Source organism: Lissotriton helveticus, chromosome 12 (genome assembly GCF_964261635.1).
Source record: "Lissotriton helveticus chromosome 12, aLisHel1.1, whole genome shotgun sequence".
Classification (NCBI taxonomy): Eukaryota; Metazoa; Chordata; class Amphibia; order Caudata; family Salamandridae; genus Lissotriton; species Lissotriton helveticus.
The window spans coordinates 627,885,033-628,029,211 of NC_136073.1; the positions used below are offsets into that span (position 1 = coordinate 627,885,033).

General features: G+C 45.1%; 3 protein-coding genes across 4 annotated transcripts; all 3 read right to left on the reverse strand.

Annotated features, from left to right (window-relative positions):
- Positions 1 to 12,329: 12,329 nt before the first annotated feature.
- On the reverse strand, positions 12,330 to 49,028 carry LOC144798871 (uncharacterized). 2 transcript variants are annotated; one of them, XM_078669961.1, is made up of 5 exons: positions 48,913 to 49,028; positions 47,467 to 47,565; positions 16,282 to 16,365; positions 15,556 to 15,622; positions 12,330 to 12,897 (listed from the first exon to the last, which is right to left on the reverse strand). In XM_078669961.1, the coding sequence occupies exons 1-4, from the start codon at positions 49,000 to 49,002 to the stop codon at positions 15,557 to 15,559; spliced, it is 339 nt and encodes a 112-aa protein (XP_078526087.1). In that variant the 5' UTR covers positions 49,003 to 49,028; the 3' UTR covers positions 12,330 to 12,897; position 15,556. The 2 variants fall into 2 exon arrangements, with proteins under 2 accessions (XP_078526087.1, XP_078526086.1); XM_078669960.1 differs by having other exon boundaries at positions 15,551 to 15,622.
- A 7,781-nt stretch (positions 49,029 to 56,809) lies between these two features.
- On the reverse strand, positions 56,810 to 86,610 carry LOC144798077 (maestro heat-like repeat-containing protein family member 2A). The gene is made up of 9 exons (XM_078668851.1): positions 86,557 to 86,610; positions 85,371 to 85,490; positions 80,228 to 80,335; positions 78,288 to 78,408; positions 76,130 to 76,170; positions 75,671 to 75,812; positions 72,717 to 72,769; positions 71,459 to 71,566; positions 56,810 to 56,965 (listed from the first exon to the last, which is right to left on the reverse strand). The coding sequence occupies exons 1-9, from the start codon at positions 86,608 to 86,610 to the stop codon at positions 56,810 to 56,812; spliced, it is 903 nt and encodes a 300-aa protein (XP_078524977.1).
- Positions 86,611 to 87,027: 417 nt separating this feature from the next.
- LOC144797661 (maestro heat-like repeat-containing protein family member 1) lies at positions 87,028 to 115,976 on the reverse strand. Its single transcript, XM_078668377.1, has 9 exons — positions 115,927 to 115,976; positions 100,665 to 100,827; positions 99,335 to 99,433; positions 97,684 to 97,805; positions 96,779 to 96,925; positions 90,129 to 90,221; positions 88,529 to 88,607; positions 87,998 to 88,111; positions 87,028 to 87,352 (listed from the first exon to the last, which is right to left on the reverse strand). Exons 1-9 carry the CDS (start codon positions 115,969 to 115,971, stop codon positions 87,249 to 87,251), a joined length of 966 nt encoding a protein of 321 aa, XP_078524503.1. The 5' UTR covers positions 115,972 to 115,976; the 3' UTR covers positions 87,028 to 87,248.
- Between the last annotated feature and the right edge of the window lie 28,203 nt (positions 115,977 to 144,179).

The following is a 144,179-nucleotide window of genomic DNA, read 5'->3' on the forward strand; positions in this document are numbered from 1 at the left end:
CCCTACCCCGAACACATCACAGACACCACCTGTACAAAACACCAACTCGCATGTGCCATTCTCAACCCACGCTTACTATGCAAGCATTCTTTTGAATTATGGGACCTCATCGCCACCCTCACACTGGGCATCCACTATCCACAACAAAACCATACAGTGTACGAGCACCACCGACAACACCACCACTCCCATGGAACATCTCAATTTCATGCTCCACATGGATGACAAGACAACTATCAGAGGTACCCTCACATTCTGACCCATGGCCCTGCCTTCAGTTTCTGCAGCACCATCCCCGACTACAATGAACCCCTCTTCTTCGGTGACCTAAATTTCCACGACTCCAATGACAAAAACACTGCACCCCCCGAAATATGAGCAGCCTCAGATTGACCCAGATTGTCCACCACCCTACACACACTGCTGGACACACACTGGACCCAATTTTAACCTTCAGCAACCGTATCAAATACAGCCATGTCATAGAATTCACATGGACCGCTCGCTCCATCATCCACTTCAGCATCTCCAGCCCCCGCACCATCACCCCCAAGATGACCAACACCACCCACTGGAGGTAGAACAAAATCTCTGAGACCCGCTGTGCAAATGCCCTCAACTCCTCCAAGCTTACTACCGACACCAACCTCGCACAGTGAGTGAAAAACTTTAATGCATGGATCACAAATTCCACAGACAGAATCATCCCTCTCAAGAGCAACATCCAGAGAAAATCCTCCAAAAAGGCCAGATGGTACATCCAAGAAATCAGGACAGTGAAATGAGACAGCAAACAGTTGGAGAGAAGATGGTTCAAGGACACCTCGGACAGGGCAGCCTTCAAGCCCTCCCTCAACCTCTACCACCACCTGCTGGGGGCAACAAAGGAGACAGCTCTTGCCGCACACATGAAAACCAGCATCAACAACACCAAGGAATCTTTCAATATTATTAACGAATTCTCTTACCTGTCTGCCAGCAAAAACAACATCACACCATCACAGGAGCTGTGCAACAACCTCGACCACTTCTTCATTGACAAGATCGCAACCTTATACAGGAACTGCAAGCCCCAACCCACACCTACGGACTTCCTTGACAAATACAACACCACCGTAACTGACACAAAACACACTCTGACCATATGGAATATCCTCTCAACCCATGACATCACCTCCACCATGAAATCCATCCACTCAGGAGCTCCTACAGACCCATGCCTGCACCAAACCTTCAACCTCATAAACCAAAGGTTTAGCCAGGAACTCACCATCTTACTCAATACCTCTATCACTTCCGCAACATTTCCTGACACCTTGAAACACGCAGATGTCAGACCACTACTCAAAAAACCCTCCACTGACCCCAGAAAACTCAAAAACCTCTGGACAATCTCTCCCATCTCATTCTCAGTGAAGGTACTGGAAAGGATTATCAACAATCCACTCTTGCCAAACCTGCTACTCGACTCCTCCCAATCTGGCTTCCGCAGCAATCACAGCACAATTGCTAGCACTGATGACATACGAACCCTCCTCAACTATGGAGAAACAGCAGCTTTGATCCTCCTCGACCTCTCAGCAGCCTTCTACACCGTATCCCACCACACTCTGATCAAAAGGATCTAACATATCGGCATCTAAGGGGACGCGCTCAGATGGATCATCTCCTTCTTCACAAAAAGAACCCAGAGGATCCACCTCTCACCTTTCACCTATGAACAATGTTTGCACCCCATATGTTTTAAAGGAAAAAACGCCCTCTCAGAGGCTATTTGAGATAACCAAGCAGCCATATTAAGATAACAAACATTGTGTTTTATTGAAAAACAAAAATGTGTTTTTCACAAAATTGTTTCGGTTTATTCCTTGATGTGTTTATCACAAATTTGTTTTGGTTTATTGCTTGATTTGCATTACTTCTTTGTTGGTGTAAACAGCATGATTTATTTTCATTTTGTTTTCATTAGCAGATCTGTTTTTTCTAAGTTAGTTTAAGAATGATTACTTAAGTCACATGGTTCTCACACGTTAGGATAGTTGCACGGCAGGTTTGAAAAGGTTGCACGTGCGGTGTTCACAATGGGGCTTTGGGGGGTGGCTGTCCAGTAGGGAGGCTCACACCCTTAGTTTTTTTTTGCCATGGGTGCAGCCCGGGCCCAATTTTGCTCTCTTTGGGCTGCATTTGGGCTTCGGGCTTGGGTTTTAGGCCAGACATATTAGGGGCTGTGTTACCATTTTGTAAGCTGACACTGCAGCCAGCAGTTAGGGACAGTTTTCGATCACAGTTTCCAAACGTTGAGATCTACCGTTTAGTTTTATGGTAGTGAGGCAGAGTGAAATCAAGAGTTTCTGGTAAGGTTGTATGAGCGTATGGGTCAAAAGTAGGGGCCCCAGGCAAACAGGAGGGGTACTCTGCGGGAACGAGTAGAGGAGGTTTTAGGCAGACGGTTTGGGGGGCAGGGGTGTGAGGGGGCACTGACAGTTACCTGAAGAGCAGTACAGGTCCAGGGGGTATTAGCAGTTGTGCCCGGCCCAATGGGAGACAGGGACGGATAGGGATACTAAACCCTGTCCGCCGGACCTTGCCATTTCATTGTAGGATCAACGGGTGCGAGAGGCAGACACCTCGGGTGAGCCAGATGCTGCTCCGCAGTACCAAGTGGAAGCGATGGCAGGGTCTTGGAAGGCCAGCCGGACCACGGCCAGGGACTACGGACTCAGTGATAAGGGGAGGTTTGATATGGTCACGTTGGGGTGACAGCCCGGTTGGGCCGATGCAGCCTCTAGCTCCGCGGTGACATGGTCAATGCAGGGACAGCAAGAGGTGGCAGAACGGCAGCGAAAGCTCCCGCCACATGTGGAGCACAATTTGGAGAAATTTATTCAGCGTATGCGACAGTGTGCAGAGGCACATTTGGGGGAGCAAATAGAGCAAGATGGGGGCTATGGGAAGAAATACCATTGGATTATGAAGAAGATAACATAGAGGAGGGGGAGATAGTAGACGAAGAAAGGAGGGGAAAAGTAATTTTGTGCCTAGTATGTTGCAGGACACAGAGCAGGAAGTGGTTGTCCCGGCCAAGCCTCATGCAACTCAACCCTCTGCAGGACTGGTTAGGCAGCGGGATCCAGTGAGGATGACAACCTTGAAGCCTGTTAAGAAAGTGCGGAAAAGGCTGGGCAGTTATTCCAAGATGGAAGGTGTCCACGGAAACTGATGCATGAGGGGAGGACGGGGAGATCAATCTGCGCAAAGGACAATGTGTGCAGGACACAGGGGTAGGTACAGAAGGGCGGAAGACAGAGGGGGAGACAGGGTCTAGTGGAAACACAAGGAAGGTAGACGGGAAAGCTCAGACAGCAGTGACAGAGATGGATGACACAGGAGATGGCAAAACAGATGGAGGAAAAAGCCAAGCGATGGGGGCCAAAGAGAGCAAAGAGGTCTGATTGCCTAAAATCAACTAAACCAATGAAACCAACAAAACGTTTGGGAGCATACATCATGTTAGCCACAAAAGAAAATATTTGGAAGGGAAAATATGTGGATATGTTGAAGCTCCTGCATATGGAATTGCGTCCCAAAGAGAGATCGAAAGAGGACCATAGAAAACTGGACAGCAGCTTTTCTGATTTTCGCTAGTGTATATTGCGAGAAATACCCAGACAGGTGTGTGTCCTTGGTTAAATACATGGACGTGGTTAGGTGGGCACAGTTGACATACGGGGTCATGCATGGTCGCACTACTACAAAGAGTTCCGAGCCAGACTAGTTTGGGATCCCGAGGCAAATTGGGAAGGTATTGTATCACCAGATGATGGGGGCAGTCAGCTTTGGGAAGACAACGTATACGGCCAGTGGGCTACATTTAGTTTACCGCCCTTTTCAAAATCGCCCCACCAGGGGAGGGGTAGGATACACACCGAAGGAGGTGGGGGGGTCCGGGGGTATGTTGGGATTACAATAAAGGAACCTGTACGCGGGTATATTATAGATTTTGTCATGAATGCTCAAAATGTGCAGGAAGGCACCCATTGGTGCAATGCTTCGGGGCAGGATATGCAGGAAGGGGACAGCAAGGGGGGCAAGGTTTCCAACAACAGAATGCTTATAGTGTACAGCAGGGACAACAGGGGGCTGAGAGGCAGGGGAGGAAGAGGGGAGGAAGAGGGGAGCAGGGTTACATGGGCAAATGCTCATACATCCATTAAGAATGACTGCGTGGATGCCTGGCTGACATTCTACCCACGGGAGCAGGATGCATAGTTACTGAGTAAGGGTTTCAGGGAAGGTTTTAAATTGGGGTATGAGGCCCCTCGGACAGCAAGATAGGCAGAGAATCCGAAGTCAGTGGTGGCTCATACATCAGTGGTTTAGGGAAAATTAAAAAAGGAAGTTGAAGCAGGGCACATGGAGGGCTCATTCACTGTTAGCCCGATAATGGATTTGATTATTTCTCCGGTGGTAGTGGTGCCAAAGAAAGAACTAGGCTAGTATTGGTTGATTCAGAAATTGTCATGGCCACAGGGAGGGTTAGTGAATGATTTCATATCGAGGACCTGACATTAGTTTCCTATTCATCAGGGGACAAATCGAGGGACCTAGTGGAACACGTTGGCAGGGGTGCCTAGAAGGCAAAATGTGACATTAAGGCTGCCTTCCATCTGATGCCAGTATACCCAGAGGATTTTCAGCTGCTGGGCATCCAAGTGGATGGGAACATCTTTGTGGATCAGGAGTTTCTCATGTGCTGTTCAATATCATGTGTCTTGTTCAAGAAGTTTAGTTCCTTCTTGCAATGGGTCTTTCCTTGGAAAACGGGCAAAGAGACGGTGACACACTACCTTGATGACTTCTGCCTGTTGGGATGGCCTGGTTCGTTGGACTGTCGGCAACAGTTGACATATTTCCAAGAGCTCAATGGGGCACTAGGTGTGCTCCTGGCACCAGAGAAGATGCAGGGTCCAAGCACGGTGTTGTCATTTCTAGGTATTGAGTTGGATTCGGTGGCCATGGAAGCGAGGTTGCCGGCGGATAAGAAAATGCATGTGAGATTATTTATTGATGACATGTTGGCCAAGACAAAAGGGATGGTGTGGATGGTACAGGTGCTGCTAGGGCATCTGAACTTTACATGCGCGGTAGTTAGGTCAGCAAGGGCATTTTGCAGGAGATCGGGCCGGTCATTAGCGGGACTCATGTTGCAACACAATCACATGTGACTGTCCGCAGGGACGAAAGAGTATTTACACATGTGAGGCAAGTTCTTAGAAGAATTCAATGAGATTCCCATGTCCGCACCAGAGGAGTGCAAATAGGACGTGCATATATTTTCCGACGCTGTCCGAGCATGCCGGTTTGGGATGTACTGGCAGGGCAGGTGGTGTCCAGAGGTACGCCCGCAACAATGGAAGAATGGGGGCAGGAGTATTGCTTTCTTGGAGATGTTTCCTTTAGTCATAGCGGTCACAGTGTGGATGCAGAGCCTAGCGCATAGATAGGTCATTTTCGGGGTGGTTAACATGGCAGTGGTGCAGGTGGTCAACAAGCAGTCAGCAAGAGATGAGCAGGTCCTGAAGTTGATGAGAGTATTTATTCTAAGTTGTCTGAAGTGTGATATACAGTTGCGGCCGAAGCACAACCCGGGAGTGGACAATGACATTGCCGATGCTTTGTCTCGTTCGCAGTGGGGGAGTTTCCATGGACTGGCCACGGAGAGGGAGTTTCAGAAGACGCTGGTGCCTGCGGGGATGTGGTCCAAAGGAGACAAAGGATGCTGCAACTGGTGGTAGGGTCATTAGAAGTTTCTACGAGATGGGCATAGGGCCAGGATCTGGCAGGCCTTTATAACAGGAGGGGCAAGGAGGAGGACAGGGACTTGGGCCGGAGAGGAGGATGTCATACAGTTCATTATGTCTCTGATAGGGGTTTGGTGAAGTTCACTGTTGCTGCCAAGCTAGCGGGGATAGCACTCATGGACAAGTTGTGGTGGGGATATGCCCCTTCGGCAGGTGAATTAGGAAAGTGTATGCTGGATGGTTGGGCCAGGCAAGCAGGGAAAGGACAGCGGGCCAGGATGCCGGTGTCAAAAGCATTATTAGGCAGGATGATAGAGGAGCTATCCAGGATATGCATTAGCTTACAGGAAGCAGATTTATTTGCTGCCTTAATGTAATGGCTGTATTTCAGAGCATTCAGAGTATCAGAGTTGTTGAGGAGGAAATGGATTGCAGGCCTTCATTGAGGGAAGTACATGGAGTGAAGCGGTCATGATCCTCCTCACGCACTCGAAGACGGACCAAAGGGATGTGTAGAAGACAGTATTACTAGGGGCCAATGAAGAGGCTTTGATATGTCCCGTTCGATGGGGGTACGTATTGCAAACATGGACATGTGTCTTTTCAGGTGCAGTAGCAGGGCCCGAGTCGGAGGCGATAGCCATTTGCATAGTCGGGCATTCATTCGTCAAGTTAGCAGAGAGACACTAGCTTCAAAAAGTGAAAGGTGTTAACTTAGGATTGGAACCTGCCTTGTTTAAAATAAGTTGGCATGGGAAAGGGGGTTTGCGCTGGCACAAGCTCAATCCCAGTTTGAATACATTGCTGCCCGAATGTTCTAATAATTAATTTCGGGGAGAATGATTTAGTGGTTTGCAAGGGTTTGGCCCTACTAAAGCAAATGAAAAGGGACTTGAGGGAGATTAGGCAGCAGTGGTCGGGGTGCTTTGTCGTTTGGACTGAATTCATCCCTGGAAGACAATGGCGGGTGCCGCCATTGATAAAGCCAGGAGGAAGATAAACAGGGACATGAGGGTCTTTTGTGGTGAGTCAGGTTTCGGTAGAGTGGAACAACCAGAACTAAGATATGCTGCAGTGTACTTTTTCAGGGTTGATGGCGTTCATTTGTCTCACTACGGGATGGAGATTTACCTGATATACAAATAAAGGAAGTTTTAGACAAAGCACTATACATACGAAGATGCCCAAGAATAGCCTAGGTGATGGGGGGGGGGAGGGGTTGGCAGGAACGTTATAGGGACTGTTTCTGAGTGGCGTCTGGTAGCTGGTTCTGTACAGTTTTCCTGTTCACTTTATGGTTGGGAACAGGTTACTCCAGGAGCAGATAATAAGGGTAGGATAGGAGATACTCAGGGGCATATTATCAAGGGGGTTTATCTCCGCTTTTTTGGCTTTAAAAGCCAAGAAAGCGGAGATAAAATGATCTCCCTATTACCTAGCTGTCGCTAACACCAGTTAGCGACAGCTAGTAGAAGATAGCGACCATCTTGGGCCCCACTTTGCATGTCAGTGATATTTGGTAGGGTCATTAGAAGTGGGCGTGCCAAGATGTTAGCGACTGGAAACAGTCGCTAACATCGCTATCTCCTATTACCAACTTTTGGAGATATTCGTGCTAAGCGCGAATATCTCCAAAAGCTAACACCTGCCCTGAGCAGTTCTTAGCCATGGTATCCAATGGGAGGTGGATAACATGGCTAAGAGCATTAGCTCGGTAATGCATGAATATCGCTAACTTTTCAGCGATATTCATGCATTGCGGCCGTTTTTTATCGCATTTGCGATAAACCTTGGTAATACCAAGGTTTATCTGCGATAAAAATCGCCGCAGCGCAGCGGTAAATTTTTGTCTCTAACAATAGCGATAATTATCGCTATTGCTTGGTAATATGCCCCTTAGTTAGGTAGATATTTAGACAGGTAGAGAAGATGTTACAGGATTTAAAGGGTCACCAGTTATTGACTGAGTTGGGGTTGTTAAATAGTTGCAAAGAAAGGAGAAGGGCGGGGAAACTTTAGGGGTGGAGGATATGTAGATGAAAGATTTATAGCGGGGTTTAGTCTTGTGAGGCATAGGACAAGGTTATGTTTTTTGTAAGATGCCCCCGTTTTCAATAAAGTGTCCTTTTTCACACATCTTGAGATTTGATTGTGGTCCATTCTGGGCATGTGGCCCAATGGGGCTTTGGGGAGGCTCGCACTCCCAGGGTTTTTGGGCCATTGGTGCAGCCTGCGACAAATTGGTCTCTCTATGGGCTGCACTTGGGCTATGTGCTTGGGTGTTTTAGCTGGAAATTTTTGGAGGCTGTGTTACCATTTTGTAAGGTGACATGGCAGCCGGCAGTTAGGGACAGTTTCCGATCCCCTCCTACCGACCGTTTAGAAGGTAAGATGGGGGGGTTATTTTGGTTATTATGGGATGGATGGCCGAATTTGTTGGGTACAGGTGCATCGGGGGAGTGAAAATGCATTGTAATTGGTTGTCACTTGAAGCAGGTTCATGGCGTCTGGAAACTAGTTCTGTTCAATTTTACTGTTCACTTTATAGTTGGGAACAAGTTACTCCAGGAGCAGGTAATAAGAGTAGGATAGGAGATACTTAGTTAGGTAGATCTTTTTACAGGTAGAGAAGAGGTTACAGGGTTTAAAAGGGACAACCGTGATTGACTGAGTTGGGGTTGCTAAATAGTTGCAAAGAAGACAGGAGAAGGGAGTGAAAACCTTAGGGGTGGTCGAGGGGGATACGTAGATGAAGCATGTATAGAGAGGTTTCGTTTTGGGAGGCAAAGGCCAAGGTTATGTTTTTTGTAAGCTGCACCTGTTTTCAATAAAGCAGCCTTTTTCACACAGCTTGAGAGTTGACTGTGGTCCGTTCTGCGCTTGAGGCCCAAAGGTTATTCTTTCAATTCGTTACAGGCATGTACTATTTAACAAGCGGCTCCACTGAAGGTTGTAAGGCTGAGTCAGAGATGACTAAAAACAACGTTCATAGAATTCTTGAGCTGGGTGTTTGGGTTAGGTTTTTTATAAATAGTGTTTGATTTTAACACAGGGTTTATTCACTTTTTGTTTCATTCACTTTTTGGTGCTTTATTCATTTTGCGGTGTAAAGGCACATATGCATATATGAACAACATGGATAATTTTTCACTAATTTTCAATTTTAAGTAATTGATAATAGGCACACATATTTTGAGAAAATATATGTTTGAGTAGAAATATGCATAACATTTTACATTAATTTTGAAGAGTCTAAAAATGTATACATGGTTCCTGATGGGTTGTTCTAAATTTCCAGTTACCCCTGACGAAGGGTCTGTAGCCCAAAATGCATTGGGTGGACTTTAAATCTGGTTACTCAAATTGAAATGTGATACACGGAGCTGTCGGACAAAGCCCAGACGGGCATTCTTGGAGCATTGAAAGATTTTAAATCACATTCTCTCTGTCTGAACCTTAAATTGAACACAGATAAAATTAGATGAAAAGGATTACTCATAAGATTACTGAATTTTTTACTGAGACGATTGATTGTCTGTATGCAGTGCAGCTGTAAACTGGTGCATGCCGATGCCCCAGGTACTCTTTGTAATTGAATTTGTGACACCTTAAAATCTCATTGTACCCTGTAACCATTATAGTCAATGAATTAATCGGGGTAGGAGTAACAAGTGAAGTAGGCCTGCTGCAGTCTTAGTTCATGAATACATATGGTCTCAGCTGTCAGTAAACATTTATAACCTCTTGTAGAATGTTCTTGCTGACCACTAATTACTGTTGGTCTCTTGCTAGGTGAGAGGTGTATTCCACTAAAGCTGGTCATTGCTGACTGCTAGCATTAATAGACTCACCCACCCTGGCTCCATGATATGTGGTAACCCTCCCTGGTATTACTTTGTGAGCTCTGAATATGCTAGGAGAAGCTCTTTGCATTAGTAAGGATGATTTTGGGCAGGTGTAATAGCAAGTGATTTTTTTTCATCAGGTGTTACTGTCAGCTGCAGCTACAGCTACTCATTAATGATAGATTTAACGAGTGAAGATGTCCCTATAATGAATGAGACCTCTTCTTCTGTCAGCAGGATCTCTATTCCCTGTCAAGTAGATAGTAACCAAAGGGTGCATTTTCTGTGGAATATTTACTTCATCAGCCACAATTTAGTAACATTCAGGTACTGGTTCTTATCTCAGGTTTCTTTTGTATCTGTTACACTTAAAAAGCCCTAAGGGATAAGGGGACTTGATTCTATGGAAGATTTATAAGTACACATGGGTCTTCCAAACACATTAGTATGTCACTCAAATTTGAAATTTGTAGCAACCAGTGAACTGGCCAATATAGGGTACCACTGGTTCATATCACTCCTTTCTAAAGGCACACCTGGCTAGGTTTTGCTAGTTCCCAGAGCTGTAGGAATATATGTGCGTTACTGCAGGTAAGGGAAAGCACACAGTCATCTCATACCCGTCCCCGAGGACCATACACATTAGAAGAAAGCCCATTTGTGAGCACATCTAACAGAGTAGTTGGAGGAACCATGATGTGCCTACCCCAATTGTGTCTACTCAATTCATTATACAGGCAATAGATAATTAATATAATGGGTTTTTATTAAATCCTATCCTCTAGTATTATCTAAGTATTACAACAGTCATCTCAACAAGACCAGTACGAACAATGTCACAATAAATTTGGGATAAAAGAAGAAAAATACTAAATATTATATTTTGTTAGTGAATTCAAGCCTACCATTGTTGTCAGATCAGTAAAGCTATGTAAAACCACCTGCACTCCTTTTTACCACCCAAGAATGGCCTCTACCTCATCAGATGGGATGTCCTTTGAACAAGTACTGCTCCCAGTTCTCTAGAAAGCCTTTCTCCCTCTCCTTAGGAGAGAAAGGGTTATATTGTACTTTTGCCTGGTTATGGCTGTTTCCTATTTGAACGGCATGAAAACCCATTGTTTGGTGAGTGAGCCTGGCAACCTGTTGTTGGGTGAAGCACTTTCTTTTCAGTTGTATATAGGGCACACTTGACCCAAAGGTATCAGAGCTCCTCACATGAACACCAGTTGCATTACAGAGGGACACATTCATTTTTTAAGGCACAGGGAGATTAAGTGAATAAAAGTAGCACTATCATATTGTTATGACAATTTTCACACAATCAAATCTCCTTAGGCCTTCAAGACTTGTACCCCAATAGTCAGTAAAGGCCTTTAGTGAGGCACTATACCATATGACATGAGTTTTCATGTATCAAGTAAAGACGAAGTAATGAGGGGCATCATGAGGAAAGAAATCCCTCCAGAGATTGCAGTATTAAGCCTGCCATAAAAAGCACCAAACGCTCATCCTGCTTATCTGATCCCATCCCTCCCACTTTTGCTAAACAACAAGCAAATTTTGAGACACACATTTTGAGACACACAGTGGCAGGGGTTTGTTTTCTAATTATCTCGTCTCTGACCTGTGACAGAGAAGTCATGTGACCCTGAGGTATATATCTTCCTTCTTAGAATGAGTCAGGAGTAGAAAAAATAATTTGGGGTAAAGTTCTCATGCAAGTTAGGGGCTTGTGCACAGATCCACTTTTTTAGCTTTGTCCTTTATTTATTTCTTTAAGAAAGATGTATGTTTAAACAGTAAGATTCTTTTTGTCCGTTGAACACCCCAAATTACGATGATCGTTGAGAATAGCCAAAGAAGATTCCTAAATGTGATCAACATGGAATTTATTTTTATAGTGGTTTGTGTAAATGTGGTTTCCTAGATTCTTAATGGCTGGCATAAGCGTTTTCGTAAACAAGGGACAAAGTAGGAGGCCTGGCCAGAGTTTGTGGAGTGACCAAAAAACTCTCCATGGAGTTCCGCAAGCGATGGAGTGAGGTAAGTTGCACTGCTGATTTTTAGCTCAAAAGGGTGCATCCTTCTGCCACTTGAGATGTTCTACTCGAGTGGCAGCTTCCTCAATGCAAGTGGCATGTTTCTCAACATGAGCAGTAATGATCTACCGCGACCCCTCGCAATGAGAAATCTCACCGGGAGATAGTCTAGCATTGGATTTTCCTAGCTCGCTCTTCCTAACTCAATATTGGCGAGCCATGAGAGAGGAAAGAATCTGCTGCACACCTCTATGCTGAGTTTTTAGAAGCTCTGAGGTCCATGCGGAGTGCAGAGTTAGAAAAAGTCCACAAACTCCTCAAGGGTAGCAGAGTTTACCGCCCAGGCCTACAAATTAGTCTAATGAACAGAATTGTTTTTTTCATATTACTTCCCTTGCACAGATCTGAGCCAAGCGAACTAATAGACAAAGACCAGTGGGTCTCTGTGTTTCAAACTTTTGAATGTGATTGAAGAAGCATGTTCCATCCAAATCCTAAATTCTGCATAGAAAAACATTGCTGAGAGTGATTTTTCAAGAGTGACGCATTGTGATGCAACATGCCCCACACCTACTTAGTTTTGAAACTCTGTCTTGAAGGATTATGCCAGTCATGTAACCAAGAATATATGAGAGTCATCATTAAAGACAAGAGTGATTTAATTTTTAAAACATTTAAATTAAATTAAATTACATAAAATAATGTACAATGTTCACATTCCGAGAGTTTGCACAAGACCATTTGCAATACAAACATGTTAAACAGTAAGATTTACATTACAAATAGTAAGCAATTTAAAATTCACCATGGCTGTACAGTGACTATTGAACAACTGCTTAGTATTGCTCGTTATTATGAACTAACATTTCATGGATGATATTGGTGAATGATTTCATGTAGGAGCACCAGACCAGGGGGAAGTAGTGCTTCGTTATCATTCAAAGTGATCTTCAGCCATACTCCTGAGATGCGGTTGTCGTCCTTCGCCAAATCACAAAAGTCAAATCTTCATGTTTCTCTATGTCTGGTGTAGCTTTAATTTTCAATGATTTCCAATGGTTCTCTGGATGTCCTCTGGTGGGATATTGTGTTCCAGCAACGAATGTTTATGAGAAAGGCAGATGGTTAGGGATCCTCAATACATTTTGTCAGTGGTATCAGTCGCAGTGGTCGAATCAAAGGCCAAAGAAATGGTAAGTAGGTTGAAACCTGAAAGTTGAAAAAGTACAAGGTCAGATAGGTCAAGTAGGCAATTGCCCATCGTCACAGTCCAGCAAGCAATGGAGGCACCAGGAGCTCATAAAATATATTTTGCTCTGTGTTCAACTTTGGCTTGCAAAGAATTTGAATAACGTTCACCAAGGTGACGGGTGAGTCAGCACTGAAGAGATTGTGACTCTTCAAACACGACAAGAGGTAAGGCAGTTTATAAAAATGTGCTGCCATACAATATTGTACTCCAGCAGGTGCCTCTTGTCTTCTCCAGTGTCACACCCTGTTGTTTTGGAATCATACAGATTATTTTTACCAATGTGAAACAGGCCTGATAAATGTCAGTCCTAGGGGTCGATTACGATCTCGGTCGAAACGGAAGCTTTCCTACCGAGATGGTTGGTTTCACTATTGACCCCATAAATACAATTTCAGTTGTCGGAAATGAAACTGGCCAGTCATTCTAGCTGGCTTCCAACAGGCTCAAGGAGCCCGTCGGCCTTTCCGAGTCTGGCCCTTAATTCATATGGATGCATTTTTATACTGTCCATATTATGATTAGGGTTCCCTGATTTCCGCTTTGTCTGATTTTTACAGATAAACACAGACAGAAAACACTGTCTCCCCTGTCTGTATTTATTTTTGAAAGTGGAAAAATACAGATAATTTAGCTTCTTTTGAGTGATTCATCATGCTGAGATTAATCACTTTCAGGCCAGTAGCTGTACATAATGACAGCAAGGGGAGCTACAAAACTCAATGATATGTCCTTAAATTACTGCATATCTCAACATGTATGTGTGTTGTTACACTATTTCTTTAATGTGAGTTTATTATGTTTATATTTTTTACTGTGTAATGTGCTAAAACCTGACAGGCATTTAAGTATGAGTCCACATTTATCTGTTAAATAAATGCATAAATACACCAGTTATCACCTCATCTATTTAAACAACACAAATTAAATATGGATAAATACCAATAAGCTGGCCAAAAAATAAATATGGACAAATACAGACGGAAATGTTCAAATAATAAATACCATAAAACCGTGAGACCTAATTATGATGCACGGTTTCCGGGGCAGACTTTCCATGCCGGCTTCCGACATGGAAAGCCTGTTGGAAAGCGTGTTTGGGGGCCTCTAGCAGGGCTCCTTCTGTTGCGGCCTCCGGTTGGGGTCCAAGGGGGCACGTTGATCCCAGCACTGTGTGGCAGGCACCTTGAGGTGCCTGCCATGTGGTGCAGGGAGAAACACAGCCTCCCATTTCTCTATGGGAGCTTGTGCTACAGCTGATTTATAGCCACAACACATGCTCCCATAGGGAAATGTAAGTATGTGACCGCACCATGTGTGGTTGCATCATAATTAGGCGGTCGTGACTGCCAACTAGAGGTCAGTCGGTCCATGTTTCCATGACAGTGTTGGGCGGGCTCAAGGGGGCAGATAACGATGCTTACTCATGGGCCCCCCTTTGCATCTGTACCACATTTGCAGAATTATTTTGCTCTTCTGTGCAATCACAAAGCATCCATAGAGGAATTACAGCTAAGCTCTTGGTGGCTCTATTCTCACATGATGAATCTCCGAATTGGTAAAGTAGTTCTCTTCTAAAAGGTTTTACACCCAATTTTCCCCAAAATAGAGGTGGTTCTTTTATAATGATGAGTTCTTTGGACAACCCTACCCCGAAATCTCTCCTCCTCCAGCACCAATCGGATGTGATCGCTCAGTCTCGCTAGTTCCATTGTTGGTTACATATTTCCCTAGGCTCTTGAAAACCTATGTATTTCGTTCCTTTTCAACCCTCATAACTGTAATGTAATTTAAAACAGTAACCAAAGTCCTTATATTATAAGTGGCTCTGGAATTATGAGACTAAGAAGGGCCGATTGTACTCTTGAACGTCTAGTACAAGAATATCGTGACACAGTAATACTGTGGACAAAATATCGAGGGACAAAATATTAAAGGGTAAATGCACAAAGGGACATATACATTTGCCATTCTTTTCTCCAAATAAATAAAGATATATGTATATGTATTTTGGTACACAAATGTTGAATTAGGTACAGAAAATCTTTACATACTTACCTTTTGATATTTTGTCTCTTGATTTTTTTATCAATGATATTAGTGTCCCACAATATTGTTATTCATGAGACACATAGGAAGGCCAAATTATGGAACACAGTGCAAATTAGTGCAGCATAATGTAGTACATTCTGTGACAATACTATTTTGCTGTTTTATCAAATATTAATGCTTTTCTCGCAAAATGTTTTGCCTCTCTAGTACCAGTATAACACATGGGTGATAAATTCAGGTGAGTAGTTAACATTTGCCACAGAGCAACACCATGTGTAATTGTTGATAATTCTAAACTAGCAAAACATTTATTTGTAAAAAAACTGTAAACTATGTAGCATAGGGTGGATTGTTTGGCAAGTATAGTAAACCCATTATTGTATGGAAGAAGTGCCTGGAGACCCTCACGGGTGACAAGCAGCTCTCTACAAATCCACCCTACATTTACATTACATTCCAGTGACCCCTATCGATAAGTGATGGTTTGTTGTGTGATCCTTTTAGTCTGATAGTACTCACACTCTCACTCACATTGACAGGAAAAAAGCATCAAAATCTTACCTCACCCTACTTAGAAAGTATGAACTCGCACAACCTGAGAGTGCTTTTCATCATTTTGATCATGTCCTCAAGCTGGTAGATAGAGAGAATGGAAACAAGAAGGCTATTTAGACATGACAACATGTATAACAGTTGACTTATTTTTCTCAAAAAACTCAAATTGTGGGCATTGCCAGTAAATGGTTGACCCCAAGGAATAGGAGCTTTTTTCTCCATTGAGTAAAGCCAAGGCCAGCCAAATTCTTTGTCTAGTCTAGAAGTGAGGATAGAAAAAGCTAAATTTGCTCCTATTGTGAAAGGGAATTTTTAGCCCATGGATCCTTGCTCGCCCACAAATTGGAGCAACCCCAGTGTATTTTGTTTTGCAGAAGAGGTTAGTCTAGTAGTCAGAAGGGTAATTGTTTTAAATAATCTCTTTTTCCTTCAGGAGATAAATTCCACCTCTGTACATTTACACTGTGCGCTAAAACCAGCTTTGAAGTTAAGAAATCAGCTCTAGCTCTCTAAGGGTACCAGTGGATGAGAGACGGATTGAGTTGGTACACCATTCACTCCTTGTTAATAACGTAAAGAATTCCTTGTGTTTCTGAGAATGGAGGATAGTTTCCATGGGAAGTTATTCGTGTGATATCATGTGGATGTACTTTGTTTGTGAAGATGGTATGGAAGAAACAGAATTTGAGAGAGAAGGCACATGAACATGATGGTATTGTATTTTAAAGAAAACTCACATGTTTCTCCGGTGAAAAGTTGGGGATGTGGAAGTTATCCCTGTATTCTGGTGGTGGTAGTTCTTCAAGCAGATTGTCTGGATCCTGAAAATATAATAAAAAAGATCAGCATTACCAAGAGCGTTGTAAACAAATGTAGACTGTCATGAGTCTTGAAGATGAAAGTCATGAAAGGCTGCACACCTCAAGCAAATAAAAAACATATGTACAAGAAACAGCATACTATGTTCACTCCTATTTTGGCATTTCCCATCCTTAGCACCTTGTACTCATCACCTAAAAGCAGAACATATGTGTGAGTGAAATATTGCTTATGTGAGTAATGGATCAAAGATACAGTAACAGTGAATAATAGTGATTTGGCAGTGTATACGTGTGCTGCTACCATAAGTGCTTACTCTGCTCTTTACCTAAGAAATCTTGTATGGCTCTTTCTAAACAATACAGTTTCTACCTTATCTGATAGATACCATCCTGGCTCCCAAAGGGCTCGCCTACCATTGACAGATCACTCACCTCCACTACATTGTAAAGAAATCAAGAAAGAAATTATTGGAGGACGTGGCCAAGCAGCCGAAGATGGTAGCCGCATTTTGAGCGAGCTACATGCCAGCTCCTAGAACCTTGCTGAATCCGAACCTTAGGTGACCTATTTTCAGTTGCAGGCACCAGTGCAGTGGCCCTATAATCACCCCTTTTGGCCCACCCAAACCTATCCAGGGAGCCCTGGATGAGAGAGCCAATTTCTGCAATCGACGGCCTGGGTGTGCATACGGCCTACCTGTAGATGGGAGGCAAACACCACCTGGAGCTGTAAACCCACAGTGGCAAACCCTCTCTGCATCGACTCCTGGAGCGTGAGAGGGAGAGAAGACAGGCGGGTGGATGAGGTGTGGCACATTGCTGCTTTCACTTCCAGGTGGTGGCCCGTAACAATGTAACGGGCACCTTAGAGTGGAGGAGATGGACTGGTCACCACACGTGGCTAGGACTGAAACTGCAGCCTGGTTGAGCCAACTATGGGGCAACCTTTTCTTGGATGCAAACATCCATGTGGTGCCCGCTACACTTTTCCCCTTTGGCCAACCTAAGCCAATGTAGGGAGTCGGGGATGAGAGAAACTTATTATGCAAACAACGACCTGCCGGGAGATGGACATGCCGCCAACAGACACAACCTGGAGCTGCAATCTCACTGCAGCGACTTACCTCTACCTCTGCATTGACTCTTGACTCGCAAGGGAGAGGATACAGTCACATGGGAGGGGAGTGGTAGGGACCACCTTTCATTTTAAGCACCCCCATGGGCTTGTGACAGCCCAGCTGATTTGGTGGCCCAGAGTAGAAAAGAGGGGGTGGGCAACATGAGAGAAATTCCCCACAGAATACTTCAGAACCTGCATTATGGATTATGAGCTATCCTCCTACTTCATTCTGGAAAGGGCGCACAGGGCACTGGCCCTAAGGCCACAGCCAGGGAGACCACCTAGAGGCATTACCATCAGTATACTGTACCTTATGGACAGACTATATCCTGCGGCAGGCACAACAACGTCCATTGCACCAACTCTATGGTTACGCTCTTCCCCGATTATGCAGGTAAAGTGCAGCCCCTTCTTACATCTTTCTTAGAGGTTAAGTGAAAAGTTAGGGCTAAGGACATTCAATATATGCTGATGTACCCTGCCAAACTGAAAGTAATGTATCAGTGGAGAACCATTTTTTTTAAGAGTCCGGAAGAGCTCTGGGACTGAGCGGCGGAGAGAAAATAACTGCCCATATCAACTAAGGAGCCAATGACAATTTGGGAGGCCGAAGGGGATCAACCATCCCACTCTAGGAGGAAACTCAGCAGACTGATAGGAGGCCAACTGTGGTCACAACTGGAGGACAGACATAGGGCATCCTCCTCAGAGAGCTCTGGTGATCATGGGGGAGGGGACGCTACCAGTGGATGATGAGATGTTATTCAGTGGTATAGAGTTTGGTCCCTTTCCTTCCTTTCTTCCATGTAGAGCTACAAGTTTATTCTCATTCGCTGACAAAGAAGAGACACATTGCATCTGTAAAGAGGGGCTGTCGTGGGGCAAATCACTCCCTGCTACACAAGACTATGGTGATTTCTTTATTTTGATAGAGTACTATGTTGTATTGTATGTTGTTCCTATTCAGGTTGCTTGTTTTTGGGGCGACAGATGCTTCCTCTTTAGAAGTGTTGATTAGAGGGTTGTTGGGGGAAAAGTTGGGGACTTTAGGGTTGAGTTAGGTCACAATACTACGTCTCATGCAAGACACATTGCACAGGCCCTAGTCAAACGGGATCTTTTTAGGCTCTATTTATTTACAGCACTATTAGAAAGTAGACATTGCACTTACTGCTTTTTGTGCGTGACAGCCCGTCTCTAATATACGTCTGGGGTGGGTGACAGCTACACTTTGTGCATTCAAGCAAGACCGCCACAACACATAAAGGATAGATGGATCTGAGTACCCATCTAAATATGTCTGCATTCTGATGGCCTTGCTTGGGCGGGATGGAAGGGAGGGTCCAACACGTCACTGGAATAGGCAGTCTCCTGTCCTCACTAAAAGGACAGATTATCCCTGATGGACAGGACTGAGTTGAAAGGAGAATCTATGCACTTCAGAGGGCTGCTTTGAAGTCACACCCTCACATCAAAGGCACTTTTGCGTATAAGTACTGGGTCTTTGACCCCCACCCCGAAAATCAGACACTTCTAGATCTTGAACTGAATCTATCAGTAGGACTGTTGTGGTGCTCAAATGACTCATCTTAGACTGCAAGCTTGAAAGGCCTGCTTCTATCTTGCATTGCCCTGCTGTCTGCTGTTCTCGGACTCTGCTGAAGGAGAGCTTGACTCTGCCTTACCGCCAAGTGATCTCCAGGTGCTTGCGGCTTGCCTCCTGTTGCTTGAGAATCAGGGATATCAAAGTCCTTACCCTGCTCCTGTGCCTGAACTTAAATGTAAATGTAAATGTACATGTATTTATATAGCGCAAATCACCGACACGGTATCTAAGCGCTTGCTTAGGGAACCCGTCCTGGTATTCCCCTGTGCGATACCCCGGCAGGGTATCCGCAAGGTGAAAGCCAGGCATCCCGCCGTGAGGGGCCGTAGTGGAGATTAAGCAAGCTATTGCCCAGAGTCGCAGAGTGTGACCCTGCGAGTCGAGTAGGCACCAGAGCGAGAATTGTCGAGTCTGTGGAATTTTTGAGCCCGAGACCCGCCGAGGCGGGGAATCGAACCCTGGTCCACGGCCAATCTCAGCTTCCGGGTCTGCCGCCTCTAACCACTGAGCCACGCTTCTCCAACTTACTGGAAGTGGTCCGGTTAGAGGCTACACGCAGGTATCGAACGGGTGCCAGGCGTTGCAGGCGGTGTGCCATTTTCGCCTCCACCCCCCTCCCGAGACCTATGGGGCGTGGATCTTTTATTTTTCAAACTATACAGGTTCCTCTGATTATGAGGTAATTTTCCCACAACTTGTTGGTTTGTTAATTTTGCACCTTTTTTTACACTGATTTTTAACTTTCACGTCCTCTGGTCAGGGTGGGCCTTAGCGTGCCCATACCGCCGAGGTACACTCCCCATGGTCCTGACGAATGCCCAGTAAATCACACATCAAGGGCAGAAACATGTTGACCCCACTTTAAGTGGAAATAGCCAAACAATTAACTTGGTAGTTTCCTAAACACATTGCTTTTAATATGTCAGATTGGCCACAGAATAAAGTTTTTATGTGAGACACAATCTGGACATTTTTAAACCCTTTTCACATTTACATAATCTTCACAACTAACCAGCACCGCAGTAATCCTGGCGTTGTAGCACACCGGGGAGGCATTCAGCTTCTCCCGGTGGGCCCGATAATGAAGCATGTCACCAACCAGGGTTGTGAGTGAGGGCTTCCTATACAAATCTAATAAGACTTGCATACTCATCTTCTCTCCTTTTGTGCTTCTATACATTAATTGATTTACACTCTTTCGTTGTTTGAAGCTTACTGGAAGTGGCCCAGATACTTGCAACATGGAATTTGGCGCATCTCCTGTCTGTGTGTATTAGAACCGGCGATCAACACTGTTGCTGGAGTTTAATTGCCACATCACATTTGAACCAGCACTTTGCCTCTAGAGATTAATGCATCAGACAGCGCATCTCCGCCACTGCAGTTTGGTGAGATCGAGGCATCCCCTCGACTGTGTGGCAGAATATGGTGAGGCACATCACTCAACACCTCTCGACTCAAGCACCCATCTTCCGAACTGACACATCGCCATCACTACGTGGAACAGATCGACTCATCTCACTGTTTGTGACCAGGAAAGGTCATTTGATCACTTGGTCCTGCATGGGACCTGTAGCTGGCCTGCCCTTCCACGCGGTCAGCCTGAACGTTGACTTTGACCCGGTCCAGCACGATGTAAAGTAACCTTTTTAATGCTACTTGCTTCTAAGCGTTTCACTGCACGTATTCCTTTAACATTTAATATCTCAACTTCTATACATTGGATTTTTGTCATTTTGGTCTTGTTTTGTTTATAATAGTGTTAGTATTTCTAAACGTGTATGGAGTCTTTTTGTGGGGTATTCTTTCTGTTGCTGTGTGTTTGTGTGTTGCACAAACACTTTACACATTGCCTCTTTATATAAGCCTCACTGCTCTGTGCCAAGCTCCCAGAGGGTGAACACAGGTTATCTTTTAGTGTGGATCTAGCTTACCCTGACTAGGATTACCGCTTCTGCTTGGACAGGCTGCATTCTTTTGCCAACCAGAAACCCAATTTCTAACACATGAGACCTATAGGAAACCTGGAACAGGAATATGACCCCGTTGACACGCAAAATTAAGGGAAATATGGTGAGATAGATCTCCCCCCGATCATAATGGAGTATAGAGCCAGTCAAGTCAAGAATAACTTTATTTCAACTCAGAGAACCATGAAAAGATTTACAAATTAATATGATTAAAATACAATACATACACAATTCATCATAAAAAGGTAAAATCTCTGTACAGATTTTACTCCTAAGGCTATCTGATCGCAATGGAGTCTCTTATGTAATTAGCTACTGCAATACAGATTTCAGCCGTAGCCAAAGACGGTAAGAAGTTAAAACCATCAATACGAGCAAGAGTGAGTATTTCTTAGTAATGGGAGAAGAAATCTAGTTCTCTCTGATTTATACAATGTGCAAAATAATACAAAGTCCATAGCTCTTTAAACTGAGACGTTATCACATGGGCAGAGCATAACCTTGTTTGATCACCCTCCTTGGCAAGGAAATGCCATCAACAAAGTGCACAGTGCATAAACAGAACCTGGTTAGATAAAATCAGAACTGGAACTTATTAGAAATAAATAGATAACATTGTGCAGGGACAGGAAGCAAACAGGGGACTCCAATATTGTCATGTTGGTAACTAATAAGCCTATTGCCCCGGGAACAGTATGCCTCCTTGAAAACTCCTTTGACATTTAGAGGAATTCCTTCAGGGTTTTCAATAAAGTATTCCAGACCAATCTCATGGTAAATCCTCTCTAAATATTAAAACCATGGAACCTTTAAAACATTGTCTGATTTTTGGGAATCTTTAATAACATCACATGAAAGTATTAAATCCTCAGAGGTCCCTATCTTGGCCTATAGAAGAAAAAGGGCACTGCCTATACGGTCTTCCATAAATTCTAGTTAAGTTCTGGGGGTGTGGCCAGCAGCATGGCCGACTAGACGTGCCTTGCCGGAGCTCCGGCCGAGCTGCACAATTATCCGACAGTACCTATCCTCCATGGTCCCAAACAGACGCCAAAAGAAAGAAACGACATCCTAACACCTGGAGGAATGCCTCAGTGACAGTGTGGAGCGGTTTCAGCCGAGAATCGGACAAATACGACCCCGGAGGTTCCCCGGCGGCCATGATGACGACCGCGGCGCTCGGTGAAGCGCGGCGCTCCTAGTGCCCCACCTTCGGTCCTGCCACACAGTGCCCAGCTGACGGGGGCTCCGCGACCCCCCTGGCCGCCAAGAGTGACCTGGATATCGCCGCTGGAGGGAAGAAGATACGCCAAGGCGGACGCGGACGACCGGCTACCTACACCAAGATGGCGGCCGGCGGTGTGTAGGGCAGACAGTGCAGACGGGACCCCCCACTGCGGCCCTCCCCGGGTCGCGGAAGGACTGAGAGGCGCCTGCGGGGCGGAGCGGAGGTGAGCCTGGGGCACAGAAGCCGGGACGGGACCCACAAGCGCCGGGGGGCAGACACTGACTCACACTCGGCGCCCGCCTTTACCAACATGGCGGCCGAGCTGCTGAGACTCCCGGTCTGACAGGCACTAACGAGGGAGACGTGACTGAGAGCCGAGAACCACGAGGGGAGTGAAGGCCCGGACCCCCCTGTGAAGACGCAGTTTGCTGGGACCCGTGGGTGAAAGCCGGACACACGTACCCCTACCTGCAGCACAGAACGCCGATCAGCAGAGCATGGTAAGAGGCCGGGGGGAGCTCAGAGCTGAGGCGGGAGGAGTGCTAAGGAGACCGCTGGCGCAACACTGCGGACAGGGGCACCCGGAGAGATTCTACTGCCACTCGCTGCACGTGGCTGGGCACATCGGCGCCACAGAGAACGGAGACCTGCGCAGGGAGCTCCCCGGCCTACGGACGATATCAGCATGGGGAAAGGTGACCAGGCGCACAGATCCACGAGGCGGGGCCCCATGGACGACTTCACGGCAACGCGGTCCGGGGCGGCACAGCAGTCTCAACAGCCCGACGCGCGCAACGACACGGCTATGCTAATGGAGGCCATCCAAGCGTCCAGGACCGATATACAGGCATCCCGGACGGCCCTGGAGATGAAAATTGGAGAGGTAGGGTCCGAGGTGACGCTACTACGGCAGGACTTCCGCAATCTAACGGAAAGGGTAACGGTGACCGAATCTAGATTGACCGATAATGAGGAAGCGATCACAACGCTCAAGAAGGACATGGCGGAACTGCAGGCCTCTCACCGTCAACTGCTGTGGAAGGTGGATGATGCCGAAAATAGGTCAAGACGCAACAACCTTCGCTTTGTGGGCTTTAGAGAAGGGATTGAGGGAAGGAACATGTCCGCCTTCCTCCTCGCATGGCTGAAAAATACCTTCCCAACTGTACAATTATCCCAGTGCTTCATCATCGAAAGGGCACACAGGGCGCTCCTAGCCAAACCTCCGGAAGGAGCACGACCGAGACCAGTCATAGCGCGCTTCTTGAACTATGCGGACAGAGACCTGATCCTGCGGGAAGCCAGGAAATTGGGGGAGATCCGCCTGGAGAATACCACCATCATGATCTTTCCAGATTACAGTCAGGAGGTCTCGAAGCAACGCCGCTCGTTTGACTCGGTGAAGGCAAAGCTGAGGTCTTTGAAAATTACTTACATGCTCCTCTTCCCCGCCAAACTCAGGGTAATTTATAAAGACAAATCCATCTTTTTTGCTCACCCGGAAGATGTGTGGCAATGGCTCGAAGAGTGACCCATTCTGAATAGTAGAGAGGCGGCAGGCCGAGCCGCGCTGGACAAGACAGTACGAGAGGGGCCGCTCTGGGAGATGCCGAAACCACAGCGAAGGGGTTCACGGAGGACGCAGAAGAAAGCTCCGGCAACACCGTACAGGACACGAGACAAGGAGGGTGAGAGAGGAAACAGATCGGCGTCCCCGGGCAATGACTCCGTGGCGGGCTCGAGATTCAGCTGCCTGAGGAATGGAATCCGCTCAGAAGGTGATGAGGTGGAAGACTCGGAGGACCGCATGTCCGGAGGAGAGGAAGACGAAACAATGGACAACTCAGTACATCCGCTGGTCACAGTAATCCAGCAATTGGAACAGGATTCTTCAGGCCAAGGGATGAATATGGACACACAGGACTCACATTCGTGAACATGGCTGTATAGGGATCGGAGGAGATAGCGGCTCGGCGAAACGGAGCAAGCAAGTTGACACACACCCCCTATCGTTCTTTAAGTTCTTAGTGTTGGTTCTTGTTTAGCGTGGGGAGGGATGTGTGGGAGGGCGACAGGCCTTCTCCCTTGGATGGTTCAGGCCCAGGTTGGGATGCAACTGGAAGGGGAGGGAGGTGGGGAGGGGGGTGCAGAGGGAAGTTGGTTCTTGTATTGCCTCCTGTTGGGGTTTACAAAGGTTATGGGGGGGAGAGGGGAATCCGTTGAGGAACAGCAGAGACATGCCATCCCACAGCTGGTGACGTCCCTACTTCGAGGTCCCACCCGGGGAAGACTCAGAGCAACACAATGGCAAGTACATTAGACGCCCCACACATGGGTGACACAGGAGTCACGGTGCTAACATGGAATGTGAACGGCTTGGGGTCAAAAATCAAGAGAGGTTTAGTTAGTGAGTACCTCAAACGACTGACACCGGACATCGTCCTCCTCCAGGAAACACACCTTAGAGGGACTCAGTGCGCATTTATTGCGCGAGGACGATATACTGTCCTGGCACACGCAGAATACACGGCGGACTGCAGGGGGGTTGCGATCCTTATAAAAAAATCAACGCCGTTCACAATTACACACACTTGGTTAGACCCACAGGGCACATATGCGGGAGTCCAGGGGATGTGGAGAAGACGTAGGTTCACGATACTATCAGTGTACGCCCCACCCAAGTTACAGTCTCGCACACTGAAGGCAGTTGCTACTATCCTCCTAGACACAGCCGACACGACTCAAGTAGTGGGGGGACTTTAATGATGTCATGTGCACCGCACAGGATAGGTCGGGGACTCCCCGCACAGTAGGGTCCACAACAGCCCTAGCCCGGCAAATGACCACCATCGGCCTCACTGATGTATGGAGATGGCTCCATCCAACACACGAAGCGTATTCCTTTTACTCGGGGGCAGCATGGGTTCATCCCTGGTCGTGGCACAACGGACCACGTGAGAAGAGCTATATCTATATTTGAGGCCCATGCTGGGGGGGGAGGGGGTCGCCATGATCCTCCTCGATGCCGAGAAGGCATTTGATCGTGTTAGATGGCAGTATCTCTGGGATGTACTGCAGGGGAGAGGCTTTGGTCCAAAAATATTGATAGCTATTAGGGCCATGTATCGCGACCCGATGGCTTGCATACAGATGATGGGTCTGAGTTCGGCTGGGATCATCATAGAAAGGGGCACCCGCCAGGGGTGTCCCTGTTCACCAATTTTATTTGCCCTGTACATAGATCCATTGATTAGGCAGATATTGGCGAGCAATAGTATAAAACCAGTCATAACCAATGGGTTTGAGAGCAGAATCCTCGCATACGCTGACGACCTAGCAGTTTTAACACCGGATCCGGTAGAGACTATGCGAACATTAGTAGAGATTACCAAACAATTCGGATATTGTTCTGGATACAGGTTAAATGAGGAAAAAACACAGGTGATCTGCTCAAAGAACATAATAAAAATGGATCAACGATATGTCGATTCTGCTACATATCTGGGGGTTATTATTAGAGCAGAGACTGGGCTAATTATACAGGATAATTTCAATCCACTCCTTAAAAAAATAGAAACAGACCTAAAACGCATGGATGCATTACATCTATCTATCATCGGCAGAACAAATGTTCTGAAAATGACAATGCTCCCCAAACTTTTGTATCTATATAGATCTATACCATTCTTGATCGAGGAACAAATATTAAAAAAAACTGAATCCATCTTTAACAGCTTCCTGTGGCAATATGGCAAGATTAGGAGAGCAGCTAAATATATGTCTCTTCCCCAGGAACTAGGAGGTCTGGGTGCCCCAAATATAAGATTTTACCACTGGGCATGCTTAATAACCCAGATGTCTATTTTATTCCAAGGTGCCGGGGGGAAGCGTCATATTAGGGATCCAGCCTCTAATCTGTATATCCCTCCCTCAATATATGTGCTTCTTATGGGGCAGGAAGCCGTGGGTGCCCTATTGAGAAAAAATGGTCGCAGATTTTTAAAGAAAACTAGGCTCAAGATTATATTGGGAGCATGGGATGTATGGAAAAGAATTCAGAAATATATGCAGATTCCCAGAATTAATAGATATTCACCTTTATGGAAATCAAGTTTCTTTCCGAACCTTAGTATGGATGGGGCATGGAAATGTTGGGAGCAACACGGAATTCAGACGATAGGCGATATTATGTGCAATGGTAAATTGATGTCATTCGAAGCTATTCAACGGAAATACGATCTATCTATAGACCATAGTTTTAAGTATATCCAAATTGCACGAACTTTTAGAGCAGATGTAATTACCGCTTGCTCTCTCGCTCCCAGCCCCATCCTTGATTATCTAGTGAACGATGGCGGCAGGATAAGGGTAGTTTATCAGGAGCTGCTGGGTAGGTTACCCAATGATCTTGAGAAGCATGAGACAGTCTGTGCAATGAAATTACAGGACCCAGATGCAGATCTTGATAAAGCCCTATCCTTAGATAAGCAGGTTCTTAGGTCCTCTAATCTGAAGGCTCAACACTTCATGACTCTCTTCAATCTATACTATACTCCCGCTAAACTGCATGATTGGGGGATGAAGGAAGATAGTAAATGTCCTAGATGCCAACAAGATTCGGCCGATCTGGTTCATATGTTTTCTCTCTGTGATAAACTGGCCACGATTAAAACTGAGATCGAGAAATTTCTGGAGGGGCTGCTAGGTTTGAAGATCAGCCTATCCCCAACAGTTATGATACTCGGGATTGATGGCAAATTAGGGTTGAGTACAAGGAGAGAGGTAGAGGCTTTAATCTTTATAGCAGCAGCCGTTTTACGAATTTTGATATCAGCTGCCTGGAAGGACTCCTCTTCCCCCACTTTTTCAATGTGGTTGGCCAGATTCCTCACTATACATAATATAGAATCCTCTCTGTATTCTTATAAAGGTAAAAAAATGCGGGACTTCGGCCTCGAAATGTGGGCACCAGTGAAGTTATGGAGGGAGGGTACATCTGCCAACGGTGCTGCTATGTAATTTATCATCATTCAGTATGAATTTTGTCAACCTCTTTAGACAAGTGTATATATTTATATAGTTATAAATCTATTTTTTTTTATACGGGGAAAAAAAAAAAAAAAAAAAAGACGCCCCACACATGGGTGACACAGGAGTCACGGTGCTAACATGGAATGTGAACGGCTTGGGGTCAAAAATCAAGAGAGGTTTAGTTAGTGAGTACCTCAAACGACTGACACCGGACATCGTCCTCCTCCAGGAAACACACCTTAGAGGGACTCAGTGCGCATTTATTGCGCGAGGACGATATACTGTCCTGGCACACGCAGGATACACGGCGGACTCCAGGGGGGTTGCGATCCTTATAAAAAAATCGACGCCGTTCACAATTACACACACTTGGTTAGACCCACAGGGCACATATGCGGGAGTCCAGGGGATGTGGAGAAGACGTAGGTTCACGATACTATCAGTGTACGCCCCACCCAAGTTACAGTCTCGCACACTGAAGGCAGTTGCTACTATCCTCCTAGACACAGCCGACACGACTCAAGTAGTGGGGGGGACTTTAATGATGTCATGTGCACCGCACAGGATAGGTCGGGGACTCCCCGCACAGTAGGGTCCACAACAGCCCTAGCCCGGCAAATGACTACCATCGGCCTCACTGATGTATGGAGATGGCTCCATCCAACACACGAAGCGTATTCCTTTTACTCAGGGGCACACAAAGTCTTCTCCAGGTTAGATTATATTTTTGTGTCCAGACAGGAAATCGCGGTCGGAGACCTAGCAGAATACAAGGCACGGGGGATCTCTGATCACTCCCCGCTATATGTACAGCTGGGACGAGGGAAAAGGGAGAGGCAGACGCAATGGCGACTAGCGGCATGGGACATCCAAACACCGGAAATACTTAAGGGTGTGCGTGCGGACGTACGGGTCTACATGGCCGAAAACGAGGGATCGGTGGACTCCGGAGTTACCCTCTGGGAGGCAATGAAACCAGTCCTGAGAGACCGCATTCAGAGTAGGCTGGGAGACGCTAGGCGGACTCGTCAGGGTCAGATAGCGAGTGAAGAGGTATCCATCTTAAATTTAGAAGCGGAGTATCACCAACAGAAGGGTGAGGTCCGCCTCAGGAAATTGATTGACGCACAGAGACAATACAGGGAATTAGTCACGGGTGAGGCGCGCACTCAGGCATTGGCAACATTGCACCGGTTATACGACGTAGGTGACAAGTCGGGCAAACTTTTAGCCTGGCTGAGTAGGAGGGAGAGGGCAGCGCGATGGGTGGATCAGATCACGTCTACGGGGAACAGACGGGTAAACACAGATGGAGACATAGCAGAGGCCTTCGCGGCCTACTACGAGGACTTCTACAGGGCCAGGGACCTGGGCGACAGTGAGGACGCCCAACGCTACTTACGTGATATGGAGTTGCCGACATTGTCCGCGGAGACTTATGCAGCCCTGGAGGCGGATTTGACGTTGGAGGAAATCTCTGAAGCTGTAACGGCGTTGAAACCGGGGAAGACTCCCGGGCCCAATGGCTTCCCGGCGGAATTTTTTAAACGAACGGCAGATCTGTTGCAGCGACACATGAAGACCCTATTCACAGACGCGTACCAAGCGGGGAGTCTCCCGACAGATTTAGCCTTGGCCACTATTATCCCAATCTACAAAGCGGGAAAACCCAGGGACGACTGCTCCTCCTACCGCCCAATCTCCCTCCTAAATGCGGAGACGAAAATTCTGGCCACTGTCCTGGCGCGGCGGCTAAGGCAGGTGATTACGGAGTTAGTACATATGGACCAATCCGGCTTCCTTCCGGATAGGGCGACCAAATTAAATCTCCGTCGTACTCATAACTGGTTACAGGAGGTCCGCGAGAGAAGTGAACCCCACTGGTTTCTCTCCCTGGATGCGGAGAAGGCATTCGACGCAGTCCACTGGCCTTTCCTGATGGAGACCCTCCGACGATTTGGGATTGGGCCCAAATACATGCAATGGGTTTGGCTCCTGTACTCCGACCGGAGAGCGAGAGTGCGGGTCAATGGAAGGTTGTCCCGTGAATTCCCCATTGGTAGGGGTACGCGCCAGGGCTGCCCACTGTCCCCCCTCCTGTTTACCCTTACGATTGAAATCTTAGCGGTGCGGATTAGGCAGAATCAGGATATCAGAGGCTTCAGGTGGGGTATCACAGACGAAACGCAGGAAAAGATATCTCTGTATGCCGATGATGTGCTATTGTTCGTGACGGATCCGGACAGGACAATCCCAGCACTATTCAGAGAGCTAGGCGAATTCGGGGCGAGGGCGGGACACACGATCAATTGGCACAAATCGGTTCTTTACGACCCACAAGGCAGGGAGCGGAGTGAGTGCCTACCAGAGCTGCTTATCCACACTAAGGACGGCTTCCAATACCTTGGCGTATATATAACGCTAGACAAGGAACGCTCCTTCACTGCGAATATAGCCCGAATAATGGTAGAAACAAAGACAGAGATGGACAGATGGAGACAGCTCCCACTCACCCTACTGGGTCGCGCCGCACTATATAAAATGGTCCTACTGCCCAAGTTTCTCTATGCACTCCAGAACGAGTATTATCCCCTGCCGTCGGCGACTTTGAATAAAATACATGCGGACCTGCGCACCTTCCTGTGGCTGGGGAAACAGCCTCGTGTAGCCCTATCCACACTGCAGCGACACCAATATAGCGGGGGAATCTCGCTTCCCAACCTGGAGGCATACTAATGGGTGGAACACCTCGCCCCAATTAACGAGTGGCTGCATGCGGCAGCCGATCACCCCACCTATGCACTGGAGAGATCTAAATGGTCACGCAAATCTATACTACACTACCTCTATGGGGAGACGGTAGGCCAGCAATTCCTTCCCGCCACTAGGATAACGTTAACGGCGTGGCGCAGAGCGACAAAAAGAATGGGTTGGGACAAGAGGATCACCCGACAGACACCACTGTGGGGCTGTAAGTGGCTAGGAGAGCTTAATAAGCTGAAAGGCTTTAGAAGATGGGATGACATAGGCATCTCCACTGTAGGAGACGTGATAGCAAGAGGGGAATTAAAAACCTTTCAGGCGCTCAGAGCAGAATTTGGCCTACACACCACCCAGTACTACAAATACTTACAACTGAAGCACGCGTGGAGAACACAAAACACTACACTTGCAGATATCCCAGAATATGCACCACTGGAGGGTAGATTGCTGCAGGAACAGATGCAGGGTGGGGCAATATCCCTAACGTACAAGACTCTGACCAACAATATGCTAGGTGACCTACATGCCCTACAAGACAGATGGGAGGCGGATGTGCGAGACATGGAGGATCTAGACTGGGAACTCGCCCTCATGCACCCCCGTGAGGTGGCAATTAAGTCACGACTCCGCCTCATACAATTCAAAATACTCCACAGATCCTACTTTGACAGGGTGAGACTCTTTAAAATGGGTAGGATAACAGACACAACATGCCTTAGATGTCGTCGACACACTGGTGATTTTTTCCATACAATATGGGGGTGTGAAATAATTCAAGAATACTGGGAGGATGTGTTCCTGGAACTGGAGAATGTACTGGAGGTGGACTTACCACGAGACCCTAGATTGGCATTGTTGGGTGTGATCACAGAAGTGGACCTAACCCGCCCCTTGACTATCTTTCTAGTACTGGCCTTAGTGGTGGCGAAAAGGGATATCGCACGATGCTGGGGGGCGCCCGAAAAACCGGTTATGCGGGAATGGCGGCGGGGATTGGATTTGTACATGGCGGCAGAGAGAGTTACTTATCGAGCAAGGGGCTGCCCCAAAAAATTCAGGAGAGTCTGGGCTAAGTGGAGACAATACCATGGACTAGATTGAGACTGTGGGGACTAGTAAACTGTGGTCGAGGAGAACCTGGACGGGATGGTATGCCCATTGGGGACCCATAAGTATTATACGAGTACTTTAATGCCCGTTCTTGTGTGCGGATTGACGGGTGAGCTACATCGGGAGAGGGAGGGGACCAGGAGGGAGGTGGAGGGAGAGATGGGTTGGCGGGTTGCTGTTCCAAGGATTCTGTTGGGTTTCTTCTATTTTTTCCTCACTCTTGCTAGTTTAAAAGCAAAGTCTTCTGCTGCAGGGTATGACATACCGTAATTAAAAAGAAAAGTTGCGTGACTGACGGCTAGGGCGGAATGTTGACACCCTACCGTCTGCCTGTCTTTTTCTGTAGATGTGATACTCCTGATGCAACAATAAAAAGAATTTAAAAAAAAAATAATAATTGACGAAAAAGTTCTGTATGGCAAAAGAGGTAGGAACCCTTTTTGGGAGCATCAGTAATCTTTTCATGAATTTATTTTCGATTCCTACAAACTGTTGGTTTTTAGCGTAGCCCCAAACCCCAGCTCTATACCTGGCAATAGAGAGACATTTGGCTATAAAGGGTAATTAGTTCCTTCACAGGCTTGTGCCCCAATGTATGGTTTAAATCTTTTATTAATTTTCAAACAGGAAAAAGGACAAGACCCCCAGCTCTCTAGGGACAATGCAATAAAGACAAAAAGTTGTCCCCAATTTAGAAGCAAAACGGAATAGTGCATCCATCACCTTACTTGTCTGCTGTGCCCTTATGGTTAAAAGAGGTTCCCATCTCAACAGTTTGCTAAAAAGATTGCCCAAGTATGAGAAGTTACTTACCTTTTCTGTGTAATGTGCTAAAACCTGACAGGCATCTAAGTATGTGTTTTTTCCCTTTTACTGCCATATCTTACTATGACTGTTGTACCGGAGTGACGACTGGGGAGTAGGGTTACTAACGCTTTTTCCACACCCATACCTTTCAACATAGCCCATAATTTATCTCGGTTGACAGTGTCAAAAGCACCAGATAGGTCCATGAAGGCCAGATGGATAGAACTCTTCAAGGACCTTCTGTGCTTATTAATGATTAAAGATGAATTAAGATATTGTTCAGTTGTACCCCGCCCTCTCCTAAAACCATATTGAGTATTGGACAGAATCCAATTTTCTGTTGCCCAATCTTTCAAGCGTGCAAGGAGGACTCTGCCCAAAACCTTATCTGTGGCATCTATCAACTAAATGGGCCTTTGGCATGCCAGGTCACGTTTTGCACCTTTCTTTAAAGATTGAGACCACTGTTGCTTCCTTCCATGATGAGGTTGTATAGCCCTCTTCATAATGGTTGTATTGCCACAGCTGTTGCATGTTTTGCCACACTACCTCCAGAAAATCCTTACCCTTTGGTTTACAACCCTACAGTTCAACATCAATAGCTACAAGTAGGGAGGACCGGTGCCATGAATCTCTCATAAGGAGTGCATTCAATCCTTTGTGATGGCGGACTAGGGGCAGTAGACATCAGACTATAATACTGGGCAGCTCAGCTCAGCTGCTGGCGGTTAATGACTGGATCTTTGGGGACCGGGGGACCCAGCCACGAAACTTAAGCAGACTCCCTTTACCGGGTAAGCACCAGAGTTTTGGCTGTATGGGGAGTTTCTCCTGCCCACTATTCCAGCCATTTTAGCCGTTCCAGCCATTCCATTGATTAACTGGAGGTTGCCTACTAGGAAGAAGCTGTTGTGCATGGGTACATGCCCAACGGAAATGGTAGGGCTGCTGGGCCCTGAGATAAGTTTGGGATCTGTAAATAGGGAGACATCTGGCAGACATACCATATGATGTTCTACAACCAACTTGAAGCTAAAGAGGATTTACAGAGATCCCAGTTGTTTATTTACCTACTGTGCGGACATGCACTGGTTAGGCACACAGGCCACATAACAGCGCTCACAAGAGTACAGTCCATTAGAAATCTGACTCATGATGTTAGCTATTGGTAGGAAAGGCAGATATCGTGCTTATACAGAATTCTGGTGCTAAATGTCCCAGCCCGGCTAAACAAATTGCAAGAAAGATATGAGTCAGACCTGAAGCCCTTGGATGATGACAAATGGATTAAGGTAAACAATGGCAGCCGAAAATGGGTAACATTGCCTCACCTGAGATTAGACCAGGTTAAAGAATATATTAAACCCCTGAGAGGCTATGAAGGATGGGGAGGGACAGCTGCCCTGAATATTTTCGTTATGGACAGACCAGAAGCTCCTTCATGCATGTGGTATGGAAATGCCAGGTGATTCAGGTGTACTGGATCCTGCAATACCCTAACCTACAAAGGGTATGCCGACTTCTGATAGAACACAATCCCACGTTGGCTATCATGGAAGTATTTCTGGGATGGGATGGGTAAGGGGACAAAAACTGATGATTGGGACCAGTTGTGTTTTTGCTAAACGTCACAAAGCGGGCCATTGGAGATGCAGGCCCCCACAATCTCAAAGTAGCCAAGAGGGATGGTATAACTGCTCTTTAGCTGCGGAAGCAGTGTACAGATCCAGAGGGTAACCACAAACGTATGATAGAATCTGGGGACAGTGGAAAGTACAGCCCAAAACACCCAGAGCTGGCCACCCATAGGAAGTTCTTGGTGGAAAGTGCACAGTTGTCCATGGCACATATCCATCTATAGTGAACCGGATTGGTAACAGCAGACTTAACTGACATCTACTTCATGGTATTCCAGAACTAAATGGGATGTTGTGCAAGGGGGGCATGGGATGGAGTGCTATGCAGTGATACAGTAGTGTGATCTTAAATGTGTTGAAAACTCAATAAAAAGAATTTTCAAAAAATAAAGAAATTACTATCCAGCTACAGGAAAACTCAACAAGAATTTCCTCTTGCGCAATAACTGCTCTTGAACCAGTGTGAAATTGCAGCAATGAAACTCAACCAATCTGTTCACTTCGATGTCAAAGCTGACCCTTCAGTTGTGCCAGCTGGACTTTTCCCCAACTTTTAATATTATTGACTGAAGTCCTACAACCTATCATGGGATTTTCAGGCTGTCAGAAATCCCTCAATACGGTGAGCTGTATGGCTACCAGGTCAGTGGAGTACATGCTTCCACTGCCCTGCCCAAATGGAGTTCATTATTTGATGGGCTGGCCCATCTATCAACGCTCCAATATTTCTGAAGTTCAGATTATAGAAATATCTATGCATACATACATGCAATACCAGTGTAAAGTGTTAGAGTAACTAGCTAGAGCTGGGACTGCTGTTGTGACTGACATATTCTCAGACACCTTTCTTCCCCCTTTTTTGGTGCTGTTGCATTTCTCTAAACTATTCATCTAATCTGAGCCTTTCATTGTCTTGCTTTTGTTAGCCACTGATCATCTTAATCACCATTGTCATACCCCCAGCCAATGAGCAGAGACCTTCACATATATTAGCTTGCATGATTTTACAATAGGTCTCGAATTTGCACGGGTTAGAGCTATAGACGTAAATGCCAATGTCTTTTACTTATGTTTTTTGGTTTGGAGTGAAGTGGATGTATGTGATGTCCAGTGGAATTATGTCGGTTGTATTCAAGTTGTTAGTTTTGAAATTGTGTGGGGTGGAAGTGTGTGGTGTATTTGTGTAGTGGAATTGCGGTGCATTGTGAATAGATAGGGGTGAGAGCTGCACAAAATAGATAGAAATGGATGATAGAGAGGGATAGGTAGTTTGTGCAGGAAATGGTGATTGAATTTGAGATAGAAGAGCAGAAAGAGTATGTGAGAAAGAAGGGGAGAGCAGGCCACAGATGCATAAACGGGAGCACATGTGTATGCGGAAAACACCTGAAGAATAAGAGGAGAGTGTGGGTTTGAGGGACAGAAATTTGAGATAGAGGAGCAGAAAGTGTATGTGAGAAAGAAGGGGAGAGGAGGCCATAGATGCATAAAGTGGGGGCACATATGTATGCAGGAAAGTAAAACAGTTAAAGAATAAGAGGAGAGTGTGGGTTTGAGGGACAGAAATTTGTGAAAAGGCATGGTATGGAAACTGAGCTTGAGAACTCAAGTGAACCGTATGAGAGAGGCAGGAAGAGTGCATGAGAGAGCGAGAGAGAGCAGTGAGAGAGAGTAAGAGAGAGAGAGATAGAGGTACAAGTGGAAGGGGCACCAATAATAGGGGGGGAGGCGAGAGGTGGACCAGTGAAGAGCGTGAGGAGGTACAGGAAGGTAGCGGATGTGAGCAGGCAGTATAGAGAGAAGACAGGAAGCGTGATGAGGGAGGGAGAGATCAGCGGTATTGTAAGATGAGAGGGGGTACTGGGGGTCTGAGGGAGAGATGTGAGAGGCAGTGGGTGTGTAGGGAAGTGATGACAGGGTTGATGATAGTGCAAGGGAGTGAGTGATGTGTTAGATTGGAATTGTTTGTTGTGGAATTGTATGGCATGGTGTGAAGCTGTGTAGAGGAAATATGTCCATAAACAACTAGAGAGTAAGGGCATGAGCAGGCACTCCTGTACCCCAATCAATATTTAAACAACAAATAAGGAGTGTCTAGGTGCAAAAAAATTAAATCAAAAAAAGGGTTTGTGGTGTCTTTTTCTTTATATATGTTCCTCTTACTACTCCCCTCAAAAACTAAGAAAACCCCTATGGTGAACAGTATTCACAAGGGGAAACAATGTTCCTTATGTGATTTCCAGGGGGAAGGCAAATTCATGTCTTTTTGTAAAAGGACCCTCACTCACCACTATTTGGTGACATGCTTCATCATTGGGTCCCCGCTGGGGTGGCCGAGTGCCTCCCCAGCGTGCTACAACGCCTGATTTACAGCGGAGCGGGATGTGGTGAGTGCAACAGTGCTCAAATTAAAGTTAAAGTGTAACTGTGGGTGCAATATAAAAAATACAAGGTTGAGGCATATACAAAAAATTTTAATACCGGCCAACCTGTATTGCGTTAAAAAACAAAGTGGCGGACTACACGGTTCAGTTTCAGGAAACCTGTATCCTTTGAACAAACAACTGGTCAACATGTTTCTGCTGTTACTATTGCAAATTTTGCTCAGCATTCTTCAGGACCTAAATTTAGTCCTCCGGTGGTGTACGCGCGTTATGGCGCACCCTCCCGTGAGGCTCTTAAATGTAAAAAAAATTTAATATATTAGTCACGGTTAGTCGCCGTGGTTGCTCACTGCGATTTGCAGGAGTAAAAAAACCTGTGTATTAATCACGGTTAGTCGCCGTGGTTGCTCACTGCAATTTGCAGGAGTAAAAAACCTGTGGAAAGAAAAAGACAATACACAATAACACTTAATGACACGCTGACATGAACTAAGCTTATCATATTAGCAAAATATAGTGCATAGCGATATTACATGCACAATGTCAGAATGATGTCAAAGCCATTGTTTTATTTGGGGTGACCATTCTCAGGCACTCTAAAATTCACAGAGAGCCTTCAAGGTTTTCTAAAGTCCCCCATCGGTAAAGTGAAAGACTTTTCCACGCCAACGTAATGTTAACATGCTGTATTACAGCTGCTTTTATTTAGTGTAGGCAGAATGTGGAAGGAGTATATTTTCCTCAACCCAACACTGCCAAAATTAAAGAAAGAGTAGCTAACATGCTTCGTCCTAAATAGTGTCATGCCTCTTCCGACAGTGCCTGGAAACCCAGTGTAAACAGGGGCCCCTGGTAAGATCTTAGTGGTACGCTTATCAGCTGCGACATACAGACACATACACTCACGTTACTAGAGTAATAGATTCTCCCCATGGGTCGAGACAGCGCGGGATGCCTTCACGCGGAGTCTGTCTTAACAACGGAGAGAAAATGTTATCCCACGAGTAAAGATTCTTTTCCCTTGTTGCCGCTAAATCAAGTTAAAATTTATGACTTACTTCGGCTCTCGCGACTCCCCGCCTTATACCTGCACTCTGGGCTGCTGTCTCCCCGGAAGCAAAGTGTACTTTCCCGGGAACGCATTTATCTTGCAGTGCGAGGGCGTTCCAATCACATGGGTAACCTGACGTAAACTCCTTTCCGCTGGGCTCCAGCTCTTAAAGGGATAGTGTCTTGATACTATGCTTACATTCGGGGTTCGAATCCCCCATGTGCCAGGTGGAGCAAATATTATAGACAATCCTCACTAAGCCATAATGCCCGATTTGGTTAGTATAATAATTACAAAAGTGTCCAACTTATAGGTTTTTATTGGTTCAAGGCTATAGGTCGGCCGATGACTCAACCAGCGGGACCTTGAAGTTAGACTAGAGTCATTGTGCTTCGGGTCACTGGTTTGCGAGATGGCATGTACTGGAAAAAGGTCAAAAAATTCAAGTATTATCACCTAATAAAGTAACCACTTCTTCTGTGGGAGAGGGGAGACACAAATCTTCCATATTAGGATGATTGTACAGACGAAACTATGCTACTTCAGAGGACTGAAACTCTCACAGCTATGCGCTGCGCATTATATCCATAAACAACTAGAGAGTAAGGGCATGAGCAGGCACTCCTGTACCCCAATCAATATTTAAACAACAAATAAGGAGTGTCTAGGTGCAAAAAAATTAAATCAAAAAAAGGGTTTGTGGTGTCTTTTTCTTTATATATGTTCCTCTTACTACTCCCCTCAAAAACTAAGAAAACCCCTATGGTGAACAGTATTCACAAGGGGAGACAATGTTCCTTATGTGATTTCCAGGGGGAAGGCAAATTCATGTCTTTTTGTAAAAGGACCCTCACTCACCACTATTTGGTGACATGCTTCATCATTGGGTCCCCGCTGGGGTGGCCGAGTGCCTCCCCAGCGTGCTACAACGCCTGATTTACAGCGGAGCGGGATGTGGTGAGTGCAACAGTGCTCAAATTAAAGTTAAAGTGTAACTGTGGGTGCAATATAAAAAATACAAGGTTGAGGCATATACAAAAATTTTTAATACCGGCCAACCTGTATTGAGTTAAAAAACAAAGTGGCGGACTACACGGTTCAGTTTCAGGAAACCTGTATCCTTTGAACAAACAACTGGTCAACATGTTTCTGCTGTTACTATTGCAAATTTTGCTCAGCATTCTTCAGGACCTAAATTTAGTCCTCCGGTGGTGTACGCGCGTTATGGCGCACCCTCCCGTGAGGCTCTTAAATGTAAAAAATTTTTAATATATTAGTCACGGTTAGTCGCCGTGGTTGCTCACTGCGATTTGCAGGAGTAAAAAAACCTGTGTATTAATCACGGTTAGTCGCCGTGGTTGCTCACTGCAATTTGCAGGAGTAAAAAACCTGTGGAAAGAAAAAGACAATACACAATAACACTTAATGACACGCTGACATGAACTAAGCTTATCATATTAGCAAAATATAGTGCATAGCGATATTACATGCACAATGTCAGAATGATGTCAAAGCCATTGTTTTATTTGGGGTGACCATTCTCAGGCACTCTAAAATTCACAGAGAGCCTTCAAGGTTTTCTAAAGTCCCCCATCGGTAAAGTGAAAGACTTTTCCACGCCAACATAATGTTAACATGCTGTATTACAGCTGCTTTTATTTAGTGTAGGCAGAATGTGGAAGGAGTATATTTTCCTCAACCCAACACTGCCAAAATTAAAGAAAGAGTAGCTAACATGCTTCGTCCTAAATAGTGTCATGCCTCAACCGACAGTGCCTGGAAACCCAGTGTAAACAGGGGCCCCTGGTAAGATCTTAGTGGTACGCTTATCAGCTGCGACATACAGACACATACACTCACGTTACTAGAGTAATAGATTCTCCCCATGGGTCGAGACAGCGCGGGATGCCTTCACGCGGAGTCTGTCTTAACAACGGAGAGAAAATGTTATCCCACGAGTAAAGATTCTTTTCCCTTGTTGCCGCTAAATCAAGTTAAAATTTATGACTTACTTCGGCTCTCGCGACTCCCCGCCTTATACCTGCACTCTGGGCTGCTGTCTCCCCGGAAGCAAAGTGTACTTTCCCGGGAACGCATTTATCTTGCAGTGCGAGGGCGTTCCAATCACATGGGTAACCTGACGTAAACTCCTTTCCGCTGGGCTCCAGCTCTTAAAGGGATAGTGTCTTGATACTATGCTTACATTCGGGGTTCGAATCCCCCATGTGCCAGGTGGAGCAAATATTATAGACAATCCTCACTAAGCCATAATGCCCGATTTGGTTAGTATAATAATTACAAAAGTGTCCAACTTATAGGTTTTTATTGGTTCAAGGCTATAGGTCGGCCGATGACTCAACCAGCGGGACCTTGAAGTTAGACTAGAGTCATTGTGCTTCGGGTCACTGGTTTGCGAGATGGCATGTACTGGAAAAAGGTCAAAAAATTCAAGTATTATCACCTAATAAAGTAACCACTTCTTCTGTGGGAGAGGGGAGACACAAATCTTCCATATTAGGATGATTGTACAGACGAAACTATGCTACTTCAGAGGACTGAAACTCTCACAGCTATGCGCTGCGCATTATATCCATAAACAACTAGAGAGTAAGGGCATGAGCAGGCACTCCTGTACCCCAATCAATATTTAAACAACAAATAAGGAGTGTCTAGGTGCAAAAAAATTAAATCAAAAAAAGGGTTTGTGGTGTCTTTTTCTTTATATATGTTCCTCTTACTACTCCCCTCAAAAACTAAGAAAACCCCTATGGTGAACAGTATTCACAAGGGGAGACAATGTTCCTTATGTGATTTCCAGGGGGAAGGCAAATTCATGTCTTTTTGTAAAAGGACCCTCACTCACCACTATTTGGTGACATGCTTCATCATTGGGTCCCCGCTGGGGTGGCCGAGTGCCTCCCCAGCGTGCTACAACGCCTGATTTACAGCGGAGCGGGATGTGGTGAGTGCAACAGTGCTCAAATTAAAGTTAAAGTGTAACTGTGGGTGCAATATAAAAAATACAAGGTTGAGGCATATACAAAAATTTTTAATACCGGCCAACCTGTATTGAGTTAAAAAACAAAGTGGCGGACTACACGGTTCAGTTTCAGGAAACCTGTATCCTTTGAACAAACAACTGGTCAACATGTTTCTGCTGTTACTATTGCAAATTTTGCTCAGCATTCTTCAGGACCTAAATTTAGTCCTCCGGTGGTGTACGCGCGTTATGGCGCACCCTCCCGTGAGGCTCTTAAATGTAAAAAATTTTTAATATATTAGTCACGGTTAGTCGCCGTGGTTGCTCACTGCGATTTGCAGGAGTAAAAAAACCTGTGTATTAATCACGGTTAGTCGCCGTGGTTGCTCACTGCAATTTGCAGGAGTAAAAAACCTGTGGAAAGAAAAAGACAATACACAATAACACTTAATGACACGCTGACATGAACTAAGCTTATCATATTAGCAAAATATAGTGCATAGCGATATTACATGCACAATGTCAGAATGATGTCAAAGCCATTGTTTTATTTGGGGTGACCATTCTCAGGCACTCTAAAATTCACAGAGAGCCTTCAAGGTTTTCTAAAGTCCCCCATCGGTAAAGTGAAAGACTTTTCCACGCCAACGTAATGTTAACATGCTGTATTACAGCTGCTTTTATTTAGTGTAGGCAGAATGTGGAAGGAGTATATTTTCCTCAACCCAACACTGCCAAAATTAAAGAAAGAGTAGCTAACATGCTTCGTCCTAAATAGTGTCATGCCTCAACCGACAGTGCCTGGAAACCCAGTGTAAACAGGGGCCCCTGGTAAGATCTTAGTGGTACGCTTATCAGCTGCGACATACAGACACATACACTCACGTTACTAGAGTAATAGATTCTCCCCATGGGTCGAGACAGCGCGGGATGCCTTCACGCGGAGTCTGTCTTAACAACGGAGAGAAAATGTTATCCCACGAGTAAAGATTCTTTTCCCTTGTTGCCGCTAAATCAAGTTAAAATTTATGACTTACTTCGGCTCTCGCGACTCCCCGCCTTATACCTGCACTCTGGGCTGCTGTCTCCCCGGAAGCAAAGTGTACTTTCCCGGGAACGCATTTATCTTGCAGTGCGAGGGCGTTCCAATCACATGGGTAACCTGACGTAAACTCCTTTCCGCTGGGCTCCAGCTCTTAAAGGGATAGTGTCTTGATACTATGCTTACATTCGGGGTTCGAATCCCCCATGTGCCAGGTGGAGCAAATATTATAGACAATCCTCACTAAGCCATAATGCCCGATTTGGTTAGTATAATAATTACAAAAGTGTCCAACTTATAGGTTTTTATTGGTTCAAGGCTATAGGTCGGCCGATGACTCAACCAGCGGGACCTTGAAGTTAGACTAGAGTCATTGTGCTTCGGGTCACTGGTTTGCGAGATGGCATGTACTGGAAAAAGGTCAAAAAATTCAAGTATTATCACCTAATAAAGTAACCACTTCTTCTGTGGGAGAGGGGAGACACAAATCTTCCATATTAGGATGATTGTACAGACGAAACTATGCTACTTCAGAGGACTGAAACTCTCACAGCTATGCGCTGCGCATTATATCCATAAACAACTAGAGAGTAAGGGCATGAGCAGGCACTCCTGTACCCCAATCAATATTTAAACAACAAATAAGGAGTGTCTAGGTGCAAAAAAATTAAATCAAAAAAAGGGTTTGTGGTGTCTTTTTCTTTATATATGTTCCTCTTACTACTCCCCTCAAAAACTAAGAAAACCCCGCTGGGGTGGCCGAGTGCCTCCCCAGCGTGCTACAACGCCTGATTTACAGCGGAGCGGGATGTGGTGAGTGCAACAGTGCTCAAATTAAAGTTAAAGTGTAACTGTGGGTGCAATATAAAAAATACAAGGTTGAGGCATATACAAAAAATTTTAATACCGGCCAACCTGTATTGCGTTAAAAAACAAAGTGGCGGACTACACGGTTCAGTTTCAGGAAACCTGTATCCTTTGAACAAACAACTGGTCAACATGTTTCTGCTGTTACTATTGCAAATTTTGCTCCGCTGTAAATCAGGCGTTGTAGCACGCTGGGGAGGCACTCGGCCACCCCAGCGGGGACCCAATGATGAAGCATGTCACCAAATAGTGGTGAGTGAGGGTCCTTTTACAAAAAGACATGAATTTGCCTTCCCCCTGGAAATCACATAAGGAACATTGTTTCCCCTTGTGAATACTGTTCACCATAGGGGTTTTCTTAGTTTTTGAGGGGAGTAGTAAGAGGAACATATATAAAGAAAAAGACACCACAAACCCTTTTTTTGATTTAATTTTTTTGCACCTAGACACTCCTTATTTGTTGTTTAAATAGAGGAAATATGTGGCATCGTGTGCTCTGGAATATGTGGATATAACTGAAGAGTGATGATGGTGGCAGCAAATGGGAAGCCCATGGGCAGGCTAAAGCCCATCCAGTAGATGCAGCATGTCTCGGTTTGAACCAGCCCATATGCTCCGTCTAGAGCTGAGGCCTAAAAAACATGACTTTATCCAGCTGCGTGGTTTACCATCAGAGAGATACCAAATAGCGCTGCAATTCTTTGCCTGTACAAGGGCATATGTGTTCTCTTCCGTGTTCTCAGAGTGAGACAGAGAGCAAGATTGAATGAGCAAGCAGACATTGTAGTTTATGAATTGGTGGTAGCAGCATTCCCGACAAACAAAATGGCTGTGTGTGTTTTGACCACGGTGTGGGGGCAGTTGACTGATTTGTAGATGCAGAAAATATGGGTGTCACTAAATGTTCAATATGTCATCCTGCCCTTGGAAGAAATGCCCACGAAGGTAATCCTAGAAAAATTACATGTACATGCAATTACGTATAATCAATATAATAACAGAAACATATGTAACAGGATTCATTGGATCAGATAATGAGTGTAAAATGACTTTGACAGTTACCAAAATGTTTATTGTGTAGTACCTTACAGTTTGCCACTCATTTCCATACACATACTAACCGTTTGACCTACATTTACTTTCTGAGAAAAATAGGCAATGCTCATGTTTTATTGACCAGGCAGTGCACGGAGTGGGAGGCCACTTCAGTGCGGGCCACACTTTGCAGGAAAAGGCCCTACCTGCAGAGCCGAGGTGGGTGGTGGAAAGGGACAATTAAATGATCACACTTTCAATTCCACTGCAGTGTGAGGGGTGCAAGGCCACAGGAGTTAGAATCATAGAATAATGAACAAGATTAGTCTAAAAAAATTTGAAAAAAAGAGTCCAGCAATTTGCGGCAGCCCCGGCTGCCAGGGCGTGTTATACAAATTTCCAACATGATACGACTAATGCTGAATTACCATAAACATAAAAGTCTACCACAGTTGGCAGCTCATCATGCTCAGAAAGAAAAAAAAATAAATGTAGCAAGTTACTGTTTGTAGCATGCTTCATTAAATAAACCCTGGCCTACGACGAAAGGCCTATGCAGGGCTTCAAGTGGTATGAAAAAACTGATGGGTCCCTCAAAGGGGCGTGGCAAGAAGATTACGGATGTGGCTTAAAACATGTAAGCAAAAAATATGTGCTTCTGTATAGTGTGCCTCCCCACTAGTATTTTGGAGCTGCTGTCATTGCACCCAGATATATAATACAGCAAGTTACATGGCTGATACAACAAGCCCAGGTTGTCAGCTTTGTCAATGGTGTGTATTTCCATTGGCTATATCTGAGGGTGAACATTTCCATGCCCTTTTCAAATAATTTGCTTCCTTTTAAGTCTTTTCTCTCTCAATGGGGGCTGGTTATCAAAGGGAGGATTTGAAAAGGTTAGTTTAAATAGGCCATCTTCTGTTTTTGCTGAGTTTAACGCAGGATATTCAAGTAAAGCCCTTGCCTTTCTCTCATAACTTTTTTTCCTGCACAATTTATTTTTAACAACCTTGGTGTTTAACAAAATATATGCTTCAATACCTCAATTACACACTCAAAGCATTTCTTCCTGCAGAACAGTTGTCATGTAAAAATATATGGTTTACATGTAAAGCCCTTTAGTGCCCTAGGGCCAAGTTTACACTATATAAACTGCCAGCAAAAAAAGAAAGAAAAAAGCATAACGTGACCTCGGTGTGGCCTGGCAAGTCATATGTCCTTTTGTGCAACAACAGCATGTAAGCATAATCGGTGCCTTAATTGCAGAAGTATACAAGCACATGAAGGGCAGAAACCTTCCCTAGTAGAGGACAATGACAGTTAATGTCATTTGTAGTGAACACTGTAATAATGTACTCTGCATTATATTGCTGTTCTGCAGAGTATGTTACAATGGTAAAAGACCCATGCTTCCCTGTAGCAATGACCTTCCCCTAAGCAGCGGGATCAGAGCAGACATTCCAGCAAAAAAGAGGAATCAGACAAAACAGAGGTTTCTGCTGGAGGGTGCGGGCAAAAATGGAGACCCCGTTAAGGACACGTCCCGGCACTTGCTTTTTAGAACTGCTGGTGCACCAGCAAGACCCAGCCCACTTAAAACCCTCTGCCTATGTGATATCTATTTGTGCCTGGGTTGTTAAAAACATTATCTGCAAGACGTGCGGCAATGCTATGAAACTACAAAAATGCAGTTACATGAGCTATAAATGAAAACATACATTATTATTACGGTGTTCAGGCTGTTAAACATGAACATGTGCGCAGAATCAGAAGGAGAGCAGAAAGAAAGTATACGAGTAAACTGAATGTTTCTGCTGGGTGAGAACGAAACCTGCAGAGAAGACTGCAGCGCTATGCAGCGTGTACCCCATGTTTTCACATCTTGCTTGGTCCCATCTATGATCTTACTGCCTGGTCCTATAGGCAGGCTTGCTTCCAATGTGATCTGCTGAGCGCTCCTATTTGATTTTCACAACTTAGAAGCGGTGTTTTAGCCAACACAGCATTGGGCATTGTCAGAATTATGCTCTCACTACAGAAAAACAGCTTTTTAGACGACAGGCATTGTGCTGTTGAAATTCCAATTTCTTTGCGATACCCCTTAGATCAATGAAACAGCTGCCATAAAGGGGCACCTGCTGAACAACGGAAACACGACAAACAGAAAACAAACGTGAGCCAATAATGTGTTGAGATAAAAGCACAAGATAACAATAAAAAAACAAGTATTTCCAAGATCAACGAGAGAGTGCACCTGTAACCACCGTGCACAGTAGTTCTAACCAATGGAAAAAGTATTCCCAAAATGAGTACCTAAAATGGCCACTGTGTTAACAGATAAGTAATTGGCTGGTGCTTTCAGGGGGGGTTCAATACAGGAAGAGGCATGATGTCTTCATGCCACGGACGAATGGAGTGACGATTGGGGCAGCTAAAGGGAAGCCTATGGGCAGGCTGGTTAGAGCAGCGCACACGCGCTGTCTAGAGCAAAGACCTATGAAGTAACCACTTTTGTAAGTTAAGAGCTTTGCCAGAAAGCGGATCTTTAACCTGTCGGAAAAAGTAATTTCATCCATCTAGTGACGACTTCATGCAGCTTCTGGGCACTGCTAAACTTCAAACGAAAACCTAAATTTCAGATATCGATCCATCACACTTAATATCATTTATAAACTTATACAGCTTATTTTTATTTCATTTAAAGGGTGCAGCTCATAGGTTTCATGCCTTAACAAACACATATTTTGTCATAGCTATTGGTGCATTTATTGGAGTGCAGCTTCCACTTGCCCTGGTACGCAATGTACTGTGAAATAAGTGAGGGATGTGTAATGGCTGTTGGTTATGATAAAGTTTAAATACAATTCTTTTTCTGTGCTATACAATTGTGGTGGCACAGGCAACATAAATTATTCACTCAAAGTTGAATTATGGTGTCAAAGAACTTTTGGGCAGCACTACCTCGTGCATCTGTCTGCTCAAAAGACACTTGTCCCCTGCCAGTGGTATTTAGGTTAAAATTTAGAAATTAAATATAGAGGAAAAAAAATATAAAAAGAAAAGTGAGAAACTGATATTTCAAATTTTAATACTGTATAAGTATCGGAAAATGATTTTGTAGGATTTTATTCTTGTTGTAAGGTACACAAATCCAAAATCCTATGTCTAACCATAATGCTATCACTATCACTTGCCCATTACCATTATGTACTATAACCGAAACCCAAACCCCCTAACACTAGGAGGATAATATACCCACCACTTTTCACAGACCTGAACCTAGTTCATTCCAGCAAAGTATGCTGAACAAAATTCTTTACCCTAACCCTGTATCATGCCCATACTTCATCTCTAGCCATAAAGTTATCCCTAAGACTAACATTAATCAAGAACTGTTCCGTAACTGGCACCATATACGCAACCTGAAGTCAATATCTATCCTTTATGCTTACATTAACTCTACACCTAACTTTAATGTGTACCATTACCCTTACCCTAACTCTTATTCACACACACACACACACACACACACACACACAACCTCAAAGGCGGCAGGAACGCCACGAAGAAAATGCCCTGCAAAACCAATGATCCAGTGAATATTGCCTTACCCGGCTGCCTAAATCAACCCTGGCCTCAGTGTCACCCAGCCCACAAATACAATGAACCTCCCTGGCCTTGTCCTAGGCATAGGGGATATGTGTGGTTCTCTGCCCCTACAACGCAATCACACTGCCTTACCCATGTGTCAGGGTGGGTTGTTCACGTTGGCCTCATGAAGGCCCATCCTCAGACAGGAGAGGTAGTCCTTTAACACAACACACCAGTGCTGGTGCCGGTTGCCTCCCGGCCCGGGCCAGTCACCATTTCAGTAGGAGTTTAGAGCACAGTAAGCTGTGTGCTATAGAATATGGACTCAGCCGCATACCTTTCCTCAATGTAACTGTATTCTGTAGATACAGAGCCCAGCCTTTACCCAGGCCTGTTGTTTGATATCGAGTACCACTCCCCCCTTGAGTCCAGGGCCTGGTCTTAGACCTGGTCTTGTATTGAACACCCACATTCCTAAATGTAAGTTGTCTTGGAGGGTGGCATTTCCGTTAGTGCTCTATTACTTCTGAAGTCATGAGTAAATCAAAGGAGAAAGTAAAGGTTGAATGACTTGTTTTTATGGTAAATTTAAGAAAGTGTTGCATTTGGTATCATAAGCCCCTTCAAAATAAATTTTCTAAACACATTTCTAAATTTCTTCAACAAATGTTATATACACATGAGGAATGGAAGCTGCACTGGCCATTTATTTGATACAGTTTTGTTTTCGGAATTGTAGACTGCCTACGTCTTTAGACATATTTTAGCTTTTCTTTCTCGTAAACTTTTATCTAATTGTAAAATACATTTAATAAATGTGAACCGCCGCTGCTAAGGAAAGTTTGAAATATGAGACAGAAAGAGATGCATGGTTCTTACCAGCTCAATATCAGAAAGACAACCCTTGTACGCTTCAAGTACCTGCCGGCATGCGAAAGGATGAACCTTGGCACATGTTTGGAAACCAATTACTATGCCCTGCAAATAAGGAAAGACAACTCACAGCCTCAAGGAGACAATAGACATTAACCAAACACAGACATTTAGTAGAAGAGATTTCATATTTGAAAGAAAGGATAAAGCTGGTTCTTGATTTCACATTCAGTGTTTACAGCTGGTATTGGTGAATGATTGTCAACTAGTAAAGCAAGGGAAACGGCCACTACAACGCGGCCGTTTCCACGAATGCATTAACCACGCATGCATTACAACGCATGCGTGGTTAACACGAAAGCCTTTACCACGCATACCTTTACTAAGAGGTAAGTAGTAAAGGCATATGTGGTAAAGGTTCAAAATAAAAAAGGGGGGCTTGGGGGATCTCCCCCCAAACAAAAACCTCACCTGAAATCACGTAAGAAAGTGCAGGAAATCGGCGTCGTTTAAGAGGAAACGGAAATAAACTTCCGCTTCCTCTTAACGACGTACAACGTCACCACGCAAGAATTAGAGGAAAGGGTTATGCATTGAAAAACCATTCCGTTGTAACGCATGCGTGGTAAAGGCATGCGTTGCAACGGAATGCGTTGTAAGAACATACGACCGTAAAGCAAATATATTCAGTGGCCTGAAAGCATGATTTAAGGATACCTTTCTACAGCTATGCTGGAGGGCCTTTACCATGCTACTTAAAAAGCATCTTTGGACAATAAGATGAGAGTTTTGTCACTATTTGTTTTCTGTCACTTTGTTCTCTCTGGTGTTTCACATAAAGGAACTGCAAGGACAGTTCAATACACAAGCCTTCTTTACAACAAAGGAGTGCGTTTTCTTTAGAAGCGGTGCTTATCCTTTTTTCCTCATGTCTACTGTTGTCTATTTTGAAGGCCTTTCTGAGAGAGTCATTTCAAAGCCTTCACATAGCTTTATGTCTTTCACCACTTTATCTGCAACATTGATTAAACTTGATTTATCTTGTTCAAACACTGGCTTCTATCAAGAGAGATCACCTAAAGAGGCTCCTAACTATCCCTGATGAAATGCATTATTAGTCACCTGAAAAAAGGAGCTCTACATTTAGTTTCTGCTAACTTAGTCCTCATCTACTCTGTAGAGGGGTTTCACTCTACTATAATTTGGCTATGCACGGAATACAAAATCACACTTTTGGGTGAGAGGAAGTACTGAGTGAGGAATGTTTCACCGGTCATCAATAATTTACCATCAAGCTCTATGAATGAAGTTACAAACCTACACAATGTACATCCAGATGATCCACAGCCCATATGACTACCTTCTCAACTTGTTTTTTTTGTGGTCGTACAGGGTGAAATACCCTAGGGAAATAAATCTATGATAATTGTAAGAAATGCACTTGATACTTACTGCATGGTAAGGCGTAGCGATGAACCTAGTAGATTCGAACATGCTTCGAAGGAAGGGTAAAATCAGTGCAGTATCATCACAGCTGGCCATGCACTTACCAAGGCACTGGAAAATAAAACCCTAATATGGGAGTGAATTAAAGACAGTCTGAGTTAAGAATAAACAGCATCTCCTGCTCACTCTATGAAAGTCTTACTTATATTTGAGTATTCATCTTTGATTCACTCTACACACATATTTGTCTCCCACTTTCAAATAGCACTTAATAAGTTGAGTGAAATGTTTGTTATCTTATGTATAGTATAGTTATATTTTCTGGACATTGTAGAGATTTGTATATGGCCTTAATATGACTCAAAATAAGGAAGTGAGGGGTAATGTGAGCCAATGAAGGTGCAGTACCAAGGCTCTGAAAGTGCTAATGCAGAAACCAGTGGAAATACTGCTCCTTTCAGAAAGCAAAGTAGAAAGAAAGGCGGACAAAGAAAGGGGAATCCTAAGGATTTTTTCTTGGTGCCTTCACAAATCCATGAACATGTAAAGTCTCATCATCAAGGGTGTTCTTCATAGGGCTGGCAATGCAATGGCCTATGGGCCCCACGAAGGGTCGCTTTAGCAGAGATCTTTTTATTTTTGCCATCTGATGAAAGTGCCAGTGTGAGGGCATTTTGAATGTGTGAGGTTGAGTGAATGTGTATAGTGAAATGAAGAGAGACTAAAAAGAGGTATTCAACTGGACTTTAAACTGATGGTTTCCTTGGCAGGTTTAAAAAAAACATAATTTGGTACGGGCGACTACAGGGAGGTAATGTATCCAAGTAGCCTAAATCTGTGAATGTGGTCAAGTCAACGTGTTTCTTGCCTGTTGGCCCAAAAAGTATCTGTACCACTTCTTCAGGAACTAAAAAAGGGAGAGCTAACCCTACCCCACATCTAAGATGTGATATAAAGTGTAGGTAATCCCCTAAAAAAAAATACCTTTGTTCAAAAAGTTTAAAATTGATCGTCCAACTTAGAAAAAAAATGAGAAATTGAAGAAAACACCCAGTAAACAAATGTTTTGCATGTATGGGCCAATGTGTCTCCAGGATCGCTTTTCCGGGACACTGTATGTGCATGCTATTGTTATGGCTGATCAGTCGCCACAATGTGAAGGAAGTAAAAAACACACTAGTACATGCAATATAACAGAACAGGCAAGTGGACATACAGGCAACAGATAACATAAAACCAATCTGTGTTGCTGTTACACAGTGTATCACAAGTTGTCCTCAGGAGTGAGTGAAGGGTCTTACCCTTTGGATCAGTGACCCATAGGTCAAAAGCAGAGTGTAGCACTCAGCTGCTAACTGTGGAAAGAACAATGATAGTCAACATAAAGAAACAGCAAGTCAAGGGGACCCAAATTGCCTTGGGGTGAGAAAAAAAAGAAAAACAAAGTTTTCAAGAGATGCAACCATACTCATGTGGTTTCTGTGCAGAGAGCACAGGAGACCTACCATCCTCTGTTCATCTGGATTGAGACTGAGCAGGGGAGAAGACCCATCTTTTAAGGTGCAGGTAATTGTAGTGATTGTCCTTGGGTGGGGTGCATGCGACCGTGGGAAGGAGTGATGACGCACTGGGCCCCTTGAGATTCCAGAGCCATGATTCGATTTTAAGTGTACCCAGAAACTGAAGGACCTCCTGGTAAACACCAGACCTCATATTCAACAGTCCCACATGCAGAACACCTTGTGGGCCTTACCACCTGTCACAGGGCACTATCCCTGTGGGTCCTACGGGGTATGCCCACTGACTAAACATTCCTAAGAGGTCAGGTTGGGTCCCCAATTCGCCTGGAAACAAAAAAGTCACAGTAAATGCAGTACTAAAAACTGTGTTTACCTGATCACCTGCCTTTGTGGCCTTCATTACGCGGGAATGACCACGAGCGCTATCGAACCAAGAATAATGGAGCACTGGAGCAACATATGCTGCAGACACCGCACTACAAAAATGTGCCATCACTTTTCCAACTCCAACCACTCTCCAGATGACCTCCGGCAGATCATTTGGGAAGCTATTAATTCATGGAGCCCTTTAAACCTTTTCAGAATGGAGCAAGGGTGGATTTTATGCCTCTCCACCAACAGCAAAGGTTTGAAAGATGAAATCAGATACTCTCTTACTATGGCTGGATTGACATTTTCTTCATACATGGGACCTGATATACCATATCACCATTGACACCATGTCACATATGGAATGCCCGGCTATGGAGTCCCAGACACCACACTAAGCAGTGCTTATGATAAGCATTTTGCGACTTGGCATTGGTCTCTTCTTCAGTAACACAAATGATTCTGTTGATACCAATGAGGTGGTACCCTCCAATAAGAAACCATGTAACTGTCTTAGTCTACTGTTTGAGATGAACAAGTTACTTACCTTCGGTAATGCTTTTTCTGGTGGATACAGTATCTGTCTGTGGATTCTTCACCTTGTGAATATCCCCCTGAGTCAGCAACGTTCGGAAAATTCTTTGTAGCTCGCCGGCGTGGACGACGTCACAGGAACGCACGACATCGCGTGCGGCTGCGCTGATGTCACCGACTCCATAATAGGCCTACGCCGCCGTGATGACATCAGTTCCGCCCTTTTTTCCGTGCCTTCGAGGCACACGGACGGACCAACAACAATAGATATATACACAGTATACACAGTACAAACTAGTCAAGTTAACACACATAGTGTGAATATAACATAGTAAATCATGTACAAGAACACACTTCCTTTGAGGATAACATGTATACATTAAAAAAACATTACCAGAAATTCAGGTATAGAAGAGTGGACAACGGGGAGGCGGGTGGGCATGTGAGGAATCCACAGGCAGATACTGTATCCACCAGAAAAAGCGTTACCGAAGGTAAGTATTTTGTTCTTCTGATGGATACATCTGCCAGTGGATTCCTCACCTTGTGAATAGATTCCCACAGCAGTCCCCACTCCTGGAGGAGGGTGTCTACTCCTATTTACCAGAAAGTCCTGAAGGACAGAATGCGCAAAGTGGCCGTCCCTCCTCACTTCGGTATCCAAGCAGTAATGCTTCGCGAAAGTGTGGAGGGAGGCCCAAGTTGCCTCTCTACAAATGTCCTCTATATGAACACCCCTAGACAAAGCAGATCTTGATGACTTTGCTCTAGTAGAATGAGCTCTTATACCCTCTGGAGGTTCCTTACCAGCCAGGGCGCAGCAGATCTTGATGCATAGAATAATCCATCTCGAAAGTGTGCGCTTGTGCACAGCTCTTCCTTTTCTCCTGCCAGCAAATCCAACAAACAACTGGTCATCCACTCGATAGTCCTTTGTCTTATCAAGATAAAAGCTCACCGCCCTCTTAGGGTCCAGAGGGTGAAGCCGTTCCTCCTCCTTGGAAGGGTGAGGGGGAGGATAGAAGGTAGGAAGGGTAATAGACTGTCCTAGATGGAAGGGAGTTACCACCTTAGGCAGAAAAGCAGCCCTGGTCCTAAGAACCATTCGTTCAGCATGAATGGTCAAGAATGGGGCTTCGAACTAAGAGCTTGAAGCTCACTTACCCTCCTTGCCGAAGTAATAGCAACCAGGAAGACCGTCTTAAAAGACAAGAGTCTCAAGGGACACTTCTGCAAAGGTTCGAAAGGAGAACCCAGTAAGCACCAGATTCAAGTCCCATTGAGGTACAATAAAGGGAGTAGGAGGAAATGTATTCTAAGGCCCTTTAGAAATCTTAAAACAACAGGAGACTCAAATAAGGACGGCTGATCCGGCAGGCAGAGAAATGCCGACAAAGCCGAAAGATAACCTTTGACTGTAGGAACAGCAAGCCCTTGCTGCGCTAAAGAAAGAGCAAATTGAAGTATAGCTGATAAACGAGCCCTCAAAGGATCGATGGATTTCTCCCCACACCAGGAAACAAACCGAGACCACCTATAAAAATAGATAGACTTGGTGGAGTCACGTCTGGCCGATAGAATGACATCCACCACATCATGTGGGAGAGAAAATGAATTCAGGTTGCCCCTTTCAATCTCCAGGCATGAAGGTGTAAGGTCTGGAGGTGGGGGTGTAGAACCTGAGAGAGGAGATCTGCCCTGAGAGGGAGACAGAGCGGCGGGCACGAGGAGAGGTGGAGAAGATCTGTGTACCACACCCTTCTTGGCCAATCCGGGGTGATCAATATGACTTGGGCCCGGTCTTGGCGAATCTTTCTCAGAACCCGAGGAATCAATGGTATGGGAGGAAACGCGTAAAGGAGTTGTGAGCCCCAACTCAACTGAAACGCGTCCCCCAAAGCTCCCAGCATCGGATACTGAAGACTGCAGAATGACGGGCAGTGAGCATTCTCATGAGGGGTGAACAGGTCCACCTGAGGAATTCCGCACGTCCGAAAGACGTGACAAACTACCTCTGGATGAAGCCTCCACTCGTGGTCGGCCAAGAACTGCCGACTGAGACTGTCTGCACGCACGTTCAGAACTCCGGCCAGATGATTTGCCATCAGACAAATCTGATGGTCCAGAACCCAGGACCAGAGACGCAGAGCCTCTCTGCAGAGACACTGCGACCCCACTCCTCCCTGTTTGTTGACATACCACATCGCGGTGGTGTTGTCCGTCAGGACTTGAACCGACCACCCGCGAAGGGAAGGGAGAAAGGCCTTGAGTGCTAGACGTATCGCCCGCAACTCTAGAAGGTTGATGTGAAGCAACCTTTCCTCTTGATCTCCAGATCCCCCAGATGAGCACCCCACCCTAGAGTGGATGCATCCGTTATCACCGTGGCAACCGATGGAGGTAGATGGAAAGGCTTTCCTTGAGACAGATTGCCTTCCACGCTCCACCAAGATACATCCGCTGCAGCTTCTCTGGAAATCCTCACAGACTCCCTGAGATCCCTGTTGTGTTGATACCACTGCCTGCGGAGACACCACTGGAGTGCCCTCATGTGCCAGCGTGCATGGTTGACAAACAGAATGCAGGAAGGCATCAGACCGAGCAGGCGAAGGACCTTCAGGACTGGAACGACCGCTCCATTGTGAAATAAAGGAATCATTCCCTGTATGTCGAGAATCCTTTGAGGTGGAGGGAATGCTCGACATACAGTTGTGTCCAGTACCGCACCTATGAACAGGTTGCGCTGGGAGGGCACCAGGTGAGATTTGGGTGCATTTATTGAAAAACCCAACCTGTACAACAACTGAGTTGTGACTTGCAGATGATGGAGCACTGTCTCTGAAGATTCTGCTTTGATCAACCAATCGCCCAGATACGGGAATACAGGTATCCCCGACCTTCTGAGATGTGCTGCCACCACAGCCATCACCTTGGTGAAAACTCGAGGTGCAGTAGTAAGACCAAACGGAAGGACCGCAAACTGGTAATGTTGCGATCCCACCGTGAAACGGAGATACTTTCTGTGCAACTTCAGGATAGGAATATGGAAATAAGCATCCTGCAAGTCGATCGACACCATTCAGTCCTCTTCCAGCAGCGCCTGAAGAACCTGAGCCAGGTTGAGCATTTTGAACTTCTCCTGTTTCAGGTAAAGGTTCAAGATCCTAAGATCCAAGATTGGACGAAGTCTGCCACCCTTCTTGGGAATCAGGAAATACCGGGAGTAGCATCCCTGACCCCTTTCCTGCTTCGGAACCACCTCTATCGTACCCTTTCGTAACAGTGACGGGATTTCCTCCTGCAGGAGAAGTAGGCGGTCCTCTGAGCAAAATCCTTGGCAAGGAGGGTAATCTGGAGGAAATTCCAGAAAGGGAAGAGCATACCCATTCTCTTCAAGATTGAGAACCCAAAGATCTGATGTAACCGATTCCCAATCCCGTAGAAAATGGGTAAGCCGACCCCCTACAGGACCCGCATGATCCGGAATGTCGGATCTAGGGCTGCTTTGCTGATGGTGAAGGGGGTTGGGAAGAGGAGGAGGAGGCTTGACGTCCTTGAGGACAAGCTCTTTGTTTGCCCCTGTAGGATTTATATAGTGGATTTTGCTTTTGCTGCTGCTGTTGAGTTTGACGGTAGGGACGAAAGGACGAACATCCAAAACCTCTGTACCTCACATCATAGTCGCAGAGCCTCTGGACTGCAGCCCCAAAGATCTGGCAGTAGCCCTACTGTCCTTAAATCTTTCCAAAGCTGCATCACATTTTTTACCAAATAGTCTAGCACCATCAAATGGGAAATCCAACAATGCTGCCTGAACGTTCACAGAAAAGTCAGATGACTTCAGCCAGGCAGCCCTTCTAGAGGCAACAGAAGTTCCCATAATACAAGCAACTGAATCAGCGGTGTCAAGACCACTTTGAATCACTTGACGTGCAGCCGCCTGTGTATCGGCCAACACCTCATTAAAATCCTTCCTGCTGTCCTCAGGAATTTTAGGAGCGAACTGCCGTACAGAGTCCATCAGGGCATGTATATATCTCCCCAAGAGACATGTGGCATTGGTCGATTTTAGAGCCATACTTGCCAAAGAGAAAATCTTCTTCGCAGTCTGATCCTGTTTCTTGGACTCCTTATCCCAGGCACTTGAGGGAAAGCACCAACAGTCTTCTTCAAACAGGCTGCCTGTATAACCAGACTTCCAGGCAAAGGATGTGAGGATAGAAACTCAGGATCACCAGGTGCTACCCTATACCTCCTTGCAACACCCTTAGCCACTGCAGGAGCTGTAAGAGGCCTGTTCCAAACCTCCAATGTAGGCTCAGTCGAAGCCTCATTAAAAGGAAGCAATGGTTCCACAACTGAAGATGGGGAATGGAGGACCTAAGTCAAAAGATTAGACTTGTATTCAGCTGTAGGCAAAGTCAAATTTAAAAGATCCGCAGCTTTTTTGATGACCACATGGTATGGTGCAACGTCCTTTGAAGGGGCATCAGATACAGAGGACAGCTCCCATTCAGGGGAAAGCTCCAAACCACTAGCATCCCTCAAATCATCAAAATAGTCCTCCTGAAGCTCACCTTCTTCCACCTCAGCCTCAGCCTCTCTAAATCTTTGCTCCTCTATAAGGCGCTGAGCTTCTCGCCTCGATCTCTCCTTCAAGAGTCGCGCCATCCGATCCGTGACCGACTCCGATGGAGCCGGTGCCGGCGTCGAGATCGGATCTGCAAGCCCAGGTTGCTGCTCATGAGGTCAAGTCGGAGCCGGCGACGATGGAATCGGCGTCGATGACCTCGTAGGCGCCGAGAAATGCCAAGGCGGAGCCGGCGCCGGCATAAATTGCATAAAAGGAGCTGGAGCATAGGAGTGGGGAACTACTAAATTATATGCCAATGGACCCATGGGACCCGAAGGTGCACCAGAGGGGTACAAAGCTCTCGAGTAGACTCCATACATTGCGTTTAAAAACGAAGTAGGGTCTTGACCTGGAGCTGGGAAGGGCGGGTAAGGACCCACTGGATGCTCTCTCGGAGGTTCCAGATTTGCCTCCTCTTCCACAGGCGGATGGAATGGAGTCATCGAGCCCTCAGGTAATGGAGCCTCTTCTTCCTCTCGAGCCGGGGACGGTGTGGAGAGGGATCCGATACCGGAGCCGGAGAACGCACTGGCAACTTCAAGGGCGAAGCCTCACCTTCTGGAACACCAGGTGAAGGAGACACCTCATCTTTTCTATGCCTCCTCTTAGGCGACTTCGGTCTCGACTCTGAGTCCTTACCGGAGTGATGTCGAGATCCATGCCTTCGCTTCTTATGCGTCTTCTTCGTTGACCTCGAAGCATGACCAGATGACGACCTCGAAGGCGACCCTGTGCGGGACCTCGACCTCGACCTCAACTTCGACCTCGCCCTACTCGAACGCGATCTCGAAGTCTTCTTCTCCTTTCTACCTTTCAACTTCACCACCAGAAGTTTTGCTTCCCTCTCTCAAAGAGCCTTCGGGTTCAACTTCTTACACGAAGAAAAGCCTTTGACATCGTGGTCCGAACTCAGGCACCAGATACATTCCTCGCGCGGGTCCATAATCGACATCATCTTGCCGCACTCCCCACATGGCTTGAACCCGGTCTTCTTAGACGACATCTTCAGCGAGAAACAAAGAAGCAAGAAGACACCAAACAGAGAAAAACAGTAACAAAGTTACTAACAGCTACAGAGGTTCTCCGAAACCGTTAGCGTCGACGACGTGGAAAAAAGGGAACTGATGTCATCACGCCGGCATATGCATATTATGGAGTCGGTGACGTCAGCGGAGCCGCGCGCGATGTCGTGCGTTCCTGTAACGTCGTCCACGCCGGCGAGCTACAAAGAATTTTCCGAACGTTGCTGACGCAGGGGGATATTCACAAGGTGAGGAATCCACTGGCAGTTGTATCCATCAGAAGCCGCCTTACTAATACCATTGACAACTTTGGTCGGCCTGCATTTGACCGCTACACACTCCAAGATGTCCACCACAGAGGGATGATACTTTTGCTACACAAGCACATGAGGGGCTTGCTCCTATTGGCTCCAGCCTACCTCTTCTCTTTCCTCTTCTCCTCATTTGACAATTCCCAATAGTGCTCACCAAGCATCCTAATCCATTGGGAATAGACCACTTGGCCGCCTCGTGTTACTTATTACATGAGGTGGCCTAGATTTCCAACATGAACACAGATGGCAATATGCCTAGATTCCACCATGAGGGATCGCTAGGAGTTATGTGCACCTGATTTGCTCTCCATCACTGTATATGCAAGAGTACTTAGGTTTACTATACTTTTCTCTGACCATTACCCTTGATTAACAAAACATTCAACTGTCTTAGTTTACTACTTAGAGGCCACCTTACAAAAACCATGGATGACTTTGGGATGCCCAGCTTTTAACCACTGCATACTCTGAGATAGGCGCCACTGAGGTATGATACCTCTGTTACATCAGCACGTGAGAAGCTCACTCCTTTTGGCTCAAACTCGCCCCTCCCCTCCTCTCCTCTCCTCATTGTCCACTAGGTCATCACTCCTTCCAGCTGCTGCCCACACCACACCTGAGGACAATCGATCCAATTGCCCCTACCTTCAATGACAGGTCTTCTCCTCTGCTCAGTCTCGAGCCAGGCGAGCAGAGGAGTGTAGGTCTCTTGTGCTCTCCGTGCAGAAACCATGTGAGTATGGTTGCTTCTCTTGAAAACGTGTTCTTTTTCTTTTAACACTAAGTCATTTGGGTCCACTTGATTTACTGTTTCTTTTTACTGACCATCATAGCTCTTTCCACTGTCAGCAGCTGAGCACTACCCTCTGCTTTTGACCTATAGGGCATAATTAATTGATCCAAAGGGTAAGACCCTCACTCACAATGGAGGACAACCAATCACTTATGATACGCTGAGTAACATGAACACCGATTGGTTTATTTTGTCTGTTCCGTGTATGTTCACTTGCTTATTCTGTTATATTATATGTACTTGTGTGTTTTTCACTTCTTTCACGTTGTGGTGACTGGTCAGCGCCAAAAATAGCATGCACATGTCTACCTTTAGAGACACTAATACAGTGAGTTGGAAAATCGATTCTGGTGACACATTGAACCATACATACAAAACATTTGTTTACTGAGTGTTTTCTTTATTTTTTCATTCATTTTCTAGGTTAGATGATCAATTCTAAACATTTTGAACCAGGTATTTTCTTCTAAAGGAATACCATAGCAGCATATCATGTCTTAGGTGTGGGGTCGGACTATCCCCCATATTTTTGGTCCTGACGAATCATTGTGGAACCTTTTTAGGCAATAGAAACATGACCACACTCACAGATTTAGCCTACTTGGGTACATCACACCCCTGTCTTATCCCCAACCAAATTATATTTTTTTAATCCTACCAAGGAAACCATCACATTACAGTTCAGTTCGGTATCTCTTAGATAGTTTTAGTCTCCCTTTACTTCACTGTACACATTTACGAATCTCTGACAAAATATCGACGCTGGAATATCGAAGGCAAGTATTAAGCATGGGAGTAAAATCCGTTCCGCTCGCGGATTTTGCGGATTTTCGGTAAATTCGCAATTCGCGAACTCTCGCGAACTTGCCGAAAATTCGTAAAATCCGTGCGAAGCGGATTTTTTGCTTGGTCGCACTTGCCAACTAGAATACTATACAATTTCGCGGGAGTAAACACTTGCGAACACGTAGATGCGGCGGGCAGCGACAATCTCGCAATTGCGAGATTGCAAAATTTGCAATTTCGCACAAGAAATCCACCAGCAGGCAGCATAAACCTTGAAAATTATGATTTTTATCAGAATAACTCCTCAGGTAAGACATTTGCCTGCACTTTGTCTTTGCAAGGAGTCCATTTTGGGGGGTGGGGGTGGGAGGAAGGAAGTGCCCCACAGTCTCCAACTTCCTGTTCCTGTCCACCAGGCTCCTCCCAGTGCTTTCTTCATGTGCTGGTCACTTTGATTTGGATCTTGACCTGGAAGGATTACTTTTTGTGGATGCTGCTGGATATTTGGATTTTTGCAAAACTGAAAGCACTCAGCAGGTGCAAAAGTTCAATCTTATCATTAGTAACCATTCCCTGTAGTGCTTCCTGAGGGGCCCCTTCAGAGTTCATTTGCCTACTTGCAACTATTCTATGACCCTGCTATGACCCTCACAGCAGGCTCAGAGAATAGCTACAAGTATACAACAAAGGTCCTGTTAAAAAAATTACACTGCAACAGAAAGCAATTACAGACAAAACTGAAAGCACTCAGCAGGTGCAAAAGTTCAATCTTATCATTAGTAACCATTCCCTGTAGTGCTTCCTGAGGGGCCCCTTCAGAGTTCAGTTGCCTACTTGCAACTATCGGCCACAAAGGTCCTGTGAAAAAAAGTGCACTGCAACAGAAAGCAAATTACAGATAAGGAAGCAGGTGCCAGCCAGACTGGAAGTTTAAATTCAGTGACACATTAATCAACCCCAAATTAATTCATGTCAGTTGAAGCAGGGCAGGTGTGCTTGCTTTTTTTCACCCCCATAATCTACAGTGATAAACCAACCAGAGGATGGCAGTGATGTACCAGAGGGTGGCATGGGTGTACCAGAGGGTGGCAGTGGTGAAACAGAGGGTGCTGTGAACCTGTGATGATGAACCAGATGTAGAAACAACATAGTCGCGGCCGTTGCGAGCCGACAAGTAAGTTCGCAATTGCGAACTGGTACAGAACCCTCGCGAACTGGCAGAAATCCTTGCGAACACAAAAAAAAAAATCGCGAGAGTTTGCGGATTTTGCGGATTGCGAATCCGTAAATACGCAAGTTCGCGGATTGCCAATTCGCAAAATCCGCCCATGCTTAGCAAGTATATCGACACCCTATCTACAACATGGTAAGTACAAAAATATCGAAACAAAAATATTTTTTTTTTTTTTTTTTTTTTTTTTAAAAACCTTTATTCGAGTAAGCAAAAAATTACAAGGATGGGCCCACAACCACACGGGCCGGCCGCTAAAGAGGAGTCGAAATGCAAGATATATGCCCGCAGAGGTAACAGTCAATCAACAATGCAATACTCCCCACAAAATACAGGACAAAAACAAATTTTATTTTATATGAAAGAAAAAACACACAAAAAGGCGAAAGTGTTTCACTGAAGGTCAGCCCAAAGGACGTAAGGGGGGGATAGCAGCAGAAGAACCAAAGCAAGCTCCAAGCTCCAAGAAGCTCGGGGGGGGGGGGGAGGGGCGAAGAAATCAAAGGGGGGGGAACCGGAAACACCAGTACAACCCCTATATGAAAGGTTCCAAGAACGCTCGCCTAGGGAGACAGGGTAATCTCAGCAGTGCCTGCAAGGGGAGGAGTACAAATGTCGCCACGGTAGTCATTCCATTGACCCCAAACCTTCGTCCACGCCCTGGGTCTGCCCCTGGCCACGTAGACAGTCTTCTCACGGAACATGGACCAGTCCATATTATCCTCCCATTTCGAGATTTCAGGGGGCCTGGAGGCCCCCCAGAGTTGCGCAACATCTCGCTTCGCAACCATATAACCCAGGGTGGCCCATCTGGTCTGTGCCACCGAATAATCAGTGGGTTCCCAAACATTCAAAAGACAGCGACGAGGTTCCGGACGCAAGGACACACCTGTCACCACAGCCATCACTTCAAGCACAGCCGTCCAATAAGCAGCCACCATCGGGCACTCCCAAAGAATATGCAAAAAAGTTGCACGCAAACCACATCCACGCTTACATAACCCATCGGAGGAAAAGCCCATCACCACCAGACGCGGTCCCGTAACGTACACCCGATGAAGGATCTTCAGTTGGACCAGACGGAGACGAGCCGGAATAGCCACCTCCTTCGGGGAGGAGAGGGCCGATTGCCAATCCTCATCATCAAGTTCCAACCCATCGCCCACCCATGCTTCCCGAAGTCGGTCCAGTAGGTCAGTCCGATTATTAATCAACTTTTTATAGATCAGGGAGATAGTGCTATCAGGAAGATGCCCGTCAAGGATACGGTCTTCAAGGGGGGAAGAGTCAGGCGGAATCTCACCAGGAGCAAATACCGAAGCAAGGGCGTGTCTGACCTGGAGATAACGAAAGAATTCCCGACCATTCAGGCCATAGTCAGCCTGGAGGGCCTGAAACGACCGCACAGAGCCCTTAGAGTACACATCCCCCACCTTACAAATCCCAATCACATCCCAACGGTCGAAACCCTTGGTAGACCAAAGACCGCCCAGAAGTTCCGAAGCATAAAGCGGCGTCGCCAACGTCAAGCGATCCTCCCAGCCCAAGCTCACATTCGCAGCACGCCACACAGTCAAAGCAGTCAATGTAGGTCCCACAAGATGGCGCCCAGCGGAGCGAGAGTAAAGCACTCTGTTAAAATCACCTCCCGGAAGCTGAAGTTTATCCATCTCGAACGCCGGATTGCGACCCGGCGAAAACATAACGTGATTGATAGCAGACAGGTGGGAGGCCCAATAATATCTCTTAATGTCGGGGAGCGCCATGCCCCCGTCATACCACGGGATGGAAAGTTTCGCGAGAGCAATGCGCGGACGCCCATCCCAAATAAGCTGTCTCTGAAGGCTCTCAATCTCCCGAAAATAGGTCTTAGGGACAGGATCATAATAGTTCTGGAGAGCGTAGAGAAATCGCGGCAATGACATCATCTTAAACAGGGCCGCCCGACCCAGGGGAGACAAGGGAAGTTTGCGCCAGCGGGCAACGTCCAAACGTAGCCTAAGCAACGGGGGAAGGAGATTACGATTAAAGCGAAGGGACGAGTCCAAAGTAACAAAAATCCCCAAGTATTTGAAGCCATCCCGGGCCACTTGAATAGGAAGTCTGCTCGGCAACGGAGGCAAGACACCAGATAAAACATATACACAGGACTTGGTCCAGTTGATTACAAGGCCCGAGTTAGCACCAAAGGACGCAAGAACGTCAAATAAAACAGATAAAGACTTACGAGGGGAGGTAAGATACAAAAGGATATCGTCCGCATAAAGCGAAACGCGGTCTTCGAAGTCCGGGGCCCAACGAATCCCTTTAAGGGACGGTTCCCACCGAAGCCAGGCCGCCAATGGTTCAAGAGCGAGTGCAAACAGCAGCGGGGACAAGGGGCAACCCTGGCGGGTGCCCCTGCCCAAGGAGAAGGGAGCCGACACCCTACCATTCACCACAACTTGTGCCAGAGGTTCCGCGTACAACAATTTAATCCAGCTAATAAACTCGGACCCGAAACCGAATTTCTCAAGAGTCGCCCATAAATAGGGCCACTCCACAGTATCGAAGGCCATGGAGGCATCCAAGGACGCCAAAATGGCCGGTTCCGTCAAAAGCCCCGCCCTCGCTATCACGCCGTGAAGGCGACGTAGATTCAAAGCAGTGTTGCGATGCGGGATAAAGCCAGATTGATCCGGATGGACCAAGTCCCCGAGAACCGACAGGAGACGGGACGCCAAAAGTTTTGCCAAAACCTTGGGTTCAACATTTAACAGGGATATGGGTCTATATGAGGAACAAAGGTCCCGTGGTTTACCATCTTTGGGGATGACAACTATTGTCGCCAGACGCTGATCATAGGGAAGGATGTTCCGCTCTCGAGATTCTAAAAACATGTCGCGGAGATACGGCGCCATCTTATCGGGACGTAATTTGTACAACTCAATAGGCAAACCGTTCGGGCCCAATGCTTTGCCCGAACGGAGCGAACGGATAGCAGTAGCTATCTCATCAGCCGTAAAAGGGGAGTCCAACGCAATACGGTCCAAGTCGGAGACACAGGGCAAAGTGATATCGCGCAACAGAAGGCGAGAGTCAGCCACATCCCTCACAGACACGGGAGCATACACAACACGGAAATATTCTGCAAAACGATCAACAATGGCAATCGGGTCAGTCACATTCTCACCACTCGCAGACTGAATCACGGGCACCACACGATTAACTCTTTCTTTCTTGTCCAACCACGCTAGGAGTTTACCCGCCTTATCACCCACATCGTATAATCTGCCTTGTTGCTCTCGAAACATCACCTTTGCAGCGTCAGTGACCAGGGATTTATATGCAAACTGTTTCAGACCCAGGGCATGAAGTTTCTCAGGCGTGACACCAGATTCCAACTCGTCCTCCAAAGTCGAGATCTCCCCCTCAAGGTCTACCACCTCCCTCCTCCCGGCTTTCTTAGCTTCAACAATCAAGGAAAGAGCCTGTCCACGAATCACCGTTTTAAAAGCTTCCCACAGGGACACAGCCGAAGAGACCGACCCCTCGTTTTCCAGGAAATACGCATCCATGGACTTGAGCAAGAGGTTACGGGTCTCAGGGGAGGAAAGATACCATGGGTTAATGGGAGCTACTCGGCCCGCTGCCTCCACCCCAACCTCAAAACGAAGCCAGAGCGGCGAGTGGTCAGAGATACCCCTTGGCAAGTGCAAAATCTCACGGACCGCCGACGACTGGGCCGCGGGCATCAGGAAATAATCCAGCCGAGACAGACTGCCATGAGCCCCAGAATGGAAAGTATATTGAAGCTGAGTAGGATGCAACAGTCGCCAGCAGTCCACAAGGCCAAAGGTATCTAGAAACCCACCCAACCACTGCTGAGCCGCCGGAGTATCCCTAGGGGGATGGCGATCGTGAAGGCCGGAAAGCACCGAATTAAAATCACCGGCCAGGAAGAGAGTACTATCAGGGAGATCTAACAAAACACGGCCCAAATCAGTGAAAGTAGAAGTCTGCAAACCCGGGGGAACATAAACATTGAAGAGAGATAGGGTGCGGCCCTCATATCTACCCACCAAGACAGCATATCTCCCACGGTCATCCTGAATCACCTCATCAATTGCCAGGGGGAGGGAGGTTCGAACAAGGATACCCACACCCCTGGATCCGGAGGTAAACCCCGAGTGCGCCACAAGGCGGTAGCCCCACCTATTCATTGCATAACAAACATTTCCAATCAACTGGGTTTCTTGCAAGAAAACAATGTCAGGTGACAAACGTCGTATACATTTTAAGACCACACCGCGCTTAATACGATCTCCCAGACCATTAACGTTCCAGGAAACGAATTTTAACCCTCTACCCCCCATCCCATCCACCCGAGCCAAGACCCCTCATCCATGAGCACGACATCAGAAAAAGCAGCAAACACAGGAGCAATTCGCCTTGAAAACAACACACAGAAAAGAAAGAACTTCCCAACCCCCCTCCCCCAAACTGAAAAGGAACACCCCCCACCCTGCACCCCTGCAAAAAGCTAAAGAGCCACCCCAACCTGCAGTGTGCCTGTCGCCCTAGAACCCCTATTCTACACAAAGACCCCGGAGGAGGAAAGGTCCCCGTTCCACCCGCCCCCTGACCACACCAAGAACGAAAAATAACAAACGAAAGACAAAATAATCATATTGTAGAGGAACGCCGGCCAACACTCCTGAGAACGTATTCAAAATAAGACATGAGAGCCGAACAGTCAGATCTCCACACCACCTTCGGCACCACCAGGGTGAGCGGCGGACTCAGTCTCAGGAGGACGGTCAGGCAAGGAGTCCAGCCAGTCATTAACAACATCTGGTCGATCAAAGAAAAGGGTACGCTCATTATACTCGACCCGAAGCCTGGTGGGAAAGAGCATAGCATAGCGTAGGCCCCGATCCCGAAGACGTTTCTTGGCACCACGAAATTCCATCCGTTGTCTCTGAACTTGTTGGGAAAAGTCCGGGTAAAAGTTCACCGTGGCATTTTCAAAGGCCACCGGGCCCTTCACCCGCGAAGCCTGCAGGATAGCGTCCCGGTCTCTATAGTGGAAAAGCTTCGCCACAATAGGTCTCGGCGGGGCTCCCGGCTTACCCTTGCCCCCCGGAACACGATGTGCACGTTCCACCGCGAAAAATTTTGTAAGACCAGAAGGGGTGAGATGGTTCAAGACCAGATCTTCAACCAGGAGATCCACCGAGTGGGGTTCTGGGTTCTCCGGTACACCAACCAGGCGGACATTGCAGCGACGTGCCCTATTCTCAAAATCCTCCAGGCGTCGGGTCATGAAGTCGTTCACCCGACGGAGATTCCCGACCTCTGTCTGGAGCTCCGAGACGTCCTTCGTGAGGCTGGATGATTTAATATCCAATGATTGTACCCTCTCATTCGTCTTGCCGAGATCAGCACGAATCAGATTCACCTCAATAGCCACAGTGTCAAGTTTGTGGGCCAAGGCCTCGTACTGTAGGCCGATGGATTCCCTCACGCCCGAGATGGCGCCCATGATGTACTGCAGGGAGGGCTCCGCCGACTCTTCCAAAACTCGATCGGACGCTGTACTGGGACCAGGCAGGGCAGCTCCGGGGGACCCCTTAGAATGGGTATAGCGGTCCATAACATTTGATTGAACCGGAGCTCCGCGCAGAGGTTTTTTCGTCTTGCGCGTCTCCCTGTCCCCTCTGCCCGCCATTTTGAAGATGCGTCACAGGACGAGCCACCAGGGTCGACGGGCCTGATACTCAAAGCACAGGACCAAAAGTTCCCAAAAAAAGGGGGGCACAACTCGGGTAGAGGTCGCCAAACCAGCAAATAGTCCACAGGAAGGCCCAACAGCCGATCTGCCTCCAAGTCCCAGCCCCTGTACGACACTCACACTCGTGGCCCAAGTCGAAACAGAATCGAAACCGAAACTTAGGAAGGGGACCCACAAGGCTAGTTCTCCTGCCGCTGTTGTTCAATTCCAGGACGGCTACAGAACCGCACCCCGTCCCGGGCGCACCTCAAGGGCGGAGCCCAAAAGTTCAGATCACCATATCTCAGGAATCCGAAGTCCAAATCAATTTCTGAAAAGTGCCAGGGTAATCAGCCCAACGTCCTCCACACGAATTCTTGCAGGAAATCAGGATTCAGTCAGGATAAAATGCCGGGAGCGGCGAGGGTCCGGAGAGCGCTGTGCTCAAGCGGCCATCTCGGATGCCCGCCAAGCTCCTCCCTCCGAAACAAAAATATTGACGGTAAAAATATCGTAATTAAAAATATCGTTTTTTAAAAAAAAGATAAAATTAAGTAAATAGTACTTATATATATTTTAAACTTATGTTAAAATGTGTTATAATGTTTAAAATGAATAAATAATACATATTTACTATTAAACATTTAATTAAAATTAATAATAAAATATATAATATATACTTAATTAATTATAATATATACATAATTTTTTTAATAATTATAAAATATTAACAAATAGTACAATTTAAAAATACATCAACACTCATAAAATAATAACATAAATAATAATAAATAATTATATTTAATAAATACCAACAATTAAATATACTTTCAATATTTTTAAAATTAATTAAATACAACATTATGTAAAATCTTAAATACATAAATAAATATAAATAATATTGAATAGCATAAGGGTAAAAATTACTATTCAAACTCCAGAGGGTGCAACAGTAGATAAAGCGTTGGATAGCGTAAGGGTAAAAATTACTATTCCAACTCCAGTGAGTGCAACAGTAGGGAAAGCGTTGGATCGCGGGTATGTAAAAATGACTATTCCCACTCCAATGAGTACAACATTAGGGAAAGCGTTGGATAGCGTAAGAGTAAAAATTACTATTCCCACTCCAGAGAGTGCAACAGTAGGGAAAGCATTGGATAGCAAGTGGGTAAAAATTACTATTCCAACTCCAGTGAGTGGAACAGTAGGGAAAGCATTGGATAGCGGATATGTAAAAATGACTATTCCCACTCCAATGAGTGCAACATTAGGGAAAGCGTTGGATAGCGTAAGAGTAAAAATTACTATTCCCACTCCAGAGAGTGCAACAGTAGGGAAAACGTTGGATAGCGGGTGGGTAAAAATTACTATTCCAACTCCAGTGAGTGGAACAATAGGGAAAGTGTTGGATAGCGGGTATGTAAAAATGACTATTCCCACTCCATTGAGTGCAACATTAGGGAAAGCGTTGGATAGCGTAAGAGTAAAAATTACTATTGCCACTCCAGAGAGTGCAACAGCAGGGAAAACGTTGGAACGTTGGAAAAACGGGTGGGCAAAAATTACTATTCCCACTCCAGTGAGTGGAACAGTAGGGAAAGCGTTGGATAGCGTATGGGTAAAAATTACTATGCCAACTCCGAAGGGTGCAACAGTAAGAAAAGCGTTGGATAGCGTAAAAATAATATTTAATATTCCAACTCCAAAGAGTGCAACAGTATGGAAAGCGTTGGATAGCGTAGATTGGAAAATTACTATTCCAACTCCAGAGGGTGCAACAGTAGGGAAAACGTTGGATAGCGTATGGGGAAAAATTACTATTCCCACTCCAGAGAGTGCAACATTAGGGAAAGCGTTGGATAGCGTAAAAGTAAAAATTACTATTCCCACTCCAGAGAGTGCAACAGTAGGGAAAACGTTGGATAGCGGGTGGGTAAAAATTACGATTGAAACTCCAGTGAGTGGAACAGTAGGGAAAGCGTTGGATAGCGGGTATGTAAAAATGACTATTCCCACTCCAATGAGTGCAACATTAGGGAAAACGTTGGATAGAGTAAGAGTAAAAATTACTATTCCCACTCCAGAGAGTGCAAATGTAGGGAAAACGTTGGATAACGGGTGGTTAAAAATTACTATTCCCACTCCAGTGAGTGGAACAGTAGAGAAAGCGTTGGATAGCGTAAGAGTAAAAATTACTATTCCCACTCCAGAGAGTGCAACAGTAGGGAAAGCATTGGATAGCGGGTGGGTAAAAATTACTATTCCAACTCCAGTGAGTGGAACAGTAGGGAAAGCATTGGATAGCAGGTATGTAAAAATGACTATTCCGACTCCAATGAGTGCAACATTAGGGAAAGCGTTGGATAGCGTAAGAGTAAAAATTACTATTCCCACTCCAGAGAGTGCAACAGTAGGGAAAACGTTGGATAGCGGGTGGGTAAAAATACTACAATTTAAAAATACATCAACACTCATAAAATAATAACATAAATATTAATAAATAATTATATTTAATAAATAACAACAATTAAATATACTTTCAGTATTTTTAAAATTAATTAAATACAACATTATGTAAAATCTTAAATACATAAATAAATATAAATAATATTGAATAGCATAAGGGTTAAAATTACTATTCAAACTCCAGAGGGTGCAACAGTAGATAAAGCGTTGGATAGCGTAAGGGTAAAAATTACTATTCCAACTCCAGTGAGTGCAACAGTCGGGAAAGCGTTGGATAGCGTAAGAGTAAAAATTACTATTCCCACTCCAGAGAGTGCAACAGTAGGGAAAGCATTGGATAGCGGGTGGGTAAAAATTACTATTCCAACTCCAGTGAGTGGAACAGTAGGGAAAGCATTGGATAGCAGGTATGTTAAAATGACCCTTCCGACTCCAATGAGTGCAACATTAGGGAAAGCGTTGGATAGCGTAAGAGTAAAAATTACTATTCCCACTCCAGAGAGTGCAACAGTAGGGAAAACGTTGGATAGCGGGTGGGTAAAAATTACTATTCCAACTCCAGAGAGTGCAACAGTAGGGAAAACGTTGGATAACGGGTGGGTAAAAATTACTATTCCCACTCCAGTGAGTGGAACAGTAGGGAAAGCGTTGGATAGCGTATGGGTAAAAATTACTATGCCAACTCTAAAGGGTGCAACAATAAGAAAAGCGTTGGATAGCGTAAAAATATTATTTAATATTCCAACTCCAAAGGGTGCAACAGTAAGGAAAGCGTTGGATAGCGTAGATTGGCTAATTACTATTCCAACTCCAGAGGGTGCAACAGTAGGGAAAACGTTGGATAGCGTAGGGGGAAAAATTACTATTCCCACTCCAGAGAGTGCAACAGTAGGGAAAGTGTTAGATAGCGTAGGGAGAAAAATTACTATTCCCACTCCAATGAGTGCAACATTAGGGAAAGTGTTGGATAGCGTAAAGGTAAAAATTACTATTCCAACTCCAGTGAGTGGAACAGTAGGGAAAGCGTTGGATCGCGTATGGGTAAAAATTTATATTCCAACTCCAAAGGGTGCAACAGTATTGAAAGCGTTGGATAGCGTAGGTGGGAAAATTACTATTCCAACTCCAGAGGTTGCAACAGTACGGACAACTTTGGATAGCGTTGGGGGAAAAATTACTATTCCCACTCCAGAGAGTGCAACAGTAGGGAAAGCGTTGGATAGAGTAGGGAGAAAAATTACTATTCCAACTCCAAAGGGTGCAACAGTAGGGAATGCCAATTAATAAATATTTACAAAATATATTACACATAAAAAAATGTGATTCATTACAATTAAATTACTTCCCACCCTATTCCCCTATAAACCCACAACCCACTCTGGTACTAAAACATAACATTTAATAATAATTAACATTAATTACCAATTAAATAAATATTTTATCAATTAAAATAATTAATTGGCAATTAATAATTACATAAAACATTTATTATTTACAATTAAATTACTTCCCACCCTATTCCCCTATAAACCCACAACCCGCTCTGGTACTAAAACATAACATTTAATATTAATTAACATTAATTACCAATTAAATAATTAATTTATCAGTTAAAATAATTAATTGCCAATTAATAATTAAATATTTTTTTTTACTTTCCACCCTATTCCCCTATAAACCAACAACCCGCTCTGGTACTAAAACATAACATTTAATAACATTTAACATTAATTACCAATTAAATAATTAATTTATCAAATAAAATAATTAATTGCCAATTAATAATTACAATTAAATTACTTCCCACCCTATTCCCCTATAAACCCACAACCCACTCTGGTACTAAAACATAACATTTAATAATAATTAACATTAATTACCAATTAAATAATTAATGTATCAATTAAAATAATTAATTGCCAATTAATAATTAAATAAAAAATTAATTAATTACAATTAAATTACTTCCCACCCTATTCCCCTATAAACCCACAACCCGTTCTGGTACTAAAACATAACATTTAATAAAAATTAACATTAATTACCAATTAAATAATTAATGTATCAATTAAAATAAGTAATTGCCAATTAATAATTACAATTAAATTACTTCCCACCCTATTCCCCTATAAACCCACAACCCGCTCCGGTACTAAAACATATAATTTACTTAAAAATAAATGTATTAATATATAAAAATAATACACATATAATAAAAATTAATTTAAATACTTAACAAAAACATATAACACATACATAATAAAAATCAAAAAAATAATACACATATCGATATTAATAACATCGAAATTAGTTACATCGATATATATGCTATCGATATTACTAACTTCGATATTACTTACATCGATATAAATGAATTCGATATTACTTACCTCAGGGTCGATCTTCTGTCCTACGATATTCTTGACATCGATATTCTGTACCTTCGAAATTTTAAACACGATATTTTGGTAGGTCGAAATTTTCAACTCGATATTTTGACTGTGTACCCACATTTACATCACCCCTCACATACAAAATGCCCTTACACAAGCACTTCTCATCAGACATCAAAAATAAAAAGATCTCCCCTAAAGTGACCCTTCTTGGGGCCCGTAGGGCATTATAGCGCTGGACCTATGAGAAGCAAGCCCACTATGAAGCATTACATCCTCAGTGATGTGTGAGGGCACCAAGAAATAATCCTTAAGATTCCCCCTTCTTTGCCTGCCTTCCTTTCTTCTTTGCTTTTTGATAGGAACAATACCTCCACTGCTTTTTGCATGAATATGGCCACACATCCCCTGAATGGGGATTGGCTCTAACATGAAGACTACCTATTGGCTAAAGGAGATCCATTAGGGAAATGAGTATAGCCCTGAAATGTTGTGGCTTTTATTGATTCAAGTGGAGAGGATTACCTCAGGGAGTTCATCTCCATCTGCTTCTCAGTAGGTCAGTCCTTCCAGGGAGTGGGAGAACCATACCTGATTTTCCCAACAGTCTAAGCCCAATGCTGTGTACCCATATTATAAAAATTACCTTTACTAATGGAATACACAGTTCTACCCTTCTCCGACTTTGTGTTAAATTGACTTCTCCAATGGTTCAATACTGACCCTTGAGAGCACTAACCTCCTCATTCACATGATGGGCAAAACTGTCAATCTGTTCGGTGAGTTCTTCCATAAAAGAGACATGCCATTCTCTGTATGGGGCTTGTTTTAGGATAGTCCCTAGGAACTGCAAGAAAAACAGTGTGAGACTTTAATGCAGTAAGAGAAACGTAAATGCAGTATCCACGGCTGACGTCTGCAGTGATTTTGAGAAGATAAGGGTAAACAAACTTCAGCTAACAACCTCTGTAATGAAATTATATTTGGACATAAGAACCAGAGAACACATACAGCAATGCTTAAATAGTGTGGTGTGATATCAGTGCTCAGAAGAAACAGGAGGCCTTGACAGTGGCCGTGATTTACACAGAAACACATGCAACAAAACCATGCTGCCCACAAATTATTGTGAAAAGAGCAACAGTGCAGCCATGCAGACAGAAAACACATTGGGACTATGCAACAATATCACATACTTAGAAGCAGAATGCAAAAACATTTTGGGTATCCAGCAAGGGAGCAGAATGTAAATTTAGTGTTAACAAGGGTGAAGACTGAACACAAGAAACATAAAATTTCATCTCAGGAGCACAACAGAAGCTCAGTGGAGTGTGATGGCCTGGCAAAACATACAGTGACAGAGTGACAATTCAAATGAAGATAGGGAGCATGGATCATGTGCCTATCCGATTGCAGAATATGAATTTACTGATAATGTGGAATGTAATGGGAAGAGTGATAGTATGTCAATCCAGGGAAAGAAGAACGTTGTGCTAGTGTGACTATCCTGGGGGATAAAAAAGAGTCGGAGGAAACAATTACCAGTAAGGGGCTACATTTTTAGCCCTGTGCAACAACAGTCAGATTTATGAGTTAATGCAATGATCACTGTGGAGCCTGTAATTTACCTGGGTAAAACATGCAGATAAACTCTGATACATGTAGGACTAGGTTTCGTAAGCATGCAATTTCCAGTTTTATGAATGTCAACTTGGGCCAATAAGGTTTTTTATGCCTCTGGTAAACATTACATATTAGGGAAATGTTATGTACCGGGTACAGCTGCTCCCCCTCTGTGCACAATCATAATCAACATCATAGTAACGATCAAAATCCATAGAAATAATAGGGATATGGTGAGAATATTGCAACCTCATAGCATAACAGCAGTATGATGGGGTGAATTTAATATCTGCATATATTCACGCTGAATGAGTGGCTTTGGAAAACAAAGAGACAAGCGTCATGTGTGACATTCATTAGCAATTCATCCTTACTGAAACAAGCGTGCATTTCCACTTTGCCAAGTCAAAGTTTCTTTCCGTGGAAGCTGAAATAGTAGTTGGTAAAAAAGAAATATATGTAAGTAAAAGTGAATAGCAAGCAACATTTCAAAGGCAATGTGCGTACATACAAAGCACTAGCAGAAGTAGATTCACACAATTCAAAGTGTGCAAAATGTGTTTGTTGGCTCAGCCTGTCCTGGGAATTGAGTTCAAGGTCATTAGTTGTTCATGTGCCCTTGATGTCACTCTTAGCTCCTTATATCTGGTTGTAATTTTAGGTTTATATATTCTGGTTTCCTTTCTTATATAACAGAAAGGTCACCACACCACTTGTTTGCAGAAAATCAGTTTATTACAGAGCTACTGCCAATAAGCATTTCAGCTGTCAGATTAAGCCTTGATCACATAGGGGATCGCCGTAGTGGTTCAGAGTAAAAAAGTGCATATGTGCTCTAAAATTACATACACATAGAAAAATACTCCTTTATTATATCAAAGACCAAAATATTTTGTAACACTTCTTAATTTGCTATAATACCCAACGTACTCCAATATAGTCCTAGGTAGTCGCACAAGCTTTTACCGACATTTGTCCTACCTTGCTCTACATAACAGTTCTGGCCCTGACCTTTTACCTAGTTAGGTGCTGCATAAATGTTGTGTAGTTTTCTCAAAAAACTAGCCTAATTTATTATGCATGAGGATTCTTAGTATCACAGCAGGATTACAATCTTGTGCATAATAACTCTGTATAAGGGTCACCACTATCGTCATCCTTGGCTTGCCCACAGTACCATGGCACATCTAGGTAGAACCCCTGATGGTACCTTTCATGTATATAAGTACCACTTCTTTGCTGGGCAAGCCGGAGGAGAAAAAGATTCTATGCTGACATGCTGACACGAGACGCTGAAGTCCCTGCATGCAGACACTCCAGTTAGCAGTCGTCTGACATTACTTGTGGGTTGTCCACTCGAGACCAAGATGGGGTCCTTTGCTTTCTCACATCAGGTATTGGGGTTTGCTCTTTCCTAGGAGGTTCTTGGCTATACTCCAACATACATGCTAGGTACACTTAGGTACATCTAGTTAGGGTTTGCATCGTAGGAGTACGCACTATTAACTTTATGTATTTATATGTCTGCATATATTCACTATTTTATCACCATGGTAGAATTCTACTTTTTATTTACTCTATTGGTGCTTGTAATCGTCTATATCTGTTTCTGTCTCGTGGTTGTTGCAGCACATGTATTTTATGCTAGAATGACTCTGGTTCAATAAATACTTATTGAAAACACCCCCACCATTTAGTCTGTGTATCTTTCTGAGATAAAGTGAGCACAAGTGACCAAGCAAAAAGTATTGTACTGTTTCCATGATCCCTGAGGGGTCAGGGTTTTCATTTTCGATAGTTGCCAGAAACTATTCTCTCCTTGGTAAGGTTGTGGGGCTTATAGTGGCACTGTGAGCTAGCTGGTCTACATACTAACATATCCTTTGGGGGTGTCTGGAATCAGTCTGGACACCAATCCCTTAGTTTATGTTGTCTAAAACGTGGAGATCCTTTATAGATTTGTAGGAACTTCCCGACTAATTCACATAAGTGACATTATAATTTGCAATTAATTCTACCTTAAAAACACAATAAAACACTTCCGCATGATATCTGCTACACAGGCTGAAATATAAATCTTGTTTTTAAGAAAACAAGGGTGACTAACCTTACAGAAATATGTATCAATCAATTTATTAACAACATAATATCACCAACTTTTCTAAATGTTCCTCCATGTGAACTTCTCACATAGTAGGATTCAATTATGCAACATTTAAAACATTACTTTTAACTGCAACATATGGTTGTACCAGAGTTCTAACATTTTCTTTCATATTAATTGCTGTGAAATACCCTGTTCATCCTTAGTCATCACACAAACAATGTTATGCCCGAGTAGACTAATCTAACCTACCATGTACCCTGACTAATACCTACTTCTAATACAAACGCAGAGAGAGCGTTTGGTGTTTATAAATGTGTGTGCAAAATCTCTTCAGTATTGAGGCCACCAGGAGTTTTTGTTTCAAGTTTAGTCATTAGAAGAGTTGGTGCTACTGAGTTGTTACAATAAGTCACAATTGAAATAAAAGAAAAGGTACCAAAACAGGTAGTGCTCTAAAATAATGTTGACCTTGGATATACTGAAGAAATATTTTTTTCTATGTTTATGGAATTTTTTGGCACATATGTACTTTAAAACACTGAATCAAGATGCCGCATTCTTATGTGATCAAGGCTGCGTCTGACAGATGAAGCGCTTCATGGCAGAAGCTTTGTATTAAACTGATTATTTCGGCAAACCAATGTGTCAACTGCCTTTCTGTTATATGCGGAAGTAACCCAGAACTTGCAAGAAGATACCTGACTCCGTTTCTGTTATTGCCTCATTCGGTTTGGAGTATGGCATCGGCCAGCTACAATGAAAGACTGTGACTATTTCTTTTTTTGCTTACTTATACAAGCCTTCAGCCAGACCTCCTCATTTGCTGGTCTAACGTGTCCTATCATTCACATTCTCTTCTGTCCTCCACAGCATACATCATGGGCCAATTCTGCCGTTGGCTAACTTCACTGTGAACAATGGCGTTCTGCTTTTTCAAAAGGAGCACATCCATACACAAATTATTTTCATTTAGTTCCAGGGACAACAATAAGAATGTGACCTTTTGAGACCAAAACAGTAATTTTTATCTTGGTATGTACCTGGCATCACCTCCCACAATACAAGTTTATAAAAACCGTGAAAAAAACATGAGTGGACAAGGTCTAAAAGCTAGCAGCCAACACCAGACTTAATGGCTTTGTCATTGGTCAATGGTTGTTTGAAATGCCATTAATACTTGTTTAAATTGTGTGCTCACTGGTTCATGCTTTGGGGTCTCACCTTCTAAATATGTTATCAGCGGGGGGATCTTCTTTCTGAGGAGTTTGGCTAGAAATGGGTAATTTGCAGGAATCAGCCGTGCGAGAAGAGCCAAGACTGAAGTTCCCCTTTCGACATCCCAGCGAGGATATGAAGAAATTACCTGAAAACCCACAACAAAGAATTCAGAAAGTGTTTCTGTCATGAGTTTCTTATTCTCTAGCCTAAAACTTCTGGAAATGCTACCTTGTTCTCTACGCAGTACTTAGTACCAACCACATTTTGGCTGTTTCTGTTCAATGTAAGTAGCATGTCGTACTGATAACCAATTTACTGGAAATAAAACCATCAAATTCAAAAGGAAAAAAGCTGAGTTGAATTTAAGATCTCTATTAGCAGGTTGCATAGAAATGGCAGCAAACAACTTGGGAAGAGGGATCTGGTGGAATATGATGGGGGTGGAATGTGATACTCACTCACCAGCAATCTTATGAAGAGTCTGTGTATTGGAATTTCTTTAGCTGTTTAGGTACAAAAGAACGAAGATATGTCATACTCAATCCATAAATTACTGAGCAATACTTGCCAAAGGAAGACACATGGCTGACACACACACTTAAGACACCCAGTAGTACCTGTAAAGAAGATGATGGGTGATGGGTGGCATTTCAATGAGCCTCTAGCGGTCATGAGGATGCTTTGAAATTCCTGCAAATACTGGCAAAGGCACCCTTACCACTAAGGAGTGCCCAGGGGTGTACAGTACCTTGACAGCCTATGCTGCAATTCTCTTCCTCCCTCCCTTAGTGGTTGCTGTCAAGGAATGAAAGCTGGAGGAGGAGCTACCTAAGCTGCCATGCATAGGTTCCTGCTACAGCTTTCATTGAGGGATAGAAGACTCCAGTGGGATAAGAGAGGATGCGTCATGAGCCGTGGACGTGCTTTACATCCTGAAGGACCATGGAAAAATGGGAGCCATTTTCTGACAGCGGATACCCCAGAAGAAAAGAGGACTCCAGAGCATGTTCATGCATATCTATTTTCTAATAAGGTTAACGACCTGGGGCAAGCAAGAACGAGCACATATTTTGCCTGTTCGATTCTGCTCAGGACTCCTAACATGAGTGACAAATAAATAGACTATGATACCATCTGCCCAGGTCACTTGCACTTTATCAACACATCCACTGGAAAGTTGAGCGGGGAGAGCTAATTGGAACCCTGGAATTATAGCAATTACAGGTATTCACCACCAGATGCGAATCTCCTTCGTAACCTTGGAGTCAGTCAAAATATTTATTTTCACTTACCATCATTGAGCATGCATCCCTGCTTACAAGTGAGGGCCAATAACTATGTATGGAGCTGAAGTCCCAAATGTTGAACCAGAAACATTGCAGAGACAAATATCATAACTAATAACTCCATGGAGAAATAAAATACATCCCTGTTGCGGTCGGCAAAAGTAACAACACATAAATAGGTACCATACCCAGCAGGGTATGATCAACATACTAGACAGAAGTAACATCATGGAGAGCAAGAATACTCCAAGGTTTGAAGAGGAGCATTAGAGCCCTGAGTAGCCTCATTGTGTGTGGAAACCTGGGACAGTTAGTACATTGCATTTAGGAGGTAGGAGCATTAACCAGACTAAGAGCTGAAACAAACAGGAAAGTCACTTTATGTCTGGCAAACTACAAAAGTATATAGGGATTATTTAAAAACCCTTTGTGCCACCTGTGCATCACTTTTTGAGACACACCAGCAGTGCAACCTGCTGCTCCATATTTACAAGGACAGGTAAAGCCACCCTGTGTGGCTTTTAATGCCCTTGTAAATATGGCCCCTTTACACGCAACACTTGGTGTGGAACAGTTGTGCCATGGGTTTTGCTGTGAGATTTCCTGCGCAACACCCAAGGCTTCTGCCGCATTTCCAGATTTACAAGAAATAGTACACCTGGAAATCTGTAAGAATGCTACACCTCCCCAGGGGGAGGTATAGGGAGGTGCAACAAGAACACATATTTTTATTTCTCCTCGTTGTTTACCTCTTTCTATGCATACTGCATACTGCAGCACATTTAGGAAGAGGAAATTACCTATTGTGATTGTTTTTGTGCACAAAGGTATGCCTAACTGCATAAAAACAAAGATATGCCTTGGTGCACAAAAACAATCATCCCTGTGACGCTGCCACCCTTGCACCATGGTACAAGGGTGCCTTCATAGGTGCATGGCAGCTAATTATGCACCAGCACTGGGAGAGCAAAGGGATCCATTATATCATTGTAGATATGAAGCATCCCGGTGCTGCGGAATTAACGCAGCGTGGCACAGCCAAATGGCTTGAGGCACAGCAATTATTTAATTCCTTATGAATAAGGCTCACAGCGAGCAGCAACATCAGCACAGACACATCTATCTCTAAAAGGAGAGCAATAAATGTTATTTGAAATATTGACACCCACATTCTATAGTAACTCAACCATCACATCCTGAGCTAATGGACTGGTTCTTCAACTCATGCCTGATCATGACAAAGTAAGAGGGGATCTGGGGAGTGGAGGAGGAAGCATTAACCACCTTCAATGGTAGATCCCACTGTGTCAATGAGTAGGATGCTTAACACTCACCACATTCATGAAAGTTGATGCTTGCTTTCTTATCTACAACAAGTAGCATCTGGCACAGTGCTGGCACAGATGAAGTATAGTCATCTTCCAGCATGTAGCTCAAAATCTCTTTCCAAAATCCCTGCAAGAAAGAGCAGCGAATGTGTTATTAGTATCATTAGCATTTAATAAGGCTGCATTCCCACAGATAAACAGTCATAGCCGGTGGGAGGGTTTCTGGTGGGTCTTCTGGAGATGGGGCTACATTTGAATTATCCCCTTCCTGATACCATTCCTTGCTGATGGGGTCCAAGACAGATTGCTGGTATTACACTGATGTAGCACCAACCCTGTTCAATGCTACAATCCATGATTCTATATCCGAGCAATTATTTGCAGAGAATGAGTGCAACATTTATTCTCCAAAAACCCTGTGAGTGAGCTGCTTTGTAAATGATCTCATTATCTGCTGTTATCCTCATAACAATCACAAAACAGAACTATCTTTATAAATGTGCCAGAGTGTGCAAAGCTATGGCTGGGAATGAACGACCCTGTTGATATGAAATATTGGTGCTTGATGTATCAAGTAGCAAATAGGAGATGCAGATTGAGTAGCTATGTTTTGCAATGTGACTGATGTGCCATTCAATCTCGTTTCAAAGTGGCTATTTAGACTATTTTGGAAAACCTGCCTCATTAAAAAAATGAGGTAGGATTCGACAATCTTCTATGAATGCCGGAAATGCTGGGAATGAGGACTGCATGGGACAGCAGACCTCTATCCCTGCAGCAGAGGAAACAGACTTTACATTGCGTCTCAAATCACGCTGTGCCTTCACAACTTGGTCCAAACCACTAATAATAATAATAATAATGAGATTTATAAAGCACATAGCTGCGTCAGCTGTGTGTCCCAGCACTGGGGTATCAGTCCTATTATACAGAGTAAGAATATGAATTCCCCTAATCTAAGTTAGCGTGAAAAAACATGTTTTTGAATTCTTGCGATATCGTATTTCAGATTTTTCTTGCCTAAGCCAAAGTGGTAGGGAGTTCCACATCGTGCCTGCCAAGTAGTTGAAGGAATGGCCTCCAATGTGAGCATTTTTGATTCTGGGGATAGATGCAAGAGAGGCATCAGCTGATCTCAGATTTCTTTTAGGAAGATAAGGTGTGATCAGAGGTGAAGATATTTAGGGCCTTTATGATTGAGAATCTTATGACCATAGCACATGGCTTTGAAATATACCCAATGCCTTAACGGAAGCCAGAGCAGCATTGGTAGAGCTGGGGCTGATGGTGAGTGTCTAGGCAGATGAAATAGCAGCCAAGCTGCCATATTCTGCACCCACTGTCGTCTTCTTCATCATGTCTGTGACACTCCGAGATACAGAACAATGCAGTAATACAGTCTCAACATGATTAAAGACTGGACCACTGTCTTTCTGGCAGCTTCTGGCAGGAAGACAAGATGTTTTTAAGGTATTTAAGATCCCAACACATTGCCCTGCAAGACTCGTAATTGCTGTACGTGCCCTAATGTGTCTTTTCAATGCATTCCTTTATCAAGCAAGCCAATACAACCACTTCCCTGAAGGAAAGCGTTGTTGGACTAATGTTGTACTTTAAGTCCAACTCTTTCCCTACAGTTGCACAGACTGGAGTTGGAATAGTATATACTATTCCAAAGTCCAGTGCTTTCCCGAAGGCAAATCATGGTAACGACTTGGGTGAAAAAGGAATGCATTTTAAACATGCATTCATGGTTCAGATCACTATGCGCATATTTCCCACATACAAACATGCAGCAGAGAGAGCTTTACTAAAACATGCTATTATGTGAGTTAGAGGATAATGAAGATAACCTGGGAATTGAGGAGTCTTTGGACATTCTGCAATTTATATTTTGTACACTTCTAGTTTATTGACCCACCTTATTTCACATCCTTCTCACTTACCTCGTCAGTATTTTTATGGCGTAATGCAATTTTATTGAGGAGCTGAAAGATTTGGATGTGGATGGTCTCTTCTTCAACATCAGATTCAGGATCCATGTGACTAATGCCCTGTGAAAATGTGGAAAAGCAAGAGAAGTAAAGTAACATATATTTTCACATCATTTTCACTGTGTTTTCTCTCCTCATGGAGGGTCAAGAGATTTGAGAGTGAAAACATCACAATTTTTAAATCAAGGTTGTAAGCACAGAGAGAACCTCTTGGCCTAAATTCAAATTAAAACCACTAGCCGCAAACATGTAAATAAAAATGTATAAATGAGGTTATGCACCCATGCTCCGCTCTACAGAGAATAAAAGTATATGGTCATTTGGCGGAGAAGTGTATAGCATTCATATACAGTGAAAATACCGGTGGACTCACTTATAATATGTAAGGTTCTGATGCACTGGGCACTACATCTGACACATTGCACCTCTGGCACCACAAGGTAGTCTCTCTTGCTCACTACAAAGATTGTGATGCCCCATGAGGCCTCCCCTTGCTGCTTGATGGGGAAGTATGTGCTACATTATGGTACTTCTTACACTCAATAAGACAAAACCGGGAACTGCATTTTTGGGATTCAGTGTTGATATGAAATACTGATTTGAAGTATGTTTGTGCTACTTTGTGTAGGATTTGGTAATGTGCCCTGTTAGGCATTTCAACGATAAAGCGGGGTATGTAACAGGAAGGAGCCCACTAGATAATGTATTATCAGTGAAAAACACAGCTTATCAGTGCATTCGCTGAATGCCCATGTGCCTTGCCCAATCACCCAAGAAATTTCCCAGTTAGCCCCGGCAAAGTCTAAGGGCCAGTTGTCTCACTTAGGCTGGATTGTGTGGTAGGCCTATGTACTGCATGGGAGCACTGCTGTTGAGACGTGTATGGAGCGAGTCCCATTCTCACAGTGTCTGAGCATCTTATTTCTTTGCACTCATGCCAGTCAACATGTGGATCTGGTTACTAAGATGGGATCTAGGTATTCAAGCACCATTGTTACAATGCGATGCAACATAAGGACATGCATCTGAATTGTTCCTGGCATGATGCCCTGTGGTAAAAAAAACTATGGACAGTGTCTGGCTCATCTATTAGTTGAGCTTAATGGGAACCCAAGAGTAAGACTAAGCATGGACTGCAGACACTCTGGATTATGGTCAGGCCCCAAGGAGATGGATACCAGACGTCATAAGTGGTGCCCAATCCCCACACATATTACTGAGCTTGGACTTGAGTTGTGCATCTTGGTACAACTACTCTGTAACATGGATGCATTCAATCAATCAATTAATCAAAGCATTTATATAGCGCACTACTCACCCGGAGGGTCTCAAGGCGCTAGGGGAGGGGGGGTCTGCTACTGCTCGAACAGCCAGGTCTTGAGCTGCTTCCTGAAGGCAAGGTGGTCCTGGGTCAGGCGGAGGTGGGTCGGGAGGGAGTTCCAAGTCTTGGCGGCCAGGTAGGAGAAGGACCTTCCTCCTGTGGTGGCTCTTCGGATGCGGGGGACGGCGGCGAGGGCGTGGCCGGTCGATCGAAGCTGGCGTGTGGGAGCCTAGAAGTTGAGGCGGCTGTTGAGGTATCCTGGGCCTTGGTTGTGAAGGGCTTTGTGTGCGTGAGTGAGGAGAAGGAAGGTGATTCTCTTGTTGACCGGGAGCCAGTGCAGATCTCTCAGGTGTCCGGTGATGTGGCTGCGACGGGGGATGTCCAGGATGAGTCGTGCTGAGGCGTTCTGAATCCGCTGGAGTCTCTTCTGGAGTTTGGCGGTGGTTCCGGCGTAGAGGGAGTTGCCGTAGTCCAGACGGCTGGTGACGAGGGCCTGGGTGACCGTTTTCCTTGTCTCGGTGGGGATCCACCGGAAGATCTTACGTAGCATGCGCAGGATGTTGAAGCACGACGAGGAGACGGCGTTGACTTGTCTGGTCATGGAGAAGGAGGAGTCCAGGATGAAGCCCAGGTTGCGTGCGTGGTCTGTTGGTTTGGGTGCGCTGCCCAGGGCGGGGGGCCACCAGGAGTCGTCCCAGGCGGAGGGTGAAGATCCCAGGATGAGGACTTCCGTCTTGTCCGAGTTCAGTTTCAGGCGGCTGTTCGTCATCCACTTGGCTACGTCTGTCATCCCTTCGTGTAGGTTGGCTCTGGCGGTGGCGGGTCGTTGGTGAGGGAGAGGATCAGCTGGGTATCGTCGGCGTAGGAGATGATGTTGAGGTTGTGTTGGCGTGCGATGGCTGCAAGAGGTCTCATGTAGACGTTGAAGAGGGTTGGGCTGAGCGAGGAGCCTTGAGGAACGCCGCAGATGACTCCGGTGGCTTCTGATCGGAACGGGGGGAGGCGGACTCTCTGTGTTCTTCCGGCGAGGAACGAGATGATCCATTCCAGTGCCTTCTCCTGGATTCCGACGTTGCTGAGGCGCCGCACTAGGGTACGTTGGCAGACAGTGTCGAAGGCCGCGGAGAGGTCTAGGAGGATGAGGGCCGCTGTTTCTCCGTTGTCGAGCAGGGCTCGGATGTCATCGGTGGCTGCGATCAGGGCGGTCTCGGTGCTGTGGTTGGCCCGGAAGCCAGACTGCGAGAGGTCGCGGGATCCGTTCGTCTTGAGGAAGGCGGCCAGCTGCTTGTTGAGGGTCTTCTCGATGACTTTTGCCGGAAACGGGAGCAGCGAGATGGGGCGGTAGTTCTTGAGGTCGGTGGGGTCGGCTGATGGCTTCTTAAGTAGAGCGCTGAGTTCGGCGTGCTTCCAGCTCTCCGGGAAGGTAGCGGTGTCGAAGGAGGTGTTGATGATGTCCCGCAGGTGGGGTGCGATGACAGCGTTGGCCTTGTTGAAGACGTGGTGAGGGCAGGGGTCGGTCGGAGATCCGGAGTGGATGGAGTTCATCGTGCGGATGGTATCTTCGGTGCTGATCGGGGTCCAGGCGCGGAGGGTGGTGGTGGGGGGCGGTGGTTCAGTCGTGGCGTGCGTTGGTTGAGTGCTGAAGCTGTTGTGTATGTCCGTGATCTTGTTGTGGAAGTAGGAGGCGAGGGAGTTGCAGAGGTCTTGCGAAGGGGTGATGTCGTTGTTTCCGGCGTTGGGGTTGGAGAGCTCTTTAACGATGTTGAAGAGTTCCTTGCTGTTGTGTGCGTTGTTGTCCAGTCGTTCCTTGAATGCAGTTTTCTTGGTGGCGTGGATCAGTTGGTGGTGTTTTCGGGTGGCGAGCTTGAGGGCAGTCCTGTTGTTCGGTGTCGGGTCTCTGCGCCAGGCTTTCTCGAGTGCTCGGCAGTTCTTCTTGGAGCTCTTGAGTTCTTCGGTGAACCATGGGGCTTTCTTGCTGCCGGGTCTGCTGGGCGGGGTCTTCAGGGGGCGAGGTCGTCTGCGCAGGTGCTGATCCACTTCGCGAGGTTGGTGGCCGCCTGGCTTGGGTTCGTTGCGCTGGTGGGAGGGTTCATGCTCAGGGAAGTTGCGAGCTGGTCGGCTGTGATCTTGTTCCAGTTTCTGCGTGCAACCTGTTGCTGGTGGTGGTGGATCGTGGTCCTACTGAAGCTGAAGTGGACGCAGCTGTGGTCCGTCCAGTGGAGTCTGGTGGCGTGGCTGACGGCGATGTCCTTGCTGGATGAGAAGACGGGGTCGAGTGTGTGTCCGGCGTAGTGGGTGGGGGTGGTCACCAGCTGCTTGAGTCCGAGGTTGGCGAGGTTGTCCAGCAGGGTGGTGGTGTTGCGGTCGTTGTTGTTCTCCAGGTGGAAGTTGAGGTCCCCGAGGAGGATGTAGTCAGCGGAGGTGAGGGCGAGCGGGCTGATGAAGTCGGCGATGTCTTCGCTGAATTGTGTGCGTGGTCCCGGGGGTCTGTAGATGAGGGTGCCTCTGAGGGTGGTCTTGGGGTTGATGTGGATCTGGAAGTGAAGGTGTTCGGCGGGTGCGAGGGTGTCGTCGGTGTTGGTCGTGATGCGGATGGTGTTCCTGTGGATGATGGCGATGCCTCCTCCTGTCTGGTTGACGCGGCCAAGCTTGAGGAAGTCCTACCTGGTTCACAGTGATCAAGAAGGTCATGGCACCTCTGCTGTTATGGAGGAATTGGTGAGACCATAAACCACTGTGGCCTACTCTCCCAGAGACACTGACAAAGCCAAGAATACTCCAGTTTTCAGACACCATGCCACCTGCCATTGCCCATGCTGCCACATATCACTTTCAGCCCCACAAGCACCAGTGAAGAGCACTGATCCAACACCCATTCCTGGCCCCTAGTCAGATGACAGGTGTTTCCTCCAGCTACTAGAGATAGGATCAACGTGTAAGTGCCCAAAGGTCTTGAGATGGTCCAAGAAAAGAGAAGAAACAGAAGAAGTGCCCAATACAAAATCATACATGAGGCCTGTGGAAGAGGAGGGCAATGAAGGAGAAAGAGAATAACTAAAGGATATTATCAGACCACTTTCTGAAACTTGTTGTTCACAACAGTGGACGATTTTGCACAACATAAGAGCAGGATAAAAGTTATAAAATTGGCAGAAGGTCCACAGTACGAATCAAACCAGCTGCAATAGTTGAACTTCGGGACAACGACTCCACTCGCAGTTGACATCACTAACTCAGACCCCACAATAGTAAGGGTACACTAGGTTAAACTTTTCACAATAATGGAAAAACCATAGATTGGGTATACTGGAAGAATGACTCTTGAAGTGAAAGCTATAAGTAAATTCACTTGAGTGGTTTGGTTCACATCATGGGCACCCTGGAATAGCAAGACATGAAGAAAAGGCATGTACAGTGTTGGCACTGATGGGCAGCTGCTGAATTTCAGGTGCAAATGTAAGCAGACAGATGGATAAGGGACACCCATAAAAGTGACGGAGGGAGAAAGACGCACTGGAGTGGAAGTAGGGAACATCAAGCTCAAATGAAGAACATAGAATGTCAAGGTGAGACTATGGGAACTAACAAGAGGGACATGAGGTCTATATTCCACCATCAGGGGCAAATATGTGACACTGCTGATGTATATTATATGGCAAAGTAACTACGTTGGGACACAAGGGGGCTAAAAGGTCCACTTATTTCTTGTGTGCTGACTACTGTTGCTGTTCCCTAACACATTCACCTCCCCAAATATGTGCATCTGCCACTTACCTGCTCTTTGATAAGGAGGCTGGTTTTTTTAAGCACATAATCCATCACAGCTCTTCCGTTCACATCATAAAAACCTTTGGCTGTTAAACTGGACATTAAAATTAAAGTGGCAAGAATAACCTGTAATTGAGAAAAAAGGTAAGCATGGTTAGTGAGAAACCCTTTTGGTGTATGAATAGGAGAAAATCACACATTCCAGTGAGAAAGTAGCAAGGGAGTATGAGAAAACCATGCATTCTCTCCTTCCTTTTGTCCACAGAGTAGACAGATATAAATTTTTATGTGTGGAAAGCCAGTACCTGGATACAACCTTTTAAAGTATGTTGCAAAAAGGGCTATTATGACACTCTGAGAATGAAACTAGAGTCAATTTAATCAAACTGTTTTTACAGAGTGTCTGACTGAAGTGTGATTGAGGGAATATTCAAATATTCCAGGTGGGCTACACCTTCTATAGGTGCCTGAGATTTGATAAAAGATTAAAACAAAATTGCAAAATATGCCTAGGTAGGTTACAACCAACAAAAAAGCACTCAGGACCTGATATTGATTACAAAAATGCAAATGAGAATTCAATAGGCTGTGGATTCCACTGCTGAGGGAATTAAAAAAAACTAGAGTTGTCTGTGGGAAGAATGATGGCCGCTGTCTAACTCCACCTGTAAGATTGAGCAGACATCCCAACACAGACAGCAGATAACAAATGGGTTGCAGTACTTAGAGTTCATTGTCCCACACCTTGTTGTTTGGTTGATCCATATCACTTTCAAGAAGTCGTTTTGGCTCTAGACCGTAAATAGTCACAGTCTCCAGTATCCAGCATTGAGTTAAAATTCACATCCCTAACATGGTTCTTTACGCTGTATATTTGCACAATCTGGCCACAATGGCTTCAACTGCCAAAGAATACATCCATGCTTGATTTCTGTGATTCTAACATTCCTATCAGAGTCCTGTCTCTGATGTTCCTGGTTTAATCTGAAAAATATCTAAGAATAACTTGGTTTATATCGTGCCCTGATGTTAAAAATGACAAACCCAATACACCTCTCAAAGAGAATCCAATAGAGACAAAGTTATGGCAATACAGCCTTTTGTTCGTTATCAAAAGAAAACAGCTTTGTTGATTTTCCTTTGTGCCTATGTCCTGTGCTTGCTAACATGCTGAACATGGTGATTCTGATACTGAGTTACTTGCTTTCTCCATGGCACTGAAGTTAGGCACATTGTGGACATACATGGCATCAAGAAAGTCACAAATATTCCAATTTCTACATAAAATACATCTTTTATATCACAATCAGACTTTTCAAACGTGCACATTGAATATTATCCTGTATTATCGATTCACGTTTGGTGAGATTTCGCTGAGACATAGCCCAAATATTATTCTTGGTAGAGACATTTGAAATACTTTACACCACGGTTGTTAAAGATTTGAGGAGATATTAATATTCTGAACTTCAAAACCCCTTATTTGATCATCAACATTCTCCTCCTCAGTGAGGGGTATTACAGATCAACTCAATGTGAAATACAGACCAAATATGTTAACAGCATACACAAACTTTCTTTTAACACACATTTATTAAACAATTAGGGATCAGCAACCTCTGGGATTGGGTCTGAAAATAATGCATTGACACAAACTAGGGCAGGAAAACTGGGATATGTCCACTTGGACAGGGAGACAATGGAACACAAGACACACTGAACTGACAGAAATGGCTGGAGGTTGCATGACCCAACACCTCCACTGAAGACTTGCCTTGGAGAAAGTCAACAGATTGTGGTGTGCAAACCACAGCTCTGAGTCCATGTAAGTAGGACTACTGCACTATGCAAAAACTGCATAACTTAATTAGATTGAGTTGCTAATTATGAAAGTGCTTTAACACACGTATAATAGCTTGATGGTACCTTGCGATTGTCATCCTCAAGCACGTGACGGACAGCATCCAGATAAAAGGCACCTTCTGAATCTATTAAATAAAGCAATACACCAAATGTTCATAACACATAGATATTGACTTTGTCTATTAAGATCAAGATTAATACATAAGTAGTGAAGTTTCAACTATAAACTGTGATTACCACCCTGAGGGTCCTGTCTTTCAGTTTTGGTTTGTGAGTCTGTGACTGTGAGCCCCATGGGGATATCAATGCCTTCATGTTTCGCCGTGCATGTCTGTGTCATCATGTACCACTGAGCGTGTCTGTGTCGACCTGCTCCATATTTTATTTCCCTTTTTGTTCCTGTCCAGTGTCTATGTCAGGATCGGTTTTCACAGTGTCCCTGTCCCATTAATGGCTCACAATGGGAACAATTAACCGAAAAGAAAACAGTGGCACTCCTTTATTTCTTCACCATGATTCACATAATTGAAGTTGATGTAAGCAAGACTTTATTCGTAAATTGCAGTGCTCTACCAGGAAAAGTTGGCAGTTAATGTAGCTGAAGAATATAAAATGTAAGTATTTTGCTTATAGCTGCACCATGTTGGACAAGTAAGGGAGTAAGTTGGGAATACAACTTAGGGCTCCGGATTCTATGACAAGCATTATATCCCTTTAACTATTCTCCCTGCCTAAAACACACACTGCCACCCACCCACTGACAGTCTTACCAGTTTCCGAAAGGAGCTTGCAGAGCAGCTGTAATGTTGTGGCACGGGACTCTGCACCTATCTGCATCAAGCTACTTTCGAAATATTTATGGACCTCACTAGAGTGAGAATGGGCTGCAAGAGTAAAGTGAAAAGAAAAAATAGACATAATTGAAAAATAACACAACATAAAATTATGCAAGAAGGAACTCAACGCCGGGGAGCAGCCCATCAAGGCCATTCTTCAACGCATGTCCAGGAGGTATGTTATTAATGGCCTGCAACATTTAATTATGATCTTACGAGCACATGGTACTCATGTGACTACTATAGCTGTATATAGTAAACTGGGCACCATATTCCAGTAGCAAGCCAACCAATGTACTGGGTGAGGAGATAAATACTGAAGCAATAGTATCTTTTAAGATGATCAAGTTACGTGCAGGGCAGTGTACAGAAATTAATGTTACAGAGGACCTGATCCCTAGTAAAGGCCAATATATACTTGCAGTATCACAAATATATACATACATACATTTATGACCAACTCACCCAGTGACAGGATAATAGCCGTGGACAACTTGAGTGGCTCTTCTGTTTCATCGGAAACCCCACTTGAGGGTGTGCAGATCTGCCAATAACAAAGCCATAATAAATAATAATGGAAGCTAGGCTATCTGAAAGCCAATCCCATACATCCAGACAGCAAATAACTTCCAGTGGGGGAATGATAGCAAAGGAGTTTGTCAGGACTTGTGGGGCCATGATCCATACCACGCTACAGTAAAATTAATTGTGTGGAATACAGCATATTCAGGGTGCCCGATATTGGTGGAAGTACAAATTCTCAGATACCACTCTAAGATGGATGCCTTAGTTTCCTATGGTTTTAGGATAGTTTGTAGACTCAGAAGTCTGGCGAGATTGCAGAAGGTAGTGGTACTTAATGCTTTTAACAAAGCTGGCACTAGTGGCGGCTATTCAACGTAATCAAGACGAAGACTGTTGTTACACTTCATCTTGGTTTATCTCTGGGGAAGGTAAAGCTGTTCCCCTTTTGCGTCCTACGGTGTCTGGCCAGCATAGTGGGTTGCATGCTTTTCAGAGCAGGCCTTTTTTGCTTCACTTTTTGCCCATTTTACGTCCCAGGTCTCTAGTCAGCAGAGTGGGGAGCGAGTGTTTCTGTCAGTGGCTTCATTAGGGCCTTTTTCTGTTCTCGCCGCCACTTGCTGTTTCTGCTGTACCACTTCATTTTTTTTTCTTTACCGGCATTCAGTTCTCGCACTTTGGCCCTCATCAGAGATGCTTGTCTTTTGTTTCCCATTCATTCCAGATTCCACGTGCCAGCATTGCTATTTGGAATTTTATGCTTATGGCCGTCAAGTTGTGCACCTGTTTTCAGAGGGCCTTCTTATATGTGGACTGGGGTCTTGAATGCTTCAAGTTTGGATTGTAAGGATATTCCAGAAATGTTGTGTATTTGGATTATTTGAACTAAATTGTGGGGTAGTTTCTGCACATATTGACTTTAGGAACCTTAGTGGGATAAATACTGAATTTCCTTGATTGATGGCATGAATCAAATGCATATGATATAGCCTTATTATTATTAAATATATAGATTTAAGATTGGGTGTACTGTTGTTGGGAATGTCATGAAGAGTCCAGTATATGTTATATAGTAAAGTCTAACTGGACAATTGAACCTCCGAGATAAGCTTTGTTAGTATTATGTATCTGTTGTAAACCATTGTTATTGGGTACAGCTTTTTTCTTTCAGGTCTCCATCCTTGGTGTTACCCCTGGGTCCCTTCCCTTTCCCTGTCACTCTGTTCCTCTGTTACCTATTATCAGAGCCAGAGCTGCCGGGAGGCAGACTTATGGGTGGTTCTTGCAGAGGAGCTCTCAACACTGGCAGATTTATATCCATTGTCTTCTTTCTTTGCATCCTAGAAGCAAATTGGTTCACATAGGATTTTCATGGATTATAATTTAATAATTTATGCAAGAGAGTTCCCAAATGTTGCCCTTTAAAAACACTCCTACTATAAATTGGATTAAGGTAGAAACTTTATTTGTTACAATATGTTACACAGGAAATGTCTGTCGCCTCCCACTGAAATACTTTGTTTTTCCTCATGTATATACTTACCAGGTGATGCAGGACGGCAAGCACGGTTGGCACAGTTCCATTCAGCGCTCTGCAACTCTTAGTAACAGCTGCCTTGATGCATAACTCAAGGGTCTGCAAGGAGATAAGAAAATTGAGATGAGGCCAAAGGGCAGTTTGTGCAAAGGATGATGGTCAGTGGTGAATTACAAACTTCAAAGTGTACATTCTATCTGAATGCAAGAGTGAGTTGGTGTGCGAATGAGCTCTCTTGTGTACTAATTCTAAACACATATGACCACAAGTAGATTTTGACAGATGACCGTGCGTATGTCCATTTTTTTCTTTCCTGGTTGCTCTGTTTTCTTGACTCACAGTGCCTTAAGATCTCTCAGATCCACGTAGTGATTTCTGTAGAGGTTATCTGTTGGAGTCAGATGTTGGATTTTAGTCCATCAAGGAACCAGAAGAGAACATGTTCAGCAGTTAACAGGGGCATGCCCTAACACATGTAGCCTAGACTCACTTGTCATCGTAGGCCCTGTATTCTTAGCCACTGTTGATGATGGCCCTTGCCTTGGTTGTCCTAGTTCTCTTGGTGGTTTTAGTTCTCTTGGTTGTCTGCTACTCCTTCTTCTTATGGCACTGTCTAGATCCTCTTGGCCATCTTAGTCCCTTCCTTCATGGCCTTGGTCTTCCTGCTCCTGGTCCTCCTGCTGGTCTTGGTCTTAATGGTACCCATCAGTTTTGTTGATCTCTCTTTCCTTTTCAAATCATCATTCTGCCTTTGCTTTTCCTGTCCCTAGTTCTCCTGATGCGTGTCCCGTTGTGATTCCCTTGATGGCTGTGTCCTCTTGGTGGACCTGGTAATCCTAGTGCTCCTGGACGTCCTGGTTGCCCTGGTCCCTCTACTCCTCTTGGTCATTCTCCTCTTGCTGGTCTTCCACCTATAGGTTTTCCTCTTCATGCTCCTGGTTTACCAGGTCTTCCTTTTAATAGTTCTCCTAATCTTCGTATTGATTTTCATGTTCTCCTTTTTCTAAGTCTCTTCCTCCTGATCATCCTCTTATTCTTCTTTCTCTTCTGTCAACTCATATTTTCCTCAAAATCATCCTCCTGGTCTTCATCTACATATTCTTGGTCCTGGTCTTCTAGGTATTGGTCATTAGCCATAAGTAGCCCTTATCCTCCTGAGATCCTACTTCTGTTAAAAGGATTATCTTTACCATGGTGCTTATTGCTGTGTCCCTCCTAGTTGTTCTTCTGGTGCTCTTGCCCTGGTGTTCTTCAATCTTTTCATTCTTCTGGTCCCAGTCCTGCTGGTCCTCATGATCTTCATTGTCCTTATGTTCATGGTCCAGCTAATCTTGGTCATCCTCTTCCTAGTCCTCTGGATCCTCTGGTGCTGTTACTCCTAGCAATCCTGGTGTTGGCCCTCAGGTTTTTCATGGTGGTCATGGTGGTGGCTGCTGTTCTGGACCTCCTAGCCTCCGCTTTCTCTTTGTGGTCTTCTTCCTCTTACTGGTCTCCCTCCTCCTGGTTTTCCTCCTTATTTTCCTAGTCCTCTAAGAAATCCTTTTCCTATTCTTCCTGGTCTTGATCCTCTTGGTTTTCCTAGTTCTTGGACATGGTATTGGTCCCCTGTTGGTTCAAGTTTTCCAATTCCTTCTGGTGGTCCTGGAGTTTCTAAGCTTCTTGGTTGTCCTGGACCCTCACCTCCCCTTCTACTCATCCTCATGGTCATCTTCCTCCTCCTCATTCTGTGTAGGGTCTTCACAGTGGTGTAGGTTCTCCGTGCTGACCTGCCCATCTTCTTCCTTCTTGTTCTGGTGGTACTGGTCCTCCTGATGAGCCTCCTTTTCCAATTGCACATCCTTCTTCTCCATTTCATTCCATTCCAAAGTAGCTTTATTCGAAAGTATACTTATAAAAGCACAAAACAAACAACATTTAGATACAGTTAAAAATGCCTTGGCTGGATAGATAAAAATGTTTGATAAAACCTATCAAATGGACGAGATAGAAGTTACACCCAGTTAAAATAATCAATCACATTCAGTGGCCAGGCTAGGGAAGTTCAAATTAATGCTCACCAAAAAATTACCCAGATTTAGGTTTCAGCCTAGGTATTTGGCTACCGCTATTGTGATAAATGGTAAAGTGCTGGTGCGCATAAGCCTTTCCGCTTTGGCGCACCTAAATGTGCAAAGTAGTTTGCACACTGGAGCCAGCCAAACTTGCCTAGGGAGTGCATAGGCGGGACAGGCAATAGGCAGGTGGGCAACTGTTTCGCTATGACTCCCACAGGCAGGACAGATGTTATCACTTGTGGGAGTCCACCTGGACATAAGGGACTTTAAAGGTAAGGAGTTGGAAGTAAAGCTTCCATACTCTTGGCCTGGTGATATTATCCCAATAGGATTCTAATCTGGGTGTGAGTTTTGTTTCTAAGAAGATTCCCACCATAGAAGATGAGTCAGAGTTACTCCAAGCATTAAAAGCAGCCCACTCCCAATACTTCTCTTTTAGGATGTTTTCAGATGGAAGCCTCTAATGGGTTCTCCCATAGCATTCTCATTCCCAGGACAATCAGGCTATTCCTAACACCTCTTAACCAACCAATTTTATGGAAGGCATCAGATATTATTACATCCAGAAAACCTGAGGCATATGATGAGAGTTCATGTGTTGTTCACAACCTGCGCCAATATAAAATCGGACGCAACTTGGCGACATCAATAATAGCTTTTCTACCCAAATCATATCTAAGTGGCTTAAGAGGGGTGCTTTTTGAGAGATTGGTAATGCTACGGAGGAACTTATTTTCAGAAAGAGTTAAAGGTGCTGCTTTCTCAAACACCCATTATTCGGCGCCATAAAGAGCGGAGCTAACAGATTTAGATTCATAAACTTGGAGGACTGGTCTAATTGTTTTTTTAGAGACCTTTTATGCTCCAGACTTAAAGCTCCCGTAACTTGTCAATGTTTCAGGGCTGCTAAATCTATATGGCAGTCCCACTTAAGTTTCTTCTCTAACTGTATACCCAAATAGGTAAAAGCCCTGACCAGTTCAAGTGGTTGTTTATTCATAAAAACCCTCCCCTTAAAACTTCGATGCGGATTAAAAGCCATGAATTTAGCTTTTGACACATTAACTTCCAGGCCTCGAGCAGCAAAAAAATCTTCAAAAATTGATAGAGCTCACTGGAGGCCACTAGGAGTCTTGGAAATAATTAATGTGTCATCTGCAAACATTAAAATAGGAATTTTTACACCTGCTAGAGAAGGGGCATCTGTATTCACTGGCAACAAGCGGTCCACTATTCCAATAATATACAAAGAGAATAACGTTGGTGCCATGGTACCGCCTTGCCGTACCCCTCGTTCAACCGGAAACTAGGTGGTGACCCTACCCTGCCCTCCCCAGCGGATTCTAGCATGATTGCCCTCGTGCAGCCTCATTACGAAGGTTAGGATCTCGTCCGAAAGGCCTAATTCCTTCAACGTCACCCATAACCGGGAACGGGGGACAAGGTCAAAAGCTGAACGTAGATCGACAAAGGCAGCATAAAGGCTGCCCTTGCCCAATGTCACAGTCTTCCACTATGAAAGAATAAAATGAATGACTTGATCAATGGTGCTAGTGTATTTAAGGAAACCCTCTTGGAATGGGGGCAATTTACTATTCTCTTCAATCCAGTCTAAGATTTTGTTCAGGATCAACCTCCCAACTACCTTCTGAATTGTATCCATCAAGCTGATAGGTCTGTAGTTCCCTGGTTGAGTTTTATCTCCTTTTTTATATACTGGAATTATCACGGCCCCTTTCCAGGAAACCGGGATCGGAGCACCCTGGGCCGTTGCATTTGCCATCAACAAGATGTATCTACCCCATCGTATTTTGTCATAGAGGAACACATCCGCAGGGACACCATCGGGTCCTGGCGCACTACCTCCAGCAACTGCACTAAGAGCTGCTAAAACTTCTTTGTCATTAAAAGCCTCATCAGTTTAAAAAACATAACTAACTTCTTCCATTTGATCATCTAAAGGGTTACGCGCATATTGGGGCCCAAAGTAATTAACCCATCCTTCATGAGAGACATGAATTAGCGGCTGATCAGGTTGACCCCTCGGCCTCACTTAATGATATTCCAGACTAATTTGGTATTATTCTGCAAATTAGCTTCTATAGGTCCTGCCATCTAAGCTCATCCCATAGGCACTTGGCTTTATGGATAGCTTTTTTGTATTCATATCTTGCAGTACGGACAGTACCCATTTCCCCAACCCTGATAGCATTGCCAAGGGCAATTCTTGCTTGCCTACATTCATTGTTATACCACCGAAAAGGTTTGGAGTCAGCTAGTTTCTGGCTTCTATGGCGCTTAATAAAGTGGCTACTTGTACTTCTTCTCCTCTTTGGCCTCCTGGTTCTGGTCCTTCTGGTCTACTTCATTCTACTTATTCTCCTGGTTTTACTGATCCTCCTCTTTGTCTTAGGCATGCTGGGCCTTATGTCCTTGGGGTCTCAGTCATCCTGGTCGACTGTGGTTTTTGGCTGCCTGATCCTCCAGGTTTTTCCATGGTCTTCCTGCTATTGCTTTCTCTTCATTATCTTGGAAATCTAGTTCCGTGTGTTCCTAATCCTGCTAGTGATCTTAGTCCTCCTCCTCCATTCAGTTGTACTGAACTTTTTGGAGAGTCTTGTTCCCTTGTCAGCCTCCTCTGTTTGACCTCCCTTTCACCCTCCTGTTTCTCCCTGTTCATCCTACAGGTCCTCTAGCTATCTGCCTGCTTCTCCAAGTGATCCACACTCCACTAATGTAGTCTCATCCAAAGTCAGCAAAATACACCCTCAAGCCAAAGGGCACACTTAGATGTAGCATGGGTGTATGAACACTATTGGAAATACATTTTACCATTTTTTCCTGTTAGATAGTAAAATACAGACATAATTGGGGTGCTCCTCTAAAACCTGGATCCATGTATGCGCCGCTACATCTGTTTCACTATTAACAGTTGTGGACCAGGATTGCTCAATGTCCCTCTTGCACCCCTGCACACTGTGAACCATGGGAGTACAGAGGAGCCTAAAAGGATAGTGTTCGCTTATGAGAATCAAAGGCAACGTGGAGGCAGGAGCTGCAACACAGAAGATGGGTGACGACTAAAAGCAGTTTTAGGAACACATTTAGCTACACAGATGCTAATGAGGAGAATGATCACCTGCAATGAAGGCTTGTAAGACTCATTGGGGGAACAACCCCAAATTATGTATATGGTCAATATGCCATACAACAAAATTCTGTCATGTTTTTATGTTTGTAGCTGGTATTCAAATTTTTATTACAAGTGGAGACTGTCAAAAGAAGGACTTGTAAGGAAATTTGAACATCCTGTCCTTTTAACTGTAAGTGCTCAGACCTAGCAGAAACTGTTCCACTTAGAGCCTCAACATTAATCTACAATTCTCAAGCCTTAAAAACAATAGTTCTGTGGAAATGAAAATTGGCAGATTGGAGACGTAATGATTCTAATAGTGTGTCCACCAAGGTCTACGTCACTCTTGCTTTTTCAGCTAATACAGTTCGCACGTCTCTAACTACGGACTCTTTCCTTTGCTAATATTTGTTTTTATAGCAACTAAAAGTAGTATTCTATAATTCCAACACATTATTGATTACCAACATGATACATTTCCAGTGCTCCTCTTAAGACTTCACTGTTTTACCTGTATGTTCGGTCACCAGGAGTGCAATGCAAAGTCATGGGGCTCCTTAGTGAAGGTCATTTGTAAATGTACTTGTATTTCACAGGGTGTAAGCAGCCTCTCAGACTAGAGAAAATGCAATGGCACACTGTTTGTTATAAGAGGTCACTAGGGCTTTAGTAAGCCCAATTACTGCTTGAGACCTATGTCAGGGCTCTAGTGACTGAAGATCTGCTGTTTTGTTATGATTAACGCATCAAGATGGAGCGTCAGTATGCTCAATTTCACTTCTATAACCAATTTTACTTACCCAGTATCACAACAACAGGCGAAGCAAATTTCAGCACTGTTAATGTTTATTTAAAATCTAGCACAATTGCTTCGGTCCACATTTCTCCTTTATTAATCCCGATTTCATATGTAACAAATACAAATGTGCATTTTGCTTCTCTGGCTGCCTTCATGGATTGTGTACTAATCACAATTGAGCTGGTTCAGTATTTGGAATTAATGTTGGAAAACTATATTCCTGTAATCCCTTCATCTCCCAAAACAATACACCAGCTCAAAACTGAAATAATTACCAGGCGTGAATGTGTCAAATAGTGGGGAATTACTGTCCGAATAGGTGTGGTGATTCTATTTCCCAGGGTTACCTAAGGGGCAAACTTGGAATCATACATTTTTCCTACATCCCAAAATTTCTGATACCCACAACATTGGTACTGTTGGGAGCGGAATGCCAATATGTTGGCCCAATGTACACATGATGGAGGCCTGAACCATCTCACAACCCCACCTGTGGTGTAACTAACTCACCAATGGAATCCTGTAGTTCTGTATTCAACCCTCATTTCTCAATAATGTAGTGTTTCATTGCAGCTAATCTCTCATTATGAGATACAGTGTTCATTATGAGTGGATCATTTGGGATTGGTTGAAGTGGCAAGCATGGACAGCAAATAAAGGTCACACTCACCGTGAGCAAACGAAATGCCATATCAGCAGGCAGCTGGGGCTGGAGCCTTTCAACTTCATTGACCAACCAAGGAAGCTCCTTATCTAGTTGCTCCTCTGGCAGAATGGAGGCCAAATGTCCCAGAGTGGTGATGACCTGCCCCCAGACCTGTTAAGATAAATTACACCAGGTTTTCAGTTCCACACACTAGACATTAACTACTAAGAAAATATGAGCCACATGTGGAAGTAGAGGGTTCCCTGGAGAGGCAGCTGCACTTGACATCTGTTCACTAGGAAGTGATTCTGTCATGCAAAGGTAGTGGTTTCTGTCACTGGCAGAATATTCCAATAGACAAAACTGATTCTCTAAAATAGAAATGTTATCCATGAATTTGTTTCGCTCTTGTCTTATTTGGATGAGGGTTCCCCACCCACTCTCTCTATTTTCTCCCTCTCCCCAGCTCTTTTAAAAAAATATATTTCCCCTGGCTCCTATTCATGGACAGGTTGTGGTAGACATAGAAAATACACTACTGCAGCTGCGATTTTATTAAATTGCCCTAGATTCTAATTCTGTCACTTTCTTTTTCAAAAATGCTTATTACACTTACTGTTCCCTAATACTTAAGTATTATAGCATGGTTTAGCTTTGATTTTGTTTTATATATCTGACCTGATAGGAATTTGATACTTGGTCGGGTACAATAAAGGTTTTTACACATTTTATTCATATACATAAATAGAGATCACAAGTCTGGGTCAAGAGAATGAATTTCATATTTTTTTGTATTTCATCAAATGAAGTATATATGCAAAGGCAGAGGAAGGGGCAGTCAATGTGTATGCATCAGTTATCTCACAAAACGTAACAGCTCTAAACCTTCATCCACTGCACTCTGTTCTTTCCCCACTCTACCAACTCACCTCCTGGAGACTGGGGATGGTTTCAAGAAGAAATACCTTACAGGTTGAGTAGGCTTCAAAGAAAAGTGTGACTAGAGGAGTGTCTACACTGGAAGCAAACTGGCCTGATAACATCTCAATGACTGCACAAAAATAAAAAAATTACAGTTAAGTTCAAAGGCTTAAGTGTTGCATTAATCTACACATGTACCACCTCGTCTGGTAGTGCATAGGACATACTGAGCAAAAACAGTGCAATACGTCTGCTGATAGGAAATGATTTTTAGCAGGTATTAGACTCAATTCACATAGGTATTCTATGACTCTCATAGATACTGTAATGGTATCCATTTCGATCATGCATCCTATTGCACTTTTGAAGCATTCTAGACAATATAAGGTAATAATTCCACATTACTGCAACTCATTGTATTGAACTAAAATGAAGGAAAGGCAGAATATGTGTCACCAGAGTACTTTTTACATTCAATTAGCAACAAAGCAATTTAGTTTGTACAGTTTTGTTGTTTATGAAATAAGAGTGGAGAAATCAGATTTTGCACAAGTTATTACTGTATGACGATATTTGCCCTCTTGGCAAAATAAAAAAAAGTATGTAAAAATATAAAAGATGATGCATCCGAGCATTCCTTATCAGTAATTTTGTGAATCATTTTATGTGGTTAACAAAGAAGTGCTGGTTCAGATATCACCAGAGTAAAAAGTGGTGTAATGATTTTGCACTCTTCTGCTAATCAGGCAGGAAGACACTACACTGGTTTTAATCTCACATCTAAATAAACACTGATTCATTCAATTTCCTATATTAAGCATAGCAAAACGTGTGAAATCACATTGCCCCTTTTTCTGTCCTAATATTGAAAATGTTTAGTTGGGAGCAAATCTTGCTTCCTGCATTCTTTATTTTTCAAGAGGCAAAAATGGTAAAAATATATTTACTCCATGATTTGCACCAGTCTAAATCTTTACTTAACACGGTGACTAGTTTGCAATTGTGCGAGCTCTAGGTTGCAACAAGATGTCTGTGCCATTGAAGTGAACAATTACCTCTGGGAAATGATGTACAATTTTTACAGGTTTTAATGCTCCACTTCCTAGGAAGGTAAGTTCACAACATAAGGCCTGATTCAGGCTGTGGCAGATGGGTATCCCGTCACAAATGTGATGGGATAGCCCGTCCCTCTTATTACACATACAATAGGATACAACTTGTCCACCGAACTCTAAATCAAGCCCTTCGTTTTTTATTACTGAAAAGAATAGGGGTTTTCCCGGAGGTGCACTATACAGACTAGAGATGTGTTCCAGTCATTACATAGCAAACTTGACACAGCAGCTCAGCATGCCAGTCCAATTGGCAAATGTACTAGAAAGTAGTGGAGTTACACATTATGCAGACCATTGTTGCAGTTGAGTTCTGATTTGTGCCACAAATGAAAGTTTCATGCAGATAAGTAATCAGTTGTTGAAAACAATGAGATGAATAGGGACTGTTATTCTCTGCACCAATCAGACATAAGAAATTGCATCTCTTTGCATGAAGGGTGCTCTCAGGAAATGTTACAAAAGTGAACTTAATAAAGGTGTCCTGTCCCAACACTCTCCCAACCATCAAACCAAACCCGACCGCTCCACCAGCGCAGGTGCACACCAAGGCTAAACCAATATTTCTGGTTGATTGTAGAAGCAGTCTTCATTACAGGAAAGAGCGTTCTGAGAATCAGATCTAGATATGGTTCCATTTCCGGTCCTGTAAGAGAAAATAGGATAAACAATATTAATTAAACTAAACACTATTACCAACTTAAAATGATGAGTGTGCTGCAAAGGTGATGTTGGTCATGAAACATATTGTAAAAAAATCTTGATGATTGGCTTTGTATATTTTCCACCCAGCAGAACATAAAACGTAATGCAATAAGCGGAAAAGAACGTTTCGCATTGTCTTTTCCCAGGATTCACTCGCACCTTTTTATGACGGTGAGGAAGGAGTTCGGCATTATAGCAGAGTTGCTGCATTTACAGAAATTCTAAATCCTTGTACAAATAAAGGCTTAATAGTTGAGTAGCTGGTTGGTGTAGAGCTGTTTCAGTTTTTAACAGTTTTTCCTCAAGAGACATAATTAAACAAAACCTGTAAGGGACATCTGGTACTGGTATGTGGTGCTAAAATGTGAATCTAAAATGTGAAATTACTAAATTTCAACAAATCTAAAACAATATGTATCATTTGAACATAATAACCAAAATAGCAGCAATACATTTGCATCTTTCAAAAGTGGCTGTCAGTGGATCTGTATTTAAGATGCAACCATTCACTTCTAAGGCCTCTTGCTGGAGTTCCATATTTTGAAGCCATCTGATGGCATAAGCACGGAGATGCTTGTTTCTTTAATTAGCACTGTACAGAAAGTAATCGTTTTAGAGCTTATTTGAATTACCATTATGACATGGTGTTGCAACACATAGTGGTGCTGTTGTATTTCCTTCCAATTAATTGTCACTTCCTTAAAAAAATTAATTGTTTTAACTATGCGGGCTGAAATGGCAAAGGCATGGGCATGGGACTCTATTCTGAATGCCACAATCAGTTTGAAATATATGTAGAAAATAACTTAAATATACCCTGTGGCTTCTTTCCACTTTCAATTTGCATTGTATATGCAATGCTAGTGATTGATCCATTCTCAATCATCACTGTAAAATGCATAAATTCACCATACTGTTATGGGTTTTGTACAAAATGTAGAAATACTTTAAACAAGCAATGGAGTAAGGGAACTGAAAGAACAATGGAGTAAGAGAACTGAAAGAACATGTTGCCACATGCTTCAGAGCCCACTCTGTGTATTTGAGTGTTGTGATGACATGAGCCATAGACAGATACAACTATTTGCATACAGACCTAAAATGAATGTAGAATCCGGTAGACTGCCACAGAGCACAGTGTTTGACAACAACATAGCATTTTTTCAAATTACCGTATTGAATTGTCATTTGATGAATGGCCCAAAAAACAATCTCCTCTGGAATAGAAGGCACCGTAAACAGATTTACAATCTTAGAAGATATTGACTGTGGTATCCACTTGGTAAGAGAAATTTGACACATTAAAGCCATCCTTTCAACTTCAGGCGAATTCTCCTAAATATGCAGAAATAGGAAATATTGGTAATTTGAAACATTTGTGCCGAACAAGAGGAGAAAAACAAATACAAAACAAGTATTAAGTACCATGGATCAGGTATAGAGAGAATATTGTGAAACAGAAGATGCTTGAACAAATCAATAACGGCTTGATTATGAGTTTGGCGGATGGGATACGCCGTCACAAACGTGACGGATATCCCGTCTGCCATATTACATGTTCCAACTATAGGATATAATGGAATTGTAATACGGAGGTCGGGATATCCCTCACGGTTGTTATGGAGTAAACCTGTCCTCCAAACTCCTAATCAGGCCCTAAGACTCAATTATCAATAAGATAGAAGCGGAGCAAATAACAACAATGTAATCACTCCTTCAAATAGACCAAGTAGAACCAGCAGTTGCCAAAACAGATTGAAAATAAGGCTGTAGTCTGAGTTTTTTTGACCCCTAGCAGCAAGAAAGTTTACAAGATAAAAATGGGTCATAATAAAATTATAAATATATTGGTACCCCAATGAATGAATAAATAAGTCCATCAAAATATCAGAAATTCTTGTCTTTTCTTAATTTCACATCAAAAAGGTTTTTCTTTTTTTTATAAATGAATGTCTTTCTGCACTGCAGAGGTATCCAAAAGTGACTGATACCATTTAGGATGTGCGCCAAATGTATTGCTTGGTACAGGCTGGGAGGTGCGAGCTATTCGACCTAGTCGCTTTCTGTATTGGCATGGGGCATATATCATCAGAAATAATTAATTCTATTTGGCTATTCTCTAGACCTGGATTACCTTAGTGTTGTATACTTATAAAATATCTGTACTAGGGGTATGAGTTTGTGAAATATTTAACCTCTTTTCAACACAATACTGGCCTTGGAGACTGCAATATCTTTTTGAGCGGAACAAAAGGTAAACTGGCTTTAAAAACACTGAATGATTATATTTACAAATATTTTACCTATTTTAAGTCTAACACAAATGTATTTTAAACACTCTAATTAGGATGGACTGTCTTAGATAAAAATACATGGAAATACATGATAAAGCACAATGTCAATAAATCAACTGTACTGTAATGGTATAATACATGAACTACATGCTAATAACAATGTGGTGTGTTACGAAATAGGTCTACAGTTGTTTCATCTCCTTTTATATCTTGATAAAAACATGACCTTGCTAGTGAAGTCCTGAAGTCTCAGAGGCCAGAGAGGGTGCAACAGTGAAAGATGTGTGGCACTTCCAAGCTGCTGTTCTGTTTTGTACTGCCAGCATATCGGAACACATTTGGAGGTGGGTATATTACTTAACTTCATTTTCATGGGGATGACTGGGCTTCTGAGACTCTCCGTAGCACCTCCCAAAGTGTGCCTCGGTAGGCGTGCTACCTTTGCACCGCTTCCCTTAGATTTAGACATCTTCTGCGATCCAGTTTGCCTTTGCCAGTGCTTAGTAATTTGAAAGAAACACCTTGACAAAAGTGTTCCCTCATTTGTATGGGCCCTAGCCTCCTAGCAAATGGTGTAATGCATCTTGACACAGTGTGGGGGTGAAATGGGTGCAAGTACAATGCTTGTTACAAAAGGCCCAGCACATGCCTTGGCAGAATCTGCTGCAAAACAAACACCACCTACCTCCTGTGGTTTTTGCCAATCTAGTCCATGATTTAAAATGAGTGCAGCCCCGAACTCTCATCCCCTTTCTTACTCTCTCTTCTCTCAGTTTCTCACACACATAAACAACTACACACACAAACCAGTACAGACATGCACACACATTTCTGTGTGCAAATCTGGTACTAAAATAGGCAATTCATTCTACAAAATACAAATCAAGATCTATGAGAGAGCTTTACCTTTGAATCTATTAGTTTGTTATTTACAGATTGACTCTATTTTGTGTTCTCAGCCCTTGCCTACCTGTGGAATGTAAAGAAGAATCCAATTCTCGGTGTTACAATATTGCTACCTTTGTTAAGATATTTCAGAAGTTGTTTAGGAGTGAAAATATGGAATTGGGGGCCTGATTTTGTATTTGACAGGCAAAGCAGTGTCCTCCAGGGTGTCAGAGGACATTGCGTCCGCCACCCCAATGGTATTTGAGTTGTTATGTTTCAAGCTGACCTCTTGCCCAGCGATCATCTCTGTACTTTGAAAGGAACCACTGTCACAGCGGTTTCCATCAAGGTACAAAAGGTTTGGTGGATGGCCATCCTCGGTTTGACAGCCGTTCACCAACTATTTAACTTTTTTTTTCAGAAACCCATGAAGCGGCAGTTTCTGAAAAACAAAAGATTCATGACTTCCACACTCTGGGAGTTTTCTCCCAAGGTGTGGAGATCATTATTGTTTTTTCCTGTCCCTCACAGGCAAGTTTTTTTGCAGTGATTGGCAAAAGAAAATGATTCTAGGCTTTGGTCAACTGAGCCATCAAGAAATCCACTGATTGAAAAGTTGTAGTCTGCCCATCTGTAAATAAGGCAGGTGGACAAAAGCTTGGAGGGCAGGGTACTCCGTCATATTTGCAATGGTATAACCTGTACGCCAACCTCTAAATCAGGGGCCTAATGTTTGTTATAGTCTTATTAAAGGCTGTGCAAAATATATAAAGAGGTGAAACAATCATAGACCTGCGTTGAAATCCACCGGTTTCTCTCCTAGATATATATTGAGCATCATATTGTTACAAAGAAATATTTACTTTGATGAATGCTCATTTACTTTTTAATTGATTTATGTATTTACAGCTTTCTTTTGTCCTTAGTTGTGAAATAAACCTCTCTTTCTTTTACTGTCAATGTGCAGAAAAAATAGAGTGGATAACATTTGAGATGTTATGACTTTTTCCGTTTGACCAGATTAATGTTTTTCTAATGTATAGATGTATTCATAATTGAAAACCTCTGAACACAATATGCAAAAAATGTATTTAATAGTTATAAAAATCACAACCAAGTATACCATTATTTTGCAATAGAATCAGAGATAAAGCAGAAACAGTTTTATTGTTGCATTTATTATGGGTATCGGTGCGGGATGTTGTGTTTATGTTTGAGATAAGCTGTATAGAGTAAAGTTTGTGAGACTTATGATTTGGTGGGTATTGAGAGTGACAGTGGTGGTGCAGGAGTTGTTGGTCAGTATGTAGGTATAAATTATAGGATGTCTGGTCTGGGGGTTAGAATTTACCATGAGGCAGTTGATTTATTTGAGGGTAACATAGGGAGGGCTCTGCGCTCAACCAGGAGTAACCTTGACTTCTGGGCCTCCCTGCCTTTGTCGGTTGCGGGGCGTGTGGCATTATTAAAAATGATAACCCTCCCGGTTTACTCTATTACTTTGTTACCCTGCCGATTTGGATACCTGGAAAGTGCTTTGCCCAATTCAACTCCATTGTTTCGAGCTTCCTGTGGGGAACGGGACTAAGAAGAGTGTCTCTGCCGACCATGATGCGCCCGCGTCGGGAGGGAGGCTTTGCAGTGCCGGATTTGAGGCTTACTACAATGCAGCCCAGTTCCAATGGCTCACACAACGGCTGGCATGGAAGCTGGGAATGGAGACAACCCAGAAAAGAAGGGACCTAGAGCTTCGTCACTTGAGTCGGATTTTGCTACCGTTCCCTATGCGGGAACGTGAGGTATCCAGGGATCTATGGGTCCTGAGGCAATGTTGGTATAGGGCTATACGACGCAATAAAGGGGTCCGGCATATGCCCCTGAGATCCCGGTGTGGTTCTGTGAGGAGCTCCCCCATGGAGGAGATTGACAGCGGCTACATGACTGGGAGGAATCGGGGATCTCCTCCATTGGAGATCTGTATGAAGATGGTGCACTTTTACCATTTCAAGACCTCATGCAGAGGCACGAACTTCCTGCTCAGGACTTTCTCTTGCACGCGGGATTAACAGCTGCTGTGCGCAAGCACTGGAAAAAAGGGTTAGCGAAACCACGGGTCTTCCTTCCCTGCCAGTATGTGGTCACCTCTGTAGGTAGGATCAAGGCGGTGACGGGCTTGTATCGGAGGTTGATCCAGGGCTTGAGGACACCTCTGGAGGGACTGCGTATTAAGTGGGAAACTGACCTGGGAACGCCTATAGAGGAGAAACCTTGGGAATTGTTAATGGAACGGGCCTGGAAATGTTCCCGAAACGCAAGATTCCAACGTATTCAATTTTATGTGTTTCATCGGGCGTATCTTACGCCTCACAAAGTTTTTTGGCTCCCACGCTACCTGCCCACGATGCAGACTGGAGGGTGCGGTATGCATACACATGTTCTGGGATTGTCCGCTGCTTTGGGGATTCTGGGGAGAGGTACTGGCCAAACTGACAGAGGTGACGGAGAGGGACCTGCAGAATACTCCAGGGGTATGCCTGTTGCACTGGTTCCCTCACACTTCCCACAACAAAACCACCAGTAAGTTCCTAGACCTGGGGTTAGTTCTAGCCAAGCGTGAAATCACTAGCCATTGGAAGGCGGCCACGGCCCCTAGCGTTGCGCGCTGGCTAAGTGACTTTACTAAGTGGGCGGATTGCGAGAGGACGCTCCGCCTCCAATTAGCTCGGAGGACTGACAACGACAAATTCTGGGAGTCGGCGAGAGCCTGGGTGGCGTTGGTGGATTTGCTCAAGAATCCGACTGAGGATGATGACTGACCTCGCCGGCTATGGGTGCCCTCTTTATTATATGAGACTGCAACAACAGGTAGTGAGTTGAGAGAATGGGAGGAGCAAGCGTGGAAGTGGGAGTGTCCCTCCGGCGGAGATGTGGGCTACTGACATAGGACTAGGGTGGAGTATGCAGAACACATTATGAGCATTACATGCACGGCTAGGGAAAGCGACATGTCTGAGGGAGGTAGGTGGTAGGGTTCGGGGGGGTAGAGGGCGGGGAGTTTGAGTTGAAGGGGGCGATTTTGTTTGTTTTAATCCGTGCTGAAACATAGAGGCTGACAGTGCCTGAATAGGCTCAGAGCAACACAATTTAGCCCTGTAGAACTGTGTCTCGGGTTCACTGGGATATAACTCTTGCTATTAGAAAGGCCTCACTCTATATGTGGAACAAATGGATGGACTAACACAGACTTGGCGGGGCGAGGCAAAATATAGATGGGGATACAATTATTGGTCAAGTGTTGCGAGACTAAGGTAATGAAGTTGCATGTATCGGTGAACTGTTTGTGCATTGCATGAAAACCTAATAAAATATGTTTTCAAAAAAAATAAAAAACGTATAGAATGTCTGGTGCAGGTGTTAATGTAGGGCTCCGAAGGAGGTGGAATGTAGTTACAGAAGTAAGCGAGACTTAAAGAGTAGGAAGTGGCGTGTTTCCTATTGGTGGATTAAAAGCAATGGTCTCTAACTAATCAATCACATGTTACTAGTAGCTCGCAGACTGCCATTGAGTAGCTCACATATGATAATTGCCTGTCAACAAGCTTGAGAATATACAGGTGCCCACCTGATAACACAGCTATTTAAAACACAGCTCCCGTTCCTATGATTTACTCAAACGCTGACAGTGCTTGAGGATGCAGACTACCCTTTTCTGAAAATAAATTCTTCATTTTCTACTTCTTTCTAGCCTCATTTTACATGTCTTTCTGTTTTCCTTGTTTTATGTCTCTCTTTCATTTCTCAATGTATTTTATTCTCTCTTTCTTGCTGTCCTCTTTCTTTATTTTTCCCTCTTTCCCGCTTCCTCCCTATTTGTTTACACTATCTCTTTCCTTCCCTCCTTTGTTGTGCATTCTTTTTCAGTTCTCTTTCTTTTTTTCTTATTGGCTTAATATTCTTCTTGATATTTTTCTTTCTTTTTTTCTCATTTCAACCTCTATTTTCAATTTTTCCTCCATTTTCCAGTTTTTTGTATCTTTCTTACTATTTCTTTCTTCTCTTTTTCAATCTTGTGTCTCTCAGTAATTCTTTCCTTTCTTCTTTAATTTTTTCTTTTTTCTCCAATTTCTGTTTTTCTCTTTTCTTCGTTTATTATTCTTTCTTCTACTCTTACTTAATTTCCCTCCTTCTCTCTTTCTTTTCTTTTGTCCTATCTCCATCTTTCTCAATGTTTTTCTTTCTCTGGTTGTTTCCTTCTCTCCCTTCTTTTTTTCAGTCTTATCTGTTTTCTCTGCCTTCATCTTCCCTCCCCTGTTATTCTTTTTCTGTATTTCTCCTTTTGGTGTTATTACTTATTGTTCTGTTTCTTTCTTGTTCTCTTTTCTTCATCCACAAGGATCTTTTCTTAATTCCACCTCTGATCTGATCTTCTCCCTTCTGTTTTCTTCTACTTTTTTCTCTTATTTTTTTTCTTTCTTTCCTTCCATTGTTTTCTCGCTGTCTTTTTCTTTCTCTCACCTTCTTACTTTATTCTTTCTCTGTTGTGCTCTTCATTCTTTTGCGTACTTCTTTTTTTACCATGCCTTCTTTCTTCCTGTATTTTCATTCAACCTTTCCTAGTTTGTTTCTTCGTCTTTCATGTCTTCTTAATTGCTTTCTTCCTTCATTTCCTGCATTTGACTCTTTTCTCTGGGTATTTTGTCCTCGTTGTTTTTTTCCTTTATTTTGTTATTTCTTTTCCTATATTTCTCTTTCTTTCTTTCTTTCTTTCTTTCTTTCTTTCTTTCTTTCTTTCTTTCTTTCTTTCTTTCTTTCTTTCTTTCTTCCTTTCTTTCTGTTTTTCTTTCCTGATTTCTTTCTTTATTTTGTCATTCTTTCTTTTTGTTTTATTTATCTTCCTCTCTTATACTCATCTCTCTATTTAGGTGTTTCAAGAGCAAAGGGACAACACTGATCCTCAGGGACCCAATTGTAAACCTTTACGTTACAGCTCCTGTTCTATTAATACTTTATGCTCCCTGTATCTGGAATGAAGAACTTAAGGGTACTCTAGGGGCAGTGTTTAAGTTATTTGGTCTCTGTGTGCATTTATAAAATTCCTATATTAGACAGTAGCTCAGGGAAGGTTTGAGACTCCTGATTTAAAGAGTGTACTTGAACTCTAGGAAAGAAGTATATGCTAGCTAGTTGTAACTGATGTCTTTTGTGATGCAGGAGTGTAGAACAGCAAGCATTGGGATGTAGGTTTCATGTGTGATGTAGGTAGTGAAAGTGTGGTATGGAAGTGCAGTGTAGATGCAGGTTATAGTTTAGCTGGTGGTGTCAGATTTCCCTACAAAAGTATGAGAGTGTCATGCTTACCCTAATGTGCATTGCATAATGATGTTGAGTACACTCATTTTCTACAGGCAGACCATTTAAGGCACACTATTTCTTTCTTCCTCAGGACACACCCTAATATCAATATAATAATTCATCACTATCAACTCTAAAGTACTACTACACCAAACTAAAGGACCTGGAATAATAAAAAACATAACATTCAAACACTAGATAACACAAAATTAACTGTTGTCTTTTGAGTGTTAACAGCAGAGAAACTCCTTACTAAAACTATTAAAAGGGAATAATTGAATATTGCACCCACAATAGTATCAGAGATGGTAGTTAAAAAGATCAGCACATTGCATTTTACTCCTTCCTAAAGAATTCTTAATGGAAATACATGAGAAACCGGTGTGTACATAACAAAACTGTTTGGAACATGCCATATTTTATAGTTAATTAATTTTTTATCTGTGCAATGGTTTTAATTAACTATGCACTTTACAAATAAAACGGACTTACTTAAGCTTACTTAGTTAATAAGGCCATTTTAAAAATAATGTGTATGGATACAGTGTTACGTTAAGTGTTTGCAGTTTAATTGAAATAGAAATACTATCGCTGAATTTCAAACTCTGTGAAATCAAATATAACTTCTTGCTGCAGACACAGCTGAACTAGCACCTAATCTATCATATAGGTCCATCTGACATAATGTTATGACACAGTTGCAGCTGGTGTCAATGCAGTACTGCACATAGAGTTTTTCTGCTCTGCCTTCAATGAACGGCCCCAAGTGCAAGGTCAACATGTGGCCATACATACTGGATTTTCATACGGTACATCAGCCTGTCTGAGCGCTACTGATTTTCCTGCTAACAGCCCTTATTTTATTAAATCTGTCATCCTTTGTCAAATTCTATTGAAGGTGTTGTACCTGAATAGCATGGTCAGAATATTGACTGACATAATACTCTGTACTAAACATTGTTCATAAACATTATTGCCACATTTAGGACATGATATTCATGTCAAATGATCGACTATTTTTTAAATTTTATAAGAATTCCACAGTAGCAAAATAAATAATACATAACTGAACACATACATCAAGACTTCCATCATTGCCCATTTTAAGCCCCAATCCTAACCAATGCCCTCGACATCAAGTTAACATGAAGTACAAACTATATGATACATAATAGACTTAATTACTCCCTCACGGATGTACGTTGTTACGACGCGTGGTATTACCATGCGTACTGTTACAACGCGTATTTTACAACGCAAGTAGTTACCACGACTTGCGCTGTAGGGGTGCGGACTTAGGAATAGTTTAATTTACTATTCCAACAACAGCCTATGTACAGTAGGGAAGGTGTAGGAATAGTAAATCTACTATTCCTTGTCCTTTAGCGCCCTCCAGCGCAAGTCGTGGTTACAACTTGCGTTCTAAAATACGCGTTGTAACGGTACTGCGGGGTAACATCCGCGTCGTAAAGGATGTTCCCCCTCCCTCACCACCCCCAAATCATTAACCCTAATCTCCTTTTTCTATATCCTTTAACAGGATATAAACTGTATTCCATGTGGTACTCATTGAGAAACTTGGCCCGCCACATCTCAAAGGGCGGAGCCTCTTGCTGTAGCTAAAGTGAGGCAATTGCCAACTGAGCAACCACCGTGGCCATAAAAATAGGATAACGGTGTTCATATAGTAGCTGCCCCTGGCGGAAATCTTCCCCAATACCAAGCAATATCATAGACTGAGAAATTTGAACACAATCCCCGGTTATTTCTGACAAAAACCTCTCTATAGATTCTATCAGAGTGTCCAATACCGCACATGCAAAAACCACGTGCACAATGTCTGCACTATCCTTTCCACAGCGGCAACACTTCCCACCATGCTGACCCCCCACTTCATCATTTTAAGAGGGGTATAATACAAATTGAATAACATTTTATGATGATGACTTTTAAGGCTAGCTGCATGAAAGATCCTCCCTGTCAAATCAATAGATTTTTCCAATGAGATTTCAGGGTTCCCCAACCATGTTCTCCATCTCATATTATATTTTTCTAGATCATCCGTTCTGCCCTCTAACAGTGTTTTATAAATTATCTCGATGTTTCCCTGCTGTCTAATAGATTCTACAATTTTAAACTTCATAATGCAAATAGGGTGTTTTCCCAGAAAGTCCCTTACTTGTAAGTATTTAAAAAATTGAGTTATGGGTAGATGGAATTTATCCGCCAACTCCGCAAATAAGTGTAATCTCCCATCATCATGATATAAGTCGCCAAGTCAGGTAATCCCCTTCCTTCTCAAGCCTAAGGCCACCTGGCCGCAGAAGATCGGGGGCAGCACTCCTGTGGCATTAGTGGGGGTATACATGGAAAGTACTGGAATCTCGAAGCTTTTCCGTACAGTCTTCCAGACTTTAAACACAGCATTTAATACCTTGAAGTGCGTTCTTTTAAAATAACTGCTGTCCACTCTTTTGAATAGGCAATGCTTGACCTTTGACCCTAGAATCATCTGATAAATTGAGGAGGCTTTGGCCAGATTACTAATCTCTTCTCCAGTACGTAAAATACGTGCATTAACCAAAATACAGGAACAGTAATACAAAGCAAAGTCAGGGATAGACCATCCTCCTCTTTCTCAAGAAGGAGTCATATATCGAGCAGCCCTACGAGGTTTCCAAGGAGCCCAAATAAACTTACTACAGAGAGATTGTAAATATGTAAATATTGAATTTGCTTATAGGATACCTCCAGGGGCACAGCCCTAAAAAAATACATAACTCGCGGTAAGACATTCATTTTCAGAACGTTAGCTCTGCCACTAATGACAGATGGAGATTCTCCTACCTTTCAAGTGAGCATTTTACTCCCCAAATAATATCGCCCCAATTAACCTCAATGATCTCTTTAACAGAGGTACGGATCTTAATACCCAGATAGATAGCTTCCTTAACACACCTAGCATCCCCATCCATTGCTTGACTTGTACATAAAATTTGGGTTTTAGCAGTATTAAGTTTATACCCAGAAAGTGCCCCAAAAGTCTGCGCCAGGCATATTATTTCAGGTATAGCGAGACAGGGATTACAAGTAACAATCGCTATATCATTGGCATAAACCATTACAGAATACTGTTCTTGTTGTACTTTACAAGGCAAAATCTTTCTACTTTGTTCTAGCATAAGAATAAAAGGGTTAATATACAGCGTAGATAAAAGTGGTGAACAAGGACAGCCTTGTCTCGTGCCTCTAGAAATCGCGATGGTCTCTGAGTGATATCCCATTGAGCAAATTTTCACTGAGGGGAGATGATAAAGGGCGTTTAAAGCACGTATATAGCCCTGCCCGAAACCCATGTGTTGCAGTCCCCATGAGAGGAAATGCCACAAAACCCGGTTGAGCCCCTTTTCGGCATTGAGTAAAATCAGGCCAAGTTCTCGAGATTCTACCTGTACGATATTTTGGAGAGTAATTACTCTACGCACATGGTCTATGGTCCCCCTCCCAGGTATAAAACTGTGTTGTTTTAACAATACTATTGATGGTATAATTTTTGCCAACCGTGTGGCAAAGATTTTTGCATAGATTTTACCGTTGGCATTAAGAAGAGAGATTGGATGATAAGACCCCGATAATTCAGATGGTTTCCACTTTTTCTTCAACACACAAATATTGGCCTCGGACCAGGTTCGTGGAATCTCCCCTTTTTGTGAAGTTTGATAAACGTTAAGCATATCATTTTTTATCTCCTGAAAAAAGATCTTAAATACTTCCAAGGGGGGTCTGTCTAGCCCCGCAGCTTTCCCTACTGCAAGAGAATTTATGGCCTGCTCTAATTCCCCCATCCTAATAGGTTCAACATCCGTTTGAGCCAATTTGCCCCATAAAATGGCTGGAAGTCCCATATCTGTCGGAGAAAGGCCCCCAGTATCGTTCTCTGTATATAATTCTGTATAAAAATCATGAAACACTATAAGAATTTTCTAGGGATCAGACACAATAACCCCATCCGTTCTTTATTCGTCCTCTTATATTTGCAATTTCTAGGCTAAACATCGGCCCGTGGCCTCGCCATACTCATGACACTCTTTTCTATATGTTTGATATTTTATGGCGCTCTCCTTGCTCCATTCTAGATTAATTTTGGCCTTACATCTCGCTAGATTATTCTGAAGTGGTTTGGTGTTATATCCTGCAGCTAACCCGTTAACTAATTCCTCTTCGACAATCTTAAGCTCATCATAAAAAACCTGCAATGCCTGTTTCACTAATTTACATTTTAAATACCCAAGGCTCTGTGTTTCCCCTCTAAATCCAGCTTTGAATGTATCCCATACAGTCCCTCAGGACGCGGAGTGTCTATTAATTTGCAAAAATTCCTTTATCCACACCTTCATGTGTTCAATACATTTTTCATCCATCAAATGCTTCCTGTCAAATGTAAACGTTCTCGGGGCTACACACCGAGCAAGGTCCGGGATTTCAACTACCACAAGTGCATGGTCCAAGGTCACCCTTGGGTATACACAGATTTAGTAATTGAAATAGAGCCATGATGACCCGGGGTTTCCTACCTTTATAGTTTCGCCTCCAATTTTGAAAAGCTTCAGAGGTCAAATTTATATTAAGATCCCCACACAAGAATAACAGAATGGGCCATGTAGCAAGCTCCCCATTCAAATATTCCAACATTGGGGCTTCATCAAGGTTAGAGCCGTATATTGTACAGAGGGTAAATATAACCCCTCCTGTCCTACATTCCACAATGGCCCAAAATCAGCCCGATGTGGATACACCACATCGGGCTGAACCATCCGAAGCTCTCTGGAGACCCTCTGCCTTTTTTTATAATTATTTAACCCGCACACATTCAGTGTGCATATTCGAAGGCCTAAATTTGCCATAAATTCAAGGTTGCCATACCTACAGGCCTATACGCAAACCTTTTAACCCTCTGTACTTTTATTTGCTGCTATGAATCTTCCTTTTTCTTTTACTTTTACCCCCACCCTCCTCCTTACCCTCTCCACCACCCTCACCCCCAACACCACCCCAACAGCACACCCCACAGCCCCACTACCTCGAGGCTTTAGGACTGTTAGTCCTAGCGGTGACATGCTCCTTACACCCAAAAGTCCCTCCCACACCCGTGAAGTCCCTCAACAATTGAACCTAACAAAAAAAGCATTAACCTACAGATCAATAGGCCACAGACAGTATGCATACTCATTCTCTTCCCCCATGACATAACCTGTTGCAACAGCTGGGGGGTATACAACTTGATAAACAAGAGTTATGCAAATAATTAGGCATAAGAGCACAAAAGGAAGCTGCAAATTTGATAATAATTCTATAAGCCTAATCCCTCCTTATCCTTCTTTGAGGGTTTGCAGAAACTCTTTCGTCAAAATTTCAGAGGTGAAAAACCTAGTATTCCCTTTATGGATGATTTTAAGTTTGGCTGGTTGTAGTAAGAAAGCTTGGGCCCCCTTAGTTTGAAATGGTAGAATAAGCTGAGGTAATTGCCAGTGTTTCTCTACCATCTGATGGCCATAATCTGGCCTAACAAAAAATTCAACCCCCTTGCCAACTCTTTTCCTATCGAGATGGGCAAGATCGGAAACTGCTTCTCGTGCCAAAAAGTTGTTAAATTAAATCAGTATGGCCCTTGGTTTAGCCACTTCTGCCGACTGACCTGGCCGGGCCCGGACAGAAAAGGGAAAACGGGGAGCCCTCTGAATACTCTGTCTGCCAGTCCCATTGAGTTCATTCTGGAAACGCCTCAGTAAACAATTCAATAATAAATTTACGAGGGTCCTGTCCTTCAACCCCCTCAGGAATTTGGAAGACTCGCAGATTGTTCCGCCGAGCTCTGTTCCCCAAATCAATAAGTTTCCATAGCATCATCTTTTGTGAAGCTAGTTTATCCTCCAAATACAAAATACAGGCTTCTGCCTCGGTAATTCTTGCAGTAAACTCTGAGCAAGTCTGGCGATACGCGTACTGAATTTTGTAATTTACGACAGACATTCTGTGTCCTTTGGCTTTCTAATCACGTTTCCTCCCTGTGAGTAATCACTGTTCGATATATAAGACTCAAGGATACCTCTTCTGATGACTCTAGTGTTCTACGCACCACAGAGGGGTCAGATTTATCCGGGGTTCTAACCATTGACTTTTGCACCGGTAAAGAGGAATTGGCAAAGTAGCAAGACTCCTCTGTCAAAGCCCTTTTCTTCCGCATTGTCTGGGGGCTCCCCTCCGATGAATCCCTTTCCGTATCCTCAGGGGGTGTAGTACTATGCTCACTCAGTTCATCCCAATGTTGAGCCATATGCGTTTTCCCATTTCTCATCATCTCCTCACTGGATATATCCGAATGTTCTGATAATGACAAGAACTTATCCACAAGATCCACCAACTCCGCCTCCTTCGGTAGTGAATCTAGACTGTGTGACTCTGTCCCATTAAGAGCCCCAGCCAAGCCAACCGAGCCATTTTCGCTTCTAACCACAATGTTATTATCATTACAAAGCTTCTGTGGTACAACTGGTTCAGTATCTTGGCAACCCAGTTCCAGGGGTTCACCCCACTGTTGTTCACTCCTGCAGGATTGCGCCCATCCTTTTTACCAGCGCCGTTAGCCAGATCCATATTGCTGCCAGATATTAAATTGTCCACGGCAACAGCGTCATACAGAGAAATCTGCTGAGCACCTGAACTCTCCTTCATGATGACCGGGGGAACCAACAACAGCTTCAACACCCAATGTTCCTAGGAGCTTGTCTGTTTGGGGATTCGGAACACCCTGGATCCCCGTTTTCCCACTCTTCCCACCTTTGCCTTGTGAGAACATTTGCGGGATAGTGCATTTTGCGGGACTGACCATGCCCGTAGAGTTACCACGGGCACAGCTCTCGCCTTTATTTGTTTTACCATTGAGATTAGAGGCTTTCTTACGGCTCAGCCGCTCCGCGGTTTTTCCTACCGTTCCGGAGACAGTTCCAACGGCTGCCACTGTAGCAGCAGCGGTAGCACCATCAGCCAGGGCCTGGGCTTTCCCTCTAGCTCCTTTAGGGGGCATTATCGGTGTTCTGCGATATCCTGTTCTCGACTCTCCAGTAGTTTTGCCTGCAACAGTTGCTGCTTCTCGGCTCGGCGTCTACGCTCGGCCCCTTGCGGCTACAATGTATCCAAGTCGGATTTTGCTGAGATAACCTGAACATGCCAATAGTACCAGGGCTGAGCTTCGCACACCTCGGTAGGTGCTCAGACCCACTTTCACCCTCTTATCCTCTCACTATCCACAGCACATCTTCTTCACGGGTGTAGGAGGACAGGGCTACCATCATACGACTGAGCTGGCGGCTGCCATATTGCCTCTGTCAAATGATATTCTATATGTAATATTCTGATATATAGTTCTGTTGATTTCTACATTCCCACCCACTGTAAAACTAAGACAGTGTTCTCGTTATAAGAGCTGCTATATTTCTTGTAACTCCCATGATATCCCCAATCCAACGAAATCCCTTCTATTTCCTTTGGGTAACTGATTAGACTTTTTCATGTCAGTAATATCTTGGTTTTTTTTGTGCCCCATTGCGTCTCCCATGCACTACTTCTGCCAGGCTCTCTACTCACATCCATTGTGGCGACAAGTTGATCATCCTGTGCAAAATTTTTCAGATACTTTGAGAGAGCCATCTGTATAACCCTGTTAACCATTCAATCGCAACACTGCTAGTTTCCATACCGGCTGCAGACCATGATGGAACTATCTGGAATACCAAAGTTATGACTGAATGATCAGAAGTAATTCTGCTTTGCCCTGAAGGTTCTGAGGTTTTCCAAGACTGAATGAACGATCACCATCTGTCGGTGAGAACCTGTTGCTTACCGAGTCCGTCAAGATGCTATCCAGAGTGTCAGCAGTCACCAACATGTTGCTCATTGCCACCTCCCTTTGAGTGATGGTAGTATACATACAATGTACAATGGCTAGTTCCTGCTGGAGTGTTAACTGGAAGAAAAAGTAAATTTCATACATGTGATTAACAGAGTCAATCAGGAACTTATTCACAAACTGCAACATACTGCAAAATGCTTATCCCAAAACCTTTGTCTGAAGACCTCTGCCTCCACCTCTCTTATCTTTACTACGAGATCTTTGCCCTACACATACAACTATAATTTTTTACTACCCGTGGGAGGGATGGGAGTGAGTGGCTGGAAAACAGGTAATAGTTATTACTAAATGGGAGAGCTTTAGGTAAAGGTAGATTGGGTATATATATTCATTAAAAACCAAAGGTTATAGGGAGGTTACAGTTAGGTTCAGATTTTCCACACTCAAAACCATAGAAATTCAGCAGTTATAGCTAGAGTTATCTCAAGTAACTATAACTTGTGCCTAAGGTAATTATAACTCAACCCAGCCATGAACTGTTATCTCATCAACAATTTGACAGCAAAAGTTGCACTGATATTATCAATAATATCAGAGAAGATGTCACGAGTGAAGTAAAATGTGAGGTGCATGGTGACCTTGCGAGTTATAGTTGCCTTAGGGCACAAGGTATAGTTATTCCCCATTAGTAACAGTGCCGGGCCATTGGGAACGGGGTCCCTAGGGCTTGAATCAGCCCGGGGAGGGGGTCTGCGTGCCCCCTAACCCTTCTTACCTTTATCTGTACCCCAGAAGATGGAGTCCGAGGCTGAAAACGGTAAGGGGCCTATGTGCTGCCCTCTCAATATTTTATAAAGCTGGGCCCCGGGAAATGGGGACATATGGGTTGGCTCATCCTTGGGAAGTGCGCCACGTACACCTCTGACCTATATGCATATACAAAAATTAATGTGCCCTCAAGTAATACAACTGGTGCTATGTAAAGCGCTTTGATACCCGATTCGGGTCAAGTTCGCGCTATATAAAACTCTGTAAAAAAAAAAACATGGGACCTTACCCGCCCAGGGAATTAAAGAAAACAAGCACAGGAGACTGTACTTGTTTATTTTTTTTTTTTATTTGGCCACAGATGCTCTGAGGCATCCGTCTGCATGATGAATTCTTTCTGGAAGTCAGGAGTGGCCAGCACCGGAGCTGTGCACATCGCGCGCTTCAGTGTTTCGAATGCCTCCTGGCAAGCAGCCGTCCAGCAGCCCCGCAAGACCATTTGTCTTGCGGGGCTGCTTCTTGGACTTTAGCTCAGTCAAGGGGGCTACGATGGTACCATATCCCTTGACGAACCTGCGGTAGTATCCTGTGAGGCCGAGGAAAGCTCGGACCTCAGTTTGGGTTTTGGGGGGCTCCCAGGCCATGATGGTCTCAATTTTGGCCTGGAGGGGTTGCACCTTACCCCCGCCCACCAGGTGTCCCAGGTACACGACAGATCCCTGTCTAATCTGGCACTTGCTAGCCTTGATGGTGAGGCCAGCGCGTTGCAGAGCCTGCAGCACCTCCTGGAGATGCTGCAGATGGTCTTCCCAGGTGCTACTGTAGACAGCTATGTCATCCAGGTACGCCGCTGAGAAGGACTCCAGGCCAGACACCACCTGGTTCACCAACCGCTGGAAGGTGGCCGGAGCATTCTTGAGCCCGAAGGGCATCACTCCGAATTGGAAGTGGCCCTTGGGGCTGGAGAACGCTGTCTTCTCCTTCGCTCCATCGGCCATGGCAATCTGCCAGTACCCTGATGTCAAGTTGATGGTGCTGAGGTACTTGGCTGCTCCCAGCCGGTCAATCAGCTCATCCGCCCATGGGATCGGGTGAGCATCTGTCTTGGTGACAGAGTTCAATCCCCGATAGTCCACACAGAACCGAAGTTCTGGTGTGGTGCCCGGTGGGGCCACTTTCGGCACCAACACGACCGGACTAGCCCACGGGCTGCTGGATGGTTCGATCACCCCCAGCTCTAGCATTTAGGCCACCTCACCCTGGATGCTGTTCTTCACTTTCTCGGACAGCCAGTAAGACTTGGTTTTTACTGGTGGACTGTCCCCTATGTCCACATCATGGATATACACATGTGTAATTCCAGGTTTGAGGGAGAACAATGAGGCGTGCTCCGCCAATACCTGGCGGCAGTCCCTCTGTTGCTCTGGGGTCAAGGATGGGGAGAGGACAACTCCCTCCACTTAACTATCCTTCTCCTGGGCCGCCAGAAGGTCAGGAAGAGGCTCACTCTCCTCCTCCTCGCTCCCATCCGTCACCATGAGGAGAGCATGCTCTGATCGCTCATGGTGAGGCTTCAGGCGGTTGACGTGGAGCACCCGATGGGGCTGACGGGGGGTCTTCAAATCCACGACGTAGGTGGTCTGGCCTCGACGCTCAACAATCTCGTACGGACCAGTCCACCGGTCCTGGAGGGCACTAAGCTCCCCAGGCTCCATGACCCACACCTTCTGTCCAGCGTCCAACTCCACCGTCCGAGTGTTGCGGTCATACCACTCCTTCATGACGGCTTGGCTAGCCTCCAAGTTGTCTGATGCTTCCTTCCACAGCTTGGCCATCTGGCTGCCGAATGCCAACATGTAGCTGACGACATCACGGGGAAGCTTCTTCGAAGTCTTCTCCCACCCCTCCTTAACAAGGCTGAGGAGCCCCCGAACGGGATGGCCATAGAGCAGTTCGAAGGGGCTGAACCCGACTCCCTTCTGTGGTACCTCGCGGTATGAAAACAGCAGGCAAGGGAGGAGGATGTCCCATTTCCACCTCAATTCCTCTGGCAGGCTCCCAATCATACCCTTCAAGGTCTTGTTGAAGCGCTCTAAGAGCCCGTTAGTCTGGGGGTGGTAAGTAGTGGAGAACCGATAGGTCACTCCGCACTCCTTCCACATGGCCTGCATGTAGGCCGACATGAAGTTTGTGCCCCTGTCTGACACCACGACCTTGGGGAATCCCACTCTGGTAAATATCCCCATCAGGGCCTGCGCCACCACAGGTGCAGTGATGGTCCTCAGAGGAATAGCCTCTGGGTACCGAGTGGCGTGGTCCACTAACACCAAGATGAACCGGTGTCCCGCAGAGGTCGGAGGGTCTAACGGCCCAACGATGTCGATACCGGCCCGCTCAAAAGGGGTCCCGACCACCGGGAGCGGTTCCAAAGGGGCCTTCACTTTGGTCCCCGTCTTGCCACTTGCCTGGCAAGTCTTGCAGGTCTTGTAGTAGGTGTCAGAGGCAACTCTCATCCTGGGCCAATAAAAATGTGGGACTAGCCTCGCAAAGGTCTTGTCCTGGCCCAGGTGTCCAGCTAAAGGAATCTCATGCGCCAATTCCAATAAGAAGGCCCGGTAGCATTGGGGGACCACTAAGGCCCTCGAGGATCCATGCACCGGAACCTTAGGCTCACTGTAAAGGAGGCCATTCTCCCAGTACACGTGAAAAATGCCGGTCTCCTGATGAATCGCTTGGGCTTCGGCCTGTCGCCGCATGCCTTCAAGCGTGGGGCACTCCTTTTGCGCCCGCCAGAATTCCTCCCGGGTAGGCCCTCCTTCCACATGCCACTCGGCAAGGGTCGGCTAGTCCCCCACGGGAACAACATCCACCTCCACGGACTCCGGGGGTACCTCCACAGGCTCCCCATCCATCACACGGGGTGTGTTCTCCACTCCATTCTCCCCTTCAGAACCAGCATTGGGTTGGGCCATTGTCTCAGGCTCCAACCCGAGTTGAGTTTCTTGACGGGCAGCCATGGACCGCGTGACCACGCATGTCCACTCTGGTAAGCCCAGCATCTCAGTGTGGGCCTTAAACTCCACTTCCTTCCAGGCGGTATGTTCCAGGTCGTTTCCTAGCAGACAGTCCACAGGCAAGGCAGGGCTTATCGCAACTCTCAACGGGCCTTGAACTCCTCCCCACTCAAAGGGAACCTGAGCCACGGGATAGTAGCTCAGACTGCCGTCAGCCAACACAGCCGGATGGAACACATCAGGTACTACTTGCTCAGGGGACACCAGCCGCCTCACTACGGTGGTCATGCTGGCACCTGTGTCCCTCAGAGCGTCCACCTCCTCCCCATTGACCTTCACCCTCTGCTGGTACTTAGCAGTATTCCATGGTAAGGGCGTCACTGGGACCATCTCTCTATCCCCAAGTGAAACCAGGGTCAGGCCTGTCTACTCCCCCTCCCTATCTAGGGGCAGCTCTATCCCAAGCGCTACACTAGCCACCCCAGGACTCTTGCCACCTGTGGGGGCTGGTGGTCATTTGCAACACTGGGCATCTCCCTTGTAGTGTCCAACCTCCCCACATTCATAGCACCGGACAACTTTTGGCTGCTGACTCTTGACAAGGTAAGTGGGCTTTGGGGAACTGGACTGAGGTGGGGCACCTACTCCTCTCCCAAACTGTCTAGTTTGTGGGCCTTGTGAGAACTCCTTCTTTTTATCTCCCCCTCTTTCTTCTGGGGACCGCCCTGTCCGCCTTTCGGGCCATCTCCCCCGGGGGCCTTGTGTGACACCCGGGTGCTGACCCAAGTATCCGCCTCCTACGCAAGCTCACGGGGATCAGTCAGCTTGCGGTCCACCAGATGTTGGCACAGCTCCGGAAAACATTTATCCAAGAGGTGCTCTCTCAAAAAAAGATTGTACAGGCCCTCATAATCATGCACCTCGCTGCCACGCACCCAACAATCCAGAGCCTTAAGGGCATAGTCAAAGAAATCCACCCAATTCTGAGTGGACAGCTTATGGCTGCCACAGAACTTTTGGCGATACCTTTCAGGATTGAGGCCGAACTTTTTAATGAGCGCCTCCTTCATGGGGGAATACCTGAACTGGTCTGCCTTATCCAAGTACAGGAGGGTGTCCCTGATGTTGGGAGGTATATAACGATACAGGCCACCTCCCCAGTGTTTCTCAGGCACCCATGGGCGGTCAAGGACACTTCATACGCCTCCAACCACCTAGCAATGTCATCCCCCTGTGTGTAGCTCGCGATCACCTCCTTGGGTTACCAAAATCTGGGCTCCTGTTGAACCCCTTGTACGCTGCCACCATTGGGACTTCCTGGCGCACCCAATTGCAATGCTCGCAGCTCAATTTCTTTAAGCTGGAGCTCGTGCGCCAACTTCCTTTCTTCCATAGCTAACTTTTTTTCCTCCAAAGCAAGCTTCTTATCTTCCCTTTTTCTTTCCCTCTCGTGCTCTAGTTTGGCAAGCTCCCACTTCAATCGCCTCTCCTCCCTCCTGTCCTCATACTCCTGCGATGACGCGCTCCCCCCAGATACACTACTCCCTGCCCCGGAACGTCTTCCTGGCAACACATTGTCGGACATATCAATATTGAGCGGGCCTGGGTCTTCTGGAGTGCCCGCCTCCCATTGCGTGACCTGTCCCTCCTGTTCCCCATCCCCTCTCTTCTCTGGGTGGGCCCTTAACCATGCCCTCAAGGCGGTACGGAGTTCTTCCTTTGCGGCTCTCCGCCCAACCGGCACCCCCATCCCCTGACAAAATTCCCTAAGCTACACCACTGTGTACTCCTCCAGATCACCTAGCTGGAACTCCATTTTGCCAGGTGGGGACCCAGATTAAATCAAGGAAAGATATTAGGACGTGGGTACAATACTGGGTCAACACTAGTCTCTACACACTCTACAGGCTAGACAGTGGGGGGGTTAATTGAGAAAGGTTGTAGGCACGATAGGTGTCCTGTCTAATTGCAGCGCACTCTGTCCCACTGGAGGGTGCTGTATAGTCACAGGTCCTGGATCCCACCGCTCGCCACCAAATGTAGGAACTGAGGTCACCAGTTCCCCGGGGGTAGCCTGGCATGAGCAGGTAGGCACCTGAAAGCTCAGGTGTTAAGTGACTACACAGCACACGCATCCACTGAGACAATAAGTGCAGGCAAGGACATAGACCCCACCAGTTACGTTTGATTCAAATTAATAAGCTTTTATATAAGATTAGAATTAGGGCAATCAAAAATTCACAGTAGCAATAACTTATTAGTTTCCCTTAAAAGCACATGTGTCTCATCACTCTGCAATAAATACTTAAATGAATAAATATTAAATATTAGATAACCGTGGGCTTGGCAACAACCTTGCTCCTAATCAGCACCTGCAAGGCAATCTTTATAAAGACATTCAAATAACATTGCATCAAGCATCATAGCCATTTCTTCATATAAGCAACCATCTCATTTAGTGACTAAAAGCATCCAGGAAACTTTGCCTTGGACAAGAGTAAACCGTCCATTAAGTAGGAGTAAAACATTTCATTCTGTATTAATGGACATCACAGTGAAGATTGGGCATCAGCTCATTAGGCGAGAGAACTGGGCATTCATTAAGGCACAGATGCCCCTGTATTCAGCAAAAGCACTTCCTTATACCACCATTACCCAAGCATCAGGGCCTACACCAGCTGGCATTCGTCTGGACCCCATGCAGGGGTTAACCAATGTCTTGGCCCAGTTCAGAAGCCTGGCAGTCTCGCAAGAACTTCTCCCCCACCCAGAGTCATCTAAGGCCAACAGGGCACAACCACGATGTTCCCCGGGGGAGGGGCGAATTCGGGGCCTTCTCAGCCTTCCGCCCTCCTCCCCTGGGGGTTATCTTCTATCTTCGGCCCTCCGGGGCCCTTGCGGCGGGTCAACTGGTGTAGGAGGGCTCGGGCTCCTTCGGGAGCTCTCCGGTGGTCTGGCACTGTGGGGGGGCAGTCGCGGGGTGCAGCCGGGCTTCACGAGGCCCTGCGGGTGCAGCAAGCAGGAGAGGATCTCTCGCTCTCGTCGAGCGCTGCTGCGGGATCTGCCCCGGGTCCCAGGCCTACCGAGTCTCACTGGGCCCAGGACCAATCGTAGGAGACAGGGAGGAGGCGCGCCCGCAGCTGCCGGTTGCAGAGCAGCCTGCGGGGGCGTGTAGGCCTCACGCTCGACAGCAGGAAGTGGTGGAGGGGGCGCGGCTGGTGACGCGGCAGGCGTCCCCTCACCATGTGACAGGGGAGACAACGGCTTCGGGCCCGGAGCGGCCTTGTGGAACGCGGCGGGGGCCCTCTCCTGGTCCCGGGGGCCACCGAGGGGGTGATGAAGGCAGCACCGGCCAAGGGAGTGCCAGGCTGCGACGGTGAGTTCCGCAGTGCGCTCAGTCTTTCCAGCGCTGAGGGGGCAGTCTCAACTCTAGCGCTTTGTGACAGAAAGGGACTCTGGCCTCTCAGCGCTTCGTGAAATAAAGGGGCTCTGGCCTCACAGCGCTTCGTGACAGACAGGGGCACTGGCCTCACAGCGCTTCCCAATGGGGGCACAGTTGACGAGCACTGGATAGATAATGCTGGCAAAATAGCCGTCGCAGCTATCAGGCAGGTCAGCGTTCTAGCGCTGAGGGGGGGGAAGAGCGCTTCTCAGGTGGCCCAAGTCACTTCAGGTTTAGGCTCGCAGTTCAGTCAGAGGGGGGTTGGCGCAGAGAGGGGAGAGCGCTTGGCAGGCAGATCAGTACCTGGTTGATCCCCAAGATTCCTGATTAGCGCGGGAAAGCTTCTTCTTGGCGCGTGTTGGTTCTGACGCCCTTTGTTTGCAGTTCCTTGGTTTCTTGAGGGGGGGTTAGAGTTGAAGGCTTGACAGCAGGTCACTTCAGGTGGTCTCTGGGTTCCCCTCCCGCCGGGCCAGATCAGTGGGCTAGTTCAGGGTTCCTCACTCTACTTGGAAGGCAGCACCTAAGCCCTGTCACTCCCAGTGCTAAATCTCCTGCGTGGGTCCCCCAGGTCAGTGATGCCCCAACTCTCTACTCTGCTCTGACTGGAAAGTTTCCCTCTCTTTCCTTATATAAAGACAGTTGGCAGTTGGCAGTGGCAGTTGGTGTCACCTCCCCTGTTGTGGAAGGTTCCAGGAGCTTCCCTCATTCTAGCTATGGGCAGGCTGGAAGGCTGGCATTGCTACATAGTTTAAGGGTTCCAGTCAGCTCCTGGCTACTAGAGTGCGCCTAAAAAGACCACGCTGCAGTAGCAGGGGTCAGTGGCAGCCATCTTAGGGGAAGAGAGCATCTGCACCTTAACATTGGGAAACAATGGGAAGGTGCCCAGAGACCTAAGGCCAACAAAAAGTAGGTGGGAAAAATGAGGCCAAGGCGAAATAAAATAGGGAAGACCACCCTAGGCCTGACAGGTCTAACATTAACCTTGAATCGTACCAACAGAAATCTATCCCTTTCATTAGATAGGAGTGAAAGGAAAGCTCCATACCCTGAACAGTTTTTAAAAATAAATACCCCTATACAATGGGTTTCACAAGCTCTATGTGTTCATGTTGTAATAAGGGACTTTTGAGAAACAAGTCTCTCCCTCTTTTGAGTTCCAGGGGGTACGGGGACTAATAACTGCAGTATATGTTCACCCAACCCATGCTGGTAAAAGCTGCCTTCATATAAGCAATCCAAGGGAGGATTTGATGCATGTTGTCAAGGGTCAGACAATCAGACAAAATCAGTCTATTTATTTTGCAACCCTCCCCAGTCTATATCTTGATCCAGCACAGCAAGGGTCTGAGAGCAACAAGGTCACCAATGTATCTAAAACAAAGTTCCTGACGAACAAAAAAAGCTGGGGTACTTTGTGGACCCGCAGAATACACCTTAAAATTTATTTTCTGTGAGTTCAATTTTATCGACCGTCATGTAACCCCATACATCACTGTCATATAGCTCCTTGGAGATGCACTTGGACTTAAAATACTTAACTAGAGGGTCCAGTCACCATGAGGCCAACCTCTGTGCAACACTAGCTACAGTCCCCGTGGTCTTGACCAAATCACAAGTCTTACCCTCAACTAGGGGTTTAAAACTCATATTAGCATCAAATAGCACCAGCAGGTAAGAGAAAGCTGGGACCTTACCCAGGGTATGACTCCCCACCTTGAAGGTTTTGAAACTGGTGGAAATTCAGCGATGTTAAGAACTCTCTCCGCAAGTTGGGCTTTAAATATGATATGCTCTGCCCTGCCTGTCTATGAGTGGAGGTCAATGGGAGGCCTCGCTCCTTGACAACCCAGCAGAGGCAAACGACTTTTGCAAACACTTTGCTTTCAAGTCCTACTCTTCTAGACAGAACACACTACAAATTACTGGATCACCGACTCCTGCTCCTTAGTCCCCTTAGAGCTGATATGGCCTGCAGTATTTGGATTCTCCCTCAAAATAGGGACTACTTCTGCATAACACATGTGGACTGCCCCAGACAGTATGCTTTGCTAATCATTGCCTTCTTATTACTTTTTCCATACAAATGCTGTTTATATGTGGTTGATTCTTCCTTTCTGCTTCAGCTATTCCTCTAGGAACGGACCACACCAAGCAAACACGTCAACTCTCCCCCATGGAGAACACTGCAGTAGCCTCATTGGGATTGTTTAGTTCTTTGTTTCTCCTTTTGGGGCTTTATTGGATGTTTTCCTATATAGTGGGAGGGGGGGATAGATGTGGGCCCTTTCTGCTTTCTCTTCAGTTTTGTATTTGTTTGTTACCCTTTGCACAACAGGTACACTATATGCCAGCTTATGACATGGCGCTGTTCTTTTCACACCTGTTTACTCTATGGCATCTCAGAAAGGGCCTGCAGAGGTGATAGACATTACTTCCCTTACATGAAAGATATGTGGCATCAATAATCCACGTAAAGGCAAACAAGTCCTCTCATATCTGTCGCGACATAGCCTTCCTTCAGGAAACACGTATCCTACCCAATGGCCCCCAATCATATGCGACTACTTGGAGCCCCCACCCCGCTATTTCTCCTCTCATGGCTCCTATTCCTGTGGATTCTGCCCCCTCATGCATAAAAGCAGCCCCTATTCCCTCCATAAATGTCACTCGGACCCAAATGGATGCTATTTAATCCTACAAGGCAGCCTCACTGACAAACGAGTACTATTAGTCAACATATACGCCCCGAACACTGAGTATCCACAATTCTTTCAGGAGTTTTATGCCCATATAGGACATGCAGATGCCAACTTTGTATCCTATGAGATATCCACTCCCAACCGCAATGCTTTTAAACCTCCAAGGTATAGACTTAAGTGCCTCCTAAGGCGGCGGCCTCCAACTCCATTGACGTTTAGTATTGTTGACTGAATTTCGCGATCTGGCTGATAGGGAAATTGCATATCTAGGGAAACACACTAGGGCTCCGCGCTATGGTGAGGGGGCGCACCCGACCGCACTTTTGTGCGGATAATCCACCCTAATCGCCTAGGTAGTTATGTCGATGAATTGCGCACCGTCTCTGAGTCCTCTGTTTTTGCTGGCGAAGATGTTCTGGCAGAGTCCCAATGCTATTATGAACTCCTTTGTACATCCTGCACTCCTGACAATGCACCAGAGATCCCATCATACTTGGTGGAGATCGCCATAGGTCTGGCCCACTGATGGCCAATGACAATTTTTTAGCAAGATGATTTTTTGTGAGGAGGTCACCCAGGTGATCGACTCTTTAGACAGGTCCAATGGCCCTGGCCTTGATGGCCTTATGAGAGCTTTCTATAAAGCTTTCAAACAACATGTCACCCACATCTCTTTGCAGTGGTCAACAGAATCTCCTGCCAAACACCTGCTTTAGTTACCCTATTGGATGCCGAAAAGACGTTTGACCCCTTGGAGTGGCCCTTCTTGAAAGAAGCTCTGATCAAACTGGGAATCCCTACCGCGCTCATCTCCTTGGTCATGCTCTTATATCCTAATCCTGTGGCATGCATGTGAGTCAATGGTTCCCTTAATGGACCCTTTGGTCTGCCACCTTCTGGAGCGCCACATACATAAGGCTCCTGCGCTTCATTTTTAAAATATTTTCGTCCGGAGTCAAGTTGGGTGTGAAAGTACAGCCCCAAAAAAAAATGCTCTTTTGGCCCTGTGGGACCTTCTGATCAGGCCTATGCGGTCAGGGTGCTTTTACCCTGCCACCTTTTCTTCTTTTTTAATCGTTTTTCTTTCTCCTCATACCAAGTGAAAAGATGGCTGTCAACACTTCCTGGTTACAAGTGTTGGCAGCCAATCAGAGGCAAGCTCCACTGTGGCACTTACTGGATGTACTGAGCAGGCTAGTTGGACCCCACAATGAAAAAAACATAGGTTTCAGGGACGTTATAGTTAGTTGGAGATTTCACTCGTACAAAACCATAGAAATAGTCAGTAGACCTAACTTTAACTCGTGCCCATGCAATGCACTGCTGATGACGTCACATATTACATCACTCGTGACATGCTCAGTGACATCACTGTTGACATCTCAAATTTTCCATTGGGCATACAAGTCACACAGTCCTTAAAATAACAAACGGAGATGTTGGTTCACCATCTGCCTACTGGCTCAACTACTGTCTCCCGATTGGATAGAAAATAGTCAATTGTGACATTAAATTGCTTACATTCTCATGGTTCTGCCTATGTCGAACACCTACTTTTGCCACACTGATGAAGGCTGATTGCTGAAACGCGTATGTGGCCAATAAAGTTATGTTGAAAGCCCCGGGAGTGTTCCAGTTGCTTTTTTGGTTGTTGAATGAAATGGGTCACACCCCCGCTAATTGGAGGCACCAGTTGTGAGTTCAGAGGAACTGGTGGGAAACGTGTATGTATATATATATATATATAAGGTATGTGGTGCTCGTAAATCGAAATGCACAGCAACAGCAGCAGCAATCGCCGTCGATCCAAACAAGAGCAGCGAGACCCAAAGAAAGTGCAAATAGTCTTTTTATTGAGTGCTAGCCCAGCACCAGTCCGCCATGACGCGTTTCGGCTACAGGTAGCCTTGATCACATGACAAGCGTCAAGAGGGCTGATCACCTTTTTAAAGTGCAAGTTCATCACGTGTTAATGGAAACAGAAAGAATACTGTCATAGTTCCCAAACATTGAGAATATAGCATAACGACATAAATGTCTAATTCAGCACAGGTGTATACCATAATAGTTGATGATAACCTAGCAGAATGTGGTAAGCATAATTAACCTACACCTATAATACCATACATTACATTTACTGCTAGCAGCTATTTCCAAGGGTCAACATGGCATTGGCAAAATCAAAACTTTTAAAATACGATAAAAGTTAAAACCATTAAATAGTCATATAAATATTACAAAATATATAACCATTAAAATTACCAAAACTCTGTACAAAACACAAATAAAATTATTTATTTCATCAAGGTTCCAGATGTCATGGACTCCTAATTCATTATAGTGTTATTAAGCCCAAGTGGGCTGATATTACCTCAGACCTATTACTGGCAAAATACACGTGTGCAAAATGCAAAATTCAATGAAACACAGTGATGGAATAAAGTGCTCCCACAGTTAGTGCTATATTTGATTGGTGAATTAAAATAATGGTCATGGAGATGAAAATAGGGAAACAGTCAATATATATCAGAACAATTTCATATAGTGAGTCACATTGCAGTAATACAGGTTAAAACTTCATATATGAACAGGCTGGCAGTATAGGCATAAAAAAGAGAGAGAGAGATGCATCAAGCAAATACAATGGCATCAACTAAACTTAAAAACCTATAGATAGGTGTGGCAGTCCTCCCCATTATTGAGACCCTGTGGTGCTTTGGTGTCTAATAGGATTATATATCGGGTCTCCAATCTACGCAACAGAGACTCCCGATCACCACCTCTCCTTTGGGGGGGAACACAGTCTATCACAAAGTATTTTAATAGGGTAGCATCCTTTCCAGATATATATATAAACGAATTACACAGTTATTATAATTTAAATACATTTATCAACAAACAATTAGTAAATTTTAATTCAGATTAAATAAAAATATACATTTTACTTTCTGGTTGATTTTTTTAAATAAATATTTAAATAAATAATTTTGTATTAGCTTATTATATTTACAGGAAATATTTTAACATACTTTCAAGATAGTATTGCTGTAGGATTTATTTTCAATTTCTTTTAGGTTTAAAAAACCTATAAAATACATTAAAATATTTTCATTAACTTATTTTAAAGATTAAAAATCCCCAATACTACACCATAGGGAGAACTCTGCCCTGGTGAAATAAGTGTGAAAGGTTACCAGTGGCAACTAGTCACTTATAAATTTGCCTCCACCCTCTAGTTTCAGGGATCGAGGATATGCACATTTCCACTGTGTTGTAACTTTACATGTGAAAACGGTGAATAGCCAAAAGCAGTAAAGTTACTACAAAGTCTAAGAGTAAATGTGCAAGTTTGCCGGTATTTCTACTTTTGTGAATAGGGATGATAGTCTTTTTTGACCTGTAATTATTGACCTTTTCCTTGTGCCACATTTTTCTCAATTATTCCTATCCAGAGTAGAAACTAGCCATGCATTCTTACGTCTCACAAACGGCTCCTTTAGATGACACTCAACATAATATTGTAAGGACAAAAGTAGCTGACATGAGAGCTTTCCATTCACAGATTTGCTGTAATCAGGATCAGGGTATTTCACAATAAGTCCCTCAAAGCAAGATTCTGGTTACATTTCTGGATTTACCAGAGTGCTTAAATGATCTTCATTTCGATGAGGTTATGTACATTTGTTATACAGGGATATCTTGAATACCTGGCAGGATCCAGTCTTTCTGGTTCTAGGTTGTAGACCCCAAGATCTGAAGTATTTTTACAGCAAACTAGCAGTGTAACTGTTCTTTCTTCACTCCAAGAAAGAATTTGCCATGACATGTTTCGGTGAGAGGTTAGTGTCTGCCATTTTCTCCCACAGTCTCTGACCGAACAGAGTTGAAATGTTCAAACAAAGGCTACAATACTGTTTTGTCTAATGACTCATCCATAAAGTACGATATCAATATGTATACTTAATGGATGCTTTAGATGAAAATCTGGCATTCCAGGCACTTGCAACACAACACAGCGATGTAATGCATTACAATACATCTCTGCATCATACTACAACATAACACCACAAAACACACATAGCTGCACTACAGCACAGCATGACACTGACAAACTACACAAGACTATAGTACACTGCACAAAAATATGATATAACACTGCAACACCACACTAACTTACTTATTCTGTACACTATATGAAAGCATTTGACTACAATCCAAGACAACCTAACCTTATACAACTCTACTTCACACCACATAGTCCTTTGCAGTACCCTAGGGCCCATAAACATCACACTACAACCCTAAACTGTCAGGAAACGGGCTTTTTGCATGTTCCCATCCCAGTTCTTGACCCTATTTGAGTACTAGTTGCTGTTTTTTCGACTCAGTGCACTTAGGCCTGTTAACCTGACCCCAGTGCCAGTGTACTGACCCATTATAAAAGATTTCTTGAATTGGATGACCCCAATTTGCAAGCACTAACTTACTTGTGAGTCCCTAGTATATGGTGCAGAGTGTGACAAAAGACAAGAAGGCTACCAGCCTCCCACTGCAGACTAGAAGGGTAGTGTTGTTCACAATGCTAGTTTGACTATGGCATTGCCATTAATGGCAAAGCCACCCGTTCCCTTAATGATATATGTAATTCACCCCTAAGGAAGCCATATAGACCCCTATGGCAGGGAGCTGTATATTGTTAAGCAAGACATATACGTTTATATAGCCTTAGCAGCAAAACCCTTAAAGTTGTCGTTTTGATTAGGAAAGTTAGTCCGGCTAACTTCTGAATGGGACTACCTTACATCAAATTCAACTTGATGCCCAAAACGAAATTAATGTCACTGTTAAAGTTAGGCAGCTTTTAAAAAGTTGACACTCTGTGCCCTAGATAGTCCAGTGGCTTTGTGCAGGCCCGGGCCAACAGACAGCTTTCTGCCCACCTGGGAAGACATGTGAACAACTCCAAGGCTTAAGCACAAAGGCAGTTGCCGCAGACTGAGGTGTCACCTCCTCTCCCAGAAAGGCCAACTGAGGTGTTAGCCCAAAAGGCAGGCTCAAAGGAAATGCCCCCTTTAAAGGGTGACAACACACCCGAGCAGGATGACTTTTGTTCCTGCAGACAAGTTGGAGGCAGGGACGGAGAGGAAAACACTGTCCTCAAACCTGTTTTCCTGTGGGCTTGACAGTAGCAAAAATATTGCATACTGGGATTGCGAAATGCCACACATAACTTGAACTTTGTCGCAAAAAAGGAGTGTGCCTACAAGCCCATTGAATAGTGACCACGTTGTCCCCCCAGGCACTTCCGCAGGATAAAATAGGCAACCCTGGCATGCTAAACCTCAGTACACATTGGATTTGGAAAAATAACCCAACAAAGACTGTCCTCCTGCCCTTGGAATAGCACAAAGAGAGGATTCACTGTTGGAAGGACTGCACCTGCTGCACTTTGGACTAGTAAAATTTGGACTGTGCCTGCGGCTCCCGGCTTGGGAAAACATTGATCCCAGAGCCAGATTGAAGCAGTGACTCCAAGGGTTAGTTGGTTGGCCCCCTGGAACAGCACCATGGATACCAAAGTTGAGAAATCCGAAACCGGCAAAGCAGTATCCTCTTCAGAGGAATCACCACTGACTGCTGTTGGGTGCTCCTAGAGACATCTCCGATGTAGCCAAAAGTTGCACTCGAGTCTGCTGGACCCAGGACTGCTATCAAAGGATTTCTTGCCTTAGAGGGACACTAGCCTCTACCAAGGATATTAGCAGTGATTGATGTGTCGGGAGCACAGTAGCCCAGCCGCTGCTTGCCTTCGACTGTCACAAAGAGAATGCCATGGGACCTCACATGCAGTGGCCAAAGTTGCCCCACCTGACCCATGCACCAAGGAATCACCCACAGCTCACCCTTGTCGACTGCACAGCTCCAGGATGATATGTGAACATCTTTTCTGCCTGCATCCCCAGCATAGAAACCACTTCATTGTTCTATATGGTGGTTGTTTTCTAAAGGCTGGAACTGAACTGAAAAAGGGTCTGGTGGCCAGGTCATTGCCCAAAGTGACCTTAAGTCAGGCTGAAGTTGAGAAACTAACTGTTTTAAACATTAAAAAAATTACAAACTTTTGTTGACCAGTTCTGTTTTGTGGTTGTATTTAAAGTTTTTTTTTATTGTTTTCAAAATACATATCTCTGGAACCTCCGATGAAATTTGATGAACATGGATTCCAAAAATGTACAAAAATATGTTCTATTTTCATAAAGTATTGTTGTATCTCTTGTGTGACTTTCTTATTCCATTGTTTGGTGCTCTTAAATGATTTAAACTAAGTTCCTTTGTCTAGCTTTGCTGCTCGAAGCCCCAGATACCCAGGGTTGAACAAAGGTGATACAAACAAGCTTCACTGGACCCAAGACAGTTTTTGTGACTGTATTCCATGATAAGGCTTCTACTGCCATATCATATAATACTCTGAAATTCTCACATAAATAATATATCATACCATGAGACAACCACATTTTAAATGAAGCACATTGCCTCTTATTCCCTAGAATGCCTGGTAAAGCAATGGAGAATCACAGTTACCTTTTTTCGATGTTCCAGGATTTTACAACATGACAAGATGTTCTCATTTGAATTTGCAGAAGCAGATGTATGCAAAAAAGCCATAAGGATATTTATGTCCATGTGCCGGATAGATTCCATCAGTCGAACTGTAATGAAAACCCAGAGAAACAGACACATGTACAAATAATGCCCAAACAGAGGTTACTTGACATTTTTTAGAAGTTTAGAAAAAAGTGTCACAAGATATTTTTAACTTGCAGCAAAATTTGCATGAAATACTAAAGAAAGGACACTTGTCCAAGATGCATTGGTGCTTGTGCAAATTATGTTTCATGTTATTTTCTTACAGATTGATTATATCTGGAATTCAGCGGTAGGTCTTGCCACATTGAGATTGACACATTGTGTTCATTTTAGACTTTTACTCCAACTGTTAGGATCATAATTGGTTTTTGTACCTCATTCCACAAAACTTACAGGCGCTTCGTTTTAGCTTGATACTCAGGGTGACAGCTGTTGTGATCTTCCGTCCCTGCCCCGTTCCGCCGTGGCTTTTGCCGTTTGTTGCGGAGGGCTAAAGGACCGGACATACCTGACTAGCACTTGTGGGTTGGGAACAGCTGATGTGTGCGCGAGACGCCTGACTCACTGCTATTTAAGCAGCATGCCGGCGCGGACGCGAGAACACCAGCAGTAGGTCTTGTCACCTATCATTTTGCCCTGATGCTATTTTTAAAAACCGCATTGATATTGACACTTTGTGTTCATTTTAGACTTTTACTCCACCTGCTGGAATCGTAATTGGTTTTTGTACCTCACTCCACATGCTTACCGGCACTTTGTTTTAGCTTGCTAATCAGGGTGGTAGCTGTTGTGATCTTCCCTCCCCGCCCCCGTTCTGCCGTGGCTTGTGCCGTTTGTTGCGGAGGGCTAAGGGACCGGACATGCCTGACTAGTACTTCTGGGTTGGAAACAACTGATGTGTGCGCGAGACGCCTGACTCACGGCTATTTAAGCAGCATGCCAGAGCGGATGCACAGAGGGCGCGCCGCTGGCACGCCAAAGGCAAGCCCGTCTGCGCCCATCCATGCCTAGATCGGGCCCAAGGCCACCCCCCCTGTCCGTTCCCTCCTGATCTTGGGCCCAAGTTTAAGAGAGAGATACCCTTGTAAGTCTTAACTCCCAGATGAAGGATTCCTGTCCGCAACTCGATCCTTTGAAAGAGCCTAAGGTGTGCCCTCTGTGTGACATGAAGTTCCTCTTCACCAAAACAAAATGCAGCTTTAACTCGCATCAAGTCCTTTACCCACAAACAGTTTTGCAAAAGTCCCTCCAGGGCCTACTCCTGAATACACTCTCTTTAATTAAACACAACATTGAATTCGCCGAGCTGCTGGAAGCTCACAATATAGATATGGCATTTGTCACGGAGACGTGGGCAGATGGAACATCTGATCCGGAGCTACCATTAGCCATTCCCCAAGGATGCTTATTAATCAGGAATGACATACAGGATAAGCGGGGAGGGGAAATAGCGATTATTATCAAGGACACCTTGTCGATGAAAAGCTCTACTTCAGGAAGTGGTCCTGATTGTGTACTGCTTTCATTTGGAATCACCATCAGTGAAAACTATATATTTAACGGTATACTGCTGTATAGACCACCAGGGGCTACGAACAGGTTTGTAGAGACAAAAGGTCATATCATCGAGTCTAGTGTTGACTTTCAGGAATTTTCTATCTTAGGTGACTTCAACTACCATTTAGAAAATATAAATGACCAATATACAATCTCGCTTCTAGAGCTGATGGCCAGTGTCTTGATGGACCAACTGATTATGCATCCTACCCACGAGGATGGACACTCCCTAGATGGAATATTCATATCTAATCCTCAATTGAAAGTGCAGGAGAGGTTGCCAATCCCATGTTCTGATCATAAGGCCATTCGGTTGATACTTACCTCGTCCCATCATCTTACTCGTCTTCATTCCGCTCTTTTTGTTCAGGAAGGGTTCCCTTCCTGCACAAAAACAATCTGAAATGCCGTTTTTCAACTTCAATGTGAGCTGCATTAGCACACATAGAAGTTGATAAACTGCATTGTTTCAATGATTGTTGATGTGCCGGAAGGGAACCCTTCCTGTACATAAACAATCATTAGAGGTGATTTCCTCTTTCTATGTGTGCTGCAAAATGCAGCACACACAAAGAAAGAGGAAAAGAAAACGAGGAGAAATTAATACATTTCTCCTTGTTGCGCCTCCCTACGCCTCCGCTGGGGAGGCGTAGAATTCACACTCATTTCCAGATTTATGATTCCTTGTGAATCTGAAAATGTGTCTGGTTCCATGGGTGCTGCGTGTCAACACCCATAGCAACACCCATGGAAAGTCCCTTTCATGCAAAGTGCTGCGTGTAAAGGTGTCATATTTACAAGGACAAGCAAAGTCACACAGGGTGGCTTTTCCTGTCCTTGTAAATATGGAGCGTTACCATGCGCCACCGGTACAACACAAAAAATGATGAACCGGTGTGTCAAGGGGCTTGTAAATCTGCCCCTCGGAGTACATTTATGTCTAGTGGCATGAGGTAATGAGGGGTTTTGCTTTCGACCACTTACCTCCCTCAGGGACTGGTCTGCAGCAGCAGATTACTTCCCTCAGGCGGGCTCGCATGCGGAACTACAAGAGAAACAGAAAGAATCATTTGGTCTTTCTCTCTAAAACCAGATTTCACCATTTCAAAATATTGATATACAATGTTACACCCTGTGCCGCTCAGCCATTTTCTCGTTGAAATGTAGTAGCTAACTACTGAAGGGAATCTGCTATATTCAAATGCCATGGTCGGGGAACAGTCGGAACACTGTGGTCTAAACCATGAGTTTTCCAACTCCCCTAGATCTACAGCACATGCATTAACCACATATATGCCCTAAGCACGCATATGTGTGGTTAAGGCAATATGCATACTAACTGCTGCCTGCTATGGACAGAAGCAAGAAGACCTTGCAGGAAGCGTTGAGTTTATTTGTGCTGGGTGTAGTTTGGGCTGGGGGTTGTTTTGTTGTAGTTTAGTAGGCTGGTGGGGTTGGGGTAGTTTTATAGGCTGAGGGTGAGTCAGATTTTGATTTGCCGGCTGGAGGGGGTGGGTTGGGTTGGTTTGTTGGCTGGTGGTTGGGTCAGGAGTAGTTTTGTGGGCTGGGGTTGATTCTGTGTTGTTTCACCTTCTATGAGCCTCCTCGGTGAGCTGCCCTATATCTCACTCCTGCCTTGAAGGGGAAGTAAATTGTTTCACCAAGTGTAACTCTTTCACTTCACATTGAAGGCCTGTAGTGGAGCGAGCTCTAAACATGATGTTTGTACAACTATGGGAAAGAGATCATAACCCTGCTTTTTTTTGAAGAAACTAAATTGATTGTCAACAAAATTGAGAACATCTCAAATGACAACTCTTTTCATGAAAGTGAAAACTTTAAAGTAGGCACAATAATGTGCTCACTACTTATCCTCCTGAACTTTTAAACTAACATTGTAAGTTGGGAAGAAACTGCGGGGCAGATCTAAAAGAAACTAACGCAGCGCGATGAAGCAAGTAATTTTGCTGTGCTGCACTGCGTTAGTTTCAAAGCACATGGATGCAACATATTTACAACAGTATGTTGCATCTCTCTGCTTCCCCTTGCGCTGGCACACAAACAGCTGCCATGAGCCGGCGCAGGCATCCTTGCACAGTGGTGCAAGGATGCCTGCGTCATGGGGAGATTGTTCTTGTGCAGGAAGGGGCACCTTCTGACATTCTGTCACATTTCCAGATTTACGATTTCTTGTAAATCTGGAAATGCATCAGTGGACATGGGTGTTGCGTGGGAACACCCATATCAACACCCATGTCCCTCCCCGAACACGCAAAGTGTTGCATGAACTGGGGCGATACTTACGAGCACAGGTTAAGTCACGCAGAATGACTTTACCTGTGCTTGTAAATATCACTCAGCAGGCTACGCCACAAGTGCCTCATGCAACTAGATGCACCGCGGCACATGGGGATTGTAAATCTTCTCCCATATATTTAGGTCCGATCATTTCTCAGTCATCAAACAAAAACATAGTTCAAAGGTCACTACAAAAACTCTTCTCGCTCCCTTTGTTTTTAGCAGGTGACACTATATTGTTTCCTCACCTGTTTTAAAACATTGCATGTCTTATATTTTACCTTTGTTCACCTGCAGCTTCTTTTAGAATCGGGACTTAACATGTGAATTTTCACTCAAATAGCAGTACTCATCTCTATTTCAGAAACTCAAACCCTGATAATGACAATTAAGCATAATACCTCATTTACACTTACAGGCATGAAATAAAAACTCACATTGTTGGACATCCTGAATTGAGTAAAATTCAAATTTCAACTGTGGTTGATGGTGCTCACTCAACTAGACTGTAGACAATTAACTAGGAATCAAGAGAGAAAAGTAATGAGTTGAGTCAAGAATTTCAGTTGTCACAATAATTTTGGAGCAAAGGATTCCATGAGCTGTGAAAGTCGGAGATCAGTGGCATAGCCTCCCATAGTAGGAAACAGTATACAATATATGCTTTATAAACGCTGGAGATTCAAGACGGGTCTGTGAACTACGACCTTATTTTTTAACATGAATAATTTCTGATGTCTAAAAGGGATTATAAGAGAAAGAACATTATCTCTATATCCAGGGTTCAGTTCAGGGGAGGCGAGAGGAGAATAGAAAACTTGATTCTCACCTATGCTGTTGTTATATTAAATCCCCAAATACCAAAATATTTCAATATCATTTCGCCAAATAGAATGAGAAAACACCTTCACTGCAATGTGCTGTACAAAAGAATTCCTCACTTCTCATCCCTAAAACCTAAGTTACTGTTTTCATAAAAGGATTGGCCTATATCAGAAACTGTGGGGATTCACATTTTCATCAAGTAACACTCCCTTTCTATAAGTGACTACTAGAAAATTGTCTAGACTTGGGATGAAACATGTTGGCCCTATGGAACCTTGTAAATGATTTTTAACTATCCAAAGTGCTTTTGTTACATGGAATCAGCTTCATTTTGCTATATGAGAATAATGCCCTAAAACATCACCTGCTTGTGAAACAACTATTCTCTGTCTACTACAGCGTCATTGTTTAAACATATTTTTGGTTGCTTTTCAAGTTGCTCAAAGTGATATTTTATGAATGCAGGCCACCCAGTGCCCCTGTAATAGATTATGTGTGTGTGTGTATATCTTTGAACTGGATGTGAGGACAGGCGTATTGTGAGAGTTCAATGAGTTGGAGTTGGAGGGTGGAGTTGGAGGGTGGAGTTGGAGATGGAGGGAGGAGTTGGAGGGTGGATTTGTAGGGTGGAGTTGGAGTTGGAGTTGGAGGGTGGAGTTGGAGGGTGGAGTTGGAGTTGGAGGGTGCAGTTGGAGTTAGAGGGTCCTATTGGCTATGGCAATGCTTGTTGGTAGCAAGCAAGGACAGTGCTGTTGTGGTGCTGAGTGATGATGTGGTTGGGCTGAGTGAAGTGGCGGTCTATTAGAGTGATGTGGTGGTGTCAAAGAGTGATATGGTGGTGTCCCTGAGTGATGTGGTGGTGTTCCCGAGTGATGTGGTGGTGTCCCTGAGTGATGTGGTGGTGTTCCTGAGTGATGTGGTGGTATTCCCAGAGAGATGTGGTGGTGTCCCTAAGTGATGTGGTGGTGTCCCCGAGTGATGTGGTGGTGTCCCTGAATGATGTGGTGGTATTCCTGAGTGATGTGGTGGTGTCCCTGAATGATGTGGTGGTGTCCCTGAGTGATGTGGTGGTGCCCCTGAGTGATGTGGTGGTGCCCCTGAGTGATGTGGTGGTGTCCCTGAGGGATGTGGTGGTGTTCCTGAGTGATGGAGGGTGGAGTTGGAGGATGGAGTTGGAGGGTGGATTTGGAGGGTGGAGTTGGAGGGTGGAGGGTGGGTTGGAGGGTGGAGGTTGGAGTTGGAGGGTGGAGTTGGAGTTGGAGGGTAGAGTTGGAGGGTGGAGTTGGGGCTGGAGTTGAAGGGTGTAGTTGGAGTTGGAGGGTGGAGTTGGAGTTGGCGGGTGGAGTTTGAAGGGTGGAGTTGGAGTTGGAGGGTGGAGTTGGAGGGTGGAGTTGGATGGTGGAGTTGGAGGGTAGAGTTGGAGGGTGGAGGGTGGAGTTGGTGTTGGAGGGTGGAGTTGGAGGGTAGAGTTGGAGGGTGGAGTTGAAGGGTGGAATTGGAGGGTGGAGTTGGATTTGGAGGGTAGAGTTGGAGTTGGAGGGTGGAGTTGGAGGGTAGAGTTGGAGTTGGAGGGTGGAGTTGGTGTTGGAGGGTGGAGTTGGAGGGTAGAGTTGGAGGGTGGAGTTGAAGGGTGGAATTGGAGGGTGGAGTTGGAGGGTGGAGGGTGGGTTGGAGGGTGGAGGTTAGAGTTGGAGGGTGGAGTTGGAGTTGGAGGGTGGAGTCAGAGGGTGGAATTGGAGGGTGGAGTTGGAGGGTGGAGGGTGGGTTGGAGGGTGGAGGTTAGAGTTGGAGTTGGAGGGTGGAGTCGGATGGTGGAGTTGGAGGGTGGAGTTGAAGGGTGCAGTTGGAGTTGGAGGGTGGAGTTGGAGTTGGCGGGTAGAGTTGGAGTTGGAGGATGGAGTTGGAGTTGGAGAGTGGAGTTGGAGGGTAGAGTCGGAGGGTGGAGTTGGAGTTGGAGGGTGGAGTTGGAGGGTGGAGTTGGAGTCGGAGGGTGTAGTTGGAGTGTGGAATTGGAGGGTGGAGTTGGAGTTGGAGTTGGAGGGTGGAGTTAGAGTTGGAGGGTGGAGTTGGAGGGTGGAGTTGGAGGGTGGAGTTGTAGGGTGGATTTGTAGGGTAGAGTTGGAGTTGGAGGGTGGAGTTGGAGTTGTAGAGCGGAGTTGGAGGGTGGAGTTAGAGTTGGAGGGTGGAGGTGCAGTTGGAGGGTGGAGTTGGCGTTGGAGGGTGGAGTTGGAGTTGGAGGGTTGAGTTGGAGGGTGGAGTTGGAGTTGGAGGGAGGAGTTGGAGTTGGAGAATGGAGTTGGTGGGCGGAGTTGCATTGTGCAGTTGGAGGGTGGAGTTGGAGTTGGAGTTGGAGGGTGGAGTTGAAGGGTGGAGTCAGAGGGTGGAGGGTGGGTTGGAGGGTGGAGGTTGGAGTTGGAGGGTAAAGATGGAGTTGGAGGGTGTAGTTGGAGGGTGTAGTTGGAGGGTGCAGTTGGAGGGTGGAGTTGGAGTTGGAGGGTGGAGTTGGAGTTGGCGGGTGGAGTTGGAGGGTGGAGTTGGAGTTAGAGTCGGAGGGTGGAGTTGGAGGGTGGAGTTGGAGGGTAGAGTTGGAGGGTGGAGTTGGAGGGTATAGTTGGAGTTGGAGGGTAGAGTTGGAGGGTGTAGTTGGAGTTGGAGGGTGGAGTTGGAGTTGGCGGGTGGAGTTGGAGGGTGGAGCTGGATTTGGAGGGTGGAGTTGGAGGGTGGAGTTGGAGGGTAGAGTTGGAGGGTGGAGTTGGAGTTGGAGGGTGAAGTTGGAGGGTGGAGTTGGAGTTGGAGAGGGAGTTGGAGGGTGGAGATGGAGTTGGAGGGTGGAGTTGGAGTTGGAGGCTGGAGTTGGAGGGTGGAGTTGGAGTTGGAGGGTGGAGTTGGAGTTGGAGGGTTGAGGTGGAGTTGGAGGGTGGAGGTGGAGTTGGAGGGTGAAGTTGGAGTTGGAGGGTGTAGTTGAAGGGTGACGTTGGAGTTGGAAGGTGGAGTTGGAGTTGGAGCGTGGAGTTGGAGGGTGGAGTTGGAATTGGAGGGTGGAGTTGAAGGGTGGAGTTGGAGGGTGGGTTGGAGGGTGGAGGTTGGAGTTGGAGGGTAGAGTTGGAGTTGGAGGGTGGAATTGGAGGGTGGAGTTAGAGGGTGGAGTTGGAGAGTGGAGCTGAAGTTGGAGGGTGGAGTTGAAGGGTGACGTTGGAGTTGGAAGGTGGAGTTGGAGTTGGAGCGTGGAGTTGGAGGGTGGAGTTGGAATTGGAGGGTGGAGTTGAAGGGTGGAGTTGGAGGGTGGGTTGGAGGGTGGAGGTTGGAGTTGGAGGGTAGAGTTGGAGTTGGAGGGTGGAGTTGAAGGGTGGAGTTAGAGGGTGGAGTTGGAAGGTGAAGTTGAAGGGTGCAGTTGGAGTTGGAGGGTGGAGTTGGAGTTGGCGGGTGGAGTTCGAGGGTAGAGTTGGAGGGTAGAGTTGGAGGGTGGAGTTCGAGGGTGGAGTTGGACTTGGAGGGTTGAGTTGGGGGTGGAGTTGGAGTTGGAGGGTGGAGTTGGAATTGGAGGGTGGAGTTGGAGGGTGGAGTTGGAGGGTGGAGTTGGAGTTGGAGGGTGGAGTTGGAGTTAGAGGATGGAGGTGGAGTTGGAGGGTGGAGTTGGAGGGTGGAGTTGGAGGGTGGAGTTGGAGGGTGAAGTTAGAGGGTGGAGTTGGAGGGTGGAATTGGAGTTGGAGTGTGAAGTTGGAGGGTGGAGTTGGATTTAGATGGTGGAGTTGGAGTTGGAGGATAGAGTTGGAGGGTGGAGTTGGAGTCTGGAATTGAAGGGTGGAGTTGGACGGTGGTGTTGGAGGGTGGAGTTGGAGGGTGGAGGGTGGAGTTGGAACGTGAAGTTGGAGTTGGAAGGTGGAGTTGGAGTTGGAGGGTGGAGTTGGAGTTGGAGGGTGGAATTGAGGTTGGAGGGCGGAGTGGGAGATTGGAGCTGGAGAGTGGAGTTGGAGGGTGGAGTTGGAGTAGGAGGGTGGAGTTGGAGGGTGGAGTTGGGGGTGGAGTTGGAGAGTGGAGTTGGGGGTGGAGTTGGAGGGTGGAGTTAGAGTTGGAGGGTGGTTGGAGTTGGAGGGTGGAGTTGGAGGGTGGATTTGGAGTTGGAGGGTGGAGATGGAGGGTGGAGTTGGAGGGTAGAGTTGAAGGGTGGAGTTGGAGGTGGAGTTGGAGGTTGGAGTTGGAGGGTGGAGTTGGAGGGTGGAGTTGGAGTTGGAGGGTGGAGATGGAGGGTGGAGTTGGAGGATGGAGTTGGAGTTGGAGTGTGGAGTTGGAGGGTGGAGTTGGAAAGTGGAGTTGGAGTTGGAGGGTGGAGTTGGAGGGTGGAGTTGAAGAGTGGAGGGTGGAGTTGGAGTTGGAGGGTGGAGTTGGAGGGTGGAGTTGGAGGGTGAAGTTGGAGTTGAAAGGTGGAGTTGGAGTTGGAGGGTGAAGTTGGAGTTGGAGGGTGGAGTTGGAGGGTGGAGTTGGAGGGTGGAGTTAGAGTTGGAGGGTGGAGTTGGAGGGTAGATTTGGAGTTGGAGGGTAGAGTTGGAGGGTGGAATTGGAGGGTGGAGTTGAATGGTGGAGGGTGGAGCTGGAGTTGGAGGGTGGAGTTGGAGGGTGGAGTTGGATTGGGGAGTTGAGGTTGGAGTGTGGAGTTGGAGGGTGGAGTTGGAGGGTGGAGTTGGAGTTGGAGGGTGGAGTTAGAGGGTGGAGTTGGAGTTGGAAGGTGGAGGGTGGAGTTGGAGTTGGAGGGTGGAATTGGAGGGTGGAGTTGAAGGGTGGATGGTGGAGTTGGAGGGTGGAGTTGGAGTTGGAGGGTGGAGTTGGAGGGTGAAGTTAGAGTTGGAGGGTGGAGTTGGAGTTGGAGGGTGGAGTTGGAGGGTGGAGTTGGAGGGTGGAGTTTGAGGGTGGAGTTAGAGTTGGAAGGTGGAGTTAGAGGTTGGAGATGGAGGGTGGAGTTGAATGGTGGAGGGTGGAGTTGGAGTTGGAGGGAGGATTTGAGGGTGGAGTTGGAGGGTGGGGTTGGAGCTGGAGGGTGGAGTTAGAGGGTGGAGTTGAGGTTGAAGGGTAGAGTTGGAGGGTGGAGGTGGAGTTGTAGGGCGGAGTTGGAGGGTGGAGTTGGAGTTGAAGTGTGAAGTTGGAGGGTGGAGTTGGAGTTAGAGCGTGGAGTTGGAGTTGGAGGATAGAGTTGGAGGGTGGAGTTGGAGGGTGGAATTGAAGGGTGGAGTTGGACGGTGGAGTTGGATGGTGGAGTTGGAGGGTGGAGTTAGAGGGTCGAGGGTGGAGTTGGAGCGTGAAGTTGGAGTTGGAAGGTGGAGCTGGAGTTGGAGGGTGGAGTTGGAGTTGGAGGGTGGAGTTGGAGTTGGCGGGTGGAGTTCGAGGGTAGAGTTGGAGGGTAGAGTTGGAGGGTGGAGTTCGAGGGTGGAGTTGGACTTGGAGGGTTGAGTTGGGGGTGGAGTTGGAGTTGGAGGGTGGAGTTGGAATTGGAGGGTGGAGTTGGAGGGTGGAGTTGGAGTTGGAGGGTGGAGTTGGAGTTAGAGGATGGAGGTGGAGTTGGAGGGTGGAGTTGGAGGGTGGAGTTGGAGGGTGGAGTTGGAGGGTGAAGTTAGAGGGTGGAGTTGGAGGGTGGAATTGGAGTTGGAGTGTGAAGTTGGAGGGTGGAGTTGGAGTTAGATGGTGGAGTTGGAGTTGGAGGATAGAGTTGGAGGGTGGAGTTGGAGGGTGGAATTGAAGGGTGGAGTTGGACGGTGGCGTTGGAGGGTGGAGTTGGAGGGTGGAGGGTGGAGTTGGAACGTGAAGTTGGAGTTGGAAGGTGGAGTTGGAGTTGGAGGGTGGAGTTGGAGTTGGAGGGTGGAATTGAGGTTGGAGGGCGGAGTGGGAGATTGGAGCTGGAGAGTGGAGTTGGAGGGTGGAGTTGGAGTAGGAGGGTGGAGTTGGAGGGTGGAGTTGGGGGGTGGAGTTGGAGAGTGGAGTTGGGGGGTGGAGTTGGAGGGTGGAGTTAGAGTTGGAGGGTGGTTGGAGTTGGAGGGTGGAGTTGGAGGGTGGATTTGGAGTTGGAGGGTGGAGATGGAGGGTGGAGTTGGAGGGTAGAGTTGAAAGGTGGAGGGTGGAGTTGGAGTTGGAGGTGGAGTTGGAGGTTGGAGTTGGAGGGTGGAGTTGGAGGGTGGAGTTGGAGTTGGAGGGTGGAGATGGAGAATGGAGTTGGAGGATGGAGTTGGAGTTGGAGGGTGGAGTTGGAGGGTGGAGTTGGAAAGTGGAGTTGGAGTTGGAGGGTGTAGTTGGAGGGTGGAGTTGAAGAGTGGAGGGTGGAGTTGGAGTTGGAGGGTGGAGTTGGAGGGCGGAGTTGGAGGGTGAAGTTGGAGTTGAAAGGTGGAGTTGGAGTTGGAGGGTGAAGTTGGAGTTGGAGGGTGGAGTTGGAGTTGGAGGGTGGAGTTGGAGGGTGGAGTTAGAGTTGGAGGGTGGAGTTAGAGTTGGAGGGTGCAGTTGGAGGGTAGATTTGGAGTTGGAGGGTGGAGTTGGAGGGTGGAATTGGAGGGTGGAGTTGAATGGTGGAGGGTGGAGCTGGAGTTGGAGGGTGGAGTTGGAGGGTGGAGTTGGAGGGTGGAGTTGGATTGGGGAGTTGAGGTTGGAGTGTGGAGTTGGAGGGTGGAGTTGGAGGGTGGAGTTGGAGTTGGAGGGTGGAGTTAGAGGGTGGAGTTGGAGTTGGAAGGTGGAGGGTGGAGTTGGAGTTGGAGGGTGGAGTTGAAGGGTGGATGGTGGAGTTGGAGGGTGGAGTTGGAGTTGGAGGGTGGAGTTGGAGGGTGAAGTTAGAGGTGGAGTTGGAGGGTGGAGTTGGAGGGTGGAGTTGGAGGGTGGAGTTTTTTTTTTTTTTTTAGTTTTTTTTTTTAAAAACCTTTATTGAAAGATACGTATTATTACAAGCGCAGGCCTACAACCACGAGGGCCGGCCGCAAAATCAGGAGATTCAAAAAGAAGCAACATCAATGTGTACGATAG

Bases quoted from the DNA above. Each gene is read 5' to 3' on its own strand.
- LOC144797661 (XM_078668377.1), bottom strand. From the start codon at position 115,971: ATGTTGGTGACTGCTGACACTCTGGATAGCATCTTGACGGACTCG. The intron at 99,434-100,664 runs GTAATTTGAAAA...TTTCTCTTACAG, and splicing joins TCAAATGACAATTCAATACG to GACCGGAAATGGAACCATAT. The intron at 90,222-96,778 runs GTGAGTGTGACC...ATCTCCTTGCAG, and splicing joins TGGCATTTCGTTTGCTCACG to ACCCTTGAGTTATGCATCAA.
- LOC144798871 (XM_078669961.1), bottom strand. From the start codon at position 49,002: ATGGCCAGCTGTGATGATACTGCACTGATTTTACCCTTCCTTCGAAGC. The intron at 47,566-48,912 runs GTAAGTATCAAG...CCTTATTTGCAG, and splicing joins TCGCTACGCCTTACCATGCA to GGCATAGTAATTGGTTTCCA. The intron at 15,623-16,281 runs GTGAGTTTTCTT...TCTATCTACCAG, and splicing joins ACTTTTCACCGGAGAAACAT to CTTGAGGACATGATCAAAAT.
- LOC144798077 (XM_078668851.1), bottom strand. From the start codon at position 86,610: ATGTATGTCCACAATGTGCCTAACTTCAGTGCCATGGAGAAAGCAAGT. The intron at 85,491-86,556 runs GTATCAGAATCA...TCTCAATTACAG, and splicing joins TGGAGAAAGCAAGTAACTCA to GTTATTCTTGCCACTTTAAT. The intron at 80,336-85,370 runs GTAAGTGGCAGA...ACATTTTCACAG, and splicing joins GCCTCCTTATCAAAGAGCAG to GGCATTAGTCACATGGATCC.